The 144,179-nt window shown below is 45.8% G+C and overlaps 1 protein-coding gene across 3 annotated transcripts; it reads left to right on the forward strand.

Moving 5' to 3' along the window:
• Positions 1–53,275: 53,275 nt before the first annotated feature.
• On the forward strand, positions 53,276–96,813 carry CLMP (CXADR like cell adhesion molecule). Of its 3 annotated transcripts, XM_075603429.1 has the most exons (8): positions 53,276–53,561; positions 53,689–53,742; positions 86,579–86,739; positions 87,577–87,772; positions 90,598–90,765; positions 93,024–93,140; positions 94,670–94,814; positions 95,651–96,813. In XM_075603429.1, the coding sequence occupies exons 2-8, from the start codon at positions 53,715–53,717 to the stop codon at positions 95,838–95,840; spliced, it is 1,005 nt and encodes a 334-aa protein (XP_075459544.1). In that variant the 5' UTR covers positions 53,276–53,561; positions 53,689–53,714; the 3' UTR covers positions 95,841–96,813. The 3 variants fall into 3 exon arrangements, with proteins under 3 accessions (XP_075459544.1, XP_075459542.1, XP_075459545.1); XM_075603427.1 differs by having other exon boundaries at positions 53,276–53,742; XM_075603430.1 differs by having other exon boundaries at positions 53,277–53,742; positions 94,673–94,814.
• Positions 96,814–144,179: the final 47,366 nt, after the last annotated feature.

The raw sequence follows: 144,179 nt of genomic DNA on the forward strand, positions 1-144,179 counted from the left end.
CTTTATAACTGAGGTCACTGTGGGCTCACTAATGATCCTGCAAGAAGCCAATTTAGAAACTCTTGAAATTAAAAAAATATTACTAATTGCTTTGAAACATATTATTGATTGGGAGGAAGTCAGGGGAGGGTATAAAGTAAGCACTTTTTTTTTTGTTTCTCTCGCTTTTTGTGCAGAATTACATAGTAATATTTTATTAGGGAACTTACATAGATTTCCCTTTTAGCTGCTGTAGATACCCTACTTTGCACATTCTGTCCACTGCTGAGAAGTAATTGGTTTAGTTGTATCCAGTAGAGAGGTGAAACAGTGTGGAATTAATACAGCGAGAACATGTATTTGTAGAAATTCCATCTTTTTGTGCAGAGTATAAATAAATCACAGCTCAGATTGGCCTTCAAAGGATTGCAGGCTCACTCTGGCTTGACAGGACAATTGGTGCTTATGCAGTAGGGGTTCAGAATGCCAGCACGAGACGTATTCTATCAATACCGTGTATGAGGGCTACTTACAAATCTGACGACATGGATCTTAGCGAGAGTCACTGATCCTATAAAACTAGGGAGGTGAGCAGTCTGTTTGTTTGGTTGTTTTTGTCAAAAACCTAGTGATGCGTTGGTTACAGTGTTATACGATTCAAAGCAGTGGAACATACATGTATAGGTTTGTAAGCTTACCAACAGCTCATTACTGTAACACTGGAACGGAGGCCTTTATACTGTCATTTTTCACTTAGGTTGGGCCTTTGCTTAAGTGACATTGAAAAAAAAAAAAGCAAAACTGGCAGTAGTCTACAGTGCAGAGATTTTCTACAGTATAACCAGAGGCTAGCTAACGTCACAGGGGTACAATATTAATGTCCAAATAAATAATAGGACTACAATAAAGGACAGTGACATTATCCCCCAAAATGTTTTTTTTTTTAACATGTAGTGTAGATTAGAGTAGTAAAACTAAACATGGTAAGAGGGGTAGAGGGGTAGGAGGAGAAAAGAGGTGAAGTGAATGACATGAGATAGACAGTAGGAGGTAAAGGAAGAGAGCGAACAGCTCAGCGCAGCTCTGTCTCTCTGGCCACTGAACGGCAGCATCTATTCTGAGTAGCATAGAGAGACCTCGTCTGTCAGAGGCATAATGCAAAGAGACAAGTTCAATACCAGCTCGGTTCCCCGGGAGAGAGAGATTCTGCAATTCAATGTATTATGTTCATTGATTTATGTCCTTTCAAAAATCCAGTGAACCGTTTAAAGAAAGTGCACTCAATTAAGTCACCAAAACACAGACGTTCATACAAATATACACACAAATACACAACAAACAAATATTACACAATCCTTATACACATGCTACAAATCTTACAGCTGCAAATGAAGTCCTAACATAACCTGGGAGTTCATATTGTGCTGATTTACATCAGCTGTTACCATGACAACCTTTGTTATCTTTGTGTGTGTGAACGGCAGTGGCCATTTAAACCTCCCGGTGAGGCACATGTTCAGCAAATGATATAGCAAGAATTAAGCACGAGAAATAGGAGTAACAAACCAAGCGATGCTTCCCTAAGGCAAATTTCAAAATGTGTTGCTGAAGTATTGATTCCCAGACGGTAAATAAACAGAGACTGTGACTTGTATACTTGCTAAATATATACCAAGTCCAAATTCTATGAATATTGTTATGTTCTCAGATAAGCCCTCAGGTTAGCTGGCCTGTTCCTCAAGGCACCAATCTTGCTAACCTGCGCTGTATAGGCTAGAATATAAAAGCAGTAAGTCTTTGATAAAGCGCGTTTGTCGCGTGAAACGCGTCAGAGTGAGTTCTGTTTCCTTGCTGTGTCTATGTGCCGCCAATAAAGGATTTTTGTGCCAGTTACAAGCAGTCCAGCTAATCTTTTTTTCCCACGCTGTGCATCGTCTCTCGATTTCGGATCTATAGCAAGAATTAAACTACAACATTTTAAAAGGGGTTATAGTTAAGAACAGCAACAGGGAGAGGTTTGCAATGGTAAAAAGAAAGCATCAACAATACAGTGGCTTATCCAGGCCCAGACGCCATGCCTGTGCACTCCTTGTGTACTTCCCTGAAGAAGTAACCCAGTGTTACGAAACGCGTTGGATAAGAGGTGTCTATGCTCTTCTCCCCCCATCCTTTGTGATTCTGGACATTGTTTGGACACTGTTTATTTGCCTGGCGAATTATCTCTCCCCGCTGCCTTACAACTTTGGATTGACACGCACGCTGTGCGTTCCATGAGAAGCATTGCGGAAGCGGAGGTGCGACCAGTGACGTCATCGCCGAGCGCCCAACGAGGAGTGGCGGCAGATGCTGCAGTGTTCCATGGATGCTGAATCCTACGGCGTCTTTACTTACCTGTGAGCTGTATGCTGTGGGGCTCTCTCTACAAGGGACTATATTTGCACTCAGCTTCATGTGACATTTACATTTACCTTTTGATTCAGTCCTTTAATACATCTTCTATTGTTACAGCACCCCTGTTTTTTGTGTTTTTGTGCTTGGTCCATACATGTGTGGTATTTATCATGGGCATAAGGAATCTAGCCCCCACAGCACCAAGCGTATAGTTTGAGGTTCAGTAAAATAAAGGGGTTACATTGGAGGCGCTGCTGAGATAAATGGTTAATTGGGGAGACACACAATAAGTTTTGCCATTAGTACGGCCAAACATGGACACAGTTACAATGGTCGATAGACGCCCTTCCCATATGATCACTATGGCTGTGGTCTTTTTAAGTGAGTCCCAGATACAATTGATGTGAGTATCAATGGAGTAATGGGGGCAAACTCAAATACAAAGGAAAATGATGTGCTACAATACTAATACTGTATGTATTTTGTATGTGTGAAACAGTATTGTGGGGAGGGACCCTGATATGTGGGATATCACATTGGGATGTAAACTTGCCGTTGGTCCTAGCAATGTTGTGAATCACACTATGGTAGATAAAGTCAGAGAGTTCCTAGCTAAAAAGGGGGCCACACTGGAAGAGTTCCGTAACGAGATGTACCCTGAAGTACTCACCTTCTCTACAGGGCAAGCCACCGATCCCCCCAAGGACCTTATCACAAAAATGGGCCAGTTAGTGGGGAAATACATGCTCTCAGCAGAGGGGAACAATTACTATAGGAGGCTAGAACTCTTCTCAGGAGTAATCCCAACTCCCAATAGTGAGGATGATTTTGAAAGTTGGATAGAGGTGGCCTTAATGGTAGTGAGGAATAAGGGTATCCCCCTTATCGGGTGGACCACCCCCAGGTAGAACAATTGATCTGGGCCACCACCTAGAAACGTAATTACTATCTATTTGCGACTTGGAAAACTGAGAGTCTCCCCAAAGTTTCGAGAGCTACTACGAGAAATACGGAATGAGGAGGAACAGATGGCACTTTGGTGTAGCAGCAGTTAGAAAATCAGGAGATAGCGCGGCTGGCACATGGCCTGCCGAGGAAAGACCAATGTGGGCCATGTCCCATGATAGGCCAAGTGAGGAGCGGCCAATCACAGGCCAATCACAGGCCAAGCAAGGAAGCCCACAAAAGATGTGGCAGAATTGATGAACGCCATCTGAATGGGAAAAGTGGCTAGTGCAAATAGTCAAGATTAACGGCGGGAAGAAACATGGTGGTCACCCCATAAAGAGAAAACCCACAGATGGGGGAGAAAGCCATGGAGAAATCCTGATCCCAAAACCAAAGAGATGGTTTTCAGCTATAGATGCAGAGAAGGAGGACACTAATGCCAGTCAGTGTCAGAACAGAGAGAATCTACCACAGATAGTGAAGCAATTCGTCTGCTCTCGGTCGGCCTCGGGAAACAACAGAGGGACACAGTGAAGAGGCATACTGAGCTTTGAGTGCAGAAAAGCTCCATGTGGACTGCACCCAAAAGAGGTCATTCTACTTCCCACATACCCAGTGTACTACTGGGGCCCTCAGAGTGAGTGAAAGTAAAGATTGATGGGCAAGTATGCAACGTCCACTTGAATAGTGGATGACAAGTATCCATAATTTTAAAGCCCTGGTACGACCAATACCTAAAACACCTGCCATTGCAAACACTGGAGGGCTTGGTCGTTTGGAGCCTCAGTGACACCAGCTATCCTTATCTAGCAAAGAAGAGACTGGGGCCATAATTGGCACGAATGACAATATTTTTGGACAACTAACAAAATGGTGCCAGACCAATAGTGTAAATGATTACGACTGGACATTGACCATCCATCTTTTGTATTTGAAGGCCTACTAGTGGATGGAGGAAAAAAAATAGGGCTCAGAGTGAGGGGCCCTTGGGGAAGATTACATGCAAATGCCCCCCAACAATGAACATAGCATTACTGGAAAAGTGAATCTCAGGCAAAACATAGAAGGGACCACTGTCATGATTGATAGCCCACCCCATGGAGGATACGCTGGAGAACTACTGGTAAAGGCCAGAGTGCTGTCCATATAGAAAGGGAAAATGGACACACTAGGAGTAGGATTAGAAGTAAAAAATGAGACTGCCCATGATGTGTAGATACAAAAAGAGACACAGTGGTAGCTCATCTGTGTAGTGCTGAAGTGATGGGCCCCACATGGATACGAAAATGTTCAATTTTGGAGACAGCTACTCCAGAACACTGGAAGAAATGGCTGCAAGAAAAAATGACTTGTACTCTAGGCCAGAGGGTTCCTCCACTCAAGAATGGGATGTAGGAAAAGCCCACGGCGTGGAACACCAGATCCGCCTTCATGATGCTCGCCCGTTCGGAGAAATGTCACAGAGATTGGCCCCGCCGGATGTTGAAGATGTGAGACGACACCTACAGGAATCAATGGGTGCTAGCATAATCTCAGAATCCTGGAGACATTACACATCACCCATAGTGGTGCCCCAGAAAAAAAAACCGAGCATAAAGAATGTGCATTGCTATTGCACATTGAACAAAAAGGACCACTTCAGATCAATACAGGGCCGCAGACAGATTTCCTGGGGCCCAGGACTAGTTATGACCGGGCCCTCCCCTCCCCCCATGTCGGTGGTCTTGTAACCCCCCCCCCATTTCACACCTCCTAAGCCACCTCTATTTCCCTCCCTCTTCCCATGTTTTTTCTCCCCTTTGTCTCACCTCTCCCTCTTCCTCCCATCAATTACCCCAATCTCACTCAATCCCTGCCCCTCGCCTCACGTCTATTTTTCTCCCCTGCATCTCACTCTTACTCACTCCCTCCTCTCACTCTCCCCCCATCAATTACCCCACTCTCTCAATCCCTCCTCCTCACACTCATTCCCTCCCCCCTCACACAATCCCCCCCACAACATACCAAAATATCCCACCCCTCTAAATACATACGAAAAAATCCTCACCCCCGCAAATATATACAGCCCCCCCAAATACATATTAAAAAAATACATATAAACCCCCCAAAAATCCATATAAAAAACTCCAATCCATATAAAATAAAAGCAATATATATAAATCCCCCCATACATATATAAAAAAAATACATATAAAACCTCACTACATATAAACCCCCCAAAACATATTTTTTTAAAAACAATACATATAAACCCCCCAATACATATTATAAAAAAAAAATACATTGAAAAAAAACAAACACATAGAAAAAAAACAATACATAGAAAAAAAAACCCACAATACATAGAGAAAGAAAAATAATACATTTAACCCCCCAATACATTAACACTCCCAATACATATATTTAAAAAAAAAATACATACAAACCCCCCCACTATATATTAAAAAAATACATATTAAAAAAATAAAAAAACAACAATACATAGTAAAAAAAAACCACAATACATAGAAAAAGAGTTAGTGAGAAGACCTGCAGCTTGGAGATAGCCGGGGCCCGGCGGCCACGAGAGGTCAGGCCCAACTGGTTTGTCCAGCCACCGGGCCCCACATAGCCATCGGGCCCAGGACATTTGTCCCAGCTGTCCCCCCCTGTCGACGGCCCTTGATCAAAATACCATGCAGCTTATAGAGGATGCATTGGATTACCTCCCCGGAAGCAATTTTTTTTTGTTTTGGACCTTCACAGCGGATATTACCAGATCCCAATGTACAAGCAAGAAAAAGAAAAGACTGTTTTTATATGACCGTTGGGGCTCTACCACTTTTAACGCATGACTCAAGGAGTGTCAGAGGCCCCAGCTATTTTCAAAAGGCTAATGGAACGTGTTGTTGGGGATATGAACCTATTAGAAGTATTGGTACACCTGGATGACAATAGTATTTGGGAAGACATTGGAGGAACATGAGGGCGCCTGATGAAACTAGTAGATCGGCTGAGCGAGAGTAGACTAAAATGGTCAGAGGACCAGTATCAGTTCTGCCGGACTGTTGTCCATACACATATGTGGGACATGTTATGTCTGAAAAAAGAGTGGCTACTGATCCATCTAAATTAGAAGCCATTGCATCCTGGCCAAGGCTCAAGCAATTAACAGAATTTCGATCTTTCTGGGGTTCTACGACTATTACAGTCCATGAATTATTTCTCAGCCATAGTACAGCCATTGACACAATTAACCAAAGGCTACATGGCACCTGAAGGATGCAGTGTGGCTGCCGGAACCACCAGCCAAGACTATTTCAAAATGAATTACCTATTTGGAGATAGATGGACTCCAAAGTGTGAAGAGTCTTAACTTATGAGTGCGCCAGTACTTGCATTTCCTGATCCACAAAAACACTATGTGCTTCACGTAGATGCCTGCCTGGAGGGGTTATGGAGGGGCAGTGCTGTATCAGGAGCACCATGAAGGCCTGAGACCCGTAGCATTCTGAGCCGTGGGTTGGTGCCTTCGGAGTGGAACTACCCAGTGCACAAACTAGAATTCTTGAAATTTGCAGTCGTGGACAAGCTGCACGATTATCAGTATGGAGCCACCTTTGCAGTACACAGAAAACAACCCACTTACCTTCATTTTATCATCAGCGAAGTTGGATATCACTAGTCACAGATGGTTAGCAGCCTTGGCTAGCTACAACTTCAGCCTGAAGAACAGACCAGGAAAACAAAATATTGATGTTGATGCCCTGTCCTGAATTCACAGGGATGCTCAAGATTAGGATGGACATTGGGAAGAAATTGCCACAGTGGGAGTGAGCGCATTATGCAAGCAAACTGAGGTGCCAAGACAGATCACGATCGCAAATCTAAACAGGGTTTCTGACAGTCTGGGGATATCTTCGACTGCAATATTCCTAGTATACTCTCACCTTGCAGGGTTGAACATGGAGGGGTTGTCCGACTTAGGGCCTCATGCAGTAAGCAGCGATAAGCCACTTATCACCAGTTTAATCGCCAAAAAAGCCTACTGCGATTCAGTAAGCCCCGATAAGCTGGCGATAAGAGCAAAAATCGGCAGGTTTTTTTGCCAGATAAAAAAAACGCTGCCTGCTCGGCGATAAGTCACTTTTCGCCACTCATCGCCAGCTTTTCAAACTCATTGTATTCTATAAGCCCCGCTCGGCTTATCACAGCTGATCGGCACCTTAGAATGGTGAATGTCTCTTCAAATCTGCCCGCCACAAAAAGTTGGCAAGAAGTTGGGGAGAAGCAGCGAGATGGCATTTAGAAAATAAAATGCATGTTTCCTGCATGGGATTGATGCCGGGGGTCTCGGGAGCTGATATCCCTTAATATTAGCACCGGAGACCCCCGGCATGAATCCGATGCATGAAAAATGCATTTAAAGGCAACTTTATTACCTTAGTGGCTAACCGCAAAGGCAATAAAGGGGTTAAACACCCGTGCCAGGCTTATTATGGGTAGCGGGGTGGGTGAAGGTGGTATTTAGTCCTTGGTGGGTGTTTAGGCCTTGCAGGGGGGTTGCGGGTGGACTTAACTGCTTCATTACCTTAGCGGTTAATACCGCTAAGGTAAAGAATGGGTTAACCCCTCCCGTTACCACCCGGTAGGCCTAAACACCCATCCTTGGAGCTACTACCCCCTTCACCCACCCCAGCTACCCACAATAGAAAAAAATACACACAACAGCCGCACTACCCACCTTCTAGGCCCCCAATAAACCATAACAATATTTTTTTAAATACACGAGATTAATACCCCAGTCCAGCGGAGGTCCCCGGTGGTCCCGACGGGTGTCCGCAGATTCCACAGTGCACCCCGGGAAGTGCCCACAGGTGTCTGGGGGCCTCCAGGTGGTCCCCGTGGGTGTCTGTGGGCAACAATGGGGTCCCCACGGGGTCCCTGCAGGTGTCTGGGGCCCTCAGGTGGTTCCCACGGGGATCTGGGATCTTATTAATCACAACATTAGCAAGCATAAATAAATAAAGTAAATAAAACCGTTCTACTTACCCATGCAATATGAAGGGCATCCTTGTTAGCTTACTGCAGGTCCATGTCCTCCGTTGTCAGAAAGCATACATACAGTAATAAATACAATCTAATGTCCCGTAGCCCCTTAATCACCTTAGCGGTTAATAACCGCTATAGTTATTATGGGGTTAACCCACCCTGCCACGCTACCCACCCAGGAGGCCTAACCACCCACCCTTCACCCATTCATTGGTACATCATGCCCATATAATATATAATATATAATATGGGCATGATTGACCAATATAGTATACCAAGAAATGGGGAAGGATTAAAAAAATCAGGCCAAATAAAAAACATTACATAGCCACATCAAAAACATTAAACAGCAAAAATCAAACACAGCACATAGCAAAATAAAACACATCACATAGCCAATAGATAACAAATGCCAATAAAACAATTAAATGGCACAGTGGGTAAATGATGCCCATATAATCTGTGCATCATTTAACACTATACCAGACAATGGTCAAACTTAAAGAAACGATCACAAACAAGATCCAATGCCATCCAAACAATCAGAAAATAAAAACAAATAAAGAAGTAAACTTAACTAAATTAACACTATCAATTAAACCAAAATACATTCCACAATTAAAACACCAAATCAAAACCATTATGCAATAAATGAAAGTTCAAAGTAACCACCATCACACAAAATCTAACTACCAAAAAAAAGCCACTATTAAAAAGGAAGCACCCCCTTGAAATAAACAATTGAAAACACCACTGAAAATGACATCTTACAAAATAAAAATTAAAATTAAATTGACCAAACATTTATAAACAAACAAACAAACTACATTTAAAAACATAAAAACCAGCATTCGCACAAACACCCATTGATTGTCCCCTGTATGTATGTATATCCATAGAACAATAGATGGTAAAGCTGCACACCAATAAATTAAAGTATAATATACTTGCAACAACCGGTGCTCCTGGTTCAGGGAAAACTGCCTGTAAATCCTGAGATAGTAAGAAATTGATGATCAAGGGCACAATTTGGATTTTCACAAAAGATTTAATTATCAAAATAGCACCAAATACGATGTTTCGTCCTTCTCAGAGGACTTTTTTCAAGTGACTGCCTGTCACTTGAAAAAGTCCTCTGAGAAGGACGAAACATCGTATTTGGTGCTATTTTGATAATTAAATCTTTTTTTAAAATCCGCATTGTGCCCTGGATCATCAATTTCTTGTATATCCATAGAGACATACATACATACAATGGCAATGAATGGGCATCAAAAAAAATTAAATCAATAAAAATAAAAAACCTGTAAAAGAAAAATAACATACATTCCATATTTTTCCTTATCTTAAATGTCTTCACCTTCCGAATCCTGGGAACACCGCATGCTCTCGAACCAATCCACGAACAGGAACCAGGTTAAAAAAAATCCAAAGTCTTTGTCTTCTTTCTTTTTCTTCTTCTGTTATTTGTAATCCAATTTCGTCATTTTCTTGGGTCTTCTGGGTCTTCATCTGTATCTTCTTCATCGGTATCTTTGGCAGGCACGCCTTGTCCTCCAATAGGAGGAGGAGGTCCTTCCTCCTCGGCTTCTTGGTGTAAAATGAGGTGACATAGGCTTTTATAGGCCTATGATGTCACATTTTCTGCAAATGATTCCCACGGGCCTGATTGGCCAGTGAAAATCATGTGCTTTTCCTTTTTTTGGGTGACGACATGTAAAGGAAATTAAGCCAGCCACTCAGAATGACTGTGCTTCCTTTCGCTTTAACATGACATCATCAAAAACAAGATGGCCGGCATCACATGGTACTTGAACCAATAAGGTTGTGGGAACTGTATCCCCAATCTGATTGGCTGTAGTAAACCATGTGACTGAGTTTTTGTGAGAAAGGATGTGACGTCATCCAAAGGGAGTCACATGGTCTGCTGCAGCCAATCAGATTGGGGATATAGTTCTCACGATCTGATTGGCTCAAGTACCATGTGACGCAGGCCATCTTGCTTTTGATGACGTCATGTTAAAGGGAAAGGAAGCACAGCCATTCTGATTGGCTGGCTTCATTGCCTTTACATGACGTCACCAAAAAAAAGGAAAAGTACATGCTTTTCACTGACCAATCAGGCCCTTGGGAACAATTTGTAGAAAATGTGACATCATAGGCCTATAAAAGCATATGTTGCCAAATTTTACACCAAGAAGCCGAGGAGGAAGGACCTCCTTCTCCTATAGGGGAACAAGTGCGTGCCTGCCGAAGATACAGATGAAGAAGCTACAGATGAAGACCCAGAAGACCCAAGAAAATGACGAAATTGGATTACAAATAACAGAAGAAGAAAAAGAAAGAAGACAAAGACTTTGGATTTTTTTTAACCTGGTTCCTGTTCGTGGATTGGTTCGAGAGCACGCGGTGTCCCCGGGATTCGGAAGGTGAAGACATCTAAGGTAGGGAAAAATATGGAATGTATGTTATTTTTCTTTTTCAGGTTTTTTATTTTTATTGTGATTTAATTTTTTTTGATGCCCATTCATTGTCACTATTACTATCACTATTTATGTATGTCTCTATGGATATACATACATACAGGGGACAATCAATGGTTGTTTGTGCAAATGCTTTTTTTTATGTATTTTAAATGTATTTTGCTAATTTGTTTATAAATGTTTAGCCAATTTAATTTTTATTTCGTAAAATGTAATTTTTAGTGGTGTTTTCAATAGTTTATTTCGGGGGGGGGTGTTTGGTTTTTAATAGTGGCTTATTTTTGGTAGTTATATTTTGTTGGATGGTGGTTACTTTGAGCTTTCATTTATTTCATAATGGTTTTGTTTTTGTGTTTTAATTGAGATTTTGGATTAATTGATTGGTGGTAATTTAGTTATGTTTACTTCTTTGTTTTTAATTTCTGATTGTTTGGATGGCATTGGATCTTGTTTGTGATTGTTTCTTTTAGGTTGATCATTGACTGGCATAGTGTTAAATGATGCACAGATTATATGGGCATCATTTACCCACTTTGACATTCAATTATTTTATTGGCATTTGTTATCTGTTTAATTGGCAATGTGATGTGTTTTATTTTGCTATGTGGTGCATTTTATTTTGCTATGTGCTGTGTTTTTGCTATGTGCTGTGTTTGATTTTTGCTGTTTAATGTTTTTGATGTGGCTATGTAATGTTTTTATTTGGCTATGTTATGATTTATATTTGGCTATGTAATGTGTTTTATTTGGGCCTGATTTTTTAATCCTTCCCCATTTCTTGGTATATTGGTCAATCATGCCCATATTATATGGGTATGATGAAACAATGAATGGGTGAAATGTGGGTATAGTGGTTCCGGGGTGGGTAGTTAAATCTCCCGGGTGGGTAGCGGAGCAGGGTGGGTAAACTCCTTAATAACTATAGCGGTTATTAACCGCTACGGTGATTAAGGGGCTAGGGGACATTAGATTGTATTTATTACTGTTTGTATGCTTTCTGGCAACGGAGGACATGGATCTGCAGTAAGCTGACAAGGATGCCCTTTATATTGCATGGGTAAGTAGAACGGTTTTATTTACTTTATTTATTTATGCTTGCTAATGTTGTGATTAATAATGGGCAAATAATCTATTATCCATATTTTGCCCATTACTGTACTGTATGTGTTTGGGGATGGGGGTGGGGAGAGGTGTATTGATTTTAAAGTAGGCCATGTTTTATTTTTTTTAATACAGGATTGGTACCTCAGGCCTGCGAAGACCCACGGGGACCACCCGAGAACCTCCCGACGCCCACTGGTCCACCTGGGAGCCCCGAGGACCTGCAGGGACCACCCAAGTGCCCCAGATACCAGTGGGAACCACCCGAGGACCCCCAGATGCCCATGGGTACCACCCGAGGACACACAGGGGACACCGGACACCTGCGGGGAAGAATCGGGGGCTCCACAGCTGTGGGGACAACCCAAGGGCCCCAGACACCCATGGGAACCACCCGAGGAACCCGGATGCACACGGATACAACCTGAGGACAAACGGGGACACCGGACACATGCAGGGAAGAACCGGGGGCCGCACAGCTGTGGGGGCCCGCAAACCTGCAGAGACCACCCGAGGGCCCCAGACCCCCATATGAACCACCAGAGGACCCCCAGACACCCGTGGGAACCACCCATTGACCCCATTGGGGCCCACGGACAACAGCGGGTACCACCTGATGGCCCACCGAGCCTAGCGGGGACCACCCGGAGGCTCCCAGACACCTGTGGGTACCCTTCGAGGTGCACTGTGGGCCTGCAAATACCTGTCGGACCAGCCGGGGAGCACCTCCGGCCTGGGGTATTAATTGTGTGTGTAAGATAATCATGGTTATATGGGGGGTAAAGGGGGTGGGTTGTGTATTGGTGCTAACTAAATATTTTTACATTCATATTTTATTACTAGTGTAGATGAGCAGGGGGTCTCTGGAGCAGAACCACATTGGTTTCAGGTCCGGGGACCCTGTGCTTCCTGAGATAAAGGCCCCGTTATGGGGTGCCGGTATCTCCTTTGCTTTGGATTCCCACGGTCAAGTGATCGGGACATTTCCATGCATAGGGGATACCGGCACCCCATAATGGGGCCTGAATCTCAGAATGTACTGGCTCCCCGGACCTGAAACCAATGCGGTTCAGCTCAGGAGACCCCCTGCTACAATACACAGTAATAAAAATATTTTTACATTTAAATTGTATTTCCGGCGATTTTTTCGCAGGGAGAGGCGGATCCCTCTGCAGCAGATACAACTCACCGGGTGAGCCCTTATCGGAGGGCAGGTCCTATCGCTGACGGCAACTCGCCATTTTTGGAAATGTTGCTCTCACTGGTATTCGGGCCTTTCTGCATACCGTGAGAGCAACACGGCAAAAAAATGACGATTTCAAAACCCTGACGATAATTTCTATCGGATTTTACTGCATGAAGCCCTTAACCGACAGGATCTATCATAAGCTCAGCAGACAGACACTGCGTTGAAAGAAGTGTGGTCATCCCTGAGGGACCAAAAATCAGCCAAGACAGTCATTGGAAGGCACCCCGAAAGTCCACTCCTCGTAAGGCAGGCTGTTCTGGTGAACAAGAGCGGAGTGATGTCCAGTTGCCTAGAAGTCACAACACACTAACTAAGCAACTGGGACTTTCTTACTAGTAGACAGGTGGTACTACATTCTCTCCATGATGATCATGGCCATCTTGGCACAGGCAAGAAATTGGGATTATTGAAAGACTGATTCTATTGGCCCCCAATGGCTCGGTATGTCAACGAATATTGCAAGAACTGTGGAAGGTGCGTGCCCAGAAAGACTTTGCCTACGAGGGCCGCACTATTGACAAATCACCAGCAGTGGACCACTGGACCTGGTCTGCATGGACTTTCTGTCCTTAGAGCCAGACAGCAATAATACCATTAACATTCTAGTGGGCACTGACCATTTCCCCCGGTATGCTCAAGCATTCCCGACAAAGGATCAATGAGCTACTACGGTCGCCAAGGAGCTGTGGGACAAGTACTTTGTCCATTATGGATTGCCAGCTAGGATACATTCTGGTCAAGGGCGGGATTTTGAAAGCCAACTCATCAAGGAATTACTGCGTATCTGTGGAATAAAGAAATCCTGAACGCCTTACCACCGACAAGGGGGCCCGTAACCTGAGAGATTCAACAGGACTCTATTGAATATGATGGGCACATTGTATTGTATGTCTTTATTTATATAGCGCCATAAATGTACATAGCGCTTCACAGTAGTAATACATATCATATAAATAACAAATGTGAAAAAGAAAAAATGTGCACAAGCGTTAAAGACTAAAACACCAGTGTGACAATTGCAAAATATATATATATAAAGGCTGCCTAGTAATACTGTCAGTACTGACAGAGAAAGTGAAAGTGAAAACAAAGAAAAACCTGGCGCCAAAAGTTCATTGGATAATCCTGTACTCCTCAGGGGATCAGCACACTTGCTTGACAGGCCATATAGGGGAAAAAACACAAACAGACACAGATCATAGTGCAACACTGTAGGGTTAAAACAGGTCTACACTAATACACACACTGCACATATAACATAGAGACTCCTAGTGACTATAAACTTGGTATTGGACTTTGGTATTGGACTTTTTGGGACACTTGGTCACATTTGAGCCCCATTGCAGCCGTTAGTTCTTGGCATACAGGACGTTTGTACTGTCCCTTTAAGGGCACGTGCACACTCGCGTGCAGGCACGCTGAGACAGCCTGTGTAACCGGAGGAGGAAGTGAGGAGAGCAGCCTCACGTGGAGGAGAGCTGTGAGCCCCACAAGCAGGCCTCCAACACTGCCACTGTTCCTGTTAACCCCTGGAGGGAGAGTCAGCACGAGAGTCACGGTGCAGCAGGAATCACATCTCTGCAAAGACATCAGCAGCAGCCGGAAGACTCTTTGTTGCATTGCCTGTATTTGCCTTGCTGCTTGTAAGTAGGGCTCTGATTTTTCATATCTGGATGACCAGCGGTGTTCTCATTTGTCCAAACCATTTTATGGCATAGTTCTTTTTATTTAATAAATAGTTTTTATAGTCACTAGGAGTCTCTATGTTATATGTGCAGTGTGTGTATTAGTGTAGACCTGTTTTAACCCTACAGTGTTGCACTATGATCTGTGTCTGTTTGTGTTTTTTCCCCTATATGGCCTGTCAAGCAAGTGTGCTGATCCCCTGAGGAGTACAGGATTATCCAATGAACTTTTGGCGCCAGGTTTTTCTTTGTTTTCACATATAAATAACAAATAATATAAATAACAGATCATGGGAATAAGTGCTTCAGACATACTGTAAAAGTAACATTAAGGAAGGAGTCCCTGCTCCGAGGAGCTTACAATCTAATTGGTAGGTAGGGAGAACGTACAGAGACAGTAGGAGGGAATTCTAGTAAGTGCGTCTGCAGGGGGCCAAGCTTTATGTATCATGTGTCCATGATTATCCAGTGCTATTCATATGCTTCTTTAAGCAGATGTGTCTTAAGGTGAGTCTTAAAGGTGGATAGCGAGGGGGCTAGTCGGGTATTGAGGGGAAGGGCATTCCAGAGGTGTGGGCAGAAAGTGAGAAAGGTTTAAGGCGGGAGAGAGCTTTAGATACAAAGCGGGTAGAAAGAAGACATCCTTGAGAAGAACGCAAGAGTCGGGATGGTGCATAGCGAGAAATTAGGGCTGAGATGTAAGGAGGGGCAGAAGAATGTAAAGCTTTAAAAGTGAGCAGGAGAATTGAGTGTGAGATACGGGATTTAATCGGAAGCCAGGAGAGGGATTTCAGGAGGGGAGATGCGGAGACAGATTTAGGAAAGAGTAGAGTGATTCTGGCAGCAGTGTTTAGGATAGATTGTAGGAGAGACAGGTGAGAGGCAGGAAGGCCAGACAGCAGGAGGTTGCAGTAATCGAGACGTGAGAGAATGAGGGCCTGAGTCAGAGTTTTAGCAGTTGAGTAACATTAAATACTCATGTGAATTTATGATGCAGTTAGCATGTGCACCACTTACTAGATGCATTTAGTACATGAATATAACCACACCAGGAATGCCTCTACAGGGTATTCGCCCTATTACCCGATGTTTGAACAGGAAGCACGATTATACATCAGCCTGTGTTTTGAAGTGGTGGCAGATGGCACATCCCCGACTATGTACATGCAGTATGTACAGAGGCTCAATGAACAGTTGAAAGAAGCATTCAGGCTGGCCAATACTGTTGCTGATATGAATAATTGGGGCAATAAAAGCCATTATGACCAGCGAGTACATGGACAAGAGTTACAAGGGCAGGATAAAGTCCTTATCTGGAATCTGGGCATACCCGGTAAACACAAAATAGCGAATCGCTGGAAATCAGAGCCTTATGTGGTTGTGGAGAAACTACAAGGACTTCCAGTATATCGAGTAAGGCGTGAAAAAGGGAGCGGCCAACCAAGAACCTGCATAGGAATCGTTTTCTGCAAATGCAGGTAGTACAACGCCCTGAGAAAGAACATTTTCCAGGAATAGCTAATCAGGAAAAAATTGCAGAAAACGGCAGTGCACTGCCACAAAGGCAGGAGGAGGCTCACAAGTAAAATAAAGTGATTTATTCCATGACAGGATCAAACATAGCCCCTATATAGCTCCACAAGCAACACACCTACGCGTTTTGGGCCGTGTGCCCTTTATCAAGGTATTTATCAAGAAACACAGTAAAGACACAGCGCAAAACGCTCATAGTGTAAAAAATTTATGTATTAGTATAACCAATAAAAGGTGAGTATTAAGCGTACATCAATAAAGTGAAAAACAATCAGTTTCGGGATATTGTTACCCAAACGCCACAGGAGACCGGAACAGATGTCCTCGCATGGATTTGGACACTGGTGCCTCTGGTACACAGTCCTGTTAGGGTAAGTAGGAAGCCTTAGAAAGTTCTACTCCCACGACACAGATCACACGTGTGCTGCTGTCCCATGCAGTGCTTTGGGGCAAAGCGGAGCTCCACGCCAGCTAGATTCTCTCTCTCCCCTCCGTGCAGAACACTTCCGGGTTGGTGACGTCACCGCGGGAGAAAACGCCGATTTTGGCGCCGTTTTTGCTGGGGCTGCTCGTGTGATGGGGTAGTTGTTAGAGATTAGACTCTTGGCAGTTCTTCCAATGCGTTTCGAAACCCGTTGGAAGAACTGCCAAGAGTCTAATCTCTAACAACTACCCCATCACACGAGCAGCCCCAGCAAAAATGGCGCCAAAATCGGCGTTTTCTCCCGCGGTGATGTCACCAACCCGGAAGTGTTCTGCACGGAGGGGAGAGAGAGAATCTAGCTGGCGTGGAGCTCCGCTTTGCCCCAAAGCACTGCATGGGACAGCAGCACACGTGTGATCTGTGTCGTGGGAGTAGAACTTTCTAAGGCTTCCTACTTACCCTAACAGGACTGTGTACCAGAGGCACCAGTGTCCAAATCCTTGCGAGGACATCTGTTCCGGTCTCCTGTGGCGTTTGGGTAACAATATCCCGAAACTGATTGTTTTTCACTTTATTGATGTACGCTTAATACTCACCTTTTATTGGTTATACTAATACATAATTTTTTTACACTATGAGCGTTTTGCGCTGTGTCTTTTCTGTTTTTCTCTGCTAGTTCCAGGGGGTCCCTGAGCCCCCCCCTTCATTGCAGCTGCATACGCTCAATTCAAGGTCACGTCATTTAATATTATTCATCACGTCACTCAATATAACTTTAGTTGCGCACTTTTTTTCTTTTTCACTCATTTATCAAGAAACACCTTGATAAAGGGCACACGGCCCGAAACGCTGCCAAGACTGTAACAATGGTATTTGGGATCAAGGCTAAATTTCTAAAGCTACCAATCATGGAGCTACAGATCAGAAACCAACTCTAATACCATCCAAGTCTGTGTCACTAGTGTTAAATATCTGGGCATACAGTATGGTTTGACTCCCATTTAACAAAGAGGCTAAACATTGATACATGACATTGACATCCAAAACCTATGCTAAACTAGGTGTACTTTATAGGAACAAGTCCTCCCTTAGCCAGCTGGTCAGAAAACATATTGCACAGCAGATGCTAATGCCAATTATAGATTATGGGGACATAGTAAATGGCAACGCAACCCAAATTCACCTTAGCGAACTAGACACCCTCTACAACCCAATATGCCGCTTTGTCCTCCAATGTAACTACAACACGCATCACTCTGAAATGCTTAATGGACTAGATTAGCCATCACTTGTCTAGGTGCAAAGTTCAGTTTTCCTGTCTTGCCTTCAAATACTTTCTGGGCAAGCTACCCACCTATCTGAATAAGCTTCTCACTCCTATCACATGCAGCACTTATCATGTGAGATCTGACTCCAAAAGACTGTTCACTGTCCCAAAGTTCAACAAATTATCTGGCTGCTACTCCTCTTCCCGTGTACCTCACAACTGGACAAGTTCTTTCAAAACTAAAGCTGTCTCACATGTCAATCTAGTCTTTAACTGTTACATACACCTATAACATATGTTATCTTTAACTGTTCATGTAATGTCTTTACATATAATATATAACCCGGCTCACTTAATGTATCCATGTACTTGTAACCATTTATTTTTCATCTTAACTCTGTGCCCAGGACATACTTGAAAACGAGAGGTAACTCTCAATGTATTACTTCCTGGTAAAACATGTTATTAAAAAAAAAAGAAAAAGAAATGATCTCCAATGAGACTGACGTATGATTCCCCAGGAGTGTTGGCCCGAAAACCCCATAGTTAGTGTGGCTAAATAGGTGGTGCCAATGATATTAGAAATAGGCGACCCTCGGAATAGTGGAACCATGTGGTGTAATAATTATACATTCTGTAAGAACTGCCTATGTATTGGTTCCACCGTACCTTTGATTTTGTGAACCTAGAGAGGAGGCATTTGTTAGCTTAGATAAATGTACGAAGATGGTCTTATCCTGGTTAGTGGGACATCAACATCATAGCAAGGGGAGGATGTAACCCCTGAAGACGTGCCGCAGGGAGAGGGGGCCGTGGTGTTAGACCGAGGTAAGGCGGGAGCGCGCCCGGGGTGGCATGACTCCCGGATCCTTACAGAGGTACAGTAAAATAGAGGGGTTACATTTGCAATGCATCTGATCTCTGACACAACATTAGAGAGAGTTGGGGTACCTTACAATGCATCTGATCTCAGACACGTTATTAGAGAGGGTTGGGGTTTCACAAAATTTCTCAATTTAATTATAGGGTTCCTTAACCCAAAAGAGGTTGAACACCACAGGTATAGAGACTGCAAAGTGGAGTTGTGTTTTGTGTCTTGGAAGATTATCAAGAGCAGCAAAGGAACCTGGTAAAATGTCTAACATAGAGTCAAAGAAACAAAAAGTATATCTGCAGGTGAGATATACCGTACAGACATACATAGATTGAAGAAGAGTTACAACTGTAATCTCTCTTGTTTGGATGCTACTTCCATAACGGCCAAGAACAAGCCAGATGTCAGAAGAGAAGAGAATTGTACGGTCTTAAAATATTATACAGAATGTCTGTCTATGAAGAAGTTTCTTGCAGATACATTACTACATTCATAGGTTTTACTGCTATGAAAGGAAGTACATTTATGTAGGTCCTATAAGACTACTAGGAATATCCACTCAATCTGGCAAAAAATCAACATTCATTTTAAACTAGGTTCTGAAAATAGGGCTAGTGTATAATTTAGTTTCTCCTCAGCCTCACTGTGACCATAACTGTGAATAAACTGGGTAACGTTACATTTCTACTATAATCCTTAAAGCAGCAATCCCGACTGAGGGATATTATTTAAGTAATTGAAGGGTTCTTTTTTCTGAGTCCCCCCCCCCCTCCCCCCCACCTGTTCCCAGGCTCTGGGTAAACCTTTCAAGTCTCCCGGGTTCTGAGTGGTCAGCGGCAGCAGCTTTATATTGGGAACCAGGCTGTCCCCACAGCGAAAACTATGCTGTCTGCCTGTGCTGTGTGTCAGTGTGTGTAAGTATGCTGTCTGCCTGTGCTGTGTGTCAGTGTGTGTAAGTATGCTGTCTGCCTGTGCTGTGCGTCAGTGTGTGTAAGTATGCTGTCTGCCTGTGCTGTGCGTCAGTGTGTGTAAGTATGCTGTCTGCCTGTGCTGTGTGTCAGTGTGTGTCAGCATGCTGTCTGCCTGTGCTGTGTGTCAGTGTGTGTCAGCATGCTGTCTGCATGTGCTGTGTGTCAGTGTGTGTCAGCATGCTGTCTGCCTGTGCTGTGTGTCAGTGTGTGTAAGTATGATGTCTGCCTGTGCTGTGTGTCAGTGTGTGTAAGTATGCTGTCTGCATGTGCTGTGTGTCAGTGTGTGTAAGTATGCTGTCTGCCTGTGCTGTGTGTCAGTGTGTGTAAGTATGCTGTCTGCCTGTGCTGTGCGTCAGTGTGTGTAAGTATGCTGTCTGCCTGTGCTGTGTGTCAGTGTGTGTCAGCATGCTGTCTGCCTGTGCTGTGTGTCAGTGTGTGTCAGCATGCTGTCTGCCTGTGCTGTGTGTCAGTGTGTGTCAGCATGCTGTCTGCCTGTGCTGTGTCAGTGTGTGTAAGTATGCTGTCTGCATGTGCTGTGTGTCAGTGTGTGTAAGTATGCTGTCTGCCTGTGCTGTGTGTCAGTGTGTGTAAGTATGCTGTCTGCATGTGCTGTGTGTCAGTGTGTGTAAGTATGCTGTCTGCCTGTGCTGTGTGTCAGTGTGTGTAAGTATGCTGTCTGCCTGTGCTGTGTGTCAGTGTGTGTAAGTATGCTGTCTTCCTGTGCTGTGTGTCAGTGTGTGTAAGTATGCTGTCTGCCTGTGCTGTGTGTCAGTGTGTGTAAGTATGGTGTCTGCCTGTGCTGTGTGTCAGTGTGTGTAAGTATGCTGTCTGCCTGTGCTGTGTGTCAGTGTGTGTAAGTATGCTGTCTGCCTGTGCTGTGTGTGTAAGTATGCTGTCTGCCTGTGCTGTGCGTCAATGTGTGTAAGTATGATGTCTGCCTGTGCTGTGTGTCAGTGTGTGTAAGTATGCTGTCTGCCTGTGCTGTGCGTCAGTGTGTGTAAGTATGCTGTCTGCCTGTGCTGTGTGTCAGTGTGTGTAAGTATGCTGTCTGCCTGTGCTGTGTGTCAGTGTGTGTAAGTATGCTGTCTGCCTGTGCTGTGTGTCAGTGTGTGTAAGTATGCTGTCTGCCTGTGCTGTGTGTCAGTGTGTGTAAGTATGCTGTCTGCCTGTGCTGTGTGTCAGTGTGTGTAAGTATGCTGTCTGCCTGTGCTGTGTGTGTAAGTATGCTGTCTGCCTGTGCTGTGCGTCAGTGTGTGTAAGTATGATGTCTGCCTGTGCTGTGTGTCAGTGTGTGTAAGTATGTTGTCTGCCTGTGCTGTGTGTCAGTGTGTGTCAGCATGCTGTCTGCCTGTGCTGTGTGTCAGTGTGTGTCAGCATGCTGTCTGCCTGTGCTGTGTGTCAGTGTGTGTCAGCATGCTGTCTGCCTGTGCTGTGTGTCAGTGTGTGTCAGCATGCTGTCTGCCTGTGCTGTGTGTCAGTGTGTGTAAGTATGATGTCTGCCTGTGCTGTGTGTCAGTGTGTGTAAGTATGCTGTCTGCATGTGCTGTGTGTCAGTGTGTGTAAGTATGCTGTCTGCCTGTGCTGTGTGTCAGTGTGTGTAAGTATGCTGTCTGCATGTGCTGTGTGTCAGTGTGTGTAAGTATGCTGTCTGCCTGTGCTGTGTGTCAGTGTGTGTAAGTATGCTGTCTGCCTGTGCTGTGTGTCAGTGTGTGTCAGCATGCTGTCTGCCTGTGCTGTGTGTCAGTGTGTGTAAGTCTGCTGTCTGCCTGTGCTGTGTGTCAGTGTGTGTAAGTATGCTGTCTGCCTGTGCTGTGTGTCAGTGTGTGTAAGTATGCTGTCTGCCTGTGCTGTGTGTCAGTGTGTGTAAGTATGCTGTCTGCTTGTGCTGTGTGTCAGTGTGTGTAAGTATGGTGTCTGCCTGTGCTGTGTGTCAGTGTGTGTAAGTATGCTGTCTGCCTGTGCTGTGTGTCAGTGTGTGTAAGTATGCTGTCTGACTGTGCTGTGTGTCAGTGTGTGTAAGTATGCTGTCTGCCTGTGCTGTGTGTGTAAGTATGCTGTCTGCCTGTGCTGTGCGTCAGTGTGTGTAAGTATGATGTCTGCCTGTGCTGTGTGTCAGTGTGTGTAAGTATGCTGTCTGCCTGTGCTGTGTGTCAGTGTGTGTCAGCATGCTGTCTGCCTGTGCTGTGTGTCATTGTGTGTCAGCATGCTGTCTGCCTGTGCTGTGTGTCAGTGTGTGTCAGCATGCTGTCTGCCTGTGCTGTGTGTCAGTGTGTGTAAGTATGATGTCTGCCTGTGCTGTGTGTCAGTGTGTGTAAGTATGCTGTCTGCATGTGCTGTGTGTCAGTGTGTGTAAGTATGCTGTCTGCCTGTGCTGTGTGTCAGTGTGTGTAAGTATGCTGTCTGCATGTGCTGTGCGTCAGTGTGTGTAAGTATGCTGTCTGCCTGTGCTGTGTGTCAGTGTGTGTAAGTATGCTGTCTGCCTGTGCTGTGTGTCAGTGTGTGTCAGCATGCTGTCTGCCTGTGCTGTGTGTCAGTGTGTGTAAGTATGCTGTCTGCCTGTGCTGTGTGTCAGTGTGTGTAAGTATGCTGTCTGCCTGTGCTGTGTGTCAGTGTGTGTAAGTATGCTGTCTGCCTGTGCTGTGTGTCAGTGTGTGTAAGTATGGTGTCTGCCTGTGCTGTGTGTCAGTGTGTGTAAGTATGCTGTCTGCCTGTGCTGTGTGTCAGTGTGTGTAAGTATGCTGTCTGCCTGTGCTGTGTGTGTAAGTATGCTGTCTGCCTGTGCTGTGCGTCAGTGTGTGTAAGTATGATGTCTGCCTGTGCTGTGTGTCAGTGTGTGTAAGTATGCTGTCTGCCTGTGCTGTGTGTCAGTGTGTGTCAGCATGCTGTCTGCCTGTGCTGTGTGTCAGTGTGTGTAAGTATGCTGTCTGCCTGTGCTGTGTGTCAGTGTGTGTAAGTATGCTGTCTGCCTGTGCTGTGCATCAGTGTGTGTAAGTATGCTGTCTGCCTGTGCTGTGTGTCAGTGTGTGTAAGTATGCTGTCTGCCTGTGCTGTGTGTCAGTGTGTGTAAGTATGCTGTCTGCCTGTGCTGTGTGTGTAAGTATGCTGTCTGCCTGTGCTGTGCGTCAGTGTGTGTAAGTATGATGTCTGCCTGTGCTGTGTGTCAGTGTGTGTAAGTATGCTGTCTGCCTGTGCTGTGCGTCAGTGTGTGTAAGTATGCTGTCTGCCTGTGCTGTGTGTCAGTGTGTGTAAGTATGCTGTCTGCCTGTGCTGTGTGTCAGTGTGTGTAAGTATGCTGTCTGCCTGTGCTGTGTGTCAGTGTGTGTAAGTATGCTGTCTGCCTGTGCTGTGTGTGTAAGTATGCTGTCTGCCTGTGCTGTGCGTCAGTCTGTGTAAGCATGATGTCTGCCTGTGCTGTGTGTCAGTGTGTGTAAGTATGCTGTCTGCCTGTGCTGTGCGTCAGTGTGTGTAAGTATGCTGTCTGCCTGTGCTGTGTGTCAGTGTGTGTAAGTATGCTGTCTGCCTGTGCTGTGTGTCAGTGTGTGTCAGCATGCTGTCTGCCTGTGCTGTGTGTCAGTGTGTGTCAGCATGCTGTCTGCCTGTGCTGTGTGTCAGTGTGTGTCAGCATGCTGTCTGCCTGTGCTGTGTGTCAGTGTGTGTAAGTATGATGTCTGCCTGTGCTGTGTGTCAGTGTGTGTCAGTATGCTGTCTGCATGTGCTGTGTGTCAGTGTGTGTAAGTATGCTGTCTGCCTGTGCTGTGTGTCAGTGTGTGTAAGTATGCTGTCTGCATGTGCTGTGTGTCAGTGTGTGTAGGTATGCTGTCTGCCTGTGCTTTGTGTCAGTGTGTGTCAGCATGCTGTCTGCCTGTGCTGTGTGTCAGTGTGTGTAAGTATGATGTCTGCCTGTGCTGTGTGTCAGTGTGTGTAAGTATGCTGTCTGCATGTGCTGTGTGTCAGTGTGTGTAAGTATGCTGTCTGCCTGTGCTGTGTGTCAGTGTGTGTAAGTATGCTGTCTGCATGTGCTGTGTGTCAGTGTGTGTAAGTATGCTGTCTGCCTGTGCTGTGTGTCAGTGTGTGTAAGTATGCTGTCTGCCTGTGCTGTGTGTCAGTGTGTGTAAGTATGCTGTCTGCCTGTGCTGTGTGTCAGTGTGTGTAAGTATGCTGTCTGCCTGTGCTGTGTGTCAGTGTGTGTAAGTATGGTGTCTGCCTGTGCTGTGTGTCAGTGTGTGTAAGTATGCTGTCTGCCTGTGCTGTGTGTCAGTGTGTGTAAGTATGCTGTCTGCCTGTGCTGTGTGTCAGTGTGTGTAAGTATGCTGTCTGCCTGTGCTGTGTGTGTAAGTATGCTGTCTGCCTGTGCTGTGCGTCAGTGTGTGTAAGTATGATGTCTGCCTGTGCTGTGTGTCAGTGTGTGTAAGTATGCTGTCTGCCTGTGCTGTGTGTCAGTGTGTGTCAGCATGCTGTCTGCCTGTGCTGTGTGTCAGTGTGTGTAAGTATGCTGTCTGCCTGTGCTGTGTGTCAGTGTGTGTAAGTATGCTGTCTGCCTGTGCTGTGCATCAGTGTGTGTAAGTATGCTGTCTGCCTGTGCTGTGTGTCAGTGTGTGTAAGTATGCTGTCTGCCTGTGCTGTGTGTCAGTGTGTGTAAGTATGCTGTCTGCCTGTGCTGTGTGTGTAAGTATGCTGTCTGCCTGTGCTGTGCGTCAGTGTGTGTAAGTATGATGTCTGCCTGTGCTGTGTGTCAGTGTGTGTAAGTATGCTGTCTGCCTGTGCTGTGCGTCAGTGTGTGTAAGTATGCTGTCTGCCTGTGCTGTGTGTCAGTGTGTGTAAGTATGCTGTCTGCCTGTGCTGTGTGTCAGTGTGTGTAAGTATGCTGTCTGCCTGTGCTGTGTGTCAGTGTGTGTAAGTATGCTGTCTGCCTGTGCTGTGTGTGTAAGTATGCTGTCTGCCTGTGCTGTGCGTCAGTCTGTGTAAGCATGATGTCTGCCTGTGCTGTGTGTCAGTGTGTGTAAGTATGCTGTCTGCCTGTGCTGTGCGTCAGTGTGTGTAAGTATGCTGTCTGCCTGTGCTGTGTGTCAGTGTGTGTAAGTATGCTGTCTGCCTGTGCTGTGTGTCAGTGTGTGTCAGCATGCTGTCTGCCTGTGCTGTGTGTCAGTGTGTGTCAGCATGCTGTCTGCCTGTGCTGTGTGTCAGTGTGTGTCAGCATGCTGTCTGCCTGTGCTGTGTGTCAGTGTGTGTAAGTATGATGTCTGCCTGTGCTGTGTGTCAGTGTGTGTCAGTATGCTGTCTGCATGTGCTGTGTGTCAGTGTGTGTAAGTATGCTGTCTGCCTGTGCTGTGTGTCAGTGTGTGTAAGTATGCTGTCTGCATGTGCTGTGTGTCAGTGTGTGTAGGTATGCTGTCTGCCTGTGCTTTGTGTCAGTGTGTGTCAGCATGCTGTCTGCCTGTGCTGTGTGTCAGTGTGTGTAAGTATGATGTCTGCCTGTGCTGTGTGACAGTGTGTGTAAGTATGCTGTCTGCATGTGCTGTGTGTCAGTGTGTGTAAGTATGCTGTCTGCCTGTGCTGTGTGTCAGTGTGTGTAAGTATGCTGTCTGCATGTGCTGTGTGTCAGTGTGTGTAAGTATGCTGTCTGCCTGTGCTGTGTGTCAGTGTGTGTAAGTATGCTGTCTGCCTGTGCTGTGTGTCAGTGTGTGTAAGTATGCTGTCTGCCTGTGCTGTGTGTCAGTGTGTGTAAGTATGCTGTCTGCCTGTGCTGTGTGTCAGTGTGTGTAAGTATGGTGTCTGCCTGTGCTGTGTGTCAGTGTGTGTAAGTATGCTGTCTGCCTGTGCTGTGTGTCAGTGTGTGTAAGTATGCTGTCTGCCTGTGCTGTGTGTCAGTGTGTGTAAGTATGCTGTCTGCCTGTGCTGTGTGTGTAAGTATGCTGTCTGCCTGTGCTGTGCGTCAGTGTGTGTAAGTATGATGTCTGCCTGTGCTGTGTGTCAGTGTGTGTAAGTATGCTGTCTGCCTGTGCTGTGCGTCAGTGTGTGTAAGTATGCTGTCTGCCTGTGCTGTGTGTCAGTGTGTGTAAGTATGCTGTCTGCCTGTGCTGTGTGTCAGTGTGTGTAAGTATGCTGTCTGCCTGTGCTGTGTGTCAGTGTGTGTAAGTATGCTGTCTGCCTGTGCTGTGTGTCAGTGTGTGTAAGTATGCTGTCTGCCTGTGCTGTGCGTCAGTGTGTGTTAGTATGATGTCTGCCTGTGCTGTGTGTCAGTGTGTGTAAGTATGCTGTCTGCCTGTGCTGTGTGTCAGTGTGTGTCAGCATGCTGTCTGCCTGTGCTGTGTGTCAGTGTGTGTAAGTATGCTGTCTGCCTGTGCTGTGTGTCAGTGTGTGTAAGTATGCTGTCTGCCTGTGCTGTGTGTCAGTGTGTGTAAGTATGCTGTCTGCCTGTGCTGTGTGTCAGTGTGTGTAAGTATGGTGTCTGCCTGTGCTGTGTGTCAGTGTGTGTAAGTATGGTGTCTGCCTGTGCTGTGTGTCAGTGTGTGTAAGTATGCTGTCTGCCTGTGCTGTGTGTCAGTGTGTGTAAGTATGCTGTCTGCCTGTGCTGTGTGTGTAAGTATGCTGTCTGCCTGTGCTGTGCGTCAGTGTGTGCAAGTATGAAGTCTGCCTTTGCTGTGTGTCAGTGTGTGTAAGTATGCTGTCTGCCTGTGCTGTGCGTCAGTGTGTGTAAGTATGCTGTCTGCCTGTGCTGTGTGTCAGTGTGTGTAAGTATGCTGTCTGCCTGTGCTGTGTGTCAGTGTGTGTCAGCATGCTGTCTGCCTGTGCTGTGTGTCAGTGTGTGTAAGTATGCTGTCTGCCTGTGCTGTGTGTCAGTGTGTGTAAGTATGCTGTCTGCCTGTGCTGTGCGTCAGTGTGTGTAAGTATGCTCTCTGCCTGTGCTGTGCGTCAGTGTGTGTAAGTATGCTGTCTGCCTGTGCTGTGCATCAGTGTGTGTAAGTATGCTGTCTGCCTGTGCGTCGGTGTGTGTAAGTATGCTGTCTGCCTGTGCTGTGCGTCAGTGTGTGTAAGTATGCTGTCTGCCGGTGCTGTGCGTCAGTGTGTGTAAGTATGCTGTCTGCCTGTGCTGTGTGTCAGTGTGTGTCAGCATGCTGTCTGCCTGTGCTGTGTGTCAGTGTGTGTCAGCATGCTGTCTGCCTGTGCTGTGTGTCAGTGTGTGTCAGCATGCTGTCTGCCTGTGCTGTGTGTCAGTGTGTGTAAGTATGATGTCTGCCTGTGCTGTGTGTCAGTGTGTGTAAGTATGCTGTCTGCCTGTTCTGTGCGTCAGTGTGTGTAAGTATGCTGTCTGCCTGTGCTGTGCGTCAGTGTGTGTAAGTATGCTGTCTGCCTGTGCTGTGTGTCAGTGTGTGTAAGTATGCTGTCTGCATGTGCTGTGTGTCAGTGTGTGTAAGTATGCTGTCTGCCTGTGCTGTGTGTCAGTGTGTGTAAGTATGCTGTCTGCCTGTGCTGTGTGTCAGTGTGTGTAAGTATGCTGTCTGCCTGTGCTGTGTGTGTAAGTATGCTGTCTGCCTGTGCTGTGCGTCAGTGTGTGTAAGTATGATGTCTGCCTGTGCTGTGTGTCAGTGTGTGTAAGTATGCTGTCTGCCTGTGCTGTGTGTCAGTGTGTGTAAGTATGCTGTCTGCCTGTGCTGTGCGTCAGTGTGTGTAAGTATGCTGTCTGCCTGTGCTGTGTGTCAGTGTGTGTAAGTATGCTGTCTGCCTGTGCTGTGTGTCAGTGTGTGTCAGCATGCTGTCTGCCTGTGCTGTGTGTCAGTGTGTGTAAGTATGCTGTCTGCCTGTGCTGTGTGTCAGTGTGTGTAAGTATGCTGTCTGCCTGTGCTGTGCGTCAGTGTGTGGAAGTATGCTCTCTGCCTGTTCTGTGCGTCAGTGTGTGTAAGTATGCTGTCTGCCTGTTCTGTGCGTCAGTGTGTGTAAGTATGCTGTCTGCCTGTGCTGTGCATCAGTGTGTGTAAGTATGCTGTCTGCCTGTGCGTCAGTTTGTGTAAGTATGCTGTCTGCCTGTGCTGTGCGTCAGTGTGTGTAAGTATGCTGTCTGCCTGTGCTGTGCGTCAGTGTGTGTTAGTATGCTCTCTGCCTGTGCTGTGCGTCAGTGTGTTTAAGTATGCTGTCTGCCTGTGCTGTGTGTGTAAGTATGCGGTCTGCCTGTGCTGTGTGTCTTTGTTTAAGTATGCTGTCTGCATGTGCTGTGTGTCAGTGTGTGTAAGTATGCTGTCTGCCTGTGCTGTGTGTCAGTGTGTGTAAGTATGCTGTCTGCCTGTGCTGTGTGTCAGTGTGTGTCAGCATGCTGTCTGCCTGTGCTGTGTGTCAGTGTGTGTAAGTATGCTGTCTGCCTGTGCTGTGTGTCAGTGTGTGTAAGTATGCTGTCTGCCTGTGCTGTGTGTCAGTGTGTGTAAGTATGCTGTCTGCCTGTGCTGTGTGTCAGTGTGTGTAAGTATGCTGTCTGCTTGTGCTGTGTGTCAGTGTGTGTAAGTATGGTGTCTGCCTGTGCTGTGTGTCAGTGTGTGTAAGTATGCTGTCTGCCTGTGCTGTGTGTCAGTGTGTGTAAGTATGCTGTCTGCCTGTGCTGTGTGTCAGTGTGTGTAAGTATGCTGTCTGCCTGTGCTGTGTGTGTAAGTATGCTGTCTGCCTGTGCTGTGCGTCAGTGTGTGTAAGTATGATGTCTGCCTGTGCTGTGTGTCAGTGTGTGTAAGTATGCTGTCTGCCTGTGCTGTGTGTCAGTGTGTGTCAGCATGCTGTCTGCCTGTGCTGTGTGTCAGTGTGTGTCAGCATGCTGTCTGCCTGTGCTGTGTGTCAGTGTGTGTCAGCATGCTGTCTGCCTGTGCTGTGTGTCAGTGTGTGTAAGTATGATGTCTGCCTGTGCTGTGTGTCAGTGTGTGTAAGTATGCTGTCTGCATGTGCTGTGTGTCAGTGTGTGTAAGTATACTGTCTGCCTGTGCTGTGTGTCAGTGTGTGTAAGTATGCTGTCTGCATGTGCTGTGTGTCAGTGTGTGTAAGTATGCTGTCTGCCTGTGCTGTGTGTCAGTGTGTGTAAGTATGCTGTCTGCCTGTGCTGTGTGTCAGTGTGTGTCAGCATGCTGTCTGCCTGTGCTGTGTGTCAGTGTGTGTAAGTATGCTGTCTGCCTGTGCTGTGTGTCAGTGTGTGTAAGTATGCTGTCTGCCTGTGCTGTGTGTCAGTGTGTGTAAGTATGCTGTCTGCCTGTGCTGTGTGTCAGTGTGTGTAAGTATGGTGTCTGCCTGTGCTGTGTGTCAGTGTGTGTAAGTATGCTGTCTGCCTGTGCTGTGTGTCAGTGTGTGTAAGTATGCTGTCTGCCTGTGCTGTGTGTCAGTGTGTGTAAGTATGCTGTCTGCCTGTGCTGTGTGTGTAAGTATGCTGTCTGCCTGTGCTGTGCGTCAGTGTGTGTAAGTATGATGTCTGCCTGTGCTGTGTGTCAGTGTGTGTAAGTATGCTGTCTGCCTGTGCTGTGTGTCAGTGTGTGTCAGCATGCTGTCTGCCTGTGCTGTGTGTCAGTGTGTGTATGTATGCTGTCTGCCTGTGCTGTGTGTCAGTGTGTGTAAGTATGCTGTCTGCCTGTGCTGTGCATCAGTGTGTGTAAGTATGCTGTCTGCCTGTGCTGTGTGTCAGTGTGTGTAAGTATGCTGTCTGCCTGTGCTGTGTGTCAGTGTGTGTAAGTATGCTGTCTGCCTGTGCTGTGTGTGTAAGTATGCTGTCTGCCTGTGCTGTGCGTCAGTGTGTGTAAGCATGATGTCTGCCTGTGCTGTGTGTCAGTGTGTGTAAGTATTCTGTCTGCCTGTGCTGTGCGTCAGTGTGTGTAAGTATGCTGTCTGCCTGTGCTGTGTGTCAGTGTGTGTAAGTATGCTGTCTGCCTGTGCTGTGTGTCAGTGTGTGTCAGCATGCTGTCTGCCTGTGCTGTGTTTCAGTGTGTGTCAGCATGCTGTTTGCCTGTGCTGTGTGTCAGTGTGTGTCAGCATGCTGTCTGCCTGTGCTGTGTGTCAGTGTGTGTCAGTGTGTGTCAGCATGCTGTCTGCCTGTGCTGTGTGTCAGTGTGTGTCAGCATGCTGTCTGCCTGTGCTGTGTGTCAGTGTGTGTAAGTATGATGTCTGCCTGTGCTGTGTGTCAGTGTGTGTAAGTATGCTGTCTGCATGTGCTGTGTGTCAGTGTGTGTAAGTATGCTGTCTGCCTGTGCTGTGGGTCAGTGTGTGTAAGTATGCTGTCTGCATGTGCTGTGTGTCAGTGTGTGTAGGTATGCTGTCTGCCTGTGCTGTGTGTCAGTGTGTGTAAGTATGATGTCTGCCTGTGCTGTGTGTCAGTGTGTGTAAGTTTGATGTCTGCCTGTGCTGTGTGTCAGTGTGTGTAAGTATGCTGTCTGCATGTGCTGTGTGTCAGTGTGTGTAAGTATGCTGTCTGCCTGTGCTGTGTGTCAGTGTGTGTAAGTATGCTGTCTGCATGTGCTGTGTGTCAGTGTGTGTAAGTATGCTGTCTGCCTGTGCTGTGTGTCAGTGTGTGTAAGTATGCTGTCTGCCTGTGCTGTGTGTCAGTGTGTGTAAGTATGCTGTCTGCCTGTGCTGTGTGTCAGTGTGTGTAAGTATGGTGTCTGCCTGTGCTGTGTGTCAGTGTGTGTAAGTATGCTGTCTGCCTGTGCTGTGTGTCAGTGTGTGTAAGTATGGTGTCTGCCTGTGCTGTGTGTCAGTGTGTGTAAGTATGCTGTCTGCCTGTGCTGTGTGTCAGTGTGTGTAAGTATGCTGTCTGCCTGTGCTGTGTGTCAGTGTGTGTAAGTATGCTGTCTGCCTGTGCTGTGTGTGTAAGTATGCGGTCTCCCTGTGCTGTGCGTCAGTGTGTGTAAGTATGATGTCTGCCTGTGCTGTGTGTCAGTGTGTGTAAGTATGCTGTCTGCCTGTGCTGTGCGTCAGTGTGTGTAAGTATGCTGTCTGCCTGTGCTGTGTGTCAGTGTGTGTAAGTATGCTGTCTGCCTGTGCTGTGTGTCAGTGTGTGTAAGTATGCTGTCTGCATGTGCTGTGTGTCAGTGTGTGTAAGTATGCTGTCTGCCTGTGCTGTGTGTCAGTGTGTGTAAGTATGCTGTCTGCCTGTGCTGTGTGTCAGTGTGTGTAAGTATGCTGTCTGCCTGTGCTGTGTGTCAGTGTGTGTAAGTATGCTGTCTGCCTGTGCTGTGTGTCAGTGTGTGTAAGTATGGTGTCTGCCTGTGCTGTGTGTCAGTGTGTGTAAGTCTGCTGTCTGCCTGTGCTGTGTGTCAGTGTGTGTAAGTATGCTGTCTGCCTGTGCTGTGCGTCAGTGTGTGTAAGTATGCTGTCTGCCTGTGCTGTGTGTCAGTGTGTGTAAGTATGCTGTCTGCCTGTGCTGTGTGTCAGTGTGTGTAAGTATGGTGTCTGCCTGTGCTGTGTGTCAGTGTGTGTAAGTATGCTGTCTGCCTGTGCTGTGTGTCAGTGTGTGTAAGTATGCTGTCTGCCTGTGCTGTGTGTCAGTGTGTGTAAGTATGCTGTCTGCCTGTGCTGTGTGTCAGTGTGTGTAAGTATGCTGTCTGCCTGTGCTGTGCGTCAGTGTGTGTAAGTATGCTGTCTGCCTGTGCTGTGTGTCAGTGTGTGTAAGTATGCTGTCTGCCTGTGCTGTGTGTCAGTGTGTGTAAGTATGGTGTCTGCCTGTGCTGTGTGTCAGTGTGTGTAAGTATGCTGTCTGCCTGTGCTGTGTGTCAGTGTGTGTAAGTATGCTGTCTGCCTGTGCTGTGTGTCAGTGTGTGTAAGTATGCTGTCTGCCTGTGCTGTGTGTGTAAGTATGCTGTCTGCCTGTGCTGTGCATCAGTGTGTGTAAGTATGATGTCTGCCTGTGCTGTGTGTCAGTGTGTGTAAGTATGCTGTCTGCCTGTGCTGTGCGTCAGTGTGTGTAAGTATGCTGTCTGCCTGTGCTGTGTGTCAGTGTGTGTAAGTATGCTGTCTGCCTGTGCTGTGTGTCAGTGTGTGTAAGTATGCTGTCTGCCTGTGCTGTGTGTCAGTGTGTGTAAGTATGCTGTCTGCCTGTGCTGTGTGTCAGTGTGTGTAAGTATGGTGTCTGCCTGTGCTGTGTGTCAGTGTGTGTAAGTATGCTGTCTGCCTGTGCTGTGTGTCAGTGTGTGTAAGTATGCTGTCTGCCTGTGCTGTGTGTCAGTGTGTGTAAGTATGCTGTCTGCCTGTGCTGTGTGTGTAAGTATGCTGTCTGCCTGTGCTGTGCGTCAGTGTGTGTAAGTATGAAGTCTGCCTTTACTGTGTGTCAGTGTGTGTAAGTATGCTGTCTGCCTGTGCTGTGCGTCAGTGTGTGTAAGTATGCTGTCTGCCTGTGCTGTGTGTCAGTGTGTGTCAGCATGCTGTCTGCCTGTGCTGTGTGTCAGTGTGTGTCAGCATGCTGTCTGCCTGTGCTGTGTGTCAGTGTGTGTCAGCATGCTGTCTGCCTGTGCTGTGTGTCAGTGTGTGTAAGTATGATGTCTGCCTGTGCTGTGTGTCAGTGTGTGTAAGTATGCTGTCTGCATGTGCTGTGTGTCAGTGTGTGTAAGTATGCTGTCTGCCTGTGCTGTGGGTCAGTGTGTGTAAGTATGCTGTCTGCATGTGCTGTGTGTCAGTGTGTGTAGGTATGCTGTCTGCCTGTGCTTTGTGTCAGTGTGTGTCAGCATGCTGTCTGCCTGTGCTGTGTGTCAATGTGTGTAAGTATGATGTCTGCCTGTGCTGTGTGTCAGTGTGTGTAAGTATGCTGTCTGCATGTGCTGTGTGTCAGTGTGTGTAAGTATGCTGTCTGCCTGTGCTGTGTGTCAGTGTGTGTAAGTATGCTGTCTGCATGTGCTGTGTGTCAGTGTGTGTAAGTATGCTGTCTGCCTGTGCTGTGTGTCAGTGTGTGTAAGTATGCTGTCTGCCTGTGCTGTGTGTCAGTGTGTGTAAGTATGCTGTCTGCCTGTGCTGTGTGTCAGTGTGTGTAAGTATGCTGTCTGCCTGTGCTGTGTGTCAGTGTGTGTAAGTATGGTGTCTGCCTGTGCTGTGTGTCAGTGTGTGTAAGTATGCTGTCTGCCTGTGCTGTGTGTCAGTGTGTGTAAGTATGCTGTCTGCCTGTGCTGTGTGTGTAAGTATGCTGTCTGCCTGTGCTGTGTGTCAGTGTGTGTAAGTATGATGTCTGCCTGTGCTGTGTGTCAGTGTGTGTAAGTATGCTGTCTGCCTGTGCTGTGCGTCAGTGTGTGTAAGTATGCTGTCTGCCTGTGCTGTGTGTCAGTGTGTGTAAGTATGCTGTCTGCCTGTGCTGTGTGTCAGTGTGTGTAAGTATGCTGTCTGCCTGTGCTGTGTGTCAGTGTGTGTAAGTATGCTGTCTGCCTGTGCTGTGTGTCAGTGTGTGTAAGTATGCTGTCTGCCTGTGCTGTGCGTCAGTGTGTGTAAGTATGATATCTGCCTGTGCTGTGTGTCAGTGTGTGTAAGTATGCTGTCTGCCTGTGCTGTGTGTCAGTGTGTGTCAGCATGCTGTCTGCCTGTGCTGTGTGTCAGTGTGTGTAAGTCTGCTGTCTGCCTGTGCTGTTTGTCAGTGTGTGTAAGTATGCTGTCTGCCTGTGCTGTGTGTCAGTGTGTGTAAGTATGCTGTCTGCCTGTGCTGTGTGTCAGTGTGTGTAAGTATGCTGTCTGCCTGTGCTGTGTGTCAGTGTGTGTAAGTATGCTGTCTGCCTGTGCTGTGTGTCAGTGTGTGTAAGTATGCTGTCTGCCTGTGCTGTGTGTCAGTGTGTGTAAGTATGCTGTCTGCCTGTGCTGTGTGTCAGTGTGTGTAAGTATGCTGTCTGCCTGTGCTGTGCGTCAGTGTGTGTAAGTATGCTGTCTGCCTGTGCTGTGTGTCAGTGTGTGTAAGTATGCTGTCTGCCTGTGCTGTGTGTCAGTGTGTGTAAGTATGGTGTCTGCCTGTGCTGTGTGTCAGTGTGTGTAAGTATGCTGTCTGCCTGTGCTGTGTGTCAGTGTGTGTAAGTATGCTTTCTGTCTGTGCTGTGTGTCAGTGTGTGTAAGTATGCTGTCTGCCTGTGCTGTGTGTGTAAGTATGCTGTCTGCCTGTGCTGTGCATCAGTGTGTGTAAGTATGATGTCTGCCTGTGCTGTGTGTCAGTGTGTGTAAGTATGCTGTCTGCCTGTGCTGTGCGTCAGTGTGTGTAAGTATGCTGTCTGCCTGTGCTGTGTGTCAGTGTGTGTAAGTATGCTGTCTGCCTGTGCTGTGTGTCAGTGTGTGTAAGTATGCTGTCTGCCTGTGCTGTGTGTCAGTGTGTGTAAGTATGCTGTCTGCCTGTGCTGTGTGTCAGTGTGTGTAAGTATGGTGTCTGCCTGTGCTGTGTGTCAGTGTGTGTAAGTATGCTGTCTGCCTGTGCTGTGTGTCAGTGTGTGTAAGTATGCTGTCTGCCTGTGCTGTGTGTCAGTGTGTGTAAGTATGCTGTCTGCCTGTGCTGTGTGTGTAAGTATGCTGTCTGCCTGTGCTGTGCGTCAGTGTGTGTAAGTATGAAGTCTGCCTTTGCTGTGTGTCAGTGTGTGTAAGTATGCTGTCTGCCTGTGCTGTGCGTCAGTGTGCGTAAGTATGCTGTCTGCCTGTGCTGTGTGTCAGTGTGTGTAAGTATGCTGTCTGCCTGTGCTGTTTGTCAGTGTGTGTAAGTATGCTGTCTGCCTGTGCTGTGTGTCAGTGTGTGTAAGTATGCTGTCTGCCTGTGCTGTGTGTGTAAGTATGCTGTCTGCCTGTGCTGTGCGTCAGTGTGTGTAAGCATGATGTCTGCCTGTGCTGTGTGTCAGTGTGTGTAAGTATTCTGTCTGCCTGTGCTGTGCGTCAGTGTGTGTAAGTATGCTGTCTGCCTGTGCTGTGTGTCAGTGTGTGTAAGTATGCTGTCTGCCTGTGCTGTGTGTCAGTGTGTGTCAGCATGCTGTCTGCCTGTGCTGTGTGTCAGTGTGTGTCAGCATGCTGTTTGCCTGTGCTGTGTGTCAGTGTGTGTCAGCATGCTGTCTGCCTGTGCTGTGTGTCAGTGTGTGTCAGCATGCTGTCTGCCTGTGCTGTGTGTCAGTGTGTGTCAGCATGCTGTCTGCCTGTGCTGTGTGTCAGTGTGTGTAAGTATGATGTCTGCCTGTGCTGTGTGTCAGTGTGTGTAAGTATGCTGTCTGCATGTGCTGTGTGTCAGTGTGTGTAAGTATGCTGTCTGCCTGTGCTGTGTGTCAGTGTGTGTAAGTATGCTGTCTGCATGTGCTGTGTGTCAGTGTGTGTAGGTATGCTGTCTGCCTGTGCTTTGTGTCAGTGTGTGTCAGCATGCTGTCTGCCTGTGCTGTGTGTCAGTGTGTGTAAGTATGATGTCTGCCTGTGCTGTGTGTCAGTGTGTGTAAGTATGCTGTCTGCATGTGCTGTGTGTCAGTGTGTGTAAGTATGCTGTCTGCCTGTGCTGTGTGTCAGTGTGTGTAAGTATGCTGTCTGCCTGTGCTGTGTGTCAGTGTGTGTAAGTATGCTGTCTGCATGTGCTGTGTGTCAGTGTGTGTAAGTATGCTGTCTGCCTGTGCTGTGTATCAGTGTGTGTAAGTATGCTGTCTGCCTGTGCTGTGTGTCAGTGTGTGTAAGTATGCTGTCTGCCTGTGCTGTGTGTCAGTGTGTGTAAGTATGCTGTCTGCCTGTGCTGTGTGTCAGTGTGTGTAAGTATGTTGTCTGCCTGTGCTGTGTGTCAGTGTGTGTAAGTATGGTGTCTGCCTGTGCTGTGTGTCAGTGTGTGTAAGTATGCTGTCTGCCTGTGCTGTGTGTCAGTGTGTGTAAGTATGCTGTCTGCCTGTGCTGTGTGTCAGTGTGTGTAAGTATGCTGTCTGCCTGTGCTGTGTGTGTAAGTATGCTGTCTGCCTGTGCTGTGCATCAGTGTGTGTAAGTATGATGTCTGCCTGTGCTGTGTGTCAGTGTGTGTAAGTATGCTGTCTGCCTGTGCTGTGCGTCAGTGTGTGTAAGTATGCTGTCTGCCTGTGCTGTGTGTCAGTGTGTGTAAGTATGCTGTCTGCCTGTGCTGTGTGTCAGTGTGTGTAAGTATGCTGTCTGCCTGTGCTGTGTGTCAGTGTGTGTAAGTATGCTGTCTGCCTGTGCTGTGTGTCAGTGTGTGTAAGTATGCTGTCTGCCTGTGCTGTGCGTCAGTGTGTGTAAGTATGATGTCTGCCTGTGCTGTGTGTTAGTGTGTGTAAGTATGCTGTCTGCCTGTGCTGTGTGTCAGTGTGTGTCAGCATGCTGTCTGCCTGTGCTGTGTGTCAGTGTGTGTAAGTCTGCTGTCTGCCTGTGCTGTGTGTCAGTGTGTGTAAGTATGCTGTCTGCCTGTGCTGTGCGTCAGTGTGTGTAAGTATGCTGTCTGCCTGTGCTGTGTGTCAGTGTGTGTAAGTATGCTGTCTGCCTGTGCTGTGTGTCAGTGTGTGTAAGTATGGTGTCTGCCTGTGCTGTGTGTCAGTGTGTGTAAGTATGCTGTCTGCCTGTGCTGTGTGTCAGTGTGTGTAAGTATGCTGTCTGCCTGTGCTGTGTGTCAGTGTGTGTAAGTATGCTGTCTGCCTGTGCTGTGTGTCAGTGTGTGTAAGTATGCTGTCTGCCTGTGCTGTGCGTCAGTGTGTGTAAGTATGCTGTCTGCCTGTGCTGTGTGTCAGTGTGTGTAAGTATGCTGTCTGCCTGTGCTGTGTGTCAGTGTGTGTAAGTATGGTGTCTGCCTGTGCTGTGTGTCAGTGTGTGTAAGTATGCTGTCTGCCTGTGCTGTGTGTCAGTGTGTGTAAGTATGCTGTCTGCCTGTGCTGTGTGTCAGTGTGTGTAAGTATGCTGTCTGCCTGTGCTGTGTGTGTAAGTATGCTGTCTGCCTGTGCTGTGCATCAGTGTGTGTAAGTATGATGTCTGCCTGTGCTGTGTGTCAGTGTGTGTAAGTATGCTGTCTGCCTGTGCTGTGCGTCAGTGTGTGTAAGTATGCTGTCTGCCTGTGCTGTGTGTCAGTGTGTGTAAGTATGCTGTCTGCCTGTGCTGTGTGTCAGTGTGTGTAAGTATGCTGTCTGCCTGTGCTGTGTGTCAGTGTGTGTAAGTATGCTGTCTGCCTGTGCTGTGTGTCAGTGTGTGTAAGTATGGTGTCTGCCTGTGCTGTGTGTCAGTGTGTGTAAGTATGCTGTCTGCCTGTGCTGTGTGTCAGTGTGTGTAAGTATGCTGTCTGCCTGTGCTGTGTGTCAGTGTGTGTAAGTATGCTGTCTGCCTGTGCTGTGTGTATAAGTATGCTGTCTGCCTGTGCTGTGCGTCAGTGTGTGTAAGTATGATGTCTGCCTGTGCTGTGTATCAGTGTGTGTAAGTATGCTGTCTGCATGTGCTGTGTGTCAGTGTGTGTAAGTATGCTGTCTGCCTGTGCTGTGTATCAGTGTGTGTAAGTATGCTGTCTGCCTGTGCTGTGTGTCAGTGTGTGTAAGTATGCTGTCTGCCTGTGCTGTGTGTCAGTGTGTGTAAGTATGCTGTCTGCCTGTGCTGTGTGTCAGTGTGTGTAAGTATGTTGTCTGCCTGTGCTGTGTGTCAGTGTGTGTAAGTATGGTGTCTGCCTGTGCTGTGTGTCAGTGTGTGTAAGTATGCTGTCTGCCTGTGCTGTGTGTCAGTGTGTGTAAGTATGCTGTCTGCCTGTGCTGTGTGTCAGTGTGTGTAAGTATGCTGTCTGCCTGTGCTGTGTGTGTAAGTATGCTGTCTGCCTGTGCTGTGCATCAGTGTGTGTAAGTATGATGTCTGCCTGTGCTGTGTGTCAGTGTGTGTAAGTATGCTGTCTGCCTGTGCTGTGCGTCAGTGTGTGTAAGTATGCTGTCTGCCTGTGCTGTGTGTCAGTGTGTGTAAGTATGCTGTCTGCCTGTGCTGTGTGTCAGTGTGTGTAAGTATGCTGTCTGCCTGTGCTGTGTGTCAGTGTGTGTAAGTATGCTGTCTGCCTGTGCTGTGTGTCAGTGTGTGTAAGTATGCTGTCTGCCTGTGCTGTGCGTCAGTGTGTGTAAGTATGATGTCTGCCTGTGCTGTGTGTTAGTGTGTGTAAGTATGCTGTCTGCCTGTGCTGTGTGTCAGTGTGTGTCAGCATGCTGTCTGCCTGTGCTGTGTGTCAGTGTGTGTAAGTCTGCTGTCTGCCTGTGCTGTGTGTCAGTGTGTGTAAGTATGCTGTCTGCCTGTGCTGTGCGTCAGTGTGTGTAAGTATGCTGTCTGCCTGTGCTGTGTGTCAGTGTGTGTAAGTATGCTGTCTGCCTGTGCTGTGTGTCAGTGTGTGTAAGTATGGTGTCTGCCTGTGCTGTGTGTCAGTGTGTGTAAGTATGCTGTCTGCCTGTGCTGTGTGTCAGTGTGTGTAAGTATGCTGTCTGCCTGTGCTGTGTGTCAGTGTGTGTAAGTATGCTGTCTGCCTGTGCTGTGTGTCAGTGTGTGTAAGTATGCTGTCTGCCTGTGCTGTGCGTCAGTGTGTGTAAGTATGCTGTCTGCCTGTGCTGTGTGTCAGTGTGTGTAAGTATGCTGTCTGCCTGTGCTGTGTGTCAGTGTGTGTAAGTATGGTGTCTGCCTGTGCTGTGTGTCAGTGTGTGTAAGTATGCTGTCTGCCTGTGCTGTGTGTCAGTGTGTGTAAGTATGCTGTCTGCCTGTGCTGTGTGTCAGTGTGTGTAAGTATGCTGTCTGCCTGTGCTGTGTGTGTAAGTATGCTGTCTGCCTGTGCTGTGCATCAGTGTGTGTAAGTATGATGTCTGCCTGTGCTGTGTGTCAGTGTGTGTAAGTATGCTGTCTGCCTGTGCTGTGCGTCAGTGTGTGTAAGTATGCTGTCTGCCTGTGCTGTGTGTCAGTGTGTGTAAGTATGCTGTCTGCCTGTGCTGTGTGTCAGTGTGTGTAAGTATGCTGTCTGCCTGTGCTGTGTGTCAGTGTGTGTAAGTATGCTGTCTGCCTGTGCTGTGTGTCAGTGTGTGTAAGTATGGTGTCTGCCTGTGCTGTGTGTCAGTGTGTGTAAGTATGCTGTCTGCCTGTGCTGTGTGTCAGTGTGTGTAAGTATGCTGTCTGCCTGTGCTGTGTGTCAGTGTGTGTAAGTATGCTGTCTGCCTGTGCTGTGTGTATAAGTATGCTGTCTGCCTGTGCTGTGCGTCAGTGTGTGTAAGTATGAAGTCTGCCTGTGCTGTGCGTCAGTGTGTGTAAGTATGCTGTCTGCCTGTGCTGTGTGTCAGTGTGTGTAAGTATGCTGTCTGCCTGTGCTGTGTGTCAGTGTGTGTAAGTATGCTGTCTGCCTGTGCTGTGTGTCAGTGTGTGTAAGTATGCTGTCTGCCTGTGCTGTGTGTGTAAGTATGCTGTCTGCCTGTGCTGTGCGTCAGTGTGTGTAAGCATGATGTCTGCCTGTGCTGTGTGTCAGTGTGTGTAAGTATTCTGTCTGCCTGTGCTGTGCGTCAGTGTGTGTAAGTATGCTGTCTGCCTGTGCTGTGCGTCAGTGTGTGTAAGTATGAAGTCTGCCTTTACTGTGTGTCAGTGTATGTAAGTATGCTGTCTGCCTGTGCTGTGCGTCAGTGTGTGTAAGTATGCTGTCTGCCTGTGCTGTGTGTCAGTGTGTGTCAGCATGCTGTCTGCCTGTGCTGTGTGTCAGTGTGTGTCAGCATGCTGTCTGCCTGTGCTGTGTGTCAGTGTGTGTAAGTATGATGTCTGCCTGTGCTGTGTGTCAGTGTGTGTAAGTATGCTGTCTGCATGTGCTGTGTGTCAGTGTGTGTAAGTATGCTGTCTGCCTGTGCTGTGTGTCAGTGTGTGTAAGTATGCTGTCTGCATGTGCTGTGTGTCAGTGTGTGTAGGTATGCTGTCTGCCTGTGCTTTGTGTCAGTGTGTGTCAGCATGCTGTCTGCCTGTGCTGTGTGTCAGTGTGTGTAAGTATGATGTCTGCCTGTGCTGTGTGTCAGTGTGTGTAAGTAGGCTGTCTGCATGTGCTGTGTGTCAGTGTGTGTAAGTATGCTGTCTGCCTGTGCTGTGTGTCAGTGTGTGTAAGTAGGCTGTCTGCATGTGCTGTGTGTCAGTGTGTGTAAGTATGCTGTCTGCCTGTGCTGTGTGTCAGTGTGTGTAAGTATGCTGTCTGCCTGTGCTGTGTGTCAGTGTGTGTAAGTATGCTGTCTGCCTGTGCTGTGTGTCAGTGTGTGTAAGTATGCTGTCTGCCTGTGCTGTGTGTCAGTGTGTGTAAGTATGCTGTCTGCCTGTGCTGTGTGTCAGTGTGTGTAAGTATGCTGTCTGCCTGTGCTGTGTGTCAGTGTGTGTAAGTATGCTGTCTGCCTGTGCTGTGTGTCAGTGTGTGTAAGTATGCTGTCTGCCTGTGCTGTGTGTCAGTGTGTGTAAGTATGGTGTCTGCCTGTGCTGTGTGTCAGTGTGTGTAAGTATGCTGTCTGCCTGTGCTGTGTGTCAGTGTGTGTAAGTATGCTGTCTGCCTGTGCTGTGTGTCAGTGTGTGTAAGTATGCTGTCTGCCTGTGCTGTGTGTATAAGTATGCTGTCTGCCTGTGCTGTGCGTCAGTGTGTGTAAGTATGAAGTCTGCCTGTGCTGTGCGTCAGTGTGTGTAAGTATGCTGTCTGCCTGTGCTGTGTGTCAGTGTGTGTAAGTATGCTGTCTGCCTGTGCTGTGTGTCAGTGTGTGTAAGTATGCTGTCTGCCTGTGCTGTGTGTCAGTGTGTGTAAGTATGCTGTCTGCCTGTGCTGTGTGTGTAAGTATGCTGTCTGCCTGTGCTGTGCGTCAGTGTGTGTAAGCATGATGTCTGCCTGTGCTGTGTGTCAGTGTGTGTAAGTATTCTGTCTGCCTGTGCTGTGCGTCAGTGTGTGTAAGTATGCTGTCTGCCTGTGCTGTGCGTCAGTGTGTGTAAGTATGAAGTCTGCCTTTACTGTGTGTCAGTGTATGTAAGTATGCTGTCTGCCTGTGCTGTGCGTCAGTGTGTGTAAGTATGCTGTCTGCCTGTGCTGTGTGTCAGTGTGTGTCAGCATGCTGTCTGCCTGTGCTGTGTGTCAGTGTGTGTCAGCATGCTGTCTGCCTGTGCTGTGTGTCAGTGTGTGTAAGTATGATGTCTGCCTGTGCTGTGTGTCAGTGTGTGTAAGTATGCTGTCTGCATGTGCTGTGTGTCAGTGTGTGTAAGTATGCTGTCTGCCTGTGCTGTGTGTCAGTGTGTGTAAGTATGCTGTCTGCATGTGCTGTGTGTCAGTGTGTGTAAGTATGCTGTCTGCCTGTGCTGTGTGTCAGTGTGTGTAAGTATGCTGTCTGCCTGTGCTGTGTGTCAGTGTGTGTAAGTATGCTGTCTGCCTGTGCTGTGTGTCAGTGTGTGTAAGTATGCTGTCTGCCTGTGCTGTGTGTCAGTGTGTGTAAGTATGCTGTCTGCCTGTGCTGTGTGTCAGTGTGTGTAAGTATGGTGTCTGCCTGTGCTGTGTGTCAGTGTGTGTAAGTATGCTGTCTGCCTGTGCTGTGTGTCAGTGTGTGTAAGTATGCTGTCTGCCTGTGCTGTGTGTCAGTGTGTGTAAGTATGCTGTCTGCCTGTGCTGTGTGTATAAGTATGCTGTCTGCCTGTGCTGTGCGTCAGTGTGTGTAAGTATGAAGTCTGCCTGTGCTGTGCGTCAGTGTGTGTAAGTATGCTGTCTGCCTGTGCTGTGTGTCAGTGTGTGTAAGTATGCTGTCTGCCTGTGCTGTGTGTCAGTGTGTGTAAGTATGCTGTCTGCCTGTGCTGTGTGTCAGTGTGTGTAAGTATGCTGTCTGCCTGTGCTGTGTGTGTAAGTATGCTGTCTGCCTGTGCTGTGCGTCAGTGTGTGTAAGCATGATGTCTGCCTGTGCTGTGTGTCAGTGTGTGTAAGTATTCTGTCTGCCTGTGCTGTGCGTCAGTGTGTGTAAGTATGCTGTCTGCCTGTGCTGTGCGTCAGTGTGTGTAAGTATGAAGTCTGCCTTTACTGTGTGTCAGTGTATGTAAGTATGCTGTCTGCCTGTGCTGTGCGTCAGTGTGTGTAAGTATGCTGTCTGCCTGTGCTGTGTGTCAGTGTGTGTCAGCATGCTGTCTGCCTGTGCTGTGTGTCAGTGTGTGTCAGCATGCTGTCTGCCTGTGCTGTGTGTCAGTGTGTGTAAGTATGATGTCTGCCTGTGCTGTGTGTCAGTGTGTGTAAGTATGCTGTCTGCATGTGCTGTGTGTCAGTGTGTGTAAGTATGCTGTCTGCCTGTGCTGTGTGTCAGTGTGTGTAAGTATGCTGTCTGCATGTGCTGTGTGTCAGTGTGTGTAGGTATGCTGTCTGCCTGTGCTTTGTGTCAGTGTGTGTCAGCATGCTGTCTGCCTGTGCTGTGTGTCAGTGTGTGTAAGTATGATGTCTGCCTGTGCTGTGTGTCAGTGTGTGTAAGTATGCTGTCTGCATGTGCTGTGTGTCAGTGTGTGTAAGTATGCTGTCTGCCTGTGCTGTGTGTCAGTGTGTGTAAGTATGCTGTCTGCATGTGCTGTGTGTCAGTGTGTGTAAGTATGCTGTCTGCCTGTGCTGTGTGTCAGTGTGTGTAAGTATGCTGTCTGCCTGTGCTGTGTGTCAGTGTGTGTAAGTATGCTGTCTGCCTGTGCTGTGTGTCAGTGTGTGTAAGTATGCTGTCTGCCTGTGCTGTGTGTCAGTGTGTGTAAGTATGCTGTCTGCCTGTGCTGTGTGTCAGTGTGTGTAAGTATGGTGTCTGCCTGTGCTGTGTGTCAGTGTGTGTAAGTATGCTGTCTGCCTGTGCTGTGTGTCAGTGTGTGTAAGTATGCTGTCTGCCTGTGCTGTGTGTCAGTGTGTGTAAGTATGCTGTCTGCCTGTGCTGTGTGTGTAAGTATGCTGTCTGCCTGTGCTGTGCATCAGTGTGTGTAAGTATGATGTCTGCCTGTGCTGTGTGTCAGTGTGTGTAAGTATGCTGTCTGCCTGTGCTGTGCGTCAGTGTGTGTAAGTATGCTGTCTGCCTGTGCTGTGTGTCAGTGTGTGTAAGTATGCTGTCTGCCTGTGCTGTGTGTCAGTGTGTGTAAGTATGCTGTCTGCCTGTGCTGTGTGTCAGTGTGTGTAAGTATGCTGTCTGCCTGTGCTGTGTGTCAGTGTGTGTAAGTATGCTGTCTGCCTGTGCTGTGCGTCAGTGTGTGTAAGCATGATGTCTGCCTGTGCTGTGTGTTAGTGTGTGTAAGTATGCTGTCTGCCTGTGCTGTGTGTCAGTGTGTGTCAGCATGCTGTCTGCCTGTGCTGTGTGTCAGTGTGTGTAAGTCTGCTGTCTGCCTGTGCTGTGTGTCAGTGTGTGTAAGTATGCTGTCTGCCTGTGCTGCGTCAGTGTGTGTAAGTATGCTGTCTGCCTGTGCTGTGTGTCAGTGTGTGTAAGTATGCTGTCTGCCTGTGCTGTGCGTCAGTGTGTGTAAGTATGCTGTCTGCCTGTGCTGTGTGTCAGTGTGTGTAAGTATGCTGTCTGCCTGTGCTGTGTGTCAGTGTGTGTAAGTATGGTGTCTGCCTGTGCTGTGTGTCAGTGTGTGTAAGTATGCTGTCTGCCTGTGCTGTGTGTCAGTGTGTGTAAGTATGCTGTCTGCCTGTGCTGTGTGTCAGTGTGTGTAAGTATGCTGTCTGCCTGTGCTGTGTGTGTAAGTATGCTGTCTGCCTGTGCTGTGCATCAGTGTGTGTAAGTATGATGTCTGCCTGTGCTGTGTGTCAGTGTGTGTAAGTATGCTGTCTGCCTGTGCTGTGCGTCAGTGTGTGTAAGTATGCTGTCTGCCTGTGCTGTGTGTCAGTGTGTGTAAGTATGCTGTCTGCCTGTGCTGTGTGTCAGTGTGTGTAAGTATGCTGTCTGCCTGTGCTGTGTGTCAGTGTGTGTAAGTATGCTGTCTGCCTGTGCTGTGTGTCAGTGTGTGTAAGTATGCTGTCTGCCTGTGCTGTGTGTGTAAGTATGCTGTCTGCCTGTGCTGTGCGTCAGTGTGTGTAAGTATGATGTCTGCCTGTGCTGTGTGTCAGTGTGTGTAAGTATGCTGTCTGCCTGTGCTGTGCGTCAGTGTGTGTAAGTATGCTGTCTGCCTGTGCTGTGTGTCAGTGTGTGTAAGTATGCTGTCTGCCTGTGCTGTGTGTCAGTGTGTGTAAGTATGCTGTCTGCCTGTGCTGTGTGTCAGTGTGTGTAAGTATGCTGTCTGCCTGTGCTGTGTGTCAGTGTGTGTAAGTATGCTGTCTGCCTGTGCTGTGCGTCAGTGTGTGTAAGTATGATGTCTGCCTGTGCTGTGTGTCAGTGTGTGTAAGTATGCTGTCTGCCTGTGCTGTGTGTCAGTGTGTGTCAGCATGCTGTCTGCCTGTGCTGTGTGTCAGTGTGTGTAAGTCTGCTGTCTGCCTGTGCTGTGTGTCAGTGTGTGTAAGTATGCTGTCTGCCTGTGCTGTGCGTCAGTGTGTGTAAGTATGCTGTCTGCCTGTGCTGTGCGTCAGTGTGTGTAAGTATGCTGTCTGCCTGTGCTGTGTGTCAGTGTGTGTAAGTATGGTGTCTGCCTGTGCTGTGTGTCAGTGTGTGTAAGTATGCTGTCTGCCTGTGCTGTGTGTCAGTGTGTGTAAGTATGCTGTCTGCCTGTGCTGTGTGTCAGTGTGTGTAAGTATGCTGTCTGCCTGTGCTGTGTGTCAGTGTGTGTAAGTATGCTGTCTGCCTGTGCTGTGCGTCAGTGTGTGTAAGTATGCTGTCTGCCTGTGCTGTGTGTAAGTATGCTGTCTGCCTGTGCTGTGTGTCAGTGTGTGTAAGTATGGTGTCTGCCTGTGCTGTGTGTCAGTGTGTGTAAGTATGCTGTCTGCCTGTGCTGTGTGTCAGTGTGTGTATGTATGCTGTCTGCCTGTGCTGTGTGTCAGTGTGTGTAAGTATGCTGTCTGCCTGTGCTGTGTGTGTAAGTATGCTGTCTGCCTGTGCTGTGCATCAGTGTGTGTAAGTATGATGTCTGCCTGTGCTGTGTGTCAGTGTGTGTAAGTATGCTGTCTGCCTGTGCTGTGCGTCAGTGTGTGTAAGTATGCTGTCTGCCTGTGCTGTGTGTCAGTGTGTGTAAGTATGCTGTCTGCCTGTGCTGTGTGTCAGTGTGTGTAAGTATGCTGTCTGCCTGTGCTGTGTGTCAGTGTGTGTAAGTATGCTGTCTGCCTGTGCTGTGTGTCAGTGTGTGTAAGTATGGTGTCTGCCTGTGCTGTGTGTCAGTGTGTGTAAGTATGCTGTCTGCCTGTGCTGTGTGTCAGTGTGTGTAAGTATGCTGTCTGCCTGTGCTGTGTGTCAGTGTGTGTAAGTATGCTGTCTGCCTGTGCTGTGTGTGTAAGTATGCTGTCTGCCTGTGCTGTGCGTCAGTGTGTGTAAGTATGAAGTCTGCCTTTGCTGTGTGTCAGTGTGTGTAAGTATGCTGTCTGCCTGTGCTGTGCGTCAGTGTGTGTAAGTATGCTGTCTGCCTGTGCTGTGTGTCAGTGTGTGTAAGTATGCTGTCTGCCTGTGCTGTGTGTCAGTGTGTGTCAGCATGCTGTCTGCCTGTGCTGTGTGTCAGTGTGTGTAAGTATGCTGTCTGCCTGTGCTGTGCGTCAGTGTGTGTAAGTATGCTCTCTGCCTGTGCTGTGCGTCAGTGTGTGTAAGTATGCTGTCTGCCTGTGCTGTGCATCAGTGTGTGTAAGTATGCTGTCTGCCTGTGCGTCGGTGTGTGTAAGTATGCTGTCTGCCTGTGCTGTGCGTCAGTGTGTGTAAGTATGCTGTCTGCCTGTGCTGTGCGTCAGTGTGTGTAATTATGCTCTCTGCCTGTGCTGTGCGTCAGTGTGTGTAAGTATGCTGTCTGCCTGTGCTGTGTGTGTAAGTATGCGGTCTGCCTGTGCTGTGTGTCTGTGTTTAAGTATGCTGTCTGCCTGTGCTGTGCGTCAGTGTGTGTAAGTATGCTGTCTGCCTGTTCTGTGCGTCAGTGTGTGTAAGTATGCTGTCTGCCTGTGCTGTGTGTCAGTGTGTGTAAGTATGCTGTCTGCATGTGCTGTGTGTCAGTGTGTGTAAGTATGCTGTCTGTCTGTGCTGTGTGTCAGTGTGTGTAAGTATGCTGTCTGCCTGTACTGTGTGTCAGTGTGTGTAAGTATGCTGTCTGCCTGTGCTGTGTGTGTAAGTATGCTGTCTGCCTGTGCTGTGCGTCAGTGTGTGTAAGTATGATGTCTGCCTGTGCTGTGTGTCAGTGTGTGTAAGTATGCTGTCTGCCTGTGCTGTGTGTCAGTGTGTGTAAGTATGCTGTCTGCCTGTGCTGTGCGTCAGTGTGTGTAAGTATGCTGTCTGCCTGTGCTGTGTGTCAGTGTGTGTAAGTATGCTGTCTGCCTGTGCTGTGTGTCAGTGTGTGTCAGCATGCTGTCTGCCTGTGCTGTGTGTCAGTGTGTGTAAGTATGCTGTCTGCCTGTGCTGTGTGTCAGTGTGTGTAAGTATGCTGTCTGCCTGTGCTGTGCGTCAGTGTGTGGAAGTATGCTCTCTGCCTGTGCTGTGCGTCAGTGTGTGTAAGTATGCTGTCTGCCTGTGCTGTGCATCAGTGTGTGTAAGTATGCTGTCTGCCTGTGCGTCAGTGTGTGTAAGTATGCTGTCTGCCTGTGCTGTGCGTCAGTGTGTGTAAGTATGCTGTCTGCCTGTGCTGTGCGTCAGTGTGTGTTAGTATGCTCTCTGCCTGTGCTGTGCGTCAGTGTGTGTAAGTATGCTGTCTGCCTGTGCTGTGTGTGTAAGTATGCGGTTTGCCTGTGCTGTGTGTCTGTGTTTAAGTATGCTGTCTGCCTGTGCTGTGCGTCAGTGTGTGTAAGTATGCTGTCTGCCTGTTCTGTGCGTCAGTGTGTGTAAGTATGCTGTCTGCCTGTGCTGTGTGTCAGTGTGTGCAAGTATGCTGTCTGCCTGTGCTGTGTGTCAGTGTGTGTAAGTATGCTGTCTGCCTGTGCTGTGCGTCAGTGTGTGTAAGTATGCTGTCTGCCAGTGCTGTGCATCAGTGTGTGTAAGTAAGCTGTCTGCCTGTGCTGTGCGTCAGTGTGTGTAAGTATGCTGTCTGCCTGTGCTGTGTGTCACTGTGTGTAAGTATGCTGTCTGTGCTGTGTGTCAGTGTGTGTAAGTATGCTGTCTGCCTGTGCTGTGCGTCAGTGTGTGTAAGTATGCTGTCTGCCTGTGCTGTGTGTCACTGTGTGTAAGTATGCTGTCTGCCTGTGCTGTGCGTCAGTGTGTGTAAGTATGATGTCTGCCTGTGCTGTGTGTCAGTGTGTGTAAGTATGCTGTCTGCCTGTGCTGTGTGTCAGTGTGTGTAAGTATGCTGTCTGCCTGTGCTGTGTGTCACTGTGTGTAAGTATGCTGTCTGCCTGTGCTGTGCGTCAGTGTGTGTAAGTATGATGTCTGCCTGTGCTGTGCATCAGTGTGTGTAAGTATGCTGTCTGCCTGTGCTGTGTGTCACTGTGTGTAAGTATGCTGTCTGCCTGTGCTGTGCGTCAGTGTGTGTAAGTATGATGTCTGCCTGTGCTGTGTGTCAGTGTGTGTAAGTATGCTGTCTGCCTGTGCTGTGTGTCAGTGTGTGTAAGTATGCTGTCTGCCTGTGCTGTGTGTCACTGTGTGTAAGTATGCTGTCTGCCTGTGCTGTGCGTCAGTGTGTGTAAGTATGATGTCTGCCTGTGCTGTGTGTCAGTGTGTGTAAGTATGCTGTCTGCCTGTGCTGTGCGTCAGTGTGTGTAAGTATGCTGTCTGCCTGTGCTGTGCGTCAGTGTGTGTAAGTATGCTGTCTGCCTGTGCTGTGCGTCAGTGTGTGTAAGTATGCTGTCTGTCAGTGCTGTCTGTAAGCCTGCTGTGTGTTAGCGTCTGTCAGTGTGCTATGCAGTGTGCGTAAATGTGCATGTGTGGAAGGGGGGGGGGGGGGGGTGCAGTTGGAAGAACTTGCCCCAGAAAACAAAAACACCCAGGTACTCCTCTGCAGTATAATATAGAGAAATAGATTCAACATTTCCACATAAGAAGAGAGAGGATTGAAGAATAGTGATAAACAGTCAATTTTGTTTAAATTCTTCCTCTGTCTTGGACAGCTTTAGACCTGTCCTAGTCACATAGTCAGTCAGTCTATCTATCTGTAGCACACGTACCCCCAGCCGCTGTGTGGTGCTGAGGCATACCTGTGATGTAGGGGTGGTCGTGCCTCCAGACTCCGCCCACGTGGCAACATCATTGGTGCGGTGCGCGGTGAGTGTGCGCACGAGTCACGTCATCTAGCGGCATCAGGGATCCTTCCCACACCTGTGTCCTGCATCCCTTCAGCCTATCACGCCTTACTGACACGCCTCCTCCAGCCTGTTCCTCATTGGTACCTCTCTCCTTTATATGCTCAGCCATCACACTGGCAATTCGGCTGAGCATAAACCTTCCTATGTACGAAGTGTTCACTTGTCTCCGCAGTCTTGTCTTGTACGGTGTGACGGGGGAGGGGTGCCACGCGAGTAATAAAGGGGTCACCCCATTGGCAACCCCTTCCACCGACTGGGAAGTGAGGGGTTAACCCGAAATGTACTTATAAGACATATGTTCCCCTGCTTCATAACCAAAAGGTATGTCCCTTGGTTATCCCATTCCCACATTTAGAGGGATTTCATGTGTTTGTATTCCCCTGCCTCAGGGCAAAACTGTGTTCTATTTGCTGGAAATGTATATGGGTACAATTATTGGTGTTTGTGCCTTTGCAGTGTATGTACCAACCACATACACTGGGATCAGGTCGGGAGGGAAAGGGTTAATTGCAGTTACATGTTTATTGCCCTTTGTCCCATTTCCCGCCTTTGCAGTCTCCATTTTGCAGTCTCTCCATAGGTGGCCATTGGAGCCCCATGTAACCCTATGTAGATTCCGGCGATTTGGGCCCGATATCGCAGAAGACCTGCAGGTGGCGCCCAAGAGGAGGAGCGGCGGTTCCCCATTGAAAGTGAATGGAGCAATGCATTTCAATGGGGATTCCTCGACTCAGACCTCCAGGAACGGGCTGGCAGCCATCCAAACCGCAGACCGCAAAAGCGGAAACTTTGTCTTGAAAAGAGCTTTGATCAGGTCTCGGTCAAGTTCACGTCCAATTGGCGTGGGAACTTTTGTTCTAGGGCACCCAGAAATAAAATTAGTTTTGCCCCTGGCCCCTAGGAACGCCCTCACTCGACCCCAACCGGGTCCGACATTTAATGGTGGTGAGAAAGGGTCGCGCCGGCCACGAGGGTCGCACTATTGTCCGCAATGGCAGAAAAAGCCGCTTCACTTTCAAACACGGTCCAAAACAGTGTAAACTGAAAACCCATAACTCCGGTTCCGTGGGGACCAGAGGGCTGGGATTTGGCCAGGGTGTAGTCACTGCTCCGGCATGACTGCATGGCAATTTCCAGCCCTCTCCCCTCAACCGAACGGAGTAGGGTTAACTGTAAAAAAGTGTGTGTTTCCCATTGACTTCAATGGTAGCGGAGGTCCCATTGAATCCTATGGCGGCGCCAGCTCTATTGATTCTAATGGAGGAAAGCCGCGTGGCTTTGAAACGGCTAAGTCCGAAAGTGTGTAAGGTGAAAACCCATATCTCCGGTTCTGCAAGTACCAGAGGGCTGGGATTTGGGTAGCATGTAGTCACTGCTCCGGCATGACTGCATGGCAATTTCCAGCCCTCTCCGATCAACCAGGCGGAGTATGGGTAACTGTGAAAAATTAGGTTTTCCCATTGACTTCAATGGTGGAGTTGCTCCATTAAAAGCCTATAGTGGCGGAGCCCATTGATTTCAATGGAAGAGTGAAATGCAGTGATTTATTTTAGCTTATAGCGGAGAATCCTGCATTAAAGTTAATAGGGGATTTTAACTTGATATTGGTATCTCCGATTCTGGGGGTCGTTGAAGGCTGATATTTGGCCACTATGGCAAGGGTCCTCCGGCATGACGACCTGGCAAATTTCAGCCCGCTCAGACCCACAGAACGGATTATTTTAATATATGTTTAATATTAAAATGTTACTCTGCATCCCTGGTATTTCTAAGCCCGGGAAAAATAGAGGCCCATATGATATGTTAATGCTCATGGGGCGACAAGTGGTCGGTGTGTTCACCTTCTTTAAGGAATAAACTTAATTTATCGTATCTTAGTCGTATTCAATTCAACCCAGTGATATTTGTGTATATTATAACCCTTCACAAGTTACCGTGACATACGGTTCCTAGCTTCTCTGTTCCTGACCCCGGCTATTTCTCTGGACTCCGCTCTTCTATGCTCCTGACCCTGGCTACCAACAACGATCCGCACCTCTCCAATCCAGGCCATGGCTAAAGTACCTGCAACGATCCGCACCTCTCCAACCCAAACCTCGGCTAGTATCTCTGACTATCCATACCTCTCCAACCCCGACCCGGCTACCTCGACCATTCTACACTCCAGACACGCCCACGCAGCTGTGGGTTGGTGTTTATATATATCCCCACCTCAGCCTCGCGGTCACACCTTGTTTGTGGAGAGCACTCCTTTACACTTTGCTTCTGTAGATAGATTTAAAAGGCACCCACATTTTCCACAGAGCCGTAAAGTGGGTAATAAGAATAACAATGTCTTCAAAGTACAGGTCTCCTCTAGGACAGAGATAGAAAGTACTACTCACAAGTTCATAATGCAATTCTCCATTTAATGCGACAGCCAAGAACAGTGGAAAGAGAACGTTTCAGGTCTCATATAGACCTTTCAACAGTTGTAATAAGAGTACAAATACATTAACACAAACTGTTACACTAAATAAAGTCCCTGCTTCAAAGAGCTTACAATGTCTAAGGAGATAGATGATAGATATGTAACAGGCTATGTCTATTCTGCCTGTCTTTCCCCCTGTTATGTAAGTTCCTGCTAGATGCAGGCTGTGACAGGTTAATTCTGTGGGCTTGTGACCCCCCTATATGCATTAGAGACATGGACAGAAGTGTGGTGGTGACTCGGCCTGTGTTAGCCTATCAGGGATAGGTATAGACCATGAGCCCGTCCCTTCTGGTTCCTGATGAAGGGCAGTGCCAAATTTAGTCAGTCCTGGTCTGGAGCAGGAAGAGACCAACTGGGCTGTGAGTCTCTCCCATCAGGGATGATCGTACTCACTCCCAGCCCTTTGGGCTGGAGGAACATCTGATTAGACTAGCAGATGCCCTGTACTTTCTGGGCCAAGTATTATCCAGACGCCTGGAGCCTCTAAGACCCTGCACCGCTGTATGTGGAACTTATGCAGTGACTGCTGAGAATAAAGTCTTTTGTTACTTTTACCTCTGCCTGAACTGAGTCAGTGTGCAGAGTGTAAGAGAGTGCTTCAGAGGGGACAGCTCCTGGTACTTCCAGGATATCCACTGAAGCTGGCGGTGCTGACACCGAACCCAGATGACACCAAAAGCCTGTCATGACCTCATACCCCTAAGCCCCTAAGGTCTACTCTGTTTGGGTGAAGGACTTCGAGGGTGAGGCTATTAAGAAGCTTGAGCCCAAGTATTACAAGTCGTTGCCCCATGCTCTTAATGTTGAATGAGCTAGTATTAGTTATAGCTGTCATCAGTGGGTGAGTTGGGTTACTACCGTAATGTATACGGTTATGTATCATCTGCTCTGTACTCTGTTGTTGTCTTTCAGGTTCCAGACTGACAGATGGTGCAATAAATTTGGTTCCAGTGGGGACCATGGAATTTCACACAGGGGAGAGTGTAACAGGGTATGTCTATTCTGCCTGTCTTTCCCCCTGTTATGTAAGTTCCTGCTAGATGCAGGCTGTGACAGGTTAATTCTGTGGGCTTGTGAGACCCCTACATCATCCGGAGCAGGTGTGTTGACCGCGCACCACGTCTGTGTGCTGCGTGCCGATGATGTCGCCACATGGGTGGAGTCTGGAGGCGGGACCGGAGGGACACGTATTTACCTCTGTGCGGGATGCGCACGCGACCATAGCATGGCGGCTGGTCACAGGAGGGGGAAGAAGAGCATCACGGTTGACAGGAGGAGCGGGAATCCCGTGCACGGGTTGGGGGTGTGCCGAGTGTGTCGAGAACCACGGATCCTAACATAAAGAGAGAAAAACAAAAAGAGAAAAGAGAGAATAAGATAACAGAGGACTACACACGGACATCAATGGGTAGGAAAAAATACCTTGATAAAGTGCTTAGGTGTGAAACGCGTTGGTGGGGCGACATCTTCTCTATCTTTTCCATATGACCAATAAATAATTCAATTTTTATGGAATACACACTATCCTCATTTTTTCCTAACCATTGATGTCCGTGAGTAGTGCTCTGTTATCTCTTCCCCTCTTTATCTTCAAATCAACAACAATCGAGGCACACCGAGAACCTTTGGAACCAGGGATATAAACGTGGACGTTGCAACATACCAGTGAGTTTGTTTGCTTCATGTGTTCCCAGTTTATGATTGGACTTTAGGTATGTTATGAGTGAATTTATTTATTACGTTTTCTGGACTGTCTTTATACATTACCTTCACTTTCACCAAGTATCAGGTCCCCGAACCAGTATGCTACACCGAGTATCTATCCATTATCTCATCAGTATACTCCCAAGGTTCGCTACACGAGAACATCAATTTTTTATATACCATTTATTGTGTCTGTTTACTGGTCTATAGCATCACACAAGTTCTTTACTTTATCTACAGAAGTTGCTAGACTTACTGTCCTCAGAGCCATGGCAAAAAATGCAGCAGCTCCGGAGAGGGTAAAAGCCACGGGGACTTGTGGGGGGTCTATACTTCTGTATAGGACTTCCCACTGTGTTAATCCCTTATGCAGGCGAATGCCGCTGCTTTCCTCAGCGGCGGGGTCAGTAAATATGACTGTGTATGCCACATATGTGTACTTTCTATGTGTAGGCGAGAGGGGGATTCTGATGATGACTAGATTCTGACTTCATGGATACAGTACAATTCCAGAAGTATGTGATCATACTGTACTGGCCAACATTTAAAAACTTCTTTCTGAGTTGGGATGAAAATGAAGGCAATGTGTAAAACCCCATTGGTTTGAAGACGAATGTTCAGCAGAAAGATGATGGCACATTTCACTTCAGCTGTCTCACATTGTAATCTTGTCTGTACCTGTACCATACGCCCATAACGATGTTATCTCTAACTGCCCATGAAATGGCTTTAAATATAATGTATAGCCACTGTTCACTTAATGTAACCATGTATTGTCATCATAACTCTGTGCCCAGCACATACTTAAAAACGAGAGGTAACTCTCAATGTATTACTTCCTGGTAAAACATGTAAATTGGGAGAGTTGGTCAGTATATTTTTGAGGTTGAGACAAAAAAATATACACCCATCCCTCCTGCTCTGCAGGAGTTGCAGCCTGCTCATATAATTGCTCTCCGTGGCTAATCCCAGCAGATAGCTGGGAGGAGCAGGTCTGGGAGGCTGCCACATGGTTTCTGCACAATATTTTTTCCTGCACTCCTTTCTTTTCACACAGAGATACTGTAATAAGTGCCTGCTGTTACCGAGTAACATTGGATCCCCCCCCACTCCAGGAGCTTTCTTTCCTTTTAGCAACAACAACCGGAGTAGCACCTCGCTTTATCACCTTTTTTGTCAGAGACTGGTAAAAGTGGCAAGAACTGAACAAGAGGCAAAAGAAAGTTGGTTCTTGGGGCTACCACATGGAGGTAATTATATTGCTTGCATTCCAAAGGCTGTGAGTGGTGCTTCCCCCATGCAGGGCTGCCTGCCATTCCTGCGAGAAGCCAATGCACGAAGCGCTGCTTCTAATGCTGTCCCATTCCACTATCCCAGGGGTTCTTCTGGACTTGTGAACAAAGATGTACACTCTGCTAAATGTCTTCCTGGGTGAGTTGCTTTTATTTTTTAAGTTACAGATGTGTTTCCAAGCTGTAGAAAAACGAATATTTTGGGGCTCTAAAATAGACTGTTACCTGTGGCATTAAAAGACAAAGCACCTCAATGCAGTAGCACAACTCCTTTCCAAGGAGCAGAAATGTTACATCTTGCAGTTTTGAGGGGCAAACAAAGATTAACTAGCTGTATAATTCTAAATGATGCGTAGAATTTAATGATACATGATGATTTAGATATTTTTTTTGTTGTTGTTTGTTTAATCAAAGTTCAGAGAAACTGCGGTTTGGTAAATATGTCCCTGTTACCATTTTGAAGAAAAATGATTTGAGTTGGTGAAGGATTTCTTAGCAAAATTCTTCTTCAGGTTGATCAAAAAGCCCATTGTTTGCTCTGAACAGGCGCCTGGAGCTGCACATATTAGAAACAGATGTGCTGAAGGAGGAGGTTAGAGAGGGAGGGATGGAGAGAAGAAAAGTATTGAGAAGGAGAGGAAAAGGAAAGAGTAAACTGGTCAAGAAATGTACAGAACAAAAACACACTGTGCATAGTGTTTAGTGTATTTAATACTCCTGCAAAGCCATGTTGATTACATTTTCCATTGTGATGTGACAGCATTAGAAAACCTTGCATCCTAGCAGCAGTTCCACTGGCTGTTTCCCCTATTTATTTATTTTTGCACAGAAACATCATAGCTTAGAAAATATACATTATGGACAGACTACACCCCCAGGGCAAAGTCACTATAAGAACAATAAATGCTGCAGACCTCCAGTGGAATTAAGACTGGCAATCAATTGAAGATGTGCTACATAGAGTGTATAGTAATGATGCTGCCACAGCCAACTTCATCACAAATTATTGTGACATACTGTAAGGCACAGTATATGAACCTAGTGAAAAATCAATATACTGTTTCCTCTGAACAGTAAGTGGTATTATCCCAAGTAACAGAATTCAAAGCTGTAGACATGGATTTATATAAGGTGTATCTCCAATAGAACATGAATATATGAGTGCGTATCTGTTTCTGTATACAAAATGTATTAATACACATATATTAGTACTGTTCTGTCCCTTGAGGAATACGCCTGATTGTCTGTATACCTTTGTGTGTGTCTGTATTGTTGTCTCCCTTTGTGTATGGTATCACTCTATGCTTGTGTCTGTCAGAGGAGTGGAGGGGGATGGTTAAAACATCATTCACAATATTTATGAGATGCGCTCACGAAAAAAATCTAAGCTCAATTTAATGGACTTTTCTTTTTTTAATCCTATTAAAATTTTAAAGTATACTGACTTTTTTTGAGTGCACTAATGAACTTTGCGGTCAAATTAAAAAGAGATGAACCACACAGAAAGTGCGATGGAACAGGGAAAAAAGAGGCACTGACCTATTTTGTAAAAAAATAATAACAGGTCCTGTGACTTCATTGTTTACATGTACTGTAGGCTTTGGTTGGGACTTATCAAACAAGAAGCAAAAGCCTCAGTTCCTTGCGACTGTCACTTTGTATTATTTCCAGTAAGAGTGCCAATTACTTGTAATCACTGTAACAGTACAATACAACGCTGGGTATTCCAGCTCTCTCTCAGAGCACAATTCAAGAAATGGACACTACCGGTGTCCAGCACAACCCTCAGAATGTGTAGCCTTTGCACCCAATTTACTCATGTATGTGTTCTATTTACAAAGGTATACAGTATATAGTGGTTTTGAAAATGTGTGATACAAAATTGTAAAAATAACACTTTTATACACTGAGATTGTACCGAGGTACATATTTCATGCCAATGAGGACTAAAATCGTAAATAGCATGTAGTAGTAATGGGTGCAATTACCTTATAGAGTGTTGGGTCTTATTTTGCTTCCAACCTGGCTATGCCCCACACAGGTGCTTTTGGTCAACCTGGCGCAGTTACGTTTATAAATGTGCCATCGTTTGTTGCTATACAAGTTTTGATCTGTGGAGAAATGCTGATTGGGCACTTTGGGCTCTTTAGGTACAGTCTCTAGGACATTTGGTCGTGGCCATTTTGCTGCGACCAAATCACCACTGGCGTCCAGCCACCACTAGCCTCACGCAGGGACATCTCCCCTAACTCCCTAACGTTACCCTAAAAAATACCCTAATCTTAACCCCTAATGCTAACCCTTACTCTTTAACCTAGAACTGTTTACCCTAAACCCTTACGCTAAGCCAAGGGGTATCCTAAAACCATTACCCTGATCCCCTACTCTAAAAACCTTAACCCCCTACCCTAAAAAACCTTACTTCCTCAACCCCTTACCCTAACCGCTAAAACCCCTTAAGTTAACTTACCTTATTGGCAAAACGGCCAGCGGCTGAGGGTCCAGCGGCGGAGTGGCTGCCGTGAAGGGTCCCGCAGCAGCCAAACGTCAGCGGCAACTTGGTTGCAGCGAGATGGCCATAACCAAAATGTCCGATTCCGCTTTAGATATTCTTCAATGCTATGACTCATTCTAACAATGTGGGTTCTCATTTTCCCGGCCATGTGCAGAGGGGCCGTACTGAGGGTACTTTAGGGGTTAAGACAGGATGTTTCAGCTTTATGAAACGACTCTGTAATTCTTCAAGATGCTTTTAGTTTAGTCTGGTTTGATTCAAGAGAAAGGTATGTCTTGTAATAGTTTGCAGAAAATGACGTTTTCCTGTTAACCTCAATGAAACAATCATTTATCCTCGGCTTCAGAGTCTGTGTGTTTTTGGGTTGTGGTTTTGGCCCAGATACTTTTGTTCCAAGGATTTCCTCACTCTGCAGATCAACAGCCGACTCCTGTCAGCCGGACTAAAAACTCAGTTCAACGTAAAGCACCTGTGTAAGCAACTAATACTGTTCATTCAGCTATCCAGAGGGTTCCATCTTGCCCCGGCTGACAATGAAAAATTGGGCGAAAATACAGGACTCATTGCTTTCTGTGTAAAAATGAGAGAAGTGTGGAATGAGAATGAGAGAGAGAGTCACATTTTGTAGTGTCCCCATTGACATATATACTTCCCAAAACACTAATCTGTACAACATGTAGAGAGACACCTGTAAGCACACCTGAGATAATAAGCTCAATGAAATATGCAAATAAGCTTCCCTGCCCCCCTCCTACTCTTGGAGGAAATGCGTGACTTTTGCACATTTTTCCCCATTTTCGTGCAATCCAAAATTTGGTAACTTTGGTTTAATTTACAAAAAATAAGTAAGAACTTCACTTTTGAACACATGCGCATATCTCTAGTGAACATTTGATTCTTTAGCATTCTCACGGACAAAATGAAGCAAATAATTATATTGAAAACGTACATTTTTTTTTTAACATTAATAAATATGGAAATATAAAAATCCAATTCCATTTTTGGGAACTAACTAATATATATACAGCTAAACCCCGTTATAACGCGGTCCTCGGGGTCCACCCCGAGACCACCGCGTTACTAACGGGGTCGCGCTAATTTAAAAAAAAAAAAATGTCCGCCGCATCAGTGCATATAGTATTTACCCCGCGGTCCCGGCTTCCCCCTGTCACCGCGTGACAGGAGATGGGAGGGGGGATTCCCCTCCGGTCCGGCTCCCCCTGCCACCGCGTGACAGGAGATGGGAGGGGGGATGCCCCTCCGGTCCGGCTCCCCCCGCCGCAGCACAGGGCCCTCGCGCCGCAATACAGGTCGTCCTGCCCTCCCCCCCCCCCCCATGCCCCCCCGCGCTGCACCGGGCCATCCCACCAGCCCCCGCAGCATCGGGGGCCCCCGCAGCAGCCATCATCCCCCTCCACCGCAGCACCACCCCCACCCTGCAGCCACATGCCTCAAAAATCATCCCCAAGGTAAGGTAAGGCTGATTTATGTATAAGTGTAGTGTGTGTGTGTGTGTGTGTGTGTCAGTGTGAGCAGTGTGTGTGCAGTGTGCAGTGTGAGCAATGAGCAGTGTGAGCAATGAGCAGTGTGTCAGTGTGTGCAGTGTGAGCAATGAGCAGTGTGTGTGCAGTGTGCAGTGTGTGTCAGTGTGTGTGCAGTGTGAGCAGTGTGTCAGTGTGTGCAGTGTGAGCAATGAGCAGTGTGTGTCAGTGTGAGCAGTGTGTGTGCAGTGTGAGCAATGAGCAGTGTGTCAGTGTGTGCAGTGTGAGCAATGAGCAGTGTGTGTGCAGTGTGCAGTGTGTGTGCAGTGTGTGTGCAGTGTGTCAGTGTGTGCAATGAGCAGTGTGTGTGCAGTGTGCAGTGTGTGTCAGTGTGAGCAGTGTGTGTGCAGTGTGAGGTGTGTGCAGTGTGAGCAATGAGCAGTGTGTGTGCAGTGTGCAGTGTGCAGTGTGTGTCAGTGTGAGCAGTGTGTGTGCAGTGTGAGCAATGAGCAGTGTGTGTGTAGTGTGTCAGTGTGTGCAGTGTGAGCAATGAGCAGTGTGCAGTGTGTGTGCAGTGTGTGTGCAGTGTGTGTGCAGTGTGTGTGCAGTGTGTCAGTGTGTGCAATGAGCAGTGTGTGTGCAGTGTGCAGTGTGTGTGCAGTGTGAGCAATGAGCAGTGTGTGTGCAGTGAGTGTGTGCAGTGTGTGCAGTGTGCAAACGGGAGCCATGGGAAAACCGCGTTATAACCGAATCGCGGTATAGCGAGGCGCGTTATAACGGGGTTTAGCTGTATATATATATATATATATATATATATATATATATATATATTAGTTCCCAAAAATGGAATTGGATTTTTATATTTCCATATTTATTAATGTTAAAAAAAAAATGTACGTTTTCAATATAATTATTTGCTTCATTTTATTGCATATATATTTGCATATATATATATATAATACTGAGTTAAGTTATGGTGAGTAAAAAAAGTGACAAAAACCCTCCACAGGAAAGCAAATATGCAAATACAACTGTATGCTCATCTGCATGTCTTAGGCAGGTCTGCAAGGCGGGGTTGCAGACCTGCCTAAGACATGCAGATGAGCATACAGTTGTATTTGCATATATATATATATATATATATATATATATATATATATATATATATATATCTCCGAGAAAGCTTTCCCTCCCTGAACGTATATGTGCAGAAGTGTGTTGTGATATGGATTATCGCTGTACATTATTTCCACTCAAAAGAGAGGCATGCAGACCTGACACATGAATTCATTTGGAATACTTGCTGGCTTCTAATCAATACCTAATAACGGAACCACAAAACTCAGTGGGCTCGGGTCTCATAATGTGATGTTACCTAAAACATTAATGACCATTATACAAAAGCAACAGGAGCGAAATGCATCTAATTCGCATAAACATTGTCTGCCGCCGTCCTGTTAAGTGTGTCTTAGCTATCCAGACTCTGCAATATGAGTTTTAGAGCAGAGAGATACCTGTGAATACACCTGAGATACACACACACTATATTCAAATTATTTAAATTAGCATATTTCACAGGTATCTCAGGTTTGTGTCATGTGTTCACAGGTATCGCTCCACAAGGCCCATTTATAAAGTGATTTTAACACATAAATGAAAGGCTGATGAGGTCAGTCTGTCATTCACAGAGAGTACATTTATGGTGCACACCACACTAATTATTTATTTATTTTATAGTGAATAGTGTGGTGTGCACCATAAATGTACTCTCTGTGAATGACAGACTGACCTCATCAGCCTTTCATTTATGTGTTAAAATCTATTAACCTCAGTACATAGGTAGCACCCATTTTTGATAATAATAAAAACATTAATAAATAATAATTAATAGAGCGAGCGGTGTGCTCTGTTTTGTGCTTCCATTTATAAAGTGTCTGTACAGGTTACATACAATCCGTACCGGTACTGGATACGTGTGCCTCGCCTGTATAAAGGAGTGTTGTGTGGGGTATGCTGTCTGTCCATGGCTACTTTACTAAAAACAGGACTCTCTCCTCCAAAACCTATATTTCAGGATCTGGGTGGGAATAATGCCACCTTTAGGGATGACCTACTGTAACTAACGTTAAGTGCCTGCATTATGCTAAATGGCCTTTGGTGGGTGTACGTTGTAAGGGGGGGACGCCTCATTTGTATCTTATCATCACTAAGAACCCTTACAGTTAATGCAATGCTCTTTCCAGGAGAAAACATGACTTAACATCATAGTGTTATCCTTTGAATATATGCGGTGCAGTAAGGCAGGGGCGGCCAACTTCAGTCCTCAAATGCCACCAACAGGTCAGGCTTTCAGGATATCCCTGCGTCTGCACAGGTGGTGCAATCAGTCCCTGCTTCAGCACAGGTGGCTCAATCAGTCCCTGCTTCAGCATAGGTGGCTCAATCAGAGGGTCTGATTGAGCCACCTGTGCTGAAGCAGGGATGTCCTGAGAACCTGACCTGTTGGTGGCCCTTGAGGACTGGAGTTGGCCGCCCCTGCGGTAAGGTATAACATGATGTTAACTTAGCTTAATGTCACATTAACTAACTTAACAGAGCTTAGGGATTTGGATTTACATAATCACTATAATTTTAGGGCAGCGGAAACCGTTAAAACACCAAAACAGAGAGGCAGCCCTGGTCATGGCCTCTGAGTGCAGATGTGTGAAACTTTCAGGCAGCATTTGGCCTTTTTCAGCTGCGAAAAAAAATACAACCTTGTCGAGGTTCTCAAACGATTCGCCAAATATTCAGTCAACGTGGGGGGGGGGGGCGCGGGCGGTTGCAGAGGCCCCGCGCTCTTCCCCAAAGGCATTAAAATTAAATGCCGGGGGATCGAGTGAGGCCTTTGCAACAACCTCAACTTACCGTGATTCAGCCGGCGTCTGGAAGCGTCTCCATGGCAATGCGGCGTCACATGTGGTGATGTCACACGCACGTTGCCATAGCAACATGTCAAATGACGCCACGGGTCACATGACCCGCGCCTCATTTGACGCCGCACTAAACGAAGGGGGGCGCGAGCACCTGGGGACACACGGGAGGGGGCGCAGGAGCAAAACTTTGCACCCCTGGGCTAATGCACAAATTTGATTTGTTTAATGTGGAGGCGATAAAGCAGGAAACGCAATGTTTAGCTCACTGTCGGGTTCATACAGTCTGCTGAAAGCTTGTCAAATTGCAAAATCTAAGACTCATTTCACAACATCTTTAGCCCTTTGAGGCTTTGGCAAAACACTTAGCAAGGAAGTGGGTGGGGGGGGGTGGGGGGGTTGGGGGAGAGGGGGGGAAGGGGGGGGGGACGCTAAGGATTTCACAACTGCATTTTGGATAGTTTCACACGTCTCTACCTTTGTGTAGAGAACTTTTAAAAGGGAGTTTTACTCTAATAATGCTTTTTGTCAACTGGATGCAACTCCGTTTGTAAGTAATACGACTCTTTGACTCACACGTAGCAAGACAGAAGTGGTGCAATAATGGGGCAAAAACTGCCCCAAATGTATCAAAGAGAAAAATACAATTTAGATCATTAGGATCTTTTCTTTGCTACATTTAGAGCAATGTTTTCGCCCCAGAATTGCACCACTTTTGCCTTTATACTTGTGAGTCAAAGAGTCACACATATGACACACTAACAATGGTGCCTAGCACTATTCCCAGAAATGGAAAACGTGATTAATAGGTGCAATTACAATTAGATGCAGTTAAATGGTGACTTGTGATACTATTATTTAAACAGTGTAAATATATATATACACACAAACATTAATTCGACTTAAAGTCCATTGATACAAATGAGCCATAGTTACTTAGCATACTTATAAACTTAATTCCTTTCAATTAACAAATAGTATTGATTGGGAGGAACAAGCCAAACTTGGGTAATAAAATAGTAGCAAAATAAGGCATATCGTATTAGTACACATGTCCCTATGTATCTTCAAGAGGCGTTAAATGCAGAACCAATCCCCCACCCCCCCAAATGTTTTAAGTTAATCTCAATTGGGGGGACCCTCTGTCGTCCCCCAACTTTCAGGGACCCCTGGTTCTCAAGATATTTGTAGTTATACCAATTTTGACCCAACAAATATAGCCGCTGGGTCATGAATAGAATGTTACATCTGTCGATGATGTCGCAACTTCCTATTGGCTGCAGGAGTGAGCCCCTCCTTAAATTGTGAGCAGAAGGGACTGCTATTTTAATCTAAAGTGAATGTGGTTTGGGGGCAGCCAATATATAATAGTGATCCCTATCATCATACATCAAAATGAAGAGCATTTTCTTGATGATAAATATCGGCACACTATAGGAACCATGGGCCATATTTACTAAGCATGCTAACCCAAATGACCATTTATGGCCCATTCACTAGAATGAAAAAGCTGCTGTGGTTGTGTCTAGCAGTAGTAGCAAACTCAGTTAATATATTTAATATAATTAGTAGTTGGAAACCCCACCCAGAATAAGCTTGTTTTTTTTTTATCTTGATACGCCTGACCTAACATACAATTTTCAGTTTCATCTCTGATATTGGATGTACTGTGTGTGGCTAACAAACCTGTGAACAATTAGTGTCACTTCTATTCTAAAATATACTGCGTCATCACTTGAAATTTACCTACAGTATATGCATACCAGTTGAAAGAAGAATCCCTCTTTAACTTGTGTATACAAAGCAGCCAGCCTAGAGAAGAATGCGCCTGACAGTTGACGTCATATTATTTACAGAATATGATGGATGGCGTCTCTCAACTGTTGTTTATATCATTGCTAATTACCATTTATAGCAAATGTTCTTAGTGCTGTCCAGCTAAACACTGCCTACAAAATCTAACCCTAAACTGTTCTCTACGCACATTCAACATAAAGAATTCTGCATTGAAAGTGATCCGTTTGCCACACTGGTTACGATAAAAAAAAAAAAACCACAGCGACAATTCTGCCCTATCAGAATATATATTCATCACGTATGCCTGCAAATGATTTACAATTAAGGACTACAACTGTGAATACTTGATAGGAACTTTATTAGTGATGCTCTCACTTGCCCTGATGACAATATCTGATGTGAACCAAGTTGTACAGGGGTATGTACATGTATTTGTGTTTACATAGCACCAACCGTGTACGCCGTGCCATACTGCCAAAGTTTGGCAGATATAATACAGGGAAAAAAGGTGCACAATGGGGAGAAGTGTGCATCCAATAAAAGTAATTATAGGGACAGGGAGGAAGGAAGCCCAGTCCTGAAGAAACTATGATTTAAGTGGTATTTAAAGAGACTTACAGAGGCAGTAGAAGTACATGTAAGTGTATTTATAAATAGAGCATGTGCTACAGGTAAGAAAATGCATCTGGTGTATGTAGAAAACTTGTGATAATCTATTCAACCCTGTGACTGCCGAAGAGGCAACAGCACCAAAGTGCTACAGCTAGTCACAATTAGAGAAGGGTGCAAACTTCCCGAATTCCAGGGCTTTCCATTCAAAATCCATTCCGCGGTATAAAATCCGTCGATGGATTGTTCCAGTTTCAATCCGCACGGATGAATCCAAAACCACCATTGGATACAAGCCAGTCGGAGTCCGCGAATTGGATTGTTTGTGATGGAAAAAAAAATGAAAAAGACAAATTGCCTTTTTGAGACTGATTCGCGGAAATCCGCGGACCAAAAGAGGCGGATCCGAATCCTCACAAAAAATTCGACCATCTTTAGTCACGATTATGTGATCGCTCCTCACCAATTATATGACTGTGCTGTCCCTCTCTTCCCTTCTGGTTTCTGTGGACTGGTGATCACAGCCTCCCCTAGAAAAGGAGGAAAAGAGCATGATGTAGCTACTACGTCATGGGGCCCCTTGCTTGCCGCCCATCATGACATGGTATCTACGCCATAGGGTATCCTAAGGGTTATATGTTTCCTTTTCAGCTTGATCACGAAGATAGGGAGAGGAGATTAGCAACTAGCAAGGATAAAGGAGTTCCTGAGGTAGGGAGCAGTGAGTGAAAAGGAACAAAAGATGTGGAGAAGAGACAAGTCTTGACCAGAAGACAACATGCAGGCAGCGAGACACAGGGGTTATTCTTTCAGCTGTTATAATGCCGATCAGGGTGCTACGTAACAGAAACTTCCATAACAGCGAGGAACTTTGAGAGGAGGAGAATTCCGTAGTTGATATTGAATTAAGGAACTTTGAGAAGCCTTAAAGAACAGGAAATTCAAGGATACGAGGAGAAGTATGTAGTTGATATAGAGTAAGGTACAGTGAAGGTAATGGGATATGTAGAAGCAGGGAGAGACAGAAAAGGAGAATGAGATATTGGGGTCATAGTGTGGTTAAAAGTTGTAGTAGCCATATGGGTTCTGGTGAAGTGTAGATGTGTTGTAGGCTGTGATATCTTTTAGGAGATCAACCTGAGGGTCCTGCATATATTAAATCATAGGGGTCTATTTAGCAACGCAAAGAAAAGTGTGTTTTGGTACACACTGCTCCATTTTTGGAGCACAGGTTCATCAAACATAAGAAACGATGTCTTACGTGTGGTGCGAAATGTTAGACTTACACTATTTAGACATAACAGATCTTTTTGCACAAATAAAAGAGAAAAAGAATGATGGTGATACTTGCATAATTTGATATATTGCAGCATAACTCCTCCCCAGCTCCTACTGACAGTCCCCAGGTCGGAAAACAAGAGCACACAAGGTGCAAAATTGGAGCAAAGTTCTTTGATGCATCAAATGTCCCAGTTATGTTCCAACATTTCCTTAATACATTGACTCCGTCGTGTACAGAGCTTTCAAAACCGCAAAGGTGCCATCTTAAAGTGTATATGGGCATATTGTAGAAAAGGGGAGATTGTAAAATCTGACAAGAAACAGTATACTGTATACTGAAAACCAGATCGAGGTGGTGACCATCCTTACGCATACAGATGTGAACTACTTTATTTGCTGCATATTGCAAAACTATCTGCTGGAGTCTATAACTGTAAGAGTGAGAAAACCTGGGCTATTTTATTTTAAGTAAGAAAGAAGGTCCAGGCACTCGGTCTTATCAAAAGAAGATAAATTTAATCCAGCATAAAGTCCAATTTTATTTTAAGGCCTGTAAACTTCATATTGTATAGATTATATAAGGGAAGTGGAATTAATATTATTTTTATTATACGAGTTAAAACGTACATACTTTTTGTATTAGCTCTTGACGTCTGGAGGTCTCAAGTTAACCCTCAGTTCCTAGACCACCCCCACACCCAATAAGAAACAGACTCCAGCATTAGGGTAAAATGGCCACAGCATTAATTAAGACAACATAACCCGAGTAGCAGCGTCAGATTGCAGCCACACGTGAGGATCTCCCTGCATCACCTATGACGCCCAAAAACCCACCGGCCGTACCAGGCAAGCAGGAAATGCATAATCTACCGTCATCCAAACCGGAAGGATATCACCAGACCAGGCACCTTAGCTCAGCCCAGCCTTATGTAAACTGGATCACTGATATATCCTTACCACCAATCTGAACACCACCCTCCACCAGCTGTGACAATAACAAAACCATATCACTTCTCCCCTTGTCTTTTATTTTTTAAGCATAATATTCAGTCATATATATATATAATTTTTATATATATATATATATATATATATATATATATATATATATATATATATATTTGTTTTTTTTCACGGTTACAGTGGGGATCCCGCCCTCCTGCCCCATTTTTCTATTTTGTGGTTTGTTAAAATATATATATATGTATGTGTATATATTGTGGTGTGTCTTGTATATCTTGTGATAAGACTTATACCCTCCCCTTAGGCCCAGCCCCCTAGCTCTGACCAAATGTACCCAGGAGGATGTTAACCCTCCCAGTACTCTCTCATACCTCCGCCCCCCTCCGTCATGCCCCCTTACTGAGGAGTACAGGGTGGCTACTTTTCAAATACATCAATAGAGTCAATAAACTGGGTTTTGCATCCGTACATGACGGGAGATTTGGGTTGCCGTGTAGGTTTTACAAACACTATGGGGGTTATGCACAAAGCAGTGATATGTGTTTTTAAGTGAGATAAGTGTTTTTTGGTGCAATTTATGGCGCAATTTTTTTAGCAATGACTGTGTTTTGATGATGAAAAGCCTTTTAAGCGCGATACTGCAGTGTTATCACTGCTTTGTGAATCGCGCTGCACGCAATATTGAGAAATAAAGGCATTTATCTCACTTAAAAACACTTATCACTGCTTTGTGCATAACCCCCTATATCGGGCACGGATATTATGGAAGTATATTATGTCTCTGCCTCTTTTATGCCCGGATACATCAAGCTGCGGTAACCTAAAAATGCGACATTAGCGCCCAAAAAAGTGCCTTATTTTTATCATGTAATACATCAACGTTGAACCGCCAAAAATAATGCATTTTTTTAATTGAATCCGTTACAAGCATCGAATCCGACAAAGCAACAGGCATAATACCTCAGGGCAATGCTTTACTACCCACTGAGGTGGGAAAGCAGATTATGTTTTTATTTTAATGTATTAATAACCCCTTTGGTGCCTGTGCTACACCTTGGTAACCAGAAGCATCAAACAGGTTAATGCTATTTCCATCATAGACCTCTGTAATAATAGATATTACAGAGGCCTAGAATAGACGTATGATCGCGATGCAGGGTGTAATGAAGGCATATTTTGACGCTCCCGTTAATTCCTAGAGATTTGGGCTAAATATCGCACCCGGTAAATTATTACTGCAATGTTTATGAATACCAACTTGATATTGCAATAATAACTCTCGTCATTTTTTCAATTTTCACTGGGTACGATATTAACTCCACTTTAGCTGAGTTTGATTTATCCCTTAGACCGCGCTTATAGTGCCAGCGACGGCGACGGTGACGTCAGGCTGCGGTTGCTGGAGAAATCAAATAGAGATAACTTCCAGAGATCGCGACCAAGCCGTCGCTCCGTCACACTTACTATAAGCGCACGCGACGGCGGCAATGCATTCGTTTGGACGCGACTTCGCTGTCGCCGTCGCCGGCACTATAAGCGCAGCCTTAGTGTGAACACCCTGTATAGCAGTGAATAGGTCTATCCAGCCAATTATATAATACATTTGAAACGTACTCTCAAATAGGCTAGACGTTTTTGCCTGCAAGTTCTTGTATTCCGTTTATTCGTATCTTAATACCACTGTTCTAATAAGGTGAGAAAAACATAGCCAATGAAAAATGAACTTCTGCAGAAAAAAAATGCTTGACTATGAGCAGGCCTCTGAAAAAATCAGCTTGTATCCCCGAGGAGTCTCAGATATTCCCCAGAGAAATCTCATACTTTTTGCATCAAACCCATTTTTTTTTTTTTAAACCCCTAAAATGTCCTTTGGGAAATGAATGTTGAGAATTCGTACACTACAAGTGAATCAGAGGCACTGACATTAGCAAAGCAGTGACATTAAAATGTTGTGACATTAAAATGACTTTGTGTGTGATGGATTATGCATTTGGGAACCAGAAGGCCGACTCCAGGCGGCAAATCTCAGCCAGCCTCGACATTTCTTTCTGCTACTTTTCATTCTTATATAACGTTTTTCTTACAGAGGGAAAAAAAAACAAAACAGGAAAGGGGCAGAATAAAGAGGTGAAGCAAGAGGGTAAATGAGCGAAGCAAGGAAAACGAAGGGGACGATGAGGCATTCATTTAGACGAGAGAGGTGGAGAGTGAGCCCCAAGAGGCTGAGAGGTTAGAAAGAAGTAATGGAAGAAAGATCACATCGAGTTGAAGGTTCTGGATGTGGGGGAAAGCAGAGGAAGAGAATATGTAGCTGAGGCAAGAGGTTATGAGGAAAGCAAATGAGAATATAAGCAGGAATCCTGGATGTAGAAAATAAGCGACACAAACCCTCCACAACAGAGAGTACCGCGAGTAACAAATACCACTTGTGAGCACATTTGCATGTCGCCGGCAGGTCTACAACCCTGGTTTTCACCATTTTCGCTTAGCAAACAGTGCTTCCACTGCCGCCGGGGATTCTGGGTAATGACATGCAAATGATCACTCACAGTGAGTCACTGTTTACGCCTAATCAATTTGAACATGGGCCCCTATAAACGTATGCCTCCTGTATTACCCAGCACAGCCTGGGTTAAAGAAGTGCATGGCCAGTAAACCTACTCAGGGTACTAGACTGAAAGGCACAAAAATCAGAGCTAGTCCATGGGAGAGATGTGCACATTCAACGTAAAGTATTAAGGCGTACACAAATATCGATGTTACAAGCATGTGTACTTTTAGGAATTAAGTGATGTGATTAAACATTAAATAACTGAGAAGTGAAGTCTTTGGGGTTACTAACTATAAACTAAGTTTTACAGTAGGCAGTAAGGATGTGTGATTGACATACAATTAACGCAAAACAGCACCTGCCAGCTACAGTACATTGGTAAATGGACCTCTTTTTTTTTTTTAGATGGGAAAGGTATACAAGGATATACCTAATAAGTAAACATGGGAAGGATGTTGATCCAGGGAGAAATCTGATTGCCATTATTGGAGTTCGGAAGGGATTTATTTTTACCCCCTTATGATAATCTTTCATTGGGGGATTTTTGTTTGGGTTCCTCTGGAGCAATACACTGTAAATACAGATATAGCATAAGTGTTCGTCATCTAAATTTAACATAGGTTGAACTCGATGTACATATATCTTTTTTTAACCTCATCTGTTATGTAACTACAGTACTGTATGGAGCTTACTGAACAGAGCGTGGTCATCAGAGGGTGGAGAAGAGAAGGGGGGGGGGGGGAGCACCTGAAGTTGCCATAACAATGCCTCAAGTTATAGCTTCAGCACTTACATTTTTACATATGAAATATTTTCGCTTACACATGCACAAGAGGGAAAAGAGCTCACATTTTATAAGATGGGAATACTTTTTGTGATATGTAGGACATCTGTGCAAAACTGCATCTTTAAAAAGAAATGTAAAGCAGCAATACCCCACAAAAAAAATTCGAATGAATTCATAACATAAAATGATGGATCATTTGTCATTATGTATTTCTTGCTTTTGATTTATTTTTTAGACACTTTGGCCCTTATTTATTAAGCCGTCGTCTGCCTTAAGAATCCTTGTGGCACTGGAAAACACTTCAGAGCACACTGACTTGAATGGACTGTAAGGCCTCTTCCAGTTCCAGAAGGGGTCGCATGGCAGAGCACCGCTTACGAGAAATGGCCCGTTATTTCTTCCAGAGTTTTCACCTCTTCATTATTTCACCGGCATCAGCTTTTACCATTTCAAAGTCTGTTGCCCCAACGTGGGAATGGCAGCAAGTATTTATACTTCTTGGGAGTCAAATTCTTAGCAACTATTTTCCAAAATCCAACTATTGTACACCTTGTAAAAACGGTGGCACTGCCTTAAATAGCAGCAACATGAGTTCCCAATGGTAAGGAAAATTAAACATTGATTTTTAGGTTGTGTAGAATGGATTGCTGGTTGAAGACTTTTGCTATTTCTAGTGAATCAAGGTCAGCATACTGTATCACCTAAGCTCAACCACAGGAATAGCATAAATCTGCTAAGCTCATGAGCCCCGAGTCATCAAAGCGAGATGCGATCTATAGCAGCCGAATCAGAGATATCTGCCATTGACTTTAACTAGAGGTATCGCCCATTGGGCTGCGATACCGCGGATTGTGCTTTGCTGACTCCCGGGTCTCATAAGCAAAGAAGCTGATGTTTGAATCAGGCAAGCGGAGACTTAGAGTCTCGTTATTTATTTATTTTTGCTTAAAACCTAATTATTGCAATATTCACTAATGGGTCAGAGAGCTATTTTGTCATTCAGTAAAAAAAAAATCTAATCATGTCACTGCACATGCTATTTTATTGCACATGCTAATTTAGCTATCTTAATCTCCTACTGTTGGAAAGAGATTAATTTGAGCTGCAAGAACTGGGGCATCAAAATCATGTACTATGCATTATTTTGTCACCCTATATCTCCAGTGTGTGCTTGTCTAGTATGCTTGTGATGTGGAGTATTCCATCCTTTGAAAGTCTTTATTTAGCTGCGGTCTGCCAGATACATTGGTTTTGACAAATCGTGTGTATCGCCCCAAGTTAATTTACTTTTGCAATATGACTATCTGGTTTTATATAATAATAGCATGTTCTTGTATAGCGTTGCTAGTTTTACGTAGCACTTTACAGAGACATTTTTGCAGGTGCTGGTCCCTGCCCCCTGCCCCGTGGAGCTTACAATCTATGTTTTTGGTGCCTGAGATAAAGTGACTTTACATTCTGCTATGTTCTGTTATAACATCCTGATCCATGGCTACTGTTCCCTATTCCTAGTTATCCACGTCATTGCTGTGACATCCCTTGGGTTCCCCTTGGCTTTTTTCGCCCCAACTCATCTGTGTCACAGGGTTAGGTGGTTTGTATAACTGATTTCATTGTTATACTGTTTAATTGCTCTTGAGCCGAAACGTTGAGCAAATAAAAACAAATTGCATTCACATGTCTTAGACAGGTCTGCAACCCCGCCTTTCAACCATTATCACCTAGCTTACAGTGCTCCCACTGCAGCAAGGAATTCTGGGAAATGACATGCAAATAAGCACACGTGTCACCTTTTGCCTGGAATATCCATTCACATGGAGCTCATTTAAGCAAATGCATCCCCGTTCACACAGCTTTTAAACACAGCATGGGACTAGCAAAGCAAGTACAGACCCCTCACAGACATGTTTCAACCTTGATGGGTATCATCAGTGTGAGGTTGGTTTATACTTGCTTTGCAATATTTCTAAGTTGGGTAGGCTTACCATATACATTTTAAGTTATGGTGGGTGAAAAAGGCAACAAAAAAACTCCACCGTTAGCATATAGCCAATAAAGGATATCACTTAAGAACAAGGGGAAAAGGGGAAGAGGGGGGAAAGCTCCCGCATCAGCTGCAGTACAATAGAGTAATGTGAAAATAATCAGAGGTCATCTCTGGTGCAAAAAGGGACAAGGGGATAGTAAGACAAACACACAAAAGATTCCCTCATGAATGCACTCAGATAGACCTGGTAGAAGTGATGTAGTCTATTATAATCAATGTATTCAATAATAAAATAATAGTTGTACAGAGGGGTGTGGTAAAGAAGTCCAGGGCCACCCCCTAATTACATACCAAAAGAACTTCCACATGTGAGTAAATGGGGAAGAAAACTGTGAGAAACACTACACAAAATCACACGGTATAATGGCTACACTCTGTATGGCTAAATTCCTGCAGAAAAAAGTACTAGCATGAAGTGAGGCAGTACTATTATCTATGTGTGTTTGTCATAGAATATCACTTGTCAGCACATTCACATGTCTTAGACAGGTCTGCAACCCTGCCTTTCAACCATTAGCACCTCGCATACAGTGCTCCCACATATATATAAAAAATATAATATATATAAAATATAACAGCGCCTTGGGTGCAATGTAATGCTCCTGATAACCCAACAATACAATGTCTTATAAATAATATCAATACAATTAGTGATGTTAAATGATGACTAGCTAATTAATGTATAAAATATAATTGAGCTTTGCTACTAAGCTGATGACTTCTTCTGCATACTGGCAGCCTTCTTCTTGGGCACAACAAGCTCCCTCCACGTAACCTAATCAGAAAAAAGAGAAGATAAAGCGTCCGATCCTACTGTGATACCAGTGGATAAAATGTAATGATTCTTTGGACAATAACAATTTAAAGCTCACAAACATCCGAAAGTAATGAGTGTTGTATTAATAAAAGGTCATCTATGAAACGAACATAGAACACCCGACCCGCCCCCAGCCGTGCACCCCCCCCCCCCCCCAAACATGCAGATCCTCCCACAATCCCATGTAGAGGTTAGCATAGCTGGGGGTGAATCTGGTACCCATGGCCGTTCCACAGATTTGCAAATAATATTGATCTTCAAATAAAAAATAATTATGTTTATTTTGGGGGGGGGCACGAGGCGCGGAGGAGAGCAGGCAGGGTGAAAAGTTTGCACACCCCTGTAAAAAAAACTATTGATTTTAATTTGATCCATGGATCTTCATAAAGATGAGTGGAGAAATAGGATCAATGCTTCGCTAATTATCATGACAGTATACCAGGACATACTTGAAAACGGGAGGTAACTTTCAATGTACTATTTCCTGGTAAAACTTGTTTATAAATAAACGAGTCTATGTTATAATTATGAAAAGTAGGAATCTCCCAAACGCCATAATTAAATGTTGTTATCCATCCTCCATATATACAGTATGTGCCTCAATATTTCTGATAATGCACTAATAATAATAATAAGTTTACATCTACTTAAATGGGTGTAACATACTAAAGAACACAAGACTTTAAAATAGTAAGTAGTATTTGCAACATATGCCTTCAATGTGATGAAGTACAGGTGTGCATCGTGGAATAACCCTATACACTCGGGCAATATTATTACTGAATGCAATGGAAGGTCTGAAACATAATGCGACATGTAGTGTGACCACTGTTGCCAGTAGTATTGGTGTAATATCTGTACCATCCAGACTAGTTCTTGAGTAAGCATTTCTTGCACCACTATGCACTGGATTTATTATAAAGAATATAAATTGTGTTACAAAGGTCTTCTGGTGTTATCCAGCGCAGAGTAAAGGCATTTATTATGGCCGTTTTTTTTATAAGCCACTAAAGCAGTTAATTAAATCTAAACAACGAGGCTGAGATGCAATAAAATGTTGTGGCCCAAATTTACTAACTCTTGCTAAACTGTGTGGCCACCTTATGGCTCATTCAAGAGAAAGAGCCCAGGTCTTGTAGGGGGATAGGTGGCATGACTTCCCTAAAGAGCGGTGAGGTGCGGATTACGGGTGGTAGGTCAGAAGTGTATTTATGAAGGGTGGAATGGGTCTTACCAACCTCTTATACCATCCATCTCAAGTGAATTTCCAACCCACTCACCCTGGCTTGGTGGTTTTGATGGGTGAGAGATGGAATGGGGGGTTGGGCATTGCTCTGTATATTTGTTGCAGCTTAAGGGGGGGTGGTATGAGTAGCGTGGGGACTCTGTCAGTATTGGATCCTTGATGGGGAGGTGTTGGACCTTTTTATTGGATATGATGGGGAAGGTGGTGTCATTCCCGGCTTGGGCAGCTACAATGGGAGTGTCCTTCCGTATTCTGTGATTATGTGCCATGTGGCCTGGACGCTGCGGCCTAACTGGACATGTGCGGGCCCATGGCAAAAAAAAATGTCGGACCCCCTCATGTCTCTCTCTTTTCTCCCCCTCATGTCTCTCTCTCTTATTGCTCTCTCTGCTCTACCTCTCTTTGCTCTCTTTTCTCTCTCTCTCTCTCTGTTTGCTCTCTCTCTATTCTCATTGCTCTCTCTTTTCTCATTGCTCTCTCACTTCTCTTTCTCTATCTCTTTGCGCTCTCTCTCTTTGCCCTCTATCTTTGCTCTCTCTCTCTCCCTTATGTCTTTCTTTTCCCTCTTATGTGTTTCTCTCTTGTACGTCATTTTCTCTGCGTGTCTCTTCCTTCCTGTATCCTTTCCTTTTCATGTCTGTTTTAACCCCTGTGATTTACCCTCCCCCTCCCTCGTACCTTTCCCCTCCCCCTCCCTCTCACCTTTCCCCTCACCCTCCCTCTCACGTTTCCCAGCCTGTCTCTCAGGCTGCAGCTCCAGCCACACACTGTTCTTCTTGAGGCCCCGCCCTCCTATGGAGGCTCTGCAGAGGAAGGGATTTCCATCTGTCCTTCCTACTGCATCTCAGGCCCCGCAATGTGCCACCAACAGGGGGGGGGGAGAGGGCCTCCCAAGAGTGCGGGCCCCGAGCTGCTCGGTCTATAGCTACGGCCCTGCCTGGACGGCTAGTAGTGATATGGGGGTGCGATCCGAGGTTGTCCATTGGGCTCGTGTTTCCTGATAACAGAACAATATGTCTGGGTTCCTAGTTTCTGTTAAAGGTTGTATTTAGTATGTCGATTTGTTATTCGGGGGGGGGCGGCCATGATGGGGCATATCAGCCCTCCCATTGGTGCACACCGACCACATGATCGCGTCGCGGCATGGGAAGACAAAATTCTTGTCTTCCCAGCCAGCGTACGTGTCACAGCACTTTGTGCGTCCCACACACACACAGCCAATGCGGCCTGCCCCATAGAAGGCTGTGCTGTGGTGTGTAGCACGCATGGCGTTGCGTGCGCCGCAGCGACCACTGGGGACCTGGCCTTATAGTTTAGTAGCCGTATGCAAGGGTCATACTCTCATAAATTGAATGGAAATCTATGGGAGACACCCATTAAAATATGACTGCGCGTTACCTGCCACTCAAGTCAATCTGGATATCGCACTTAAATGAATCTCCTCTTCTGAATATTATGAAAATATATATATATATTGCACATCCTATGCTCAAAACTAATGCCAAAAAAAGTACTAGAGACTCTTCTGAAAAAGAATAACCTCCTGAAGCCAAAATATTCTGTACATGCAGTTTTTTTTTCCCCCCTTAAGGTTTTAAAAAGAATGTCTACATTTGGCTGCAAATCCACATGTTTAGTTTGGGGTTTGTGCTGATCCTCCAATGACTTGTGTTACCAGGCTGCCTGAAAATACAGCAACAGAAACATTTGCTTCTAGCTGCGTTCTGGGTGCACACGGTGTGTGTTTACACTGCTCTCTGAGAGGCGCATATGAGGAAAAACTGCATCTCGGGGATTGTCTGGGATTGTCTGGGAGGTTGTGCAACGTGGTGATTGATCTGTGTTTGGAATAGAAGGATTCTGTTCCTTTGGGAGATAAACTCACGAGTCGGGCTGCGGGCTGCGGGCTGCGGGCTGCATGCGGGCTGCACGCACTGGGAGTTTGCTCGGCTCCCAGGAGTAGGTGACCTTTCATCTTTTGACCCTGGGTTTCAAGGAAAAGTGATGGGAAGCAGCTGTCCCCGAATGCAAATTGCAGCAGCCTGACACTGCTCTGGGAGAGACAAACTGCTTTCATTATCCATGACTCCTTTGAAAAAATGTAACAGTTCAATGACACAATTTAATTGCCATTCCAATTAATATTATTTTGTTAAGAGCATAAGTACAATGTTTAGAACAAACAGTTGCCATCTATTTTTTTGCACACGGGCCGAACGTACAAATATACAATACACAACTTGGATGTGTCAAGCATTGCATGCAGTGGGTTTTGCGTCTTGTATAAATCCCGTTACACGTATCTTTAACTAAAAGCCACAAGATGTGCGTAGACCGACTCTATCCCTTTATCCGCTTTACTGCTGAGCTATTAACGTCGCGGTTTAAGAAAAGAGAAGTTCAAAAGATGCAAAAAAAAAAAATTGCAGTGCCAAAAAACGAGCAGATTTTCCAGGAAAAAATGTAATTGCAATCAGCATTTCTTTGATAAATGTGGCGTTCTTTTTTTTGCTTTAATTTGGCCCCAGTTTTGCAGCCAGGAAGCTTTGTTAAATAGCTTGCTACAATAGCCAATAACGGATTTGTGCCTGACGTGCGCGCGCATAGCCACGACGTCACCATAACTTTGGCCTAACATGGATCCCAAGAAGTGTAAGCCTGCTGTATTGCACAGCTTTTCAATATAGCCTGAGTTACTTAAAGCGCACAACCAGTAACCTACTCACAGACAGTTGTTTTGGCATGTGGGTCTCATCAGTGGTACGATGGTTACTGTATACTGGCTTTGCAGTGTGAAGTTGGAATGGGTTAAACGTGTGTGGTTAAATAGACTCCAGAAGGTGATCAACTTTTTCCCCCCTAAAGCAATTATTTATGCACGTGCATCTTTATATTGAAAAAGCTGAATTTTTTTTTACTGATGTATCTTATATTATTTTTGCTTGGGTATAACACTGGAATAAATGAATTTGCCCATAGAAGTTTATGAGAAGACCCTAGGAAATCAAAGCACTGTAACCTGGAACTCAGGACATTATTGAATTCATTTTGTGTGGTGCAATTACAGCATGTGCTATTAAATTTGACGGATTGCATCATCGTGGGCATTAGTACAAGGGGCCAAGGCTGGAGGAAACACAAGATTGACAAGCAAGCACTTTTAAGGGTCGTCTCTACAAATAAAACCTTACTTAATTTCCAAGTTAACCAAAATGGGGGGGAGGGGGGTGTTTTTTTAATCTTTATTTTAAGGGTACAGTATTTATTATTTAGAGGGGCCGCCCTTTTTGTATGTAGAGACAGAAATACTATTATTTACCATGAAAAAAAAAAAGAGCCATTTTTACACTCGCAAAAAACGAGTCACTTCTTCCGTGCGGCAGAATAAAAACAAGATGAATCATTTATGAACAGAGAATTCCTGTTTGTTTAAAGACACCACCAGCAAAAATGTACAATGTACATCTTGAGTCAAGTTTCACCATTGCAATTTCCTAAACTGGAAGTTTACCTGTCTCCAAGAGTGGAGGCGTTAATTATCCTGCCCTGGTTCACAACCTTTATATTTCAGGAAGAAATGTAGGGGAAAAAACCTATATATATATATTTTGTTTTTTATAAGATGCAATAAAGAATTGATTGCATACAGTTGATTTATGGCAGAGATTCATTAAAGTGCAGTAGTCACCGTCTAGGACACCTCGTTGCCAGGACACTCAGCCGCCGGCCGCTTCGCCGCTAAAGTAAGTCCCTAATCTTAGCCCTTAAAGCTAAAATCCCTAATACTAACGCTACCCCCTACTCTAGCAACCTTAAACCCTTTACCCTTAAAACCTTTACCCTAAGCCCCTGCCCTAACTGCGACAACCTCTAAAGTTACCCCCTACCCTAACCACTAAAAACCCTAAAGTTACCCCCCTACCCTAACCACTAAACCCCTAAAGTTAACCCCCTACCCTAACCACTAAAACCCCTAAAGTTAACCCTCAACCCAAAGCGCTAAAACCCCTAAAGTTACCCCCCTACCCTAACCACTAAAACCCCTAAAGATAACCTAACCGCTTAAACCCTTAACGTTATCCCCTACCCTAACCACTAAACCCCTAAAGTTATCCCCTAACCTAACCGCTAAAAACCCCTAACGTTAACCCCTTACCCTAACCGCTAAACCCCTAAAGTTATCCCCCTGCTCTAACCACTTAAACCCCTAAAGTTACCCCCCTACCCTAACCACTAAAACCCTTAAAGTTATCCCCTTACCCTAACCACTAAAACCCCTAAAGATAGCCTAACCGCTTAAACCCTTAACGTTATCCCCCTACCCTAACCGCTAAAACCCCTAACGTTAACCCCTTACCCTAACCGCTAAAACCCCTAACGTTAACCCCTTACCCTAACCGCTAAACCCCTAACGTTAACCCTTTACCCTAACCACTAAAACCCCTAAAGTTAACCCCTTACCCTAACCATTAAAACCCCTAAAGTTAACCCCCAACCCAAAGCACTAAAACCCCTAAAGTTATCCCCTAACCTAACCGCTAAAACCCCTAACCTTAACCCCTTACCCTAACCGCTAAACCCCTAAAGTTATCCCCCTGCTCTAACCACTTAAACCCCTAAAGTTACCCCCCTACCCTAACCACTAAAACCCTTAAAGTTATCCCCTTACCCTAACCACTAAAACCCCTAAAGATAGCCTAACCGCTTAAACCCTTAACGTTATCCCCCTACCCTAACCGCTAAAACCCCTAACGTTAACCCCTTACCCTAACCGCTAAAACCCCTAACGTTAACCCTTTACCCTAACCACTAAAACCCCTAAAGTTAACCCCTTACCCTAACCATTAAAACCCCTAAAGTTAACCCCCAACCCAAAGCACTAAAACCCCTAAAGTTATCCCCTAACCTAACCGCTAAAACCCCTAACCTTAACCCCTTACCCTAACCGCTAAACCCCTAAAGTTATCTCCCTGCTCTAACCGCTAAAACCCCTAAAGTTAACCCCTTACCCTAACCATTAAAACCCCTAAAGTTACCCCCCTACCCAAAGCACTCAAACCCCTAAAGTTATCCTCTAACCTAAAACAAACCCCCTACCCTAAAATGTACCTTCTTGTAGAAGCAGCCGGCAGCGGAGGGTCCAGTGGTGGAACGGCTGTGACGGAGGGTCACCCTGCGGCTCAACGCCGGCGGGGAGGGGGTCGCTGCGGGACGGCCGCCAACAAATGTTCCATTCCGAATAGTCGCGTGTGCACATAGCTGAGAGAATGACGATCTGCGGAGTGGTTTATTGTATTTGAAACTTCGGCTTTTCCTACTGTACCTATTGTACAACATGTAGGGTTGAGCATATGAAGGCATATACTATCGAGGAGAGCGTATAAGAGAAGAACGATGGAGGATTCTCATTTTTACAGCGAGCAAGGGAGGCTGGGAAGTGTTTGTTATTAAAAGGCCCGAGATCAGCTGTGGTTGAAGAACCAGCCTGCTTCAGTGAGGCAGACTGGCATTACTACACACCCACCTCGACAAATACAGGCCTTGTGGTTGTCCTGTGTGTACGTACTGTAGGCAGGAAACGTATGATTTTGGTAGGGGTTTTGTTTATATAAGAAACTTTGCCTTTTCCTACCTCTCGGAGAATGTGCAGGGCCGAGCATACGAAGGTCCAAACAGTAGTTACATTCTCCAACTCGGAGACGGTGCACAGCAGCACACAGGAAAATCCCCCTGTGGGGGGAGGCCTATGAGAAATGATAACTGCCACGCTGCCCTTCCTCTGCTAAAGAAAGTAACTCTATTTGAAAATGGGATACAAAAATTGGAGTGAGGGTGCGGCGCACCACAGATCAATACAGTGGAGAAAGGGTGACTACCATAAAAAATATATTGTTTATTGGTCAAGGCATAGGTACAAAAAATATGGGACCGCCTACGCGTTTCACGCCTTTAGGCGCTTTATTAAGGTGGGAAAGAAATTTAAGATCCCCATAAGGACTGTTTTGTGAACCCTTCCACGCTTAGAAATTTTCTTAGATTTGACACTGACGTACACTGACACTAGAACAATTCCTACACCACATGAAGTTGAACCTATCAGCATGTTTAATGTATAGCATCCTCAGTCTCTTTCTGCCCTAACTCATTGCTGTTTCGTGGCTATTTCTTCGGCTAGCTCTGAACACTCATTTCTTACTGCCAGGACCCCCTACTCTTTTTTGTTTCTGCCAGAGAAGTGAATACCAGGTTCTGGTATTACACTTTTGCACCAGCCACAAAGGAAATCACTTGAAACATCTCTGATTTACTCCACCTTTCTGGGTGACACGGTCATTGTCACTTCTTTGGGTTGGACACCCTAAAGAGAACATTGGTTACAACTGGAGAATGTTTCGCTGGTGCTCTCATCACATAAACTGTTACAAAACACAGCTTTATACCACCAACGTCGGTTTACCTTTAGAAACTTGGCAAAAGAGATCGTGTAGAAGTGATGGGGTTGGCAGAACAAATGTAAACCAGAGCTGAAGAACTACAGAGCACATATTAGTGAACGCAGAAAGAGAGGGTAAAGGCAAATCATCCCCATTACACAACGGCCACAGACAGCGGTCCCAGTGCCCAGGACTACAGTTTCCACTGCTCTCCCACGAGTTGGCGGCCTTGCGAGACCCACCCTCTCTCACACCACCATCTCTCCCACTACCCCAACCCTCTATCTCACCCACCCCTCTCTCTTACCCACCCTCCCTCCCCATCCCTCTCTCATATCCCACCCCTCTCCCTACCATCTCGCACCCTCCCCATCCCTCTCCCACTCCTCTCTCACCACCCTTCTCTTACTCCCCCTCTTTCACCCACCTCTCTCTCACTCCCTGACCCCTCTCTCTCACTCCCTACCACACCCCTCTCACCCCTTACCCAACACTCTCTCATGCCCCCACCTCTCTCCCACACCCCTGCCTATGTCTCCCATACACATAATCAGTGTTCGACAAACCTATACATTTGCTCGCCCCGGGCGAGTGGATTTAACCCCCGGGCGAGTAAATATTGGCCCAAGCAGCACACGTTTGGTACTAGGTGGCGAGTAGATTTTTTTGTGTGGCGAGTAGATTTTTTGGTGATTTGTCAACCACTGCACATAATCCTCCCTCTTCACATCACACACATAATACCCAATAATCACCCCTTTTCCTCACCCCCACCTCTCTTCCATACACACAACCCCTCCCCCAACACACATAACACCCCCCTTTACATCACACACATAATACTCCCCCTCCACATCACACACATGCCCCCTGCACATACTGTGGTGCCAACACAGGAGGCCGCAACAGCAGTGGAGAGAGGCCTGCTGCAGAGCGGGAAAGCTGGGGCCCGGCAGCCGAACACTGAGCTGATGGTTAAGGGGCAATTGGGGCCCTGCCAGAAATCGGACCTAACTTCAGTGCCGGCCGTGCCCCCCCCGCAGCCTCCGGACCCGGGACAATTGTCCCGGCTCTCCCCCCCTGTTGGTGGCACTGCGAATACAGGCCAAATTATTATGATATACTGTATGTCGTTCCTTCGCCTTTCCAATAGTTGTCACAACATTCTAGTTCTTCATTATTATAACCAATCTTTGCTATTCTAGTATATTCAACTCTTTCCCCTATTCTAGTAAATAAATGTTGGGAGGTCTAAATGTGTATGCACCCATCTCTGACCAATGCAGCATTATTTTGTCATGAATTCCCACCCCAAAAAAACTCCTGCAACTCCTAAACACAGTGTATTTGGACAACACCCTTTCCTGATTCAGGAGCAACTGATATATATATCATAGAAAAAGAACAAAAAGCACTCCGTAATAATAGTCACTGGTGTGGGTGCAGATCCTATAATGAAGAATAAGCAATACGATACCGTTTGGAAACGAAATCAGCAGGCAGCACTCCAGAATTGAACAAACAAGTGTATTGAAAAAATAAACACAAAACCAACGTTTCGGTCCACGAATGGCACCTTTGTCAAGGTGGACCGAAACGTTATTTTTGTGTTTATTTTTTCAATACACTTGCTTGTTCAATTCTGGAGTGCTGCCTGCTGATTTCTTTTCCAAACGGTATCGTATTGCTTATATATATATATATATATATATATATATATATATATATATATATATACACACACAAAAGAAAACCTCTAAAAAGCACTCAGACTCAGACAAGTATATGCAAAAATAGTAATGGTAATTTATTAAATCAAAAAATAATGAAAGACACAAACAGCTGACTGAAGAGCCTGCCTGACTGAATAAATCAGAAAATCATACAGATAAAACCAAAAAAAAACACAAAAGTACAATATTGTAAACCCAGCATGAATGATACAGTATCAAAAAAGTGAGTGATCACTTATGGGAACATAGTTCCCACAGTGAAGACAAAAGACCGGCCGGCCATAATAAATGGTACTGAGCTGAAGGTAGTTAAATATTAACCCTTGAAAATTAAACAAAATACAACGTTGTGAAGTAAATAACAGGTGTGCTATACCAATATGCAGGATATTAAATGACAGAAACCTGTATGCCTATAGCCATAACATAATGCATATCATATGGAAACATGTTAAATAAGTACTTCAGTGACCCAAATACATATATCACAATGATGGGAAACAAAGGAAGATACTCAGCTCCTTATTGGCAAGGCAGTGCAGTCTCAGGCAAGCACAACCCACAAAAAACGATTTCCATGGATGGGAAAAAAATAAATTGTCCCAATAGAGTGTCAGCAGGCAGGGTCAGCAGCAGCAACAATTAAAAAAGTCCCACAACGCGTTTCGCCCGCTAAGGCTTCTTCACAGGTGACCACCTGTGCTCGTGAGCCATGTGATTGCCGGTGCGTGGTCTAAGCCCCAGAGGGGTGAATAAATTATGAGTGCCTGACGAGCGCTCTGTAAGGCTGGAGAGCACGCGTGCAGGTCTAATGGCAGCCGCATGTTTAGCCGCTGCGTGTGGAGCAGCAGCTGCCCGGCAGGGGTACCGAAGGAGGGGGAGTGGAGCGGAGACAACGGGGGCCGCGGGTGGTAAGGGAGGGTCACGCTGCGACCGCCATGACCCCTGATTCCTTACAGTACCGCCCTCCCCTTCAGGATCGGCTTCCGGACGATCCTCCCATGGTTTGGACGGAAACCTCTCGTGAAAGCGTCTGAGAAGAGCTGGTGCATGGATGTCCTCCCGAGAGAGCCATGAACGTTCTTCGGACTCAAAGCCCTTCCAGTGGACTAAGAACTGGACCTTGCTTCTTGAGAGACGGGAGTCCAGTATAGATCGTTGCCTTGTACGATCACCGGGTCCGGTCTCAGAGTAACGTCCGGGAAGAAAGGGCTGGAAATGAAGGGTTTAAGGAGGGATGTATGGAATACATTGGGTATCTTCATGGCCTGAGGTAGCTGAAGGCGGAAGGCCACCGGATTCACCTGTTCCATAATGGAAAATGGGCCCAGAAACTTCGGTGCCAGTTTTGGGGACGGGGTTTTAAGATGAATATTCTTGGCGGAGAGCCAGACCTTATCCCCTGGCTTGTATCTGGGAGCAGCTTGGCGGTGACGGTCAGCCTGGAGCTTAGATCTCTGAGAAGATCTTTGGAGAGCCGACTGTATCTTGGTCCAGGAGTGCTGTAGCACCGAGATGCGCTCGTCGGCGGCCGGTACTCCGGAGGGAATATTGGATATCGGGAGATGAGCTGGGTGGTAGCCATAGTTTATGAAGAAAGGAGTCTCCTGTGTAGACTCATTTCTTGAGGAGTTGAAAGCATATTCTGCCCAATGTAGTAATTCCGACCAGTTATCCTGGGAATCGGATGCGAAACATCGTAGATATTTTTCGAGAGATTGATTGACCCTCTCGGTCTGCCCATTAGATTGCGGGTGGTAACATGACGAAAAGGACGAGGAAATGTCAAGTCTCTTGGTGAACGCTCTCCAGAACTTGGAGATGAACTGTGAGCCTCTGTCCGATACTATGGATGTGGGAATCCCATGGATCCGAAAGATCTCCCTAGAAAAAATGTCGGCCATTAATCCTTTGAGCGGAATAAAATGTGCCTGCTTTGAGAAGCGGTCCACCACCACCAGAATGGTATTCATGCCGTTGGATCTAGGCAGCTCTACAATAAAGTCCATAGATATATGGGACCAGGGGCGCTCTGGAATAGGTAAGGGCATTAAGAGGCCAGCGGGTCTCTGTCGGGGTACCTTTTTTTGTGCACATACCGGGCAAGCGTGGGTATATTCCTGGATGGTTTTAGCCATATTAGGCCACCAGAAGGAGCGTCGAATGAGATCCAGCGTCTTTTTGAACCCAGGGTGTCCCGCAGAACGAGAAGCGTGCCCCCATTCCAGGATCTCCGGAATGAACTTGGGATCCGCATATAGTTTGCCATCCGGTACCTTTAGACCTCTAGGGGAATGCTCTTGAGCTTTAATGATCTTGTCAAGACTTTTGAAAGAAGCGGACGCGAGGATCAGTTTCTTAGGAAGAATGGTCTCGGGGGTTTCTTCAGGTCTCTCATCCGAGGAGAACTGTCTAGAGAGTGCATCCTCCTTAATGTTCTTGGTTCCAGGGATATAGGACAAGGTAAAATTGAACCTGGAGAAAAACAATGGCCAACGAGCTTGGCGAGACCCCAGACGGGCACTCTCAATATAAAGAAGGTTCTTGTGATCTGTGAGGATCGTGATAGGTTCTTTAGACCACACTAGAAGGTGCCTCCACTCCTGAAGAGCCAACTTGACGGCCAATAACTGTTTATTGCCCACATCATAATTTCTCTCGACAGGAGAGAATTTCTTCGAAAAAAAACACGCAGGGGTGGAGTTTGTCCTGGGGAGAAAGTCTTTGCGATAATACCGCACCAGCCCTGCAATCCGAGGCGTCCACCTCCAAGGTAAAAGACAGGCTGGTGTCTGGATGCCGAAGGATGGGGGCGGAGACTAACCTGCGTTTCAGCGTCTCGTAGGCCGTAACTGCCTCAGGTGACCAGGCTGAGGGGTCGGCTTCTTTCTTGGTGAGCGCAGTGATCGGAGCAATGACGGTAGAGAAGTTTTGAATGAACTTTCGGTAATAGTTAGAAAAACCAAGAAACCGCTGGATAGACTTGAGGGAGTTGGGTTGTGGCCAATCCAGAACGGCCTTAAGCTTCTCCTCAATTAATGAAAAGTTGAAGGGACCTCAGTTGTCTACTGAGCGGGCAGGGGGCCGCATGGCGACGCCTTGTAGGCCACATGATTAACAGCCCTGCCCTAGAGGGAGTGTCATATAACTGATTAAAAAATTATAATCGGATAATGATAATATAACCAGAAAGAAAGACATCTGGGAAGTTAAAAACTACAATCAAAGGCGTCCTCACACTTTGTAAAGGTTGGCTGTGCATGCTATTTTTGCACACTTACCATAAATGCTGACATTGCATTTTTGGATCATACCTATAAACTGGTTTCCACTAACCACAAAAGAGAAGAGGGTTTAGCACATACAGTGGGGATAAAAGTGATTGCTTAAAGGGATCATAACAGTAGGAAAGTCCACATTATGTATAGTTAGTTATAAACTATTAAATGTGTCTGATGATACGCTATTAAAGTCAGCTGAATGGAAGGGTAACATATGTATGCATGTATGTCTTTATTAATATAGCTCCATTAATGTACATAGCGCTTCACAGCCGTAATACACGTGACAATCATATAAATAACAAATAATACAAATAACATATAATTGGGAAAAGTGCTTCAGACATAAAAGTAACATTTAGGAAAAGGAGTCCCTGCTCCAAAGAGCTTACAGTCTAATTGGTTGGTAGGAAGAACGTACAGACACAGTAGGAGGGTGTTCTGGTAAGTGCTTCTGCAAGGGGCCAAGATAATGTATGAGGTGTTAATTATCAGCCACGGAGCTACTCATATGCTTCCTTAAGCAGGTGTGTTTTAAGGTGGGTCTTAAAGATGGATAGAGAGGGTGCTAGTCGGGTACTGAGGGGAAGGGCATTCCAGAGGTGTGGGGCAGTCAGTGAGAAAGGTTTAAGACGGGAGAGGGCTTTAGATACAAAGGGGGTAGAGAGAAGACATCGTTGACCAGAACGCAAGAGTCGGGATAGTGTATAGTGAGAAATTAGGGCTGAGATGTAAGGAGGGACAGAAGAGTGTACAGCTTTAAAAGTGAGGAGAAGAATGGTGTGTGTGATGCGGGATTTGATTGGAAGCCAGGAGAAGGATTTCAGGAGGGGAGATACTGAGACAGATTTATGAAAGCGTACAGTGATTCTGGCAGCAGCATTTAGGATAGATTGTAGGGGAGACAGGTGAGAGGCAGGAAGGCCGGACAGCAGGAGGTTACAGTAATCAAGACGGGAGAGAATGAGGGCCCGAGTCAGAGTTTTAGCAGTCGAGCAACAGAGGGAAGGCCGTATCTTTGTTATATTGCGGAGGAAAAAGCGACAGGTTTTAGCTACCTTTTGAATGTGAGAGAGGAGTCGAGTGTGACCCCTAGGCAGCGTGCTTGTGCTACTGGGTGAATGATAGTACTGTACTTCCAACAGTAATATGGAAGGAGGTAGTAGGGCCAGGTTTGGGAGGAAGTATGAGGAGCTCTGTTTTTGCCATGTTAAGTTTGAGTCGGTGAACGGACATCCAGGTTGATATCGCAGAGAGACATTCAGAAACGTTGGTTTGTACAGCAGGTGTAAGGTCAGGGGTTGAAAATTAAATTTGTTTGTCAACAGCATAGAGATGATATTTGAACCCACGAGTTGTGATTAGGTCACCTAGAGAGAGTGTATACAGAGAAAAGAGAAGAGGTCCCAGGACAGAGCCCTGGGGTACCCCCACAGAGAGATCGATAGAGGAGGAGGAGGTGTTAGCAGATGAGACACTGAAAGTACGAAGGGAAAGGTAAGACGAGATCCAGGATAGAGCTTTGGTACGAATACCAAGTGTACAGAGAATGTGAAGGAGAAGATATAATGGGGGTCATGCACTACGCAGTGATAAGTGGTTTTAAGTGAGATAAAAAGCCATTATAGCGTGATATTGCCTGCTGTGAGATTCACAAAGCAGTGATAAGTCTTTTAAGTGAGATAAATGCCTTAATAGCGTGATACTGTCTTCTATGAGATTCACAAAGCAGTGATAAGTCTTTTAAGTGAGATAAATGCCTTTATAGCATGATACTGTCTTCTGTGAGATTCACAAAGCAGTGATAAGTGCTTTTAAGTGGGATAAAAAGCCATTATAGCACGATACTGCACTGTTATCACTGCTTTGTGAATCTCACAGCAGGCAGTATCATGCTATAAAGGCATTTATCTCACTTAAAATCACTTATCACTGCTTTGTGCATAGCACCCAGAAAACCCACTTATCACTGCTTAGTGCATAACCCCCTATGTGTGTGTTATACACACATATATGTGTGTTTCCATTACTGATCTTCTGGGGTATTATCCAACATATTTGTGACCCTTTCCCTTCACATTTTGGAGGACTTCTCTGGAGGGAAATTAAAGTAGTGAGTGTTGCTTGTATATGTGCACATAGTATTAATAGTCTGCTGTTTATTTGGTATATTATCAGCAACTATTTAAGTCATTGCTTATTATGCCACTAAACCATCTGTGCTAATCCAGCCAACACACGAGATCTTGCGAAATTTGAATAAAAAGATTTTCTAGAGACTGTAATATTTACACTCGCAGTAGTGGAAAAATAAAGTATTTCGTAAATGATGCAGATGGCTTAGACAACATTAACCTGCAGCTGCCTAGCTCTCCCTAGTGGTGAAAGCTTGGATTGTATACAGTATGTTGATGGACTTGTGTGCAGTGTGTTCAAGGGGGTGGGGGGGAAGTAAAAGGGGGTGTTTTGTTCTTTTTTCCTTATTATCTCTGAGTTGCAGCTGACAGTATCCCTCCCACAGGTCTCTGCTATGCCTTTGGAGCTTCAGCTCAGATAGAGATTACGCATGTAGCCGAGGAGAATGTGACACTTCCCTGTCAGCACAGACTTGGACTGCTTGGAACGCAAAGCTTGGACATTGAGTGGTTGAGTAAGTTTTCGGACCACATGCAACAAGAAGTGGTAAGTACTAACTAATACTCTCCAGGAAAATGAACTTACTTTTGTGAGGATCAGAATACAAATAAAAGGCTAACTTAGTTTTCACATGCTGCCAAGGGTGATTCAAGTGCAATTTGTCAGCTGTCTGAGCGACAATGTAAGACACGTGCATTAGGTAAATGTACTTGACATAAGTCAAAATCAGAAGGAAATGTTGTAGCAATCTGTATTAGCTTGTAGCCACTGTGCGGGTTTTGAAATAAACCACATTTATTTTGTAGACGTAGAACACCAAGAAATGTTTTCGTTGTTGTACTGTAGATTGTGTTTGTAGCTTTGTAAACTTGAATGTTCATTCTTTCTACATGTTTAATAAACAAAGCTACTACCTGCAAAAGAGTTGTGGAATTAGTAACCTTGTTAAGCTTTATTTTTAAAGCAAAATCATTCAGAAATTAAATCATCTTTAGTACAGCCGGGCGCATTCAATATAAATAACAAGGTATATATACTGTACCACATGGCTAATGTTATATCTCGCCCTCATTTTCACAGTCACTCCAATGACCGCATACACAAGTAACATCAAGACAGATCAAATATATCCATCCCAAAAGACTTATAGAGAAAAGGTCGTTTATATCACACAATGAATATGTAGAAAAGGTACTAACAAGTTTTTTTTTTTAAAAAGGGGAAGAGATGAAGTAATTGAAAACAATATGTTATAATATTATTGCTTGTATTCCAGACCATTTCCCTCTTACATGAAAGGGTACAATGTAACCGAGACAGAAAAATATGAAACATTGACATGATTTGACATGTTACATGATTTTTGTGTTATCTGCTTCACAGCTTATCAGTTACACTCAAGGACAGGTCTATGACAATGAAAACCAAAAGGGCCGATACAGCTTTGTGTCCAATTATTTAGCAGGCGACGCCTCCATGCTCATCAGATCACTGGAGCCCAGTGATGCCGGGCAATACACCTGCAAAGTGAAAAACGCAGGCCAGTACGAGTGGAATAACATTAAGTTAATTGTTTTAGGTGAGTATGTCTAAGGGGGATGTCTAAGAAACAAGAACAATTCATAATGTAGAGTGTTTATTAAGCTCTAACAGCCAGTTTCACTCCTATTAAACTCTTTTTCAGGAGCAAGATTTGGATGTAAAAAAAAGAAAGAAGAAGCCAGAGCAGACTCCGGCCCGAATTTGCAAAGCAGTCCTCTCCCATTAGACACCTAACAGACCGTTGACTTGAACGGGCTGCAAGGTGTCTTCCAGCGCCGGGAGGTATTTTATGGAAGAAGACTGCTTAGTAAATATGGCCCTAATTCACTAGTTCTAATGAGGCACTAATGCACAGAAACTCATTCAAGTCAATGGGAGCCTCTGTGTTTTAGTGCCCAATTGGGACTCAGGCACTGCAGTGAATCCCAGGGTAAATGAGATCTCTTTCAATATTCTTCTGCAGTAGGCATTCCATCCCAGGGGTGCACAAACTTGTTGAGCTACGCCCCCCTGCCTGGCTGCCGCAGTGTTCGCGGCTCCCCCCACCCCCCCTCTCCAAGGACCAGGCGTCAAATGACGCCGCGGGTCATGTCACGTCACCCCGCTGCGTTATTTGACCCACGTTGTCTCAGTGAGAAGGGCCGACAGAAAGCAGGTGAGGGAGTTGCAGAGGCCTCACGCCTATCCTGACATCTAATTTAAATGCCTTGGGCAAGAGCGCGGGGCTTCTGTAACTGCCGCGCCCCCCCTAGAAATTCTTGCTCCCTCCCACTTTTTGAACCCCTGGTCTAACCCATATAGATTGCAGTTATATCTAGCACTCTTTACATGTAAGAAAGTAAGTCATTAAAATAATTTTATGAACGTACATCCCACCAGTTGTATCAGTATTTGCGTATCAAAGCTTATTTGGATCGTGAGGTCCGCGACACACACCAAGTTTGGTCACTTCTGAAGAAGTCTGCAATGATATGCATCTTTTTCAGAGTGGTCCAAGTAGAAGGAAACATGCAGTCTTGTAATGCTGCTGTGTTAGGGCTGCCAGGTGTCCAGTATTAAACGGGGCTATCCGGTATTTGGACGTTCTGTCCAGTAAAAACATAGAGGTCATACTGGACATGTAGGTGTCCGGTATTACCTCTCTGGACATAGTGACCTGACCGGCTTGGGGGGCTGCAGGATTTCCCTGAGCAGGCAAGTAAGTGCATGAAAGTAGCCTCAGCTCTCCTTCACTGAGGAGGTGAGAATTCAGGGATACAATGAGGAGGGGGTAGAATGTGGATTGGCAAATGCTGGGGGGTGGGAGGGAGTTCAAGAAGTAGGGAGCCAAAAGTATAAAAAAGGTTTTGCGCAGAGTTGGAGTAAGAGGTGGGAGGAGGTGAGAGGGAATAGGATCATGGTTGCACGTCGTGTAAGGAGAGGAGGGTACTAACTGTGAGACAATTCCAATTCTGTGACAGGTGAGAAATAGTCCAGGGTGGAGAGAGAGGAGTGTTCGGAAGGAAAAAAAGTGCATGATGCAAGGAGGATATCTTGACAGATTAGATATACCATTGGTAGAAATAGTCAGCAAAATCCTGAGGTGTAGTTGAAGGAGAGAAATAGGTAGGAGGTTGCAGGAGGGAGGGTAAAATAGTGAAAAGGTGATGCGGATTAGATTTGCGAGAATTAATTCGTGTAGAAAATAAGTATTGTTGCTTACCCTGAGGGAGGGTGTAGTTGAAGCATTTGTAGTGAAGGAAGTCAGTGAGATACAGTATCCTCCAGAGGCATTTAGAGGAGCAAGTGCAGGAGCGTAGGAATCGTGTAGATGTGTTAAGCCAGGGGTAGCCAACTCCAGTCCTCAAGGGCCAGCAACTATTAGTGATATCCCTGCTTCAGCACAGGTGGCTCAGTCATTCTCTGTCTCTATCTCTCTCTTGTGTGTGTATATACAGTCAAAAAATATATATTAATGTACCGTACAATTTGTCATTGGATGTAGCATTGGGGGCTTTTTGTCTCTTGTTGTAAGGGATTAGCGTAGAAGCAAGAGGTTTGAGGAGATGGGAGGGAATGGGGTCGAGAGGGGAAGTGGTAGATAGAGAAGAGGAGATCAGCAGCAACACGTCCTCTTCTGTGACAGTGGAAAGAGTTGAGGAAGGCTGGAGGAGAGTTAGGAAGATGTGTAGAATGTGAGGAGAATACAGAAGGGGATGTCTTGATGTATGAAATCCACCTTTGTCTTGAAATAGTCAGCAAAGTCCTGAAGTGAAATGGAGGAAGAAAAACAGGCAACAGACGGTGGTCTCAGTAGAGCGTCAAAGATAGAAAAGAGACGGAGTGGGTTAGACTTTTGAGTGTTGATTAGTGAAGAAAAGTAGGTTTGTTTAGCCAAAGAGAGGGCAGACCTCAAACAGGATAGAATACATTTGTAGTGAAGGAAGTCTGTGAGAGAGTGAGAATTCCTCCAGAGAGAGTGAGATTTCCTCAGGAGAACGAGTGCAGGAGCGCAGCATGCGCGTGTGGGAATTTAGCCAGGGTCTGGGATTAGATGGGCGAGAACGGCAGAGAGAAAGCGGGGCATGTAGATCAAGAGAGGAGGATAGGGCAATACTTGAATGAGCCAGCCCATAAAGTGTATTGTGGCAAACAGGTGTCATAGAACAACTTAGTAAATATATGGGCCTATATCTTATTCTCATCTTGACAAAGGTCCCAATTGTGAACTGAAACGCCGATCCTTACATACTTTTGAATATTTTGCAAAAAGTCCTCTGGAGTGCTGTTTTGTCCCTCACCTGAGGGAATCCGTTTATATGCTATATCTTATCCATACATTTAAACAAACTTGGATTTCTAAGAAAACCTTTTCCTTTTCAGTTAGGCCTTCAGAGCCAAAATGTTGGACAGAAGGAGAACTGCTAGCCGGAAAAAATGTGACCTTGCACTGCGAGTCATCAGCAGGCACCAAGCCCCTTTCATACCACTGGCACCGTGTAAACCACAAGGACAATGTGACAAGGTTGCTGCAGGCTTCTGCCCGGCTTGGTGAGGCACTAATATGCTCGTGTAGCCATGCATATTCCTATGCATTTTTCTTTATTATATTACCGTTTTTATAGATGAAAGGCAAGGATTATAAATTGTATTTGACATTTACAGTACTATATATCTTGGAAAGTTGTTTGTCTGCTTACTATGCATTTGGATCCCACTTAAGATATCATAACCACATTTTTGCATTATGTTTACTAAGTTCAAAGAGCAAGTTCTGTCGACAATTCATAAATTACGTCACTGATGACATCACAATTGACATCAGCAATATCATAACTGATGACATCACATATGACATGAGCCTATCACACAACCCTCAAGCTACAACTTAATCTTGGTCACTCTAAGAATCCAATTTGCAACATTAGCAAAAATACAGGAACAGTGAAAGTTCTTCAAGATCACAGTTTGGGACGAGAGTACAATGTCCCAAACAACACGCATTAGAGGCTCCGGATCAAACACTTCAGGACCTCAGAGGCAATGAAACTATTATGGGGGGAGTTGTTTTATAAATCTCAGAATTTTTTGGTTTCTTAAAAGGAACAGTACTGTATAACCAGGGCCGCCAACATTGTAAAACATGAAAGCCTATCATGCCCATCAGTGTGTTAAACTATTAGTGCTTTCATTGAAAAGCTTGAATTATTAAAAGGCAAACCTTGTTTCCAATGCATCTTTCTGAATCCTAAAATATTAAGGGGGCATTGTTAGTAATTTAAAGGTAAGCTTTTTTTTAACATCAGACAAATATAAGTATTTTAAAATAATTTTCTAAACTTTTAGGGTTCCTGTCACGTGCGGCACACATGTGAGCATGTGAACTGCATATGGGACAAGGGTTAATACATAGTTATCAAGCTGGCCCACTTTTCACTTTCCACAAAGGTCCCAAATCAACAATATCTCCCCTCAATCCTTCCCAATATGCCATCTTTCACAGACAACACACTTGTGAGCACGACTTAGATATGTAACCAGGGTTAATACACACGGTTACTCGTCAACTCACTTACATAAGGTATTTTCAATTAGTTAATATAAACCCCTTACTAGATGTCAATCATATCTCTCCACTTCCACCACCCAAGGAATATGCAAATAAAATATGTATCTGTCAGGGTCTACGGTCGCTGTTTATTAAAGAAAAACTGTGCACTTAACACGCACAAATCTGTTGAAGCATAATGTGTCCAAAAATGTACTTTAATCTATACTGAGTGTGCAACAGTTCATTCAAAGACCAAAGCATTAGTTATTAAAGTTTGGTTTTAATATATAAAAATAGAGTGCTTAGGTTACAGAAAAAGATTATTACAAACACGTATAGCTATAACTAATACATGCAGATCACTTTCTTCAAATAAAAGGATAAAACAGAACCAGAAATTTCTATACATAACGTTACCATATGTTATAGGTCCTTTCCCAGAGAGGTCACTGGAGTAGAAGAGAAATCAAGTGCCTGATCCTAAAACACACCTCTGTTGAATTCTAACTTATAATTGAAAAGTAGGGCTTTATATGCTAACTTCTCTTAAGTGAGAACAACATAAGCCCACCCCTTTCGTAGATCAGCTACTTGGTTGACATTTACGACTTGAAAGAAAAAAATTAAATGTATTGACGTTTAAAGCCTGACTCAAATATAAAAGGCCTCATGCCTTTATTTCTCCAACACTTAGACAGGTGCGAGTCATATCAATAGGTTGAGGCAAGTTTGCTGAATGTAACAATACTCATTTTGACCAACTTGCTCTTAAGTTTGAGCAACAAATGGATATCTGTCCCTTGCCACCTCCCAAACATGAAGGGTTTGGCCTTATTGTATCCATCTTTTTGCAACGATTACAAATATCTAAACGTTATTCTTCAGAATAGATGTCATCCCATGATATCCTCATTTTCAATATAGCCTCAGACTGTGGTGACCTGTTTGTCACCTCTCTCTGTGATGCACAGGGGACATCTCAAGAATGTTAAGGTTTTCTTTGAGGCTGACAACCGATGATCTGGATATCGTCTACAGCCTTCTAAACTAAAAAAAATCGCCCGCTTAGATTTCCTCTTTAAATTCAATGAGAATTAACAACAGCTTGGAAACTAACTGGTACTGCCACTGGACGAATCTGCCCCTTTAAAGGTTATTGAATTTGTGTAATGAAGCTAATTACATGAATAAATGCTCGGGGTTTTTTTGCCTGCCATGTGGGACTGTTCTTATAAGCAGTTTCTTAACTCTCCTACAGAAACTCAGAACCGCATTGTGCTACAGAATCTAAGTAGAACAGATAATGGCTCCTACCGGTGTGTGGTGTCCAACGAAGTTGGCAGAAGGACCTGTGATATGCACGTGAGAGTGCGGTGTGAGTAAAATGTTTTCTAAAATTCCAAAACGTAATGTCAGTGATGGAAGTTATCATAATTATGACCCTACAAAGACGATCCATTTACCTGTAACCTGCAGTAATATAAAAGACACACGAGGAACATGTAATTCCTCTAGTCTGCATGTTACTCCTAAATAGTCAGGAATCTGTATTTCTCAATACTTGTGCTTATGCTAAGAGTTTTTTTTATGTATTTTACTATATTTGGTCCTGAATATTTCTGAGTTTTCTGTTGGTAGAACCCAAAATCCATCTTTTCACGAAGAATTAAATCATTTTTTGTCGACTCTCTAGCACACATGTTGACATTCAAAGTTTATCAAGCACATGTTCCATATTTAACATGTTAAGAAACACAAAATCATAAAAGCATAATCTGTATGCGGCATGTTAACTCTTACATTGGAACCAACGTGGTTATTCAAAAATGTAATGGACTAAAGAATACTAACTAGCGCACTAAGCGGGAAACCCTATTCATATTAAATACAATGATCATACAATATATAAGCAACAGCCAATAATGCACTAACAATTCCGCATTCCGACCGGAATAACAAAATGTAAAACAAAAATCTTGAAGGTCTTCCGATGCCGGTTTCTATATACTGTATTGAGGACCTTCCTACCACCTCCATGAATTGAAAATAGCTGCAACGATAAGAAGCACAAACAAGGCATCCTATGGTGAAGTACGTTTTACAGGGTTTTTTGGCAAACTGGAGCACCTACTGTATAGTCTGTCTGTGACGTCCCCAGGACACTCTACCCGGAAGATCTGAGGCTGAGCTTCGTGGAGAGGCAAACCACTGACGGAGGGTGAGCTGACCATGATCGGGACTCGGAGGAACCGAGGGGCCAGGTTATCTCTACTTTGTACATGAGTGTCTAGTGTGGAGATTTTACATATGGTTTTAAATGTTTTAATGTACTTCACCATAGGTCTTCTTTGCACTCCTTTTCTTTGCAGCTATCATTAAAAAAAAGTTGCATACTACTAGCATTGACTCCTGCTTTGTGATAATGTCAAATCCCATTGACTGCTGCTTTAAAGGTGCAGTTCCCCCCAAGCATTACTGTACCTATCTGGAAATTGAGTTCAATGTGAATTCAAAGCACTTTCACATTTCAGCTCAGGGCTCATTTCTTTCGGGATAAAACACATTTAAAAAAATCATTGAGCAGGAAAGAACTATAAATGTGAAAACAGACATTATAATGCAGGAGTAGCCAACTGCAGTCCTCAATGGCCACCAACAGGTAAGGATCTCAGGATATCCCTGCTTCGGCACAGGTGGCTCATTCAGTCACTCCTTGAGCCACCTGTGCTGAAGCAGGGATATCCTGAAAACCTGACCTATTGGTAGCCCTTGAGGACTGCAGTTGGCTACCCCTGTTCTAATGTATAGTATGGTGAAGAAATAAACAAGCAGGGGATAGTGCACTCAAGGGCTGAATAACACAGGTGTTTACTGCTTTCGCTTTGTTTCTTTGCTTACGTGGAGCAGATGCAAGCAACGTGGGAATTGTGACAGGCGCTATCTGTGGAGTCGTGGTTGGCGTGTTTCTAATTTGTCTCACCCTTTGGCTCCTGCTTCGAAGGAAAGAGATCAAGAAACGCGAGGAGGACGAGTTCCTAAATGAGATCCGGTAAAGAATGATTTAAAAAAAAAAAAAACGGCCAGACTGGTGGGGATGTGGCATAAATATAGCACACAAATATAGCATTACAAATCAAGTAATATACCAAGTGGTACACTTTATAGAACAGAGTCATCTAAATCCTTCAATAAAAGACCCCTTCAGAGCCTGATAATCCAGAGCTAATGCAAAGTTATCCACAGTACATACAGGTGGTACTTAAAGCAGCCATCCCCCAAACAGTCAAAAAAGATAGAGCGTAGGAAAACCAATAACACATGCATAGCTACATAAGCCCGATACTGAAGAATACAGTGTACAAGATAATTAGCCCAAATAATTAAGCTGCAATACTGCGGATCGCAGCGGAATCGCCGGAAAACTCCAATTCAAGTCAATGGCATTTTACCTGCGATTGAGCTGGAATCGAAGCTTAATGAATAGAGTTCCATGGCTGTAGTGTCAAAAGCTGCATAGAGGTCAGGAAGAACAAGGAAGAAACTGAGGCCTTGTGATATTATGGTCCATATTTACTAAGTGGTTTTATTCCATAAGACTCATACAAGTGAATAGGCTGTAAAGTGTCTTCTAACGCCAAGAGGTGCCTTACGGTTACCACTGCTTACTAAATATGGCCCTATGGCTGGGAGTCATCAAAGCTCCGCATTATCACGCCTGGATCTGCGATATCTGCCATTGACTTTACTGGCAGGTATCGCAGATATTGATGACTCCTTGCCTATGTGTCGTGTGCTTTGCCATTCTGTAATGACCAACAGTATACGTTCCATACATATTCAAAGATCATTCGACTTTCTAAGTATTATTATTTTATTATTATCTAGGGAAGATGCAGAAGCCCCAAAAGCTCGACTGGTGAAACCTGGCTCATCTTCCTCAGGCTCCAGAAGTTCCCATTCAGGTTCTTTGTCTACCCGATCTACAACCAACAGTGCCTCTCGCAGCCAACGAACTCTCTCAACACAGGAAACGCCTCGTAGTGGACCCAGACATCACTGCCTGGAGCAGATATAGGGGAAGGAGGTAGACTCGGGCAAGAAGAAACCGTGTTATCTTAAAAAGAATGGATGCATCATTAATAGCGCCAGCACCCAGCTAAACCTGTTGGGTTCTCTGCATCTGGACAAGCTTTGTTAGGATATCATGATCACATACAGTATCTATAATTTCAGACTAAATAATCAGTTTATTTGATATACTATTTCACTGCCAGAAAATATGCACCTTTTTAAATCAACATAGCTCCACAGCTTTAAAACTATTGGACTTGAGGAAGAAAAAAAATGTTTGGGATACAAACAGTGAAGAAATATTGTGTACCTGAAGAACTATATAAACTTGATTAGACAAAAAGGAAATGTGAGTATGGATTACACAGCTTTTAATACTTTCTTGTTATGAAATATGTAACCATGCGTGAAGAGAATGAAGTAATGAACTAATTATCAAGAAAAAAAATCAAAAGCAACGTGAAGTTTTTATACGGAAAACACAGAAAATTTGAACTACTTTATTATTAAAGTACACGACGGTGTCTGATTACTTCATGAGCCTATGAATTTGATTTATATGGAGGAGCTTTGCGGAACTTGATTATTGTAATTACGTGAATTTTGAGCTCCTATGTTGGAGAAATCCACGAAAGCCAAACAAATCTGGCAACTGGCCCCGGCAAAGTGAATCCAAGCCAAGAAAAATGTTTCCACTGACCTTTTCCAGTGGTGTTGAGCATCTGAACTCAAAGCTTCAAGGAAAGACATGTAGACTGCACAACGTACCCAATACGTCCACATGTTGGGAAGGAAGTTCGTGTGTGGAAAGTAGACGTATGAACTTTTCGTGTGCTTATGCTAACTTTGTCAATTTGACCTATTTCAGTTTGCTTCAATACAAAAGTTCACAACCAGCTCGCCGATTGCCAAACACCACTCAGCATTGCATTTTTCTTTTTGTTTTGATAAAGTTAATTTTACGAAAAATGCACAAATCTCACAAAATTTGCTTTAAGGAGGAGACTATAAATAGGGTACACCCACCATGTGCTTGTGCACTTGGGGAAGTAATGTGGAGTGATATATACATGGTTGTGCATTGGATAACTACCAGTACTACATATACATAACAGATAACTCAATAAAATGATGGCTAGTTATATTAGCAAAGAAGGGGGTTGGGAAGGTAGTGTGTGGGGGGGAGGGGGGCTCATCGTTTTTGTAGGGCAGCAATAAAAGGCTATTAATAAGTGGAAATGGGATCCTAGAGAAATGACTAGTAAATGCTTTATAGTATGAAATAAAACAGTAAGGGAGGTTTCACTAAAAGTATTCCCAAAAATATCATCATTATCATCCTTCTGCGATGAGGACAAACAGGTCACCACCACTAGGTTGGAAGAGGTTGTTAGCAATGAACAAAAAGTTACTGGCATCATTTGAATTGGCCATCCACAGCAAACCAAGCACTCATGTTGTGAGGAAGTCCATGGAATATTATCTGCATCTTTAGTGCCCACTCTAGCTGCTGCTACACAGATTTGAATGCCCTGTATTGTCAGCTGCACTGTAATAACCTGGAAAGCTACAAGCTTAAAGTAGAGGTACCCACTTGGTGGAACTCCAGCTGGTACATGCTAGAGAGGTTGTATGAGCAGCACAGAGAATTACTGTCAGGTCTGAAATGTGGGAATCCATGGGGAGAGTCTGTGGTCAAATATAATGAGGGGTTACAGTTATCTGGAGCCAGGATCTGTGGTGCAAAGTGTAGCTCCAAAAGGGGAAGACAGGACAGAGGCAAAAAGCAAGATGGATCCTTAGACAGAGCAGGGGAAAACAGCAAGGTGGATCTGTAGACAAGGCAGGACAGGTATATACAGATAAAGCTGGAAACAGCGCTAACACCAAGTAAGGAGTAGTCAAACTAAGCCAGAGTCTGGAACCTGGAATACAAGAGTTCAAAAAATACTAAATATTGCAGCAGGGAAGAAACTCAGCCTACTCCAGCTTGAAAGGCTGTTGAGAAGCCCAGAGGTGAGGAACAGGTCGCTTCTTATAAGCAGAGGGCGTCAGGTGTTGCAGCAAACATAGCTGTCCATCAAAGGCCTGCTCAGAACAATACAGTTTAGCACATACTGTATGTCCTTACAATGACTACATTAAATATGTACAGAACACGGTTTTGTACGACTGCTGCCACCACAGAAGGGCCTAGTGAAAGAGAAAATCAGTGAGAAATGAGAGTCTGGCTGATAAAAAGTGACGGTGCTGCTGCTGCTGCCGACATCAATGCCATCCCGCCCATGGTACATCACCACCACCATTACTACCAACTAGTGTACACCATCCACCATCACCGCTATGATCAGTCATCATCACTAGTGTCAGTTGCCAACTTTCCAGTGGCATTGTGTACATTTTATTTGGATTGTACTATTTTGTAGGGGCACGAACAAGCCAGAACTCATGGCATTGCCTACCCAGTCAGCCACCCACCCAGTCAGCAGACGTAACATCCATGTTGGTACAGTGCTCAGCTTGTTCAATGTATGTCCTAACTGTTTCATCCCTGATGCAAGGCTGAGAGGGAGGACCTAAAGATGTACAGTACTCCTTTTGATTTTAATTCCCCTCGTGTGAAAAACAGGGACAGAACAGTGTTTTGGGACAGAATAGTGTTTTGGGACAGAACAGTGTTTTAACAGAACAGTGTTTTGGGACAGAATAGTGTTTTGGGACAGAACAGTGTTTTGCATGACTGCTGCCACAGCAGATGAGTGAGAAGTTAGAGTCAGGAAGAGAAACTTTACAAGCTAAGCAGCTGCTGCTGACTGAGAGGAGGGGGAGGAGGAGGAGGAGGAGGAGGAGGAGGAGGAGCAGGAGGAGGAGGACTCTGATAAGGAGTATGTCTCGGAATCTGGCCAGGCCTCAACCTCTGGATGTGCAAAGGCAACAGGGCACTGGCAGAACTACCTGTGATGTGAGGAAGTGTTAGTGCCAATGTGAGACACATTTACAAGTAATACATGCCGAGGTGGGTGATGAGCCTTCTCTAGCTCTTATAATACAACAGGGCTCTCAGAGGAGTTCTAGGTAGTAGATAGGGGAGGCATTGCTTGGCGTAATATTATAATGTATCTCAGTCTGCAGTCTGCTGCTGTTTCCCATTTTCATTGTGTCAGTTGGTGAGGGAATAACGGTCTGGACTTGGCCTAGGCCCGGACAAGTTATAGAATGGAGGGATGGTAGGGACAGTCCCAGAGTACATTCAAGTGCCATGGGACAGAGCCTTTGTATTTATGAAGCTGTTTGAGGGAGAGTTGAACGAATCATTGCCTACAAATGCCTGGAGACCAGTGAATGGAGTAGAGGGGGAGCAGGCGTGGACTTTTTATTTGTATTCATTTTTTTTAAAAATTATTTATTGTTTCTTATTTTATTATTATTTTTCATGGTTTTCTTTTCATTTTTTTTTTATAGTCGCTTAAAGTTTGTAATGTATATATCTTTTCTAGCAATGTGTGACTGCGTTTAAATAGATGGTGTAGCCTACATTATACTGTCACAGGCCCTAAACACCCCACACATTTACAGCTGCAAGATCTAGTGTGAGTTTGGGGATTTAAATCAAAGCTGTGAGTAGCTTAAAAGTAATAAAATATAAAAAATCATGCTGGTTTGCACATATTTGACCTTCAATATGGAATACAATGTTTTGATAAATTACATGTATGCATGCATTTACAATAATCAGGGGAAATAATTGTAAACACTGAGACATCGTCATCAATAATAATAACAATAATTAAAAAAAAAAGGCCTGCATTGCACATAAGCCAGCCTAATTGACTGAAAACGTGGCGTATCTGTGTTGTTTGGAAAAGGGAGCAGGAAGAAGGGTAAATAGCTAGCTAGTTGTGACCAGCCAAAACAGGGCAGGGAGAGAGCACAATGAGAGAGACGGATGAATATTGTATATATGTAAGCTGAAAGCTTACCCCCAGCGGCAGATTTCGAAATCCGCCGCCCCCAGGCACTTACATGTGCCAGACCGCCTTCTTTCTGCCGCCCTCCTCCTCCTTCCGATTCACAGCGTCAAATGACGCCACGGACGTCACCAAAGGGATGCCACACGGTGTCTCGTTGCCATGGTAATGCAACGTCATGATGTCATTTGACACTGCAAATCGGAAGGAGGAGGAGGGCAAGCAAGGAGACAGGAAAGAGGCGCCCGGCATATTTAAGTGACGTCCCATCAGCCCCGATAGGCCAGAGAGCGCGGCAAATGTATATGGGGAGGACATTTTTTGCCACTCCAAAATGTTGCAGGTCTAGGCCCGGATCTAACCGGCCTAACAGGAAATCTGCAAGTGCTTACTCCCAAAAATAAAAACATCGCTGCTGTGACTGCAGTATACTAGTGTTTGTCAACAACAATGTTCAACACTAGTGGTACTAATATGACTGAGAGTGGGAGACATCGTTCAGCATCTGCATATATGATGTAAGCTGATATGTATCTGTTACTACCCCCAAAAACAAAACAGCACTACCCCAGTATACTGTTTGCTTTACGATATCATTATATACTAGTACTGACAGAGAGAGACATCAACTAAACTGTCGGTTGACATAATGAAAAGAACAAAACTAGTGCACTGCTAGTCCTGGAGTGCATATCCTTTGTCACTCGTCAGTGTCAAAAAGAGTTAAACTTTGGCCATTATTAAACCAATAGCCTCGAAATTGAAACACATGGATATAAGCAACAAGTGTTTTCAAAAAAGACCTTACAAAAAGAGAAAAGATGGCAAAATAAAAACAAAATATTTCAAAAATTGAAAAAAATCCTTTCTCCTCCCCCCCCCCCTTTTTTTTACTTTTTATTATTTTTGTGTGTTTAAAAAAAGAACCTGAGGTGGTTAGAGGTTTAGCGACAGCAACAGTGCACAGCAGCAGAGGCAGTAGTGCTCAAACCATGTCGGCGGAAGATGCCATGGAGAAACCACCTAAATGAAGAGGTGCAACTGAGGAGCCCAGAAGTGCTATACCGCGCTGCAAGACCACAACCGTCCGCTGTTCCAAATAACGGAAGTGCGTAGGGATAGCTCAACCGCACATGCTCGACGACAGCCCGCAACTGCACGTCATCATTTAGCTTACCCCTACTAACAATGTCACAGCAGAACAGACAAAGCAGCCCTATGCACTGTTATACTTATAAAGGACAACGCTTGTACGTGGGCACCAGACTCTGTCCCACACTGCTGCTTACTTTGTCTTGCTCTCACTCCCTGGCCCAATTGTCTCTGGAGTGGTGGTCCAGGTGGGATAGTTAGTCCAGGAGAAGCACCTCCCACAGGGCTCCTCCTAGGAGCAGAACTCTCTTTACACACTCTCTCTAGGGGACCTAATCACATTTCTTGGGTTCAAATATCACCTCTATTTACTTTTCAACCGCTGACCTTACACCTGCTGTACAGACCAAAGTTTCTGCATGTCTCTCTGCTTTATCAACCTGGATGGCTCTCGACTTAAACTTAACATGTCAAAAACGGAGCTCCTCATATTTCCTCCCAAACCTGACCCTACTACCTACTTCTACATTACTGCTGGATGCACTTTCATACACCCATGCACAAGCACGCTGCCTAGGAGTCATACTTGACTCCTCTCTCACATTCTCCTCCCACATTCAAAAGGTAGCTAAACCTGTCGCTTTCTCCTCCGCAATATTACAAAGATACGCCCTTTCCTCTATTGCTCGACTGCTAAAACTCTGACTCAGGCCCTCATTCTCTCCCATCTTGACTACTGTAACCTCCTGCTGTCCGGGCTTTCTGCCTCTCACGTGTCTCAATCACTATAGTCTTTCCTAAATCTGTCTCCGCGTCTCCCCTCGTGAAATCCCTCTCCCCTCTTCCTATCAAATCCCATATCCCACATTCAATTCTTCTCACTTTTAAAGCTTTACACTCTTCTGTTCCTCCTTACATCTCAGCCCTAATTTCTCACTATACACCATCCCAACTCTTGCGTTCTGCTCAAGGATTCCTTCTCTCTAACCCTTTTGTATCTAAAGCCCTCTCCCACCTTAAACCTTTCTCACTGACTGCCCCACACCTCTGAAATACTCTTCCCCTCAATATCTGACTAGCACCCTCTCTATCCACCTTTAAGACCCACCTTAAAACACATCTCCTTAAAGAAGCATATGAGTAGCTCATACTTGACACCTCATACATCGACCTTTGCCCTTTGCAGGCGCACTTACCAGAACACCCTCCTACTGTCTCTGTACGTTCTTCCTACTCACCAATTAGATTGTAAGCTCTTCAAGACAGGGACTCTTTTTCCTAAATATCACTTTTACGTCTGAAGCGCTTCTTCCCATTATGTGTTATTTGTATTATTTATATGATTATGTTGTGCATATTACTGCTGTGAAGCGCTATGGACATTAATGGCGCTATATAAATAAAGATATACAGATACAAGAGCAGAACTCCTGGATGGTGCGGTTCGTGGAGCCCACCTAGGCCTTGTGTTCCACATGGGCCTGTGTTAGTGGTTTTCCTACATTGACCTTGTGATGATAATATCATGAGATATTATGTATTTTAACCCATCTGGTGCTCCATGGGTTAATGTGATTGGTGTTGTATTTTAATAATAAAAATGTTGGGTTTGTAACAGGTCAGGACATTTTCCGGGTTTGTGCTTATTTTCAAAGAGAGCTTAATTGGGGGTGCTGGGGGTGCCTATCCTGTATGGCCCACTAAATGTGCCAGGTTGGTTGCATGTTGCTGATATAGTCTCGAAATAAAGGAAGTTTTGCCACAGGTGAGAATAAAATATGGCCCTTGTGACAACTTTATAAACATGATTTGTTTTACAGCTAGCATCAAAGCCATTCTCTGCAGGGTTCTGCAGGGTTCAGGGGGCGTGGCTAAGAAAGTATTCAACCTATGAGTGTGTTTATTAAAAATGAGAATATCATATGACGTCATCCCCTCTGCATAATTAGAATTACAAATCTGTAATCGTGTCACAGAGGGGCATGTACTGACACCACATACCACATGGTTAAGAGATAATAAGGGACAGATATTAATTTGTCGCTCAGGTTTAGGGGTGATGCTTAGTCTTGTTGCGTCCGCCATGAGCACCTGAATGTATTAATGTAGCTCACGTATGTGTATGTATTACAGAACTGAAGAGATGAGTGCGGTTATATAATAAGGCACAATTAAAACGGTCGTTTGTAAAGTTTTTTTCCCCTCTGTCATAAAACTGTCAATCTCACAGCTGATTTACGACGGGGATGGGCTTATGTTTTTTCAACATGGAGATAGAATATATTTAAGTAATAGCAATTTATTTGAAAAATCAAATTTCAACAGAGGAGTGTTTGGACCATACACGTGATATCTCATGTTTTGTACCAGTGACCTCTCTGGGAGAAAACATATGACATCTGGAAATATACACTGTATAGGGTTTTATTTTATGTTATATCCTTTTTATTTTTAGAAACTGTTCTGCATTTATGGTAATTGTATGTTCTTGTAATCCTTTTTCTGCAATCTAAGCACTGTATTTTTATATATATTAAAACATTTAATAAGTGATGCTTTGGGCTCTGAATTAACTGTTGCATGCTCTGGAGAGAGTATTTACATTTTCGGACACATTTTGCATGGATTTGTTTGTTAAAGTGCTTAGTGTTTTTCTATTATTATAACCAGGGACTTCGGACCCTGGCAAATATATAAATTTTACATCTTATTTTTTGTTAATATATATTTCAGTAACTATTTTATATTTCAGTAGCCATTTTGTCTTCTATTATCCTAGTTTTTACTTTTAATGTATGTACTGCTTTAAAACTTGATCAGGTGCTCTGGCAAGTCTCCTAGGGCTTTCAGCCTTGAAGATAAGAGAAGAATGTTAGCTTGTTATCTTTTTATAAACAAAGCCTTTCTCCCTCACACTCCCACAACTCCCTTTTTTTCCTCCCCTCACTCCCTAGAAACAAGTGGTAAGCAACATTTAATCTATGTAGCAATAAATTAGGTAGAGAACGTCAGCAAATACCTCTAAGTTGCTTCAGCACAATAACTCTAGGACCCTTTTTGTCTATATAACTACTTGTTATCTGTAATAAACAGTCTAGTGATTTGATACAGAGCTTGCATGTGTCTCATTCAAACTGCTTGACTCCGGGCCTGTTGTTCTCTGACCATACATTGAATATTTACAAGGTGTCTATCGAGAGAGAGCTTTCGGCATCTGTGGAGAGGAACGCTTGCTGCGGGGCAGACAAGCATCAAAGAATAATTACATATTTACATTTTTATTTGCATATCTGGGGTGGTGGAAGCATATAGATATGATTACAATTGAGTAAGGGGTTAATATTAACTCATTGGAGGTACCTTGCACAGCGAATGGTGAATTGGCTAGAGTAGCCGTGTGTATTAACCCTGGTAGCATATCTAAATCATGTGCCCACTTCTGTGCTGTTCGTGACAGTTAGCATATGGGGACGGATTTAGGGGAGATTTTACTCATTTGAAGGACCTTTGTGTGAAGAAAATGGGGGTAATCAGCGCATTAATAAAGGCAGTGTGCTCGGCTGGTTGCCCCTATTTCGTATTGGGGAAGAAGAGGTTAATTTTATATGCTGTTCCCATGTACCATTTTCCCCTCTATGCATTGTTGTCCCCTTTTTGCAGGCTAGTCTCTACCTGCAGTGTTGAAATACAGGAGCCGTTCCATTAAGGCTGCTAATTTAGGAACGGAGTGAGCCAGAACCCTGATTTTTGGTGCGCAGCCTCAGTGTAACCCCCCAAGCACACACATATTAAAAATATAAATTTGTCATAAGTGAAACATATATTTTTGATAAAGTGCCTTTCTGTTGTGGTTTTAAAATGTACAGGCAGGATGCTATTGTTTCTGGCTGCCTTTGTAATGCATTAAGGAACAAATGTTATGCATACATGAGCCCCCTGTTTAGGCGATGCCTATGGGTCTGGGGGATCAAAGACCCCAGAGTCTTAAAGTGTCACTTAATCAGGATGTTTCTGAGTAGCAGATCCTGTTACTCATCCTGGATTTTCACACCTTGGGACCAAATTCCAGACGTTGCATCCCCAGAAATGAGTGGCCCCTTTTTACTCATCAGGGCTACCAAGCTGCTTACTGAGCATGCTCTGAGTTACCTGGGCTGGCTGTAGGATTTTCCCACGTCACATGGCAGGTTCTGATAGGAGGAAGATAATTCCTTGCCACTGGGATGAGGCTAATGTAAAACTCCAAGGGCCCTTGTCCTTAAAGAGGCCTGTAACCCTCATTCCTGTGTTGTTGTTACCTGATTTCTTCAAGCGGATAAGATCTAAGTACAGTGGCTACGATTCCATAACGCAAGGGGTTAAAAACATCGCAACAAGGAAACTTGCCCTGCTTCAGGATTTCGTTAGCCCTGGGGATTCCAGAACGAACCCCAAAGAACCAGAAAAGACTTTGCACTTTCACAGAAGGATTGGGCTGGCAATTTGCGCCCTTGCAAAAGGACTACATTTTAAAGGACAATCTTCTGGTGCTTTACACCTTTCTGGACATTATACCCCGTTTCTCTATTCAGTAAGTGTAATTATTAAGTGTATTCTAAGGTTGTCGTGTGTTTGCCTATCAAGGGAATAAATCTCAGTTTATTTTGCTCAACATGTTCTGCTCAATCGGGATCCACAAAATATAAATGTGTTAATAAGTGCGTCCATCGTGACACTGTCACGGTTGTGCTCGCCACAAACCAGGGTCAGACCGCGTGGCTGAGGTGGGGTTGTATAAACACCGACCTAAGACTGCGCAGGCCGATCCGGATTGCGCAGTTCGTAGTCGTACATAGCAAGTTCGGGACTGGAGAGGGCAGCGTAGTCAGTGGACGCGCCAGGGTAAGGATTGGAGACATCATGGTAAACGTAGTCCAAGCAGGGAGTCGGCAACAGGAGATCAAGCAGGTCTTCCTGCTTCAGTGAAATTGCTGCAGGTCGGGAACGGGGTTTGCGCGAGTGGCGTCTACAGCCCATGGCGCCGGTCTCAGGAAGGGGAAGGCTGACCGGAGTGGGCACACCGCCAGGCAGCACTGGTAAAGCAATGCTTCAGCGCAGGAGACCAGAACGAGCCTGTGCGGGGAGAGAGAGCTACAGGCCTCAGGACTCAGAGACAGACCTCTGCTATGGGAAGGGCAGCAGGTCTCAGGAAACAGGGAGCTGAAGTTACGCTGGAGATCCACCGCTTCAGCACAGGAACCAGGAACATGGGCTAGGAACAAAGGTCATGAAACAGCAGCAAGGTGGCCAAGACAGGTGGCTGTGGCAAACACAGAACATCCAAGAAGGATTATGCTCGGCAGAGAAGCATTGTGGGAAAGCTGTATTTAAAGGTCCGGAACCTATAGCAAAAGGGGCGTGTGGGAGCATTGCTCTAATGACTGAACCCAAGCTGGGGCTGCAGTAATAGCTTGCACAGCTGCAGAATATTTCATGGGGAGTGTTCCAGGACTGCACAGGTCTGTAAGGTAAGCAGTAAACCAAGGTGTGGATTCCTTACAGACACTTTGCAAATGTGAAGGGTAGACCTGCTTGTGAGCTGTGTATTAATCATTGTCCTTTAGGGGAGATATTGTCCATTTGAGGGACCTTTGCGGAGGTGAAGAGTGGGACGGCTTGCGACCGGAGTATTAACCCTTGTCCTGTATGCATGTCACATGCTCACAGGGGTGCCATACATGACAGACCAAAGTTTCTGAAAGAAGATGCAGATGTAGAGAATTGCATCACCCTTATGTCACAGTGAATGCACTGCAAATGGTGTTGCAGTGTAGTCATCCTCAGGTGGCACCCGCCACTTTCCCTTTGGACCGCTGCATCACAGCAGGCAGTAGACCACCACAGAGTTACTAGCCATGATGTGGTAATTCTCACACCAATGAGATAGTACCTCTAAGTGCACGACCACGCCTATGTGATGCCTGCGGGCTCAGAGAGCAGGATGAAATACAAGCCTAGGGCATAACACTGTGACATCAGGGAGAGGAACTGACGCGCTACTCTACCTCACCTTCCCCAGGACACTCCTCACTAAGCTCACTATAAGAGCCACCACCCCACCAATGTAATCCTCACTTTTTCTAGCAATGACTGACACACTTTACCCAGTTGGGCATGAAGCAGTCACATCAGAAGTCAGAACTGCTGTCCTATCAATTTCTCCCTCCCACTTCCACCCAATCTCCACCACATCCCCACCACTTGCTGATGGTTTCTCAGCCAATGTTAGCGCAGAAAGAGCAACAGCAGAAGTGCTGCTTTGCATAGCAGAGTTAGGTCATACAGCTGATACTAGAGACAGGGACAACTGTTCCATAATAGGCTAGAACTGGGCCCTGTCCCAGACTCCCTGTCTCCACCTTGACCTGCATATTCCCACACAACAGATCTGCTTAGGAAGAGGAAACAGCAAGACCCACTGACACTACCAAGACAGAATCAGGTGAGCATGGTAATATAGATGAGTCTACTACTTTTATAGATGGCTCTAGCAAATTCTCACTCTCTAACACAGAGGAAACCAGCAAATCCTCATACTGACCTGCTTCGGCTAATACAGAGCTTCTCTGAAAGAGTGAGGTTGGTGACCAGTATTGATCACCTCCAAGCTCAACTCAGCCACAACATGTTTCCCTAACACAGGTTGAGCAGCTGCTGCATGCTCCTGGGGTACACACAAAGAGTATGCGGCCACAGTGCTACTTCTGCTACTGGTACCAACAAAAGCGACAGGTACATCTACTGCTGCTGAAGCTCTTGCCTCTTTTAGGCAGCCGTGCATAGCTCACCTTCTCCCGCCCCCTCCCGTGTATAGATCTCCCTCTTCACCCCCCCCCCCCCACCCTCCACCCCCATCTCCCTCCGGTGCCCGCTTCGCAAGCTGCCCCTGCTCTGGGCTGCTATTTTGCCACTTAAAAAAAATCGAAATACCTAATTTTGATCAATTTGTGCCATTTGATAGAACTATTGGCCGCAAAAAATTCAGTAGAAAGTATTTTCCCTCTATCTGAAAAGTGCAGCAGCGAAGCAAATCTCGGCAAGTACACGTACAGCTAGTAGAAAGTTCTTAGACTAAAATTCTGCTTTGTTCAAAATGGCAGGTGGAATAAAGATAGCAATATTATACTTTGTCATTTTCATCTGCATTTTTGATGGGGCTTTCCCCATCCAAAATACAGGTTCAAATCACAAAGTAAGATTACAAAGTGGCCTTACAAATGTTATCGCTGTGTATACACACGCCTACAAACGGGAACCTGAAATCTTCTGGCTGTAGCATATACTGGATATCGATCATGAACGGCTTGAACAGGACAATCTTTAGGTCAGCAACTATGACATCTGAGTAGTAGTATCGAACTATAAAATGCAGGGAGTTCATGTTTAACCCTTTCACTGTCAGGAGGACCCTTTAGCGGTGAAAAGGTTTAATAAAAAGTGACTATGCAACAGTAGAGCCATGCTTTTCCCGGTTGATGGGTCATCTCTGAATTTGCCTCCACATATTATTACGTCTGTATTCCTCACAGTTCTTACAACAAAAGACAGGGGTGCCCAATGCTACATCCAATTGACAAAACATATAAAGTAATAAGTATAAAGTTTAAATTCTTCAATAATAATAATATTTACTTTAGTTAAACCCTTTGGCCAAAGCGTCATAAGCCTGCATACCAAACGTCAAGGTATAACCAAAATTAATGCAGGTCCTAACACTACACTGTGAACCCTTCCCTTTACCTGTGTATGAAGGGAAGAAACCATAGTAGGTCCTGTTCTTTGCAGCAAAGTGAAAAGACCTCCCAAGTTAAAAAGGTGGAGGAGGAGTGAGCTCCGGGGGTAGGTGCCACCTGCCTCCATTACAACTGTTACCAGTCAGAAATTGATTAACACACATTCCCAGCTTGAGGCCTACTGTGGAGAGTACAGTGCTGCATGTCTTTTGTGTGCTATGAAAATGAAGAGACAAGACCTTATAAGAAATAAGGAAAAATAGTCCATTTTATAGCACTCCAGGTTAAAGTGTAATGATTGGTTAGCTACAATGTAAACTTTCATGGTATATAAAATGAAAAAATAAATGGGGACAGACTAGGCCAACAATAACAAAAATACATATAAATGATACTCCGTTGAAGAGTTATGATACACACTAGAACTACTAAGTTTGGGGCTTATAATACCCATATAGTTCTATATAAAGCAGAGATGGTTATATATAGATGCTTTACATAGAACTATATGGGTATTATAAGCCATTTGCATGTCATTTCCCAGAATCCCTTGCTGCGGTGGAAGCACTGTATGCTAGGTGATAATGTGAAAGGCAGGGTTGCAGACCTGTCTAAAACATGCAAATGAGCATACAGTAATATTTCCATTTGATATATATATATATATATATATATATATATATATATATATATATCCAGCAAAGAAAGAGAAAGGGTCCCTATAAAAGCACTCAAGCAAAGGTGATATATAAATTGATTTATTAAAGTAACATGAATTACACAAAATGAAATAAAACAGTCCCCAAGGTATGTGGAAGGTAGAGATTGGAAAGTAGATTCACTGAAGTCCCAAAAAGCGCACCAACAGCTCACCAAGTGGAGGGCTAAAAAACTTTTATTGAGGACTACATAAAATGAAAATCAGGAAACAAACAAAAACTAGTACATGACAACCCTACGCGTTTCAGGCACCTTAGTGCCCTTTCTCAAGGGGGATAATGGGGACTGAGAGTGTGGCTGGTATATATAGCCCCTCCTGTGCAATTAACACGCAGCTGGGATGAATTGGTGTTGCATTAATTGGTTAATTATAACATCACATATCTATATGGATAATCTAGACAATTCATGAACATTCAAATGAACAGTACAGAATAATTAACAATTATAACCAAAATCATTAAAGAAAAATGCAACTCATATAGTTATACATGAAAATTAAAAAAAGGGGAAGACAGTGTCAAAATATTGTCTAAGTGACACAATCCTAGAACACTAAACTGTTTGTATCTATCGAGACCTGGTACAGTCTAGTATAAAAAATAAGGGGGGTTTTTTTTTTTGATGGTGGGGAAAAGCCAGGGAGAAAATGAGTATTGACAATGGGTAAATTAGATAAAAAATGTCAAAAGTCATGATCATCAATTAACGCTTGCTGTCTAACATATACATATTATTGCAGTCAAAAAATGATTGGTTAACAAAATATGCCAAGCAATGTTTATTATAACAAAATACAGGTGCTAATAAAGAAAACCGATGTAGATGTTTAAACATATTATGCAGATTATTTGTAGTAATACATTTGTTAAAGAAAATATTTGAGGTCCCACTCTGTATTTAACCCCTTAGGGATAAGTGTGTCGAGTATGAAAATCCAATGGGCCTCTCTGCGATAAAGTGTATTTATTCTGTCACCGCCCCTATAATGTATGGGGATTTGTTCAATTGCTATACTGTACATTTGAAATTTGTTAATGTACCATTTTGGCAAACATTGAAATGTTTAGATACAGGATGTATCTCATCTTTTTTGTGTATTAATTGCATGTGCTCAAGAATTCTTAGTTTAAACATACGTGTCGTTAAACCAATATATTTTTTTGGGCAACCACAGGTTAACATATAGATCACAAATTCTGTTCTGCAATTTATGAACATTGGGATGTTATACGATCTCGTATTGTCAATATTTGTAAAAGTTGTGGATTTCGAAATGTATTTACAAATTTTGCAGCGTCCACAGGCAAAACATCCTTTTAATCTGGGAAAAAATTCTTTTTTTGTAAGTGATATGTTTTTTTTGATTACACTGGGAGCTACAATATTTCCTATTGTTTGTGATCTTTGGAAAACAAATCTGGGCCTCGTGGTGGTAATGCTCCTGAGTAGGGGGTCAATGGTTAATATAGACCAATGTTGGTTTATAATGTTACGAATAGCTTCAGCTTGTCTGCTATATTTCGTAATGAAGTAAGGGGTGTCTGTGTCTGTATTTCTCCCTCTGGGGATAGTGCTATTAGCAGATCTAATGATAGCTTTTTCTGTGGATCTATTGATCATCCCCTCTCTATTTTGTTGGAGAGCATTTTGAAATGCTTCTTGGAGGTTGGTTTTAGTATACCCTCTGTCGAGGAAACGATGGGTTAATTCAATTGATCTTTTATGAAAATCTTCTAAATTAGAACAATTCCTCCTGAGGCGGATGAATTGTCCATAGGGTATCCCCTTAATGAGAGCACGACTATGTGCACTGCCCGCATGTAGTAAGGTATTTTTGGCATTATCCTTACGAAAAATATCAGTATGGATCCGTTGGTCCATTCCCACATAAAGTTTCAAATCAAGGTAGTGTATAAAAGTGGAGTGATGGTGTGATGTGAAATGTAAATTAAATGTGTTAGTGTTAATATAATTAATAAACAAATGTAATTCTTCCACCGTTCCGCTCCAGATGATCAAGAGGTCATCAATAAAGCGGCAGTAGAAGTGTATGTGGTGTCGAAAGGGATTGCTATCTCCAAACACGTGGGTTGCTTCCCACCAGCCCATGAAAAGGTTTGCATAGGACGGTGCGAAGCATGTGCCCATGGCAGTCCCACGTGTCTGGAGGTAGCAAGTGCCAGAAAAAAGAAAATAGTTATGTGTAAGCAAAAAGTGTATACAATCTAATAAAAAAGCGGTGTGTAGTGGTGATAATGATGGATCAAGGTCCAAAAAGTGTCTTGTGGCTGATATACCATGTGCATGTGAAATAATAGAATAAAGTGAAGAAACATCTAAAGTGACCCAAAGAAAATCAGGTGACCAGTGATAATCTTGAAATAAAGTGAGAAGATGTGACGTGTCCAATAAGTGAGAGGGTAAGGTGTGCACAATGGGTTGCAAATAATAATCTATGTAAATGGATAAGTGTTCACCCAGTGCCCCTATACTAGAAACTATTGGACGCCCTGGTGGTGATTCTAACGATTTATGTACTTTAGGTAGGTGATGGAACACGGGAATGATTGGATGCTGGCATTGCAAATAGTCCAACTCTTTGGGGGATAACAGACAGAGATCCTTTCCCACTTCTAACAATTCATTGAGTTCAGATAGAAATTTCCCTGTTGGGTCAGAGGGTAAAATGTCATAATATGTATTGTCATTTAGTTGTCTGAAAGCTTCAGTTTGGTAATAATTATAGTCCATAACTACGACTGCGCCACCTTTGTCCGCTTTCTTAATTACTATATTCTCATTGTTTTTGAGAACAGATAGCGCATGTCTAAGTTCTGGACTTAAATTATCTCTGTTGTTAGGTTTGACTGAAAACTGTATACCCTTTGACAAAAGAAGGAAATCTCTCTGAACTGCTTGGCTGAATAGTTCAATGGCTGTCCCTCTTGCATTGTCTGGAATAAACTTAGATTTGTTATGTAATCCTGATGGTTTCCTACCTAGGAAGTTGAGGCTTGGATCTTGGGATTTAACATTTTCTTCCAACAGTCCCATCATGTCATTGATGGAGCAGTGCTCCTTAAAAGTAAGTTGGTTATTGATATCAAATATTTTAACATTAGAATCGTCATCTCTATTGATATCTATTTCAGTGACTCTGATCACTCTATCCACATTAGTCTCTCTCTGATTAAAAAACCTTTTCAATGAGAGTTTCCTAATGAATTTAAATACGTCAACTGTAGTGGAGAAGAGATCAAAGTCTTTGTCAGGGGAAAATGTTAAACCCAGATCCAAGACCTGTATCTCAGACCTTGTGAGTACATGTTTGGACAGATTTATTACATTAGTTTCATCGATATTTATTGTCGTCTCTTTTTCGCTGGTTGTACCCCCAAATTTGGCTTTGGATTTATATCTCCTCTTTCGTCGTTTTTTGACCTAGTTTGGCGTTTAGAGACAGTATTCGGATTACTGTGTGTGTGTCTTATAACCGGGGCTTCTTTAGAAGAGGCCAGGGAATCATATTCAGAGAAAGATACCCCATGTGTACCTGACTCATTATCTGTTGTATCAATATCGGTAGTGTCTCTATCATACTGTCTATTAGATTGTTGTTTTTCTTGTGCTTTTTTCAGGATAGATTTAGTTGGTTTGTTTTGTTTTTGTTTTTGGGCTCCATAATCACCAGATTGTTTTTGAGCTGTTTTGGGCACAGGTTGTGTTTTCTGCCATAGATAGACTTGATTACGTTCATAATTAAGTCTATCTCTGTCGTATTTGATCTGTTTAGCTTGCATAAGATTTTTTTCAAATTTGGTAATATTAGCAGCCAACTTTTCATCAAATTCAGTAAATTCTTTCATATGTGTGAATTCTGATAATCTATCCTGAAGTTTCTGCACCTCTTTTTTGGCTAATGTTTTCTCTTTTTGTCTGTGTGATATAATTAAATCAATGAGTCTGAGAGAACAGTCATCCAAAATCTGTCTCCACTGTCTCTCAAACTCATCGTTCTCAAAGCCAAAAGTGGGTTTTTTTTTCATTCGTAAACCTCTGGGAATACGTTTGGTTAATTGATAATTCTCAAGAGTGGTAATTTCCCACCATACCCTTCGATCATGCGAGATTAATTTTTCCAGTTGCAAAAAATACTTTTTGAGATCTTGTGCATCTTCACATAACAATTCGTGATCTTTGTCAAACACAGAATTAGCTTTTCTGAGTCTATCAGCAATATCAAAGCAATTAAATGCAAAATGTGTCTTAGGTGTAGACTCTTTGGCTATATCTGGTTCTGTTTCTGAATCCATGGTGATGTTTGTCAAAGTACTTTATTGCAGAAAATAATTGGCAAAAAAAATCAAAATGTAACAGTCTCTCAGAAAAGTATATATGCCAAACACACCAGCTGCAGTGAAATAGTATCCAGTATATGGTAAGTCCAGATTTTCAAGATGTTAAGTTACATGTAACTAACATATAATTTAAAGAAAAAACAATGATAAAAAATCTTTAATGAAAAAATCCTAAAAACATGAAATAATATCAGGAAAAAGGATATAATGGTGAGCTGTTTGAAAGTGGATGAAGTATCACAGTCTCATATGGGTGCGATCTCTCTGTGAGCAGATTAAGTAGCCACAGCTAAAATTGGTCAATAATCACGCTACTCACAGCTCAGAACAGAGAGTACAAGAAAGTTAATAATAAATGGTAATGATGTAGGACTGCTGAGGTAAGCAGCGAGGGAATTGTAGAACGTGGGTGTAACAGGAGGGTTAAAGTAGATAGAGAAAACGCTGTGGGCTGCGTATGAAAGAAAGAGGAGTTCCAATGGAAACCGCTACCTGAGATCCTTTGGGTGTAGAGAATCCATGTCAGTGCCTCTACGGATCCCTCTTGTAGCACTCCTCGTACGCAGCCCTATCTGCAGAACGGACGATGCTGTCCTGAATGTAGACTGCAGGGTCTCTCATCTGTGGCGTGGAGTTCCTGAGTGCCGGAAGTGCGTCATAGCATATCCGGTCAGTCCGGTAAATCTTCCTCTCCCAGTAGACACGTGAAAACACGGGGGAGAATGTAGTTAGCGCCAACACCCATGTACCCTCGGATCCTCAGCGTGGTACTCCAATCGAACAGCAGCAACGTGGAAGGTAGAGATTGGAAAGTAGATTCACTGAAGTCCCAAAAAGCGCACCAACAGCTCACCAAGTGGAGGGCTAAAAAACTTTTATTGAGGACTACATAAAATGAAAATCAGGAAACAAACAAAAACTAGTACATGACAACCCTACGCGTTTCAGGCACCTTAGTGCCCTTTCTCAAGGGGGATAATGGGGACTGAGAGTGTGGCTGGTATATATAGCCCCTCCTGTGCAATTAACACGCAGCTGGGATGAATTGGTGTTGCATTAATTGGTTAATTATAACATCACATATCTATATGGATAATCTAGACAATTCATGAACATTCAAATGAACAGTACAGAATAATTAACAATTATAACCAAAATCATTAAAGAAAAATGCAACTCATATAGTTATACATGAAAATTAAAAAAAGGGGAAGACAGTGTCAAAATATGACGCACTTCCGGCACTCGGGAACTCCACGCCACAGATGAGAGACCCTGCAGTCTACATTCAGGACATGTCATAAAGGCCATACCAAGGGGACAGTTCCTCAGACTGAGAAGGAATTGTTCCACTATGAGTGGTTTCCTTTCTCAGTCTGAGGAGCTTACAAGGAGATTTTTGGAAAGGGGATACCCCAAATCACATTTAGCAATTGCATTTGAAAATGCATTACATACAGAGAGAGCATCATTGTTGCCCACACATCCAATTGGAGATTCTCGCCTTGCTAACAATGTTAAGACAATTGGTATTAAACAGGACTCACATGGACTGACAGAATTAAAAAACAAATGTCCTCTTTTTATTTCACAATTTAGTAAACAAAGTGGAAAAGTAAACTCTATAATTTCAAAACATTGGAATGTCTTATCCATGGACCCTGTCCTTAAAAAATATGTGGATTCTGGTCCTACTTTTGTATATCGTAGAGCGAGAACAATTGGATCTCATGTTTCACCAATTGAACTCAAATCTTCTGGTCTCAAAAAACCTTTTATCACTAGGGGTTCCTTCAAATGTGGCTCTTGTAGTGCATGTAAACACATGAAGCCTGCCAAAAGTTTTTTCCAGTTTGCCTTGCCACCGCCACATGGTGTGAATATATTACCAAATAAGGAATTTAAGATTAACAGTTTTATAAATTGTAAAAGTCAATTTGTGATTTATCTAATAACATGTGGTTGTGGCAAGAGGTATGTGGGGAGGACGACTAGAGCCCTTAAGGTCAGGATGTTAGAGCATTTAAGGCTCATAAAATTGAGAGACACTAATCATCCAGTCTCAAAACATTTCACTGAATGTGGTCAGGGAGGAATTAATAATTTTTCCTTTTTGGGGATTGAATCAGTTATTTCTAAATCTAGAGGAGGTGATCATATCAACCTTCTGGACCGTAGGGAGGCGTATTGGATCTTCACTCTCCAAACGCGCTTCCCTATGGGCTTGAACATTGACTGGCAACTAACACATTTTTTGTAAACATTTTTGTGATAGACGTATTATGGTGTAATTAGTTGGTAATACAGATTAAATAAGACAATTGTCATTATATTGGACATTATATTCTTATCATTATAACCTTTGAACCTAAGCCTTATCATGCAAATATTATGCCAATATGTAAGCTTAAATTGTTCTTTGATGTATCTTGTGGATAATACTTTATATTTTATAATGGTTGTATTTCCCTGGTTCCTATGATTTAGGTACACAATCTGTGTTATGCAGTATATATGTGTAATATGTCTTTAAATTTACTTTTCTTGCACATTTTTTTAATCATGTCTAGAGGTTTTTAATTTTAACTTTTTTTTGTATATAACTTAGTTGCAACACAGCTAGTTTTATAATCCACCTTGTTCATGTTTTTTCTTGATATAATAGTACCCTTTATTAAGCATTAGTTTAGTTTAATATAGCTTTATTTCGTTTAAATATGCTTGTCCAGTTAGCAGCAATGTATTTTGTTCTGCTGGAATGGTCAATAAAGCTTTGTTATTGTGTTCCTATGTTTGCCCACATCCAAGATGGCCACACTGCCTTTGGTACTTCCTTTTGCCCTTAGATCGGCACTGAGTCGCTCTGTTATGACGTCATCAGGTTCTGATTTTTGGCGCGAAATGGCCCACAGGTAAGAGGGTATATAATGGATGTTATCACATTGTGTTTTATCCTTGAAAAAGAACGCTGCGACGTTCGAAATGCATTGGATGGGTCTTTTGTCACATTAAAGTGCCCTTTTAATCATTTTTTTGTCCTGGGTTCTTCCTGCTCCGTTTGTGCTGGTGCGCTTTTTGGTCTCCCTTTTCCCTGTATTACATTCAGGACAGCATCGTCCGTTCTGCAGATAGGGCTGCGTACGAGGAGTGCTACAAGAGGGATCCGTAGAGGCACTGACATGGATTCTCTACACCCAAAGGATCTCAGGTAGCGGTTTCCATTGGAACTCCTCTTTCTTTCATACGCAGCGCACAGCGTTTTCTCTATCTACTTTAACCCTCCTGTTACACCCACGTTCTACAATTCCCTCGCTGCTTACCTCAGCAGTCCTACATCATTACCATTTATTATTAACTTTCTTGTACTCTCTGTTCTGAGCTGTGAGTAGCGTGATTATTGACCAAGTCCCCAAGGTATCCCTACACCATAAAGTCTGACCTAAACATAGAATGAGATTACTATAATGTGCTCACAAGTAATATTTTTATATGATATATATATATATATATCATATGTTAAAAATGGTTTTGAAGCAAAAAGTGGCACTGTTTGCTCATTTGCATGTAATTTTCCAGAATCCCTTGCTGCAGTGGAAGTGCTGTGTTATAATGGTGAAAGGCAGGGTTACAGACCTGTCTAAAACATGCAAATGAGCATACAGTAATATTTTCATTTGATATATATATATATATATATATATATATATATATATATATATATATATATATATATATATCCAGCAAAGAAAGAGAAAGGGTCCCTATAAAAGCACTCAAGCAAAGGTGATATATAAATTGATTTATTAAAGAAACATGAATTACAGAAAATGAAATAAAACAGTCCCCAAGGTATCCCTACACCATAAAGTCTGAACTAAACATAGAATGAGATTACTATAATGTAATATGGTATATGGAACACACATAAACCATATATTACATAGTTACATAGTTACATAGTAGATGAGGTTAAAAAAAGACGCACGTCCATCAAGTTCAACCTATGCTAAATTTAGACAACAGATACTTTATCCTATATCTATACTCAGTGTTCGACAATTATATACATTTACACGCCCGGGGCGTGTGGATTTAACCCCCGGGCGAGTAAATATTGGCCCAAGCAGCACACGTGTATTTTTTAAATTTCCCGCGCTCGCGCTGCTGCTTTTCCCGCGCTCGCGCTGGAGAAAAAAAAAAAGCCAGAGGCGGGTTCAAGTTGTTGGGGGAGATTACCCCGCCTCCGGCTCTCTGAGCAACTTTCCCTCCTCAGCGCTTCCACTCCTCCCCCTTCCGGCAGCCAGCCCCTTCCACGCCTCAGGCCCCTGCAGGGCCATGTGTCACCCCCCCCCTCCCTCCCATTGGGCCATCCGCCACCCCCTCCCATCGGGCCATCCGCCCCCCCTCGCATCGGGCCATCCACCCCCCCTCCCATCGGGCCATCGACCACCACCCTCCCCCCCCCCCCCTCACACCAATCTCTCCCGGCCTCCGTGACCCCCCCCCCCTCACCCCACGCGAGCCTCTCCCTGCTCTAAGCAGGGGAAATCCCCTAACCCGAGCCTCTCCCTGCTCTAAGCAGGGGAAATCCCCTACCAGCCCTTCTCCATTCTATCAGGGAATACTGTGGCGCGGCCCCTTGCAGAGGCCCTCCTGCCGTGCGGAGGCCCCCGCTGCCATGTGCGACCCCTCCTGCCATGTGCGACCCCCTGTCTTGCGGGTGAGTGTTTGTGTGTGTGAGTGACAGATTGTGTGTGTGTGTGTGTGTGTGAGTGACAGACTGTGTGTGTGTGTGTGTGTGTGTGTGAGTTTGTCTGAGTGAGAGTGGGTGTCTGTGTGTCTGTGAGTGTGTCACCCTCTCTCCCTCTCCCAGTGTCACCCTCCCCCTGTGTCACCCTCTCCCTGTGTCACCCTCTCCCTGTGTCACCCTCTCCCTGTGTCACCCTCTCCCTCTCCCTGTGTCACCCTCTCCCTGTGTCACCCTCCCTCTCCCTGTGTCACCCTCTCCCTCTCCCTGTGTCACCCTCTCCCTGTGTCACCCTCCCTCTCCCTGTGTCACCCTCTCCCTCTCCCTGTGTCACCCTCTCCCTGTGTCACCCTCTCCCTCTCCCTGTGTCACCCTCTCCCTGTGTCACCCTCCCTCTCCCTGTGTCACCCTCTCCCTCTCCCTGTGTCACCCTCTCCCTGTGTCACCCTCCCTCTCCCTGTGTCACCCTCTCCCTCTCCCTGTGTCACCCTCTCCCTGTCACCCTCCCCCTCTCCCTGTCACCCTCCCTCTCCCTGTGTCACCCTCCCTCTCCCTGTGTCACCCACCCTCTCCCTCTCCCTGTGTCACCCTCTCCCTGTGTCACCCTCCCTCTCCCTGTGTCAACCTCCCTCTCCCTGTGTCACCCTCCCTCTCCCTGTGTCACCCACCCTCTCCCTCTCCCTGTGTCACCCTCTCCCTGTGTCACCCTCCCTCTCCCTGTGTCACCCTCCCTCTCCCTGTCACCCACCCTCTCCCTCTCCCTGTGTCACCCTCTCCCTGTGTCACCCTCCCTCTCCATGTGTCACCCTCCCTCTCCCTGTGTCACCCTCCCTCTCCCTGTGTCACCCTCCCTCTCCCTGTGTCACCCTCTCCCTCTCTCCCTGTGTCACCCTCTCCCTCACCCTCTCCCTGTGTCACCCTCTCCCTCTCCCTGTGTCACCCTCTCCCTGTGTCTCCCTCTCCCTGTGTCACCCTCTCCCTCTCCCTGTGTCAACCTCTCCCTCTCTCCCTCTCCCTGTGTCACCCTCTCCCTCTCCCTGTGTCACCCTCTCCCTCTCTCTCCCTCTCCCTGTCACCCTCTCCCTCTCCCTGTGTCACCCTCCCTCTCCCTGTGTCACCCTCCCTCTCCCTGTGTCACCCTCCCTCTCCCTGTGTCACCCTCCCTCTCCCTGTGTCACCCTCTCCCTCTCCCTGTGTCACCCTCTCCCTCTCCCTGTGTCACCCTCTCCCTCTCTCTCCCTGTGTCACCCTCTCCCTCTCCTTGTGTCACCCTCCCCCTCTCCCTGTCACCCACCCTCTCCCTGTGTCACCCTCCCTCTCCCTGTGTCACCCTCCCTCTCCCTGTGTCACCCTCCCTCTCCCTGTGTCACCCTCCCTCTCCCTGTGTCACCCTCCCTCTCCCTGTGTCACCCCCCCTCTCCCTCTCCCTGTGTCACCCTCTCCCTGTGTTACCCTCTCCCTGTGTCACCCTCTCCGTGTCACCCTCTCCGTGTCACCCTCCCTCTCCCTGTGTCACCCTCCCTCTCCCTGTGTCACCCTCCCTTACCCTGTGTCATCCTCCCTCTCCCTGTGTCACCGTCCCTCTCCCTGTGTCACCCTCTCCCTCTCTCCCTGTGTCACCATCTCCCTCTCACCATCACCCTGTGTCACCCTCTCCCTCTCCCTGTGTCACCCTCTCCCTGTGTCACAATCTCCTTCTCCCTGTGTCACCCTTTCCCTCTCTCCCTGTGTCACCCTCTCCCTCTCCCTGTCACCCTCTCTCTCCCTTTCTCTCCCTCTCCCTGTGTCACCCTCTCCCTCTCACCCTCTCCCTGTGTCACCCTGTCCCGCTCCCTGTGTCACCCTCCCTCTCCCTCTCCGTGTCACCCTCTCCCTGTGTGACCCACCCTCTCCGTCTCCCTGTGTCACCCTCTCCCTGTGGCGCCCTCTCCCTGTGTCGCCCTCTCCTTGTGTCACCCTCTCTCTCCCTCTCCCTGTGTCACCCTCTCCCTGTGTCATCCTCTCCCTCTCACCCTCTCCCTGTGTCACCCTGTCCCGCTCCCTGTGTCACCCCCCCTCTCCCTCTCCCTGTGTCACCCTCTCCCTGTGTTACCCTCTCCCTGTGTCACCCTCTCCGTGTCACCCTCCCTCTCCCTGTGTCACCCTCCCTCTCCCTGTGTCACCCTCCCTTACCCTGTGTCACCCTCCCTCTCCCTGTGTCACCGTCCCTCTCCCTGTGTCACCCTCTCCCTCTCTCCCTGTGTCACCATCTCCCTCTCACCATCACCCTGTGTCACCCTCTCCCTCTCCCTGTGTCACCCTCTCCCTGTGTCACAATCTCCTTCTCCCTGTGTCACCCTCTCCCTCTCTCCCTGTGTCACCCTCTCCCTCTCCCTGTCACCCTCTCTCTCCCTTTCTCTCCCTCTCCCTGTGTCACCCTCTCCCTCTCTCCCTGTGTCATCCTCTCCCTCTCACCCTCTCCCTGTGTCACCCTGTCCCGCTCCCTGTGTCACCCTCCCTCTCCCTCTCCGTGTCACCCTCTCCCTGTGTGACCCACCCTCTCCGTCTCCCTGTGTCACCCTCTCCCTGTGGCGCCCTCTCCCTGTGTCGCCCTCTCCTTGTGTCACCCTCTCTCTCCCTCTCCCTGTGTCACCCTCTCCCTGTGTCATCCTCTCCCTCTCACCCTCTCCCTGTGTCACCCTGTCCCGCTCCCTGTGTCACCCTCCCTCTCCCTCTCCGTGTCAACCTCTCCCTGTGTGACCCACCCTCTCCGTCTCCCTGTGTCACCCTCTCCCTGTGTCTCCCTCTCCCTGTGTCGCCCTCTCTCTGTCACCCTCTCCCTCTCTCTGTCACCCTCTCCCTCTCTGTCGCACTCTTCTTCGCTCTCTCTGTCGCACTCTCTTCTTCGCTCTCTGTCGCACTCTCTCTTTGTCTCTCATTCTCTCAGAGTGTGTGTCTCTCATTCTCTCGATTTCTCTGTGTGTCTCTCTTTCTCTGTGTGTCTCTCTTTCTCTGTGTGTGTGTGTGTGTGTGGGTGTGCCGCTCTCTGTGTGTGTGTGTGTGTGTGTGTGTGTCTGTCTGTCTGTCTGTCTCTCTCTCTGTCTCTCTTTGTGAAGCGCCGACGTCCAGACACTGGTTAAGGGGTTCAGGAAACTAGTCATTCACTTCTGGCTTTTATTTCTAGATCCGACATTGACACACACACACGACTAATTGTAGTATAATGTAATACAATAAATACATTTATGTCAAAAACGAATGTTGTTCTGACTAGGAATTTATTAAATGTATTTTATTTATATATTTTATTTTAAAGCGGGGTTGGGGGCGGGACTAGGGGCGGAGTTGGGGGCGGGACCAGGGGCGGAGTTGGGGGCGGGACTAGGTGGCGAGTAGATTTTTGGGTTGGGCGAGTAGATTTTTGGGTGATTTGTCGAACACTGTCTATACTTATTGATCCAGAGGAAGGCAAACAAAAAACCCCATTAAGGGGAAAAATTAATTCCTTCCTGACTCCAAGAATTGGCAATCGGATTAATCCCTGGATCAACATCCTTCACATGTATACTTATTTGGTATATCCCTGTATACCTTTCCTTTCTAAAAAGATGTCCAACCTTTTTTTGAACAAATCTATTGTATCTGCTATCACAGTCTCCATGGGTAATGAATTCCACATTTTAACTGCCCTTACTGTAAAGAACCCTTTCCTTTGTTGCTGGTGAAATTTCCTTTCCTCCAACCTTAAGGGATGGCCCCGAGTCCTTTGTACTGCCCGTGGGATGAATAGTTCTTTTGAAAGCTCCTTGTATTGTCCCTGAATATATTTGTATATAGTTATCATATCCCCTCTTAGACACCTCTTTTCTAATGTAAATAAATCTAATTTAGCTAGCCTCTCCTCATAAGTTAGAATGTCCATCCCCTTTATTAATTTATTGGCTCTTCTCTGCACTCTCTCTAGTTCCATAATGTCTTTTCTTAGGATTGGTGCCCAAAATTGTATTCCATATTCAAGGTGTGGTCTTACTAATGCTTTGTAAAGGGGCATAATTAAGTTTACTTCCCTTCCATCCATTGCCCGTTTGATGCAAGATAAGATCTTGTTTGCCTTTGCAGCTACTGCATGACATTGGGCACTATTGCTAAGCCTGCTGTCTACAAGCACTCCTAAATCCTTCTCCATCAAGGATTCCCCCAATATATCTCCATTTAATTTGTAAGTCGCCTTTTTATTCTTGTATCCCAAATGCATAACCTTACATTTATCTGTATTAAACCTCATCTGCCACTTACCTGCCCACGTTTCCAGTCTCTCCAAGCCCTTCTGAAGAGAAATTACATCCTGCTCTGATTCTATTACCTTACACAATTTAGTATCATCAGCAAAGATGGAGACTTTGCTCTCGATCCCAACCTCAAGGTCATTAATAAACAAGTTAAAAAGCAGGGGTCCCAGTACCGATCCCTGAGGTACTCCACTCACGACTTTAGCCCAACCTGAAAAAGTTCCATTTATGACAACCCTCTGTTGTCTGTCCTTTAACCAGGTTTCAATCCAGGTGCATATATTATTACTGAGTCCAACTTTCTTTATTTTGTACACCAACCTCTTGTGTGAAACCATATCAAAAGCCTTTGCAAAATCTAAGTAGACCACATAAACAGCATTACCCTGGTCTAGATTCCTACTTACCTCCTCAAAGAAACAAATAAGGTTAGTTTGGCAAGATCTATACTTCATAAATCCATGCTGACTATTACTAATAATTTTATTTTCCATTAGGTATTCCTGAATATTATCCCGTATTAAACCTTCAAGTAGTTTCCCTACTATTGAAGTCAGGCTTACAGGTCTGTAATTTCCCGGTTGTGATCTAGCTCCCTTTTTAAATATAGGCACCACATCTGCTTTACGCCAATCTTGTGGTACTGAGCCTGTGGAAATGGAGTCCTTGAATATTAAATATAATGGTTTTGCTATTACTAAGCTTAACTCCTTGAGAACTCTTGGATGTATGCCATCGGGGCCAGGTGCCTTATTAACTTTAATTTTTTCAAGTCGCTTATGAACTTCTTCCTCAGTTAACCAATTGTTCATTAATATGGAGGTTGTGGCTTCCTCCTGCGGCACTACTATTGAACTTGATTCTTGCCTGGTAAACACAGAGGCAAAGAATTTGTTTAATACCTCAGCTTTTTCCTTATCTCCAATAATCTGCCTACCCATCTCACACTGAAAGGGTCCTATATTTTCTTTTCTCATTTTTTTGTTATTAAGGTACTTAAAGATTTTTTTAGGGTTGACCTTACTTTCTATTGCAATACTTTTTTCATTATCCATTTGTGCTAATTTGATTGCCCTTTTGCAATTTTTGTTACATTCCTTATAATTCTGATACGATGTCTCTGTCCCTTCTGACTTAAAGAATCTAAACGCCTTCCTCTTCTTGTCCATTTCCTCCCCTATTTAGCCACATTGGTTTTGACTTATTTCTTTTATACTTATTACCCAAGGGTATACACTGATAAGTGTGCTTTTCTAACAATGTTTTATATGATGTGCAGAGCAAGAAAAACACATGTTTAACCTGCTAAGCAATGTGTAGACCGGCTGGTCAGTAAGGAATTCTATGTAAGGTAGCTGAATTCTGTGACCAAATAACTGCTGACAAAAGATTTAACCCCTAATGCAGTACCACTCAGTAAACCACTCAATCAGCCACAATAAGGCAACACAAAGCCTGAAAACCACAAGCAAAAAGCAAATGCAGAGTATACTTGCAAGTGATCATGTGTTTGCAGAGCAAAAAAGTCCTGAAATGGTATAGGTTGCAGATTGGGGTGTCCAGCAGGGGTTCACACTGAAGTGTTGGGGGTCCAAGAGGAGTGCAAACAAACACAACCCAGATGTACATTTCGCACCCTGGCTTCGTCCGGGGGCCCTTTGAGAAAGTGCCCTGTGAGGCGAGAAACGCGTCAGGGGACTCCTGTGCTGTTTTAACTTTTGGCTTATCATGCCCTAATAAATTAATTTTATCAACCCACATCAGCCTCATCGATTTGCAGTGCCCAATCTCTCTTTGCTATATTCTCCATTCATACATTGGAGCACGCTTAGGGACTGTTCCTTTATGCTGCTACATTCTGACAGCCTGTGGTGGATGGTGTGACAAAAAGAAAAGAGGTTGGGGCGCTCCCTATTTGTATAGGCTTGTGATGTTGCCTGTGTGGTAGTGTGTAACCAAAGAAAGGGTAGTGTATACTTGCCCTTGTTGTTTTCTGCAGCTGGACCAGTAGAGAAGATAAAGCCCGGAATCTTCTTGTAGTTGCAGTGGAGGTGGAGGGTTGGTCAGCGCACGGGATTTTGCTCAAACGTAGAGATAAGAAGATATGGAACACGGTATTAGTGTTTTAGTAATCGAACGGTACAATACAGCCAAAAGAACTTTGGAATTAAAAATGTATGAAAAATATATTTTTAAAATAGCTTAAAAATCTTTGGAATTAAAGAACCTTGGTAATTAAAAGTAAAAATATATAAATATATAAATATATGAAAAAATATATTTCTAAAATAGCTTAAAAATAGATTAGAAAATCCTTAAATAAAATCCTTAAATAAAATTTAAATGGAATTGTGTGTTTTTTTGTGAACAGAAGCAGAATATGTGCTATATGTGGATGACTAACAGGGTGTGTTTACATAGCCTGTTGTTGGTCTGAGGTAAAAAGGGGATAATGGGGCTGGTTAGCAGAGTTTAATGCGCAGTCTTTCCTTCACGGAATGCTGCTAAAAACAATAGCTTTCTCACCCTCCTGGTGGGGGCAGTACGTGAGTTGCTTCTCTCCCGGGGGCCCAAATAGGAAGAAAAGGGCCGAACTCGGTGAGTGAGCAAAATAGAATTTATTAGGTACAGGAAACAAAGTCAAAATAACACTCACAGTACAGCTTTAAAACAGCCCAGCATCAGCCTGATCGTCCAGTGATATTCCTCTCACCAGTACAGCTCCCGTGGTCGCGTCCGACGGCGGGACCGGAAGAGGAGGTCTTACCGGATGTCAGCAGGCTGGCTGGGTCCTTCAATCAATGGGCTCCGGCAGGGAACAACTAGTTTCGCAATAATGCTTCGTCAGGTTCCTGCCAGATGCCCTGTGTCTTCCCTCTTTGTAGGCAAATACCTAATTGATGATTGGATTGGTCATCAATTGGTATTGGTACAATTAAATAATAAAATGTAAAAACAACCTTTATTGAGTGTTGGGTGTTGGACTAATGCCCAATAATATGAAAGACCAATAATGCTAAACTCTAAATACATACATAAATATGTTACAAGTAGTGACAATGTTATACACAGTAGATAATTATGCACACATGATCTCTATCAGTTCTATGAGACCTTCCCTCGCTCGAGGTGTAGGCAATTAGTAATCTACAGACATCTTTAAACAAATCTCTTAAAATTGGTAGCAGGTGCAGCACAATACATTGTGAAGTAAACCTCTAAGTAATTCCTGCAGCAAATTAATTTCATACCTAAAGTGGCCCTTGCACTTAGAACTACTGTGATGTGTGACATTTAAACTAAATGCAAAAGAGCTCATGCTCAGATGGATGGATTTTAAGTGATATGTAAAAAAATATAAAATAATAAAATAGGAATATAAAAATGTGTTGTAAATAAAAATATTGTATAGATGAATATATGTGTAATTGGGGCTACCATATGGTATTGCTTATATGTTTAGACTATCTGTCCTGAAAAATATATATATATATATATATATATATATATATATATATATATATATGGTGTATTACCCAGGTTTAGGTGATATATGTTAAAAAGTACCCCTGTGTGTTTCTTGACTCCCCCTTGTGGTTAGTTTGGAGAATGTCAATGGTGGCCGGAATAGAATTGGAGTAGAATTATTCCTACAAATGTGATAGTTCAGTAATTCAAACATAGTGATCAGTAATTTAATGATGTATGGAACTTGGATGTATTTTCAGTATGGTTCATTGGGGATTTGACCCCACGATCATATTAGGCCTTACTTAAAAGCAGAGTGATAAGTTGGCTGTGCTATACAGAGGCAGATGGACCTCATGTACTTGTTTGCACATATGCGATCAGAGAGAGTACAGAATTCTGCAATGAGAATAGCAAATGTGGGTAAAGAGTATTGGTGTGTTACCCAGGCTTAGGTGAAATGTTAAAAAGTATTAAAAAGTATCTCAATAATTGAGAAATGTGGGGTACTTGAATTCTTAGTGTATGTTTCTAGTATTTCATTGGGGATTTGTCCCCACGATCATATTGGACCTCACTCAAAAGCAGTGTGATAAGTTAACTGTGCTACGCAGAGGCAGATAGATTTCATATACTCGTTGGTGCATATGTGAACATAGAGAACGTAAACATAGAGATTACAAAATAATATAATTGTGTACGGTTAAGCGAATGAAAGTGAATCATCCAATTGCGAAGTTACTGGTTCCAAATTCGGGAAGGGGATTGAGAGAAAGAAGAGAAGAAGGGAGAGAAGAAGAGAAACGTGATTAGTGTGTTAAATATACATGTTTCATTCAAGAAAAGCCCCAATGTCGATGTCAATGTTAAGTCCTTGGGGTGCTAGCGTCTTTAGTTTATAAATCCATAGTGTCTCCTTTCTTGCTAGTTTTGTAAGTCTATCTCCCCCTCTCCAAAGGGGGGGAATCTGTTCTATGGCTCTATATGTCAGGCCTGAGGGGTCCCCCTGATGCTGTAGTGAAAAATGTTTTGACACGCTGTGGGTCATAACCTGTCGTCGGATGTTACCAATATGTTCCAATATACGAACCCTCAGTGGTCGGCTGGTGCGGCCGACATACTGTAGTCCACAGGGGCAGCTTAGTAAATAGACCACGTAGTCACTCTTGCAATTGATAAAGTGCTTTGTTTTAAATTGTTCGCCTGTTACATGTGATGAAAAGTCTATTTTGTCGTTTGACCCTTGTTTGCAAGCTTTGCAAGTACTGCACTTATAAAAACCTTTGGCTGTTGATAGCCAATTCTCGTCCCTTTTGGAGTTATCAGTTCTAAATAGGCTGGGTGCTAATTTTTCTTTATATTATCTGCCTTTTTAAAGATGACCTTGGGTCTTTCTGGGAGGTAGTTTCTAAGGGTGTCATCTCCTTGTAGAAGGTGCCAGTGTTTATTAAGAATTTGTTGTATTTTGCCTGAATCCTGGCTGTATTGAGTTAAAAATGCGACGTTAAAATTTTCTGTCGGTTGTTTTTGTGTTGTTTTTAGGATATCTCGTCGTTGTAGGAGACCTGTCTTCTTAATGGATTCATCTAGTGAGTTTTTGTTGAATCCTTTGTTAATAAACCGATTTTTTAAAATGTCTGCTTGTTCTTTAAAAGTGTTACCGTCGCTGCAATTCCGCCTGATACGGCGGAATTGGCCTGGTGGTATGTTAGATAGCCATTTTTTGTGGTGGCAGCTTGTTCTCAGTAGGTAGTTGTTGCAGTCTACTTTCTTGAAAAATGTTTTGGTTTTGAGAGAACTGTTCTCGACATAGATGGTTAGATCTAAAAAATCTACAGAGATGAAGTTTGTGCAGGCCGTGAATTTTAGATTGATTTCGTTGTCATTGATATATTCTAAGAACCGTTTTAGATCCTCCTCGCTACCTTTCCAGATGAAGAAGATATCATCTATATATCTCCGCCAAAGCGCCAGATCTGCGCTAAATTCATGTGTTGACCAGATTTTGTCCTGTTCCCAGGAGTCCATAAAAAGATTGGCGTAGCTTGGTGCAAATTTCGTGCCCATTGCGGTTCCGCATTTTTGTAGGTAGTACTTTCCATCAAAGTTAAAAAGGTTATGTTTTAAAATAAAGTTAATACTCTCTAGAATAAAAGATTTCTGTTCTATAAGAACGTTTGGGTCATTGCTTAATGTCCTATCAATGGCTGAAATACCATCCTCGTGGTTAATGGATGTGTATAGTGATGTTACATCACATGTGCATAGTATAAAATCTGGGCTCCATGCTGTTTGTTCTATCAGATTGATAGTTTGTGTGGTGTCTCTGAGGTATGATTTCATCCCCACGACGTAAGGTTGTAGGGAAATGTCTATGTATTCTGACAGTCGTGAGGTGAGAGAGCCTATACCCGAAATGATCGGTCTTCCTGGTGGGTCTATCAGACTTTTGTGTATTTTGGGAAGGAAATAGAAAATCGGCATCACGGGGAATTTGACATTCAAGTATTCATATTCCTTGGTGTTTATTACCCCTATTTCTTTACCCATGTCTAGGTGTTTTGAATATTCTGTACAGAAATTCTTATGGGGATTTATTCTTAGACTCTCATATGTAATAGCATCTGAGAGGATCCTGTCTGCTTCTTTTTTATAGTTGGTAGTATCCATGATCACTACGCCCCCCCCTTTATCTGCTTGTTTGATGGTTATTGATTTATCATCCTCAAGTTTTTTGAGCGCAGTCTTTTCTTTAAGTGTTAGATTATGTTTTATTTTACTTCTTTTGCTATGGGTAAGTTTTTCGAAGTCTTCTTCTATTTTCTGGTGAAATGTCTCGATATTATGGCTCTTAGCCCAGCTTGGATAGAATTTAGATTTTTCTTTGAGAGTTGTGTGTTTGAATGTGTTTTCATCTATTGTTGTAGGTGTACTGTTACTTGTGATTTCCCTACTTTGTGCGTCTTTGGATAGGAAGAATTTTTTTAGGGTCAGTTGTCTTATAAATTTATGTGCGTCTATGTATAGATTGAAACCGCTGGCTACAGCGGCTGGAGCGAAGTTAAGGCCCTTTTTGATGAGGCTACATTCATCAGCATTCAGACTTTTATTGCTAAGATTGAAGATGTTACTGGTTTCTATTGTGTTGCTGGCCTTTTTCTGCTGATTTCTTCCTCCCCGTTTTCCTCGTGTGGTCTTTTTTTGGCCCTTGTGTTCGGGGAGTCTTGTTCCCTCTGTCCTTCTAAGAGTATGTATCTGTTCTGTGTCGTTAGAGGGGGGGCTTTCCTCACTGGGGCCTTCTCTAAAAAAGGCCCAGAATGTCCTGAGTGTCTAGGTGGTGACCTACGATCTCTTCTTGGGCTACGTTCCCTTTCATATCTATTTTCTCTCTGTTCTAGCGGAGATCTTGCTCTGTGGTTCTCTATGGGAGATCTGGCCCTGTGGTGGTGCTCGTGGTAATCGCTGTGTTTGGTGGTGTAGGGTTTATATTTCCATTGGTCATCATATTGGTGTCCCTGTCTGTGTTGTCTTTTCTCTTCGTCCCTTCTGTATGTGTCTGTTCGCTTATTATCTCTTTCGTGGTATGTATATCTATTCTCATTTGAATCTCTGTGGTTCTCGTGTTCCCTTGGTGCCCATTCCCTTGATGGTGCTTGTTTTTCATCATGCCTGAATTTTACATTCTTATTATTCGTGTTCTTTGCGTTAGATTTATTGTAGTCTGTGTTTGTTTGGTGGCTTGAAGTACTAGGACCACTTTCTATATTTATGTCCCTACCCTTATATTCAAATGTTCTCTTACGTTCCCTTGGAGTGCTTGGTGGGATTAGTGTGACTTTCTGCCATCTTGGATTTGAGCCGACTGTGTAGTCTTCCTCATCTCGTCTGTATTTTTTGTTTTTTGATTCTATTAGAAGTCTTTCTATCGTGTCAATTTCATCTGCTAGTTTTTTGTCCTTACTTTGGAAAGTTGGGTTTTCCATTATAGGTTCTAGTCTTTTCTGGATCAAAACCACCTCCCTGTCTATATCTGACAGGGTTTTGTTGTGATGCTCTATGATGAGTTTCATGAGGGTAAAGGAGCAAGTGTCCATACTCTCCTCCCACATGACATTAAATTCTATATCTGATAATTCAAAGGAGGCTTTTTTAGAAAAACGCAATCCTCTTGGGATGCGTTTTGCATCTAGGTATTTCTGTAGATATACCTTGTCCCAAACTTTTTTTGTTTCTTTTTTGAGGAGTGTCTCTAGTTTATCAAACTCGTTGTTGATGGTTTCTATGTCCCCCATCTCGGCCGTCTCGACTTCCTTCATTTTATTCTCTATATTATTGCTTCTAAACAATCTTTTAGTGAATATACTTTCCATAATTTCATTTGTGGTTTCTGTTTCTAGGGTTTCTTCTTCCATCATGTGAAGGTCAGGGTGCTGCCACCAAAGCGGGTTTAGAATAATGTGACAAAAAGAAAAGAGGTTGGGGCGCTCCCTATTTGTATAGGCTTGTGATGTTGCCTGTGTGGTAGTGTGTAACCAAAGAAAGGGTAATGTATACTTGCCCTTGTTGTTTTCTGCAGCTGGACCAGTAGAGAAGATAAAGCCCGGAATCTTCTTGTAGTTGCAGTGGAGGTGGAGAGTTGGTCAGCGCACAGGATTTTGCTCAAACGTAGAGATAAGAGGATAGGAAGATATGGAATATTTTTCATACATTTTTAATTCCAAAGTTCTTTTGGCTGTATTGTACCGTTCGATTACTAAAACACTAATACCGTGTTCCATATCTTCCTATCCTCTTATCTCTACGTTTGAGCAAAATCCCATGCGCTGACCAACCCTCCACCTCTACTGTGGTGGATGGTGCCTGACGGATTTTTTCACGGTCAAACGGAGCATACAAAGCTCAGCCCGCAAGGTGATGGCCGTGTGCAGTGAGACACCGGTGCAGGCGAGTCGCGGACACGTGACGTCACAGCGACATCTTTAACCGGAGCGTACAACCGAGGAAAGTGCTCCCTGTGAGGAGGTCGGTGCCACAGTGGGATCCCGGTGTGCCGCCGACAGATGACGTCACGGCGCCCCTACTCTATGTGAACAAACCGGGGGTAGAGGTGCATAGCGCCAGAAGTTCCGTGAGTGACCAGAGAACAGAGACTCCACTCTTCTCACCACAAGGAGGCAGTTACCGATCTCTAGCCAAGTGTAACCCCTCTTGCCTTCTCTCCCCCCCCTCCCCTTCTCCCTCACACCTCCGTTATACACCGTGTATACACAGTAGGACTAGTACAGATGATATCATCTTTATAGTACTGGGTCCAGACACAGAGAGGTTGTGTTTATTATTATCAATACAAGGGGGGACACTTTTGTGGATTGACATTGCATGACTGGTTATCCTCCTCACGACATACCACGGCTCACTCCACCATCAAGACTCATTCATCTCAGTCCCTTTCAATTCATTTTGTCCTCATTTACTATACCACCTCCACCTTATCTCTATAGAGCACACTAAGGGGAGCTCCTCTCCCCATCTCTACATTCTCCGTACCTTCCATCAGATGTCTCCATTCCTCCAGAGCTAATTAGAAAGAACGATGCGGTGGTAAGACCTCAGATCTGTCTTTGTCAAAAACGTCGTGACATTCGGCGTAGACCTCTGGCAATTTTACTTTCTTTTCTTTGGGAGCAGTAACCCCACCAATACTCTTGATGGGCACAGCGCAGTTCTTGGAGCAAAAGGGGCTCCACAGAACCAGTTCCTTGTCAGACCAATCAATGCGTGGATTGTGGAGTTGCAACCATGGGAGGCCAACAATCATGTCCACCGAAGGGGTGTGAATGGCATCCTGCTGAATCTCTTCCATGTGGTCCTCACCGGTACAAAGATTAAAGAGAATGGTCTGTAAAGAGATATATGCTGGTTGCAGAGGTCGACCATCTATGGTTGTGCGCGTGTCACATGCACGCGCCATGCACCGGGGCCATCACCACACAGGTACAACCAGGAGGCGGTACCTGGAGATTCCACATTTAGTACGGCGGTTGGTGGAGGGAAGGCCAGCTGATGAGTTGCAGGGAGTGGGCCAAGGTGAGACGGGAGCGGGCCGAGGACGGCGTGACTCCCGGATCCTTACACTCCCATGTCTCACTCACTCCCCATGTCTCTCTCACTCACTCCCCATGTCTCTCTGCTCACTCCCCATGTCTCTCTCACTCCCTCCCCATGTCTCTCTGCTCCCTTCCCATGTCTCTCTCACTCCCTCCCCATGTCTCTCTCACTCACTCCCCATGTCTCTCTGCTCCCTTCCCATGTCTCTCTCACTCCCTCCCCATGTCTCTCTTGCTCCCTCCCCATGTCTCTCTCACTCACTCCCCGTGTCTCTCTGCTCCCTTCCCATGTCTCTCTCACTCCCTCCCCGTGTCTCTCTGCTCCCTTCCCATGTCTCTCTCACTCCCTCCCCGTGTCTCTCTGCTCCCTTCCCATGTCTCTCTCACTCACTCCCCGTGTCTCTCTGCTCCCTTCCCATGTCTCTCTCACTCACTCCCCGTGTCTCTCTGCTCCCTTCCCATGTCTCTCTCACTCACTCCCCGTGTCTCTCTGCTCCCTTCCCATGTCTCTCTCACTCACTCCCCGTGTCTCTCTGCTCCCTTCCCATGTCTCTCTCACTCCCTCCCCATGTCTCTCTTGCTCCCTCCCCATGTCTCTCATTCCCTCCCTACCCAGTATCTCTCACCCCTCCCCAAAATCTCTCTGTCTCCCCCAGTGTCTCTCCCTCCCCCCAGTATCTCTCCTTCCCCAGTGTTTCTCTTCTTCCCCCAGTGTCTCTCTCTCCCCCCTGTTGGTCTCCTTCCATCCCCTAAGTGTCTTTCCCCTCCTTCCTAATGTCTCTCTCTCTCCCTACCCCCAGTGTCTATCTCTCCAACCTTCCCAGTGTCTCTCTCCCTCCCCCTATTGTCTCTCCCTCCCCCGGTGTCTATCTCTCTCCCTAGTCTCTCCCTCCCCCAGTGTCTCCCTCCCTCCCCCAGTGTCTATCTTGCTCCCTACCCCGGTGTCTGTCTCTCCCTCCCCCTCCCCATGTCTCTCCCCCTCCCCACGTCTCTCCCTCCCCATGTCTCTCTCCCTCCCGCACTCCCCATGTTTCTCTTCCTCCCGCACTCCCCATGTCTCTCTCCCTCCCCCCTTCACCTTGTTTCTCTCCCCTCCTGCCCATGTCTCTCTCCCTCCCCCCCATGTCTCGCTCACCCCATGTCTCTCACTCGCTCCCTTCCGATGTCTCTTGCTCCCTCCCCATGTCTCTCTCCCCCCTCCCAAAATCTCTCTCCCCAGTGTCTCTCCCTACCCCAGTATCTTGCCTTCCCCCGTGTGTTTCTCTTCTTCCCCAGTGTCTCTCTCTCCCCCCTGTGTGTCTCCTTCTCTCCTCTAAGTGTCTCCCAACCCTCTTTTCTAGTGTGTTTCTCTCCCTCCCCCCTGTGTCTCTCTCCAACCTTTCCAGTGGCTCTCTCCCTCCCCCCAATGTCTCTCCCTCCCCCCGGTGTCTATCTCTCTCCCTAGTCTCTCCCTCCCCCAGTGTCTATCTCGCTCCCTCCCCCAGAGTCTGTCTCTCCCTGCCCATCCACATGTCTCTCTCCCTCCCCATGTCTCTCACCCTCTCTCCTCCCCATGTCTCTCACCCTCTCTCCTCCCATGTCTCTCTCCCTCCCCTCTCCCCATTACTCTCTCCCTCCCCATGTCTCGCTCCCTCCCCCTCCCCATGTCTTGCTATCTCCCCATGTCTCTCTCGCTCCCTCCTCATGTCTCTCTCTCTCTCTAAGCCCCTCTCCCTCCCCATGTCTCTAAACCATTCTCCCTCCCCATGTCTCTCTCTCAGCCCCTTTCCCTCCCCATGTCTCTCTCACCCCATTCCTCTTTCACCCCCTTCCTCCCCATATCTCTCTGAGCCCCCCTCCCCATATCTCGTTCTCAGCCCCCTCTGCCCATGTCTCTCACCCCCTCCCACGCTATGCTTCTCCTTCTCCCCCACCATGTCTCTCTCATCTCCCCTCCCTCTCCATGTCTCTCTCCCTCCCCATGGGAGATAAAGCAATAATTAGAGGGACAATAATTTAGCTACAGCCTCTCATAGAAATAGGAGGAGATTTTGGAAGATCCATGAGTTCACTATGGAACTATCTGCCCTTCGCCGTGGTTTCAAGCTCGTCCATCCCACCTTTTTGATGGCAGTACTTGCTAAGCACCTGTGAATGACCAGTCTATTAAGACAGTTCTCCCTCCATTAGAGAGGTAATGAGAGCTTTTTGTGTTATGACCTACAGAAGGGCATACACGGACATGGTTGTAGGCTTACAAGACTTTGGCCAAGGAATTGAACTAAATGACCCTTGCTTATGAGAAGATTAACAGGCAAGGTGTAGGAGAAAAATAATCCCTCTAAGTGCACTCTGTACTTGTAATAATAATGATATAGTTGTTAAAAATACTTTATTAAAGTAATATAAAATTAATTATATCGAGGGGAGTGGGACATCTGAGGAAGATCGGAGGGAGACTGGGGAAGATGTGAGGGGGAGATCTGGGGGAGATGTGAGAGGGAGATCTGGGGGAGGTGTGAGGAGGAGATCTGGGGGAGATGTGAGGGAGATCTGGGGGAGGTGTGAGGAGGAGATCTGGGGGAGATGTGATGGGGACTGGGGGAGATGTGATGGGGACTGGGGGAGATGTGAGGGGGAGATCTGGGAGAGATGTGAGAGGGAGATCTGGGGGAGATGTGAGGGAGATCTGGGGGAGGTGTGAGGAGGAGATCTGGGGGAGATGTGATGGGGACTGGGGGAGATGTGAGGGGGAAATCTGGGAGAGATGTGAGAGGGAGATCTGGGGGAGATGTGAGGGAGATCTGGGGGAGATGTGAGGGGGAGATCTGGGGGAGATGTGAGGAGGAGATCTGGGGGAGATGTGAGGGGGAGATCTGGGAGAGATGTGAGAGGGAGATCTGGGGGAGATGTGAGGGAGATCTGGGAGAGATGTGAGGGAGATCTGGGGGAGGTGTGAGGAGTAGATCTGGGGGAGATGTGAGGGGGAGATCTGGGGGAGATGTGAGGAGGAGATCTGGGGGAGATGTGAGGGGGAGATCTGGGGGAGATGTGAGGAGGAGATCTGGGGGAGATGTGAGGGGGAGATCTGGGGGAGATGTGAGAGGGAGATCTGGGGGAGGTGTGAGGAGGAGATCTGGGGGAGATGTGAGAGGGAGATCTGGGGGAGGTGTGAGGAGGAGATCTGGGGGAGATGTGAGAGGGAGATCTGGGGGAGGTGTGATGGGGAGATCTGGGGGAGGTGGGAGGAGGAGATCTGGGGGAGATGTGAGGGAGATCTGGGGGAGGTGTGAGGAGGAGATCTGGGGGAGATGTGAGGAGGAGATCTGGGGGAGATGTGAGGGAGATCTGGGGGAGGTGTGAGGAGGAGATCTGGGGGAGGTGTGATGGAGATCTGGGGGAGGTGTGAGGAGGAGATCTGGGGGAGATGTGAGGAGGAGATCTGGGGGAGATGTGAGGGAGATCTGGGGGAGGTGTGAGGAGGAGATCTGGGGGAGATGTGAGGGGGAGATCTGGGGGAGATGTGAGGGAGATCTGGGGGAGGTGTGAGGAGGAGATCTGGGGGAGATGTGAGGAGGAGATCTGGGGGAGATGTGATGGGGACTGGGGGAGATGTGAGAGGGAGATCTGGGGGAGATGTGATGGGGACTGGGGGAGATGTGAGAGGGAGATCTGGGGGAGGTGTGAGGAGGAGATCTGGGGGAGATGTGAGAGGGAGATCTGGGGGAGGTGTGAGGAGGAGATCTGGGGGAGATGTGAGAGGGAGATCTGGGGGAGATGTGATGGGGACTGGGGGAGATCTGGGGAGATGTGAGGGGGAGATCTGGGGGAGATGTGATGGGGGCTGGGGGAGATGTGAGGGGGATATCTGGGGGAGGTGTGAGGAGGAGATCTGGGGGAGATGTGAGAGGGAGATCTGGGGGAGGTGTGAGGAGGAGATCTGGGGGAGATGTGAGAGGGAGATCTGGGGGAGGTGTCATGGGGAGATCTGGGGGAGATGTGATGGGGACTGGGGGAGATGTAATGGGGAGATCTGGGGGAGATGTGATGGGGAGATCTGGGAGAGATGTGAGAGGGAGATCTGGGAGAGATGTGAGGGGGACATCTGGGGGAGATGTGAGGGAGATCTGGGGGAGATGTGAGGGGGAGATCTGGGGGAGATGTGAGGGGGAGAGATGTGAGAGGGAGATCTGGGAGAGATGTGAGGGAGATCTGGGGGAGATGTGAGGGGGAGATCTAGGGGAGATGTGAGAGGGAGATCTGGGAGAGATGTGAGAGGGAGATCTGGGAGAGATGTGAGGGAGATCTGGGGGAGATGTGAGGGGGAGATCTGGGGGAGATGTGATGGGGACTGGGGGAGGTGTGAGGAGGAGATCTGGGGGAGATGTGAGAGGGAGATCTGGGAGAGATGTGAGGGAGATCTGGGGGAGATGTGAGGGAGATCTGGGGGAGATGTGAGAGGGAGATGTGAGAGGGAGATCTGGGAGAGATGTGAGGGAGATCTGGGGAGATGTGATGGGGACTGGGGGAGATGTGAGGGGGAGATCTGGGGGAGATGTGAGAGGGAGATCTGGGGGAGGTGTGAGGAGGAGATCTGGGGGAGATGTGAGAGGGAGATCTGGGAGAGATGTGAGGGAGATCTGGGGGAGATGTGAGGGGGAGATCTGGGGGAGATGTGAGGGGGAGATCTGCGGGAGGTGTGAGGGGGAGATCTGGGGGAGATGTGAGGAGGAGATCTGGGGGAGATGTGAGAGGGAGATCTGGGGGAGATGTGATGGGGAGATCTGGGGGAGATGTGAGGGGGAGATCTGGGGGAGATGTGAGGGGGAGATCTGGGGGAGGTGTGATGGGGACTGGGGGAGATGTGACGGGGAGATCTGGGGGAGATGTGAGGGGGAGATCTGGGGGAGATGTGAGGGGGAGATCTGGGGGAGATGTGAGGAGGAGATCTGGGGGAGATGTGAGAGGGAGATCTGGGGGAGATGTGATGGGGAGATGAGGGGGAGATCTGGGGGAGATGTGAGGGGGAGATCTGGGAGAGATGTGAGAGGGAGATCTGGGAGAGATGTGAGGGAGATCTGGGGGAGATGTGAGGGGGAGATCTGGGGGAGATGTGAGAGGGAGAGATGTGAGAGGGAGATCTGGGAGAGATGTGAGGGAGATCTGGGGGAGATGTGAGGGGGAGATCTGGGGGAGGTGTGATGGGGACTGGGGGAGGTGTGAGGAGGAGATCTGGGGGAGATGTGAGGGGGAGATCTGGGGGAGATGTGAGAGGGAGATCTGGGGGAGATGTGATGGGGACTGGGGGAGATGTGACGGGGAGATCTGGGGGAGATGTGAGGGGGAGATCTGGGGGAGATGTGATGGGGAGATCTGGGGGAGGTGTGAGGAGGAGATCTGGGGGAGATCTGGGGGAGGTGTGAGGAGGAGATCTGGGGGAGATGTGAGAGGGAGATCTGGGGGAGGTGTGATGGGGAGATCTGGGGGAGATGTGATGGGGACTGGGGGAGATGTGACGGGGAGATCTGGGGGAGATGTGATGGGGAGATCTGGGAGAGATGTGAGAGGGAGATCTGGGAGAGATGTGAGGGGGACATCTGGGGGAGATGTGAGGGAGATCTGGGGGAGATGTGAGGGGGAGATCTGGGGGAGATGTGAGGGGGAGATCTGGGAGAGATGTGAGAGGGAGATCTGGGAGAGATGTGAGGGAGATCTGGGGGAGATCTGGGGGAGATGTGAGAGGGAGATCTGGGAGAGATGTGAGAGGGAGATCTGGGAGAGATGTGAGGGAGATCTGGGGGAGATGTGAGGGGGAGATCTGGGGGAGATGTGATGGGGACTGGGGGAGGTGTGAGGAGGAGATCTGGGGGAGATGTGAGAGAGAGATCTGGGGGAGATGTGAGAGGGAGATCTGGGAGAGATGTGAGGGAGATCTGGGGGAGATGTGAGGGAGATCTGGGGGAGATGTGAGAGGGAGATCTGGGGGAGATGTGAGAGGGAGATCTGGGAGAGATGTGAGGGAGATCTGGGGGAGATGTGATGGGGACTGGGGGAGATGTGAGGGGGAGATCTGGGGGAGATGTGAGAGGGAGATCTGAAGGAGGTGTGAGGAGGAGATCTGGGGGAGATGTGAGAGGGAGATCTGGGAGAGATGTGAGGGAGATCTGGGGGAGATGTGAGGGAGAGATCTGGGGGAGATGTGAGGGGGAGATCTGGGGGAGGTGTGAGGGGGAGATCTGGGGGAGATGTGAGGAGGAGATCTGGGGGAGATGTGAGAGGGAGATCTGGGGGAGATGTGATGGGGAGATCTGGGGGAGATGTGAGGGGGAGATCTGGGGGAGATGTGAGGGGGAGATCTGGGGGAGGTGAGATGGGGACTGGGGGAGATGTGACGGGGAGATCTGGGGGAGATGTGAGGGGGAGATCTGGGGGAGATGTGAGGGGGAGATCTGGGGGAGATGTGAGGAGGAGATCTGGGGGAGATGTGAGAGGGAGATCTGGGGGAGATGTGAGGGGGAGATCTGGGGGAGATGTGATGGGGACTGGGGGAGGTGTGAGGATGAGATCTGTGGGAGATGTGAGGGGGAGATCTGGGGGAGATGTGAGGGGGAGATCTGGGGGAGGTGTGATAGGGACTGGGGGAGATGTGAGGGGGAGATCTGGGAGAGATGTGAGAGGGAGATCTGGGAGAGATGTGAGGGAGATCTGGGGGAGATGTGAGGGAGATCTGGGGGAGATGTGAGAGGGAGATCTGGGGGAGGTGTGAGGAGGACTGGGAGAGATGTGAGAGGGAGATCTGGGAGAGATGTGAGAGAGAGATCTGGGGGAGATGTGATAGGGAGATCTGGGAGAGATGTGAGGGAGATCTGGGGGAGATGTGAGGGAGATCTGGGGGAGATGTGAGAGGGAGATCTGGGGGAGATGTGAGAGGGAGAGATGTGAGGGAGATCTGGGGGAGATGTGATGGGGACTGGGGGAGATGTGAGGGGGAGATCTGGGGGAGATGTGAGAGGGAGATCTGGGGGAGGTGTGAGGAGGAGATCTGGGGGAGATGTGAGAGGGAGATCTGGGAGAGATGTGAGGGAGATCTGGGGGAGATGTGAGGGGGAGATCTGGGGGAGATGTGAGGGGGAGATCTGGGGGAGGTGTGAGGGGGAGATCTGGGGGAGATGTGAGGAGGAGATCTGGGGGAGATGTGAGAGGGAGATCTGGGGGAGATGTGATGGGGAGATCTGGGGGAGATGTGAGGGGGAGATCTGGGGGAGATGTGAGGGGGAGATCTGGGGGAGGTGTGATGGGGACTGGGGGAGATGTGACGGGGAGATCTGGGGGAGATGTGAGGGGGAGATCTGGGGGAGATGTGAGGGGGAGATCTGGGGGAGATGTGAGGAGGAGATCTGGGGGAGATGTGAGAGGGAGATCTGGGGGAGATGTGATGGGGAGATCTGGGAGAGATGTGAGGGGGAGATCTGGGGGAGATGTGAGGGGGAGATCTGGGAGAGATGTGAGAGGGAGATCTGGGAGAGATGTGAGGGAGATCTGGGGGAGATGTGAGGGGGAGATCTGGGGGAGATGTGAGAGGGAGATCTGGGAGAGATGTGAAAGGGAGATCTGGGAGAGATGTGAGGGAGATCTGGGGGAGATGTGAGGGGGAGATCTGGGGGAGATGTGATGGGGACTGGGGGAGATGTGAGGGGGAGATCTGGGGGAGATGTGAGAGGGACTGGGGGAGATGTGAGAGGGAGATCTGGGGGAGATGTGATGGGGAGATCTGGGGGAGATGTGAGAGGGAGATCTGGGGGAGGTGTGAGGAGATCTGGGGGAGATGTGAGGAGATCTGGGGGAGATGTGAGGGGGAGATCTGGGGGAGATGTGAGAGGGCGATCTGGGGGAGGTGTGAGGAGGATATCTGGGGGAGGTGTGAGAGGGAGATCTGGGGGAGATGTGTTGGGGAGATCTGGGGGAGATGTGATGGGGACTGGGGGAGATGTGAGGAGGAGATCTGGGGGAGGTGTGATGGGGAGATCTGGGGGAGATGTGATGGGGACTGGGAGAGATGTGAGAGGGAGATCTGGGGGAGATGTGAGAGGGAGATCTGGGGGAGGTGTGAGGAGGAGATCTGGGGGAGGTGTGAGGAGGACTGGGGGAGATGTGAGGGGGAGATCTGGGGGAGATGTGAGAGGGAGATCTGGGGGAGGTGTGAGGAGGATATCTGGGGGAGGTGTGAGAGGGAGATCTGGGGGAGGTGTGAGGAGGATATCTGGGGGAGGTGTGATGGGGAGATGTGATGGGGAGATCTGGTGGAGATGTGAGAGGGAGATCTGGGGGAGGTGTGAGGAGGAGATCTGGGAGAGATGTGAGAGGGAAATCTGGGAGAGATGTGAGAGGGAGATCTGGGGGAGATGTGAGAGGGAGATCTGGGAGAGATGTGAGAGGGAGATTTGGGAGAGATGTGAGAGGGAGATCTGGGGGAGATGTGAGGAGGAGATCTGGGGGAGGTGTGAGGAGGATATCTGGGGGAGGTGTGAGAGGGAGATCTGGGGGAGATGTGATGGGGAGATCTGGGGGAGGTGTGAGGAGGACTGGGGGAGATGTGAGGGGGAGATCTGGGGGAGATGTGAGAGGGAGATCTGGGGGAGGTGTGATGGGGAGATCTGGGGGAGATGTGATGGGGAGATCTGGGAGAGATGTGATGGGGACTGGGGGAGGTGTGAGGAGGAGATCTGGGGGAGGTGTGAGAGGGAGATCTGGGGGAGATGTGATGGGGAGATCTGGGAGAGATGTGAGAGGGAGATCTGGGAGAGATGTGAGAGGGAGATCTGGGGGAGATGTGAGGAGGAGATCTGGGGGAGGTGTGAGGAGGATATCTGGGGGAGGTGTGAGAGGGAGATCTGGGGGAGATGTGATGGGGAGATCTGGGGGAGGTGTGAGGAGGACTGGGGGAGATGTGAGGGGGAGATCTGGGGGAGATGTGAGAGGGAGATCTGGGGGAGGTGTGATGGGGAGATCTGGGGGAGATGTGATGGGGAGATCTGGGGGAGATGTGATGGGGACTGGGGGAGGTGTGAGGAGGAGATCTGGGGGAGGTGTGAGAGGGAGATCTGGGGGAGATGTGATGGGGAGATCTGGGGGAGATGTGATGGGGACTGGGGGAGGTGTGAGGAGGAGATCTGGGGGAGATGTGAGCAGATCTGGGGGAGATGTGAAGGGGAGATCTGGGGGAGATGTGAGAGGGAGATCTGGGGGAGGTGTGAGGAGGATATCTGGGGGAGGTGTGAGAGGGAGATCTGGGGGAGGTGTGAGGAGGATATCTGGGGGAGGTGTGATGGGGAGATCTGGGGGAAATGTGATGGGGAGATCTGGTGGAGATGTGAGAGGGAGATCTGGGGGAGGTGTGAGGAGGAGATCTGGGAGAGATGTGAGAGGGAGATCTGGGGGAGATGTGAGAGGGAGATCTGGGGGAGATGTGAGAGGGAGATCTGGGAGAGATGTGAGAGGGAGATCTGGGGGAGATGTGAGGAGGAGATCTGGGGGAGGTGTGAGGACTGGGGGAGATGTGAGGAGGAGATCTGTGGGAGATGTGAGGAGATCTGGGGGAGATGTGAGGAGGATATCTGGGGGAGGTGTGAGAGGGAGATCTGGGGGAGGTGTGAGGAGGATATCTGGGGGAGGTGTGATGGGGAGATCTGGGGGAGATGTGATGGGGAGATCTGGGGGAGATGTGATGGGGAGATCTAGTGGAGGTGTGAGAGGGAGATCTGGGAGAGATGTGAGAGGGAGATCTGGGAGAGATGTGAGAGGGAGATCTGGGGGAGATGTGAGAGGGAGATCTGGGAGAGATGTGAGAGGGAGATCTGGGGGAGATGTCAGGAGGAGATCTGGGGGAGGTGTGAGAGGGAGATCTGGGGGAGATGTGATGGGGAAATCTGGGGGAGGTGTGAGGAGGACTGGGGGAGATGTGAGGGGGAGATCTGGGGGAGATGTGAGAGGGAGATCTGGGGGAGGTGTGAGGAGGATATCTGGGGGAGGTGTGAGAGGGAGATCTGGGGGAGATGTGATGGGGAGATCTGGGGGAGATGTGATGGGGACTGGGGGAGGTGTGAGGAGGAGATCTGGGGGAGATGTGAGGAGATCTGGGGGAGATGTGAGGGGGAGATCTGGGGGAGATGTGAGAGGGAGATCTGGGGGAGGTGTGAGGAGGATATCTGGGGGAGGTGTGAGAGGGAGATCTGGGGGAGATGTGATGGGGAAATCTGGGGGAGGTGTGAGGAGGACTGGGGGAGATGTGAGGGGGAGATCTGGGGGAGATGTGAGAGGGAGATCTGGGGGAGGTGTGAGGAGGATATCTGGGGGAGGTGTGAGAGGGAGATCTGGGGGAGATGTGATGGGGAGATCTGGGGGAGATGTGATGGGGACTGGGGGAGGTGTGAGGAGGAGATCTGGGGGAGATGTGAGGAGATCTGGGGGAGATGTGAGGGGGAGATCTGGGGGAGATGTGAGAGGGAGATCTGGGGGAGGTGTGAGGAGGATATCTGGGGGAGGTGTGAGAGGGAGATCTGGGGGAGATGTGATGGGGAGATCTGGGGGAGATGTGATGGGGACTGGGGGAGATGTGAGGAGGAGATCTGGGGGAGGTGTGATGGGGAGATCTGGGGGAGATGTGATGGGGACTGGGAGAGATGTGAGAGGGAGATCTGGGGGAGATGTGAGAGGGAGATCTGGGGGAGGTGTGAGGAGGAGATCTGGGGGAGGTGTGAGGAGGACTGGGGGAGATGTGAGGGGGAGATCTGGGGGAGATGTGAGAGGGAGATCTGGGGGAGGTGTGAGGAGGATATCTGGGGGAGGTGTGAGAGGGAGATCTGGGGGAGGTGTGAGGAGGATATCTGGGGGAGGTGTGATGGGGAGATGTGATGGGGAGATCTGGTGGAGATGTGAGAGGGAGATCTGGGGGAGGTGTGAGGAGGAGATCTGGGAGAGATGTGAGAGGGAAATCTGGGAGAGATGTGAGAGGGAGATCTGGGGGAGATGTGAGAGGGAGATCTGGGAGAGATGTGAGAGGGAGATTTGGGAGAGATGTGAGAGGGAGATCTGGGGGAGATGTGAGGAGGAGATCTGGGGGAGGTGTGAGGAGGATATCTGGGGGAGGTGTGAGAGGGAGATCTGGGGGAGATGTGATGGGGAGATCTGGGGGAGGTGTGAGGAGGACTGGGGGAGATGTGAGGGGGAGATCTGGGGGAGATGTGAGAGGGAGATCTGGGGGAGGTGTGATGGGGAGATCTGGGGGAGATGTGATGGGGAGATCTGGGAGAGATGTGATGGGGACTGGGGGAGGTGTGAGGAGGAGATCTGGGGGAGGTGTGAGAGGGAGATCTGGGGGAGATGTGATGGGGAGATCTGGGAGAGATGTGAGAGGGAGATCTGGGAGAGATGTGAGAGGGAGATCTGGGGGAGATGTGAGGAGGAGATCTGGGGGAGGTGTGAGGAGGATATCTGGGGGAGGTGTGAGAGGGAGATCTGGGGGAGATGTGATGGGGAGATCTGGGGGAGGTGTGAGGAGGACTGGGGGAGATGTGAGGGGGAGATCTGGGGGAGATGTGAGAGGGAGATCTGGGGGAGGTGTGATGGGGAGATCTGGGGGAGATGTGATGGGGAGATCTGGGGGAGATGTGATGGGGACTGGGGGAGGTGTGAGGAGGAGATCTGGGGGAGGTGTGAGAGGGAGATCTGGGGGAGATGTGATGGGGAGATCTGGGGGAGATGTGATGGGGACTGGGGGAGGTGTGAGGAGGAGATCTGGGGGAGATGTGAGCAGATCTGGGGGAGATGTGAAGGGGAGATCTGGGGGAGATGTGAGAGGGAGA

Source organism: Ascaphus truei, chromosome 6 (assembly GCF_040206685.1).
Source record: "Ascaphus truei isolate aAscTru1 chromosome 6, aAscTru1.hap1, whole genome shotgun sequence".
NCBI classification, from domain to species: Eukaryota; Metazoa; Chordata; class Amphibia; order Anura; family Ascaphidae; genus Ascaphus; species Ascaphus truei.

Coding starts and splice junctions, on each gene's coding strand:
- CLMP (XM_075603427.1), top strand. CDS start 53,715: ATGTACACTCTGCTAAATGTCTTCCTGG. Junction 93,141..94,669: donor TATGCACGTGAGAGTGCGGT/GTGAGTAAAATG, acceptor GCTTACGTGGAG/CAGATGCAAGCAACGTGGGA. Junction 94,815..95,650: donor GAGTTCCTAAATGAGATCCG/GTAAAGAATGAT, acceptor ATTATTATCTAG/GGAAGATGCAGAAGCCCCAA.